General features: G+C 44.3%; 2 protein-coding genes and 1 long non-coding RNA gene across 4 annotated transcripts; 2 read left to right on the forward strand and 1 right to left on the reverse strand.

Annotated features, from left to right (window-relative positions):
* The first annotated feature begins 3,780 nt into the window (after window positions 1-3,780).
* On the forward strand, window positions 3,781-17,247 carry ODC1 (ornithine decarboxylase 1). 2 transcript variants are annotated; one of them, XM_079332914.1, is made up of 12 exons: window positions 3,781-4,064; window positions 6,827-6,975; window positions 7,142-7,315; window positions 7,484-7,656; window positions 8,521-8,655; window positions 8,818-8,899; window positions 9,228-9,311; window positions 10,618-10,780; window positions 10,869-10,981; window positions 11,261-11,475; window positions 14,248-14,386; window positions 17,140-17,247. In XM_079332914.1, the coding sequence occupies exons 2-11, from the start codon at window positions 6,874-6,876 to the stop codon at window positions 14,384-14,386; spliced, it is 1,380 nt and encodes a 459-aa protein (XP_079189040.1). In that variant the 5' UTR covers window positions 3,781-4,064; window positions 6,827-6,873; the 3' UTR covers window positions 17,140-17,247. The 2 variants fall into 2 exon arrangements, with proteins under 2 accessions (XP_079189040.1, XP_079189039.1); XM_079332913.1 differs by lacking the exon at window positions 17,140-17,247 and having other exon boundaries at window positions 3,783-4,064; window positions 6,830-6,975; window positions 14,248-14,722.
* A 5,407-nt stretch (window positions 17,248-22,654) lies between these two features.
* On the forward strand, window positions 22,655-44,316 carry LOC306798172. The gene is made up of 3 exons (XR_013773289.1): window positions 22,655-22,916; window positions 23,372-23,498; window positions 43,480-44,316. It is a non-coding gene; the product is annotated as an uncharacterized lncRNA (long non-coding RNA).
* Window positions 33,369-97,239, reverse strand: HPCAL1 (hippocalcin like 1). Its single transcript, XM_079298082.1, has 5 exons — window positions 96,908-97,239; window positions 81,459-81,505; window positions 38,812-39,214; window positions 37,612-37,717; window positions 33,369-34,589 (listed from the first exon to the last, which is right to left on the reverse strand). Exons 3-5 carry the CDS (start codon window positions 39,187-39,189, stop codon window positions 34,492-34,494), a joined length of 582 nt encoding a protein of 193 aa, XP_079154208.1. The 5' UTR covers window positions 39,190-39,214; window positions 81,459-81,505; window positions 96,908-97,239; the 3' UTR covers window positions 33,369-34,491.
* Between the last annotated feature and the right edge of the window lie 46,940 nt (window positions 97,240-144,179).

Here is a 144,179-nt window from a genome sequence, read left to right on the forward strand (position 1 = left end):
ATTTTTCATATATATCCATCTCAAATCTGTGACTGTGAAAGATTAGAAAAGGCTCAGACACAAAACTGGTGCTGTAATGTCAGAGTTATGTGCTTCACCTCATAGCATGTGAGGTTTTGAACTAATTATTAACCATACTGGGCTACTAAGCCCAAAAAAGGCAAATCAGAAAACAGATTCATAAGCATATCTGGAGTTGAGCTGCAAAGCAAGCTTTCCCGTCACTTCACAAGAATTTTGGTTACTGTATCTCCTGTAGTTTAGCCACTGGGAGGAGTTATTTTAGTTTGTTGCTCTGACTCCAAAGGCTGCAACATCACATTTGTAGCACTGAGTTGCAAGAAACTGTATTCAAATGCCTAGAAAATGTGTAACAGGACAAAACATGTATCCTGGAATCATTGGGTTTTTTTTGATGACAGGGACAATTTGTAGATTTTCTTTTCTCTGTGTCAATGAACTGACAGGGAAGGAAGAGCTGCTGCCCCAAGAGAGCTGGAGGGTAGCCCCATGAGATTTCCCCATGCACATATCCTGCATCCCACAGCCCATATAGCACCTCCACCTCACACAGGCCCACATCTCAGCACACCCCTATCTGGAATTTACTCTGCAATCCTTGGTAAGTCACTGAATCTTCCTCTGAGTCACTTTTTCACCCATAAAATGCAGCTACTATTTACCAGCCTCCATGAGCTGTCACAGGGCTTAATTCCTTAAGAAGTATAAAGACCCTGGGTAGACCCAGAGGGAAGGAAAGCAGTTGGGAAATGCCAGCCATTACCTTGAGGTTTCCTCCAGCTGCTGTGGTGGTGCTGGCCATTTCATCTCTGCCACTGGGTAGCTCTCTCCACCTGGCCAAAGCTCAAGGAACCTGAGGCTTGGCTCCAGCTCCTCCCACATTTAGGGGGTCCATAATACCTAGGAAACCCATCATTCAGCAGGGTGAGGGCTCACCAGGCTGCTGCTGCTGTTCTGCAAGATGTAGGAGACATTGACAGCTATGGGGAGATCAGACAGTCCTGCCCACCCCCTGTCCCTCTACAGCAGCAAGGGCCCTGCTTAGAGAGAAAGTGAGGAGGGGAAGATATGGCCACAGTCTCCTACCAACAAATGCTTTTCCAGTGCCCTCTTCTGGAAAACATTTTTGGCCCAAGCAACTGCTTCATATAAGGTAGTCTGAGACTGGTGGTGACTTGCCAAGAACTGTGGGAGCATCTCCCAGTTCACACCCAGGATCTGCTCTGCCCCTGTGACTGGTGGAGCTGTGCATCTGCTGATGCCCTTCAGAGCAGCTTGGCCAGACCCTCAGGGTACTAGCCAGGAAACAGGAAGCAAAGGACATGCCTCCTTTTTTGTACCTGGTATACTTGAAAGCTGCCCTTGACTGTCCTCTGGCACAGGGACACAGGGGTCCTGAACTGGAGCACCTCCTGCAGAGGTGGTCACCTCAAAGACAGCCCTTGTCACCACCTGCTCTCAAGATCCTCCAGAACTGGAGGATCCACAAGAACTGGGAGGAGAATGAAATATTTGGCAATCCCATCCCTTTGAGGAGCTGATAAAGCATTGCCATTAAGCATCTGCAAACGGCTAACGAATTGGTTCCTCGGCAATGGCAGCCTGTGGCTGCTTTTGCCACCTCTTTCCCTTGGAACAGTCCAGCCTTGCTCCCCAGCCTCGGGTACAGTTCTGTTTTGCCTGAGGAGTGCCAACCACCGGCCCCTGCCCCAGCCAAGGTCACTCAACCACGACTCCACTGGGGACAGCCACAGGCTCTTCTCCAGCCCCGGCCAGAGGGGAGCAGGTGAGGAGGGAACAGCTGGCACAGTGGTGTTGGAGTGCTGGGGCCAGGTGATGGCCATTGTCCTTATCAGGACCACAGCCCTGGTTTTTGAGCCAGCTCAGTGAGCAGCTGGCTCCTGTGGTGCTGGCACAGCCCCTCCTTTCCCTCTCTGTCTGCTTTTCCAATGCTTAATTCCTACTCAGACTATTCTGTGATTCTGCCATCTCTGTCTGTTCACAGTCAGCGGGAAAAGAAATTAAATTAATTTAATTATCTGTTGCCCATAGAGCCAAATCTAAAGGCATGAGAACCCCATTATTTGCCCTGTTAACCGGCAGGGGAAGTGGTGTGAAATTCCTCAGAGATTTTGATGAGTTATCTCAGTAAATACAATGCCTGTGCAGCAGCCCTAGCCCCACTGCACTGGAATTGCTGTTGAGGGCAGGCAGTGTCCTGAGGACCAGCTGATGTAGGTGCTACACACTGGGATGGTTTCCCCACTCCTTGCTGTTATTTAGAAAACCTTCTGTAATTCATGCCTGGATGTGTGATGACATATACACACACACCAAGTGTATATATATATATATATATATATAATATTTTAAGATATTTTGTTCCTTCTATCATTGAATTATTTGAACCAAAACCAGCACCTCTGTCCCCTTACATTTCTTTTAAATGCATCCCAATCCACTTTTTGTCTATTATCTACTTGATCACTGTGTTTCCCTTTATTTCAATGCTTTGGGGTATTCTTTTGCAGCCCCAGCCTGATGCCCTCCACCCCCAACCTTGCTCAAGAAGGCAGGGTCTGTTGGATGAACAGACCCATTGATCTGCTTCTGCCTGAAATACAGTGGGTTTTCCAGCTGAGCTTGGTGGGAGACGTGGGAGGATGGCACCTCTGAGGCCAGTGAGCACATCTTTTGTTTTGGATACATCCATGGGAGCATCCTACACCCCACAACAGCCGGCATTTCCCATCACTTTTCCCCATGTAGGACGGAGGGATTTCTCCACCTTGCAGTGTTCACTCGCCAGCTTTGCAGGAGGGTAGGGGCTGTCCAGATGTCTGCTTTCAGAAGGACATTAAAATAGCCTTCGGTGACTTGGACATGGGGAGCTGGAGCACCCTGAGCTCTGTCCTGCAGCATGGGCTGCAGAAAGGTTCCTTACCTCTCTTATAAATGCTCCAAAGGTGGCACGGGGTAAAAATCTCTCTTTTTTTAGCATGGCAAGCTCCGTCCTCTTACAAATATTGACAGGGCAGGGACTCAGTACATCTACCATGGGGTGAGGCTCGAACTTTTTTAAGAGAGGGGGAGAGGGACAGCAAATGTCTGTCCTGGCAAGGGCAGAAAGCACAGTCGTTCAGGGCTAAACCACAAACTGATTGAAAAACTGACTTTGTACCTTCCATCGACGCCCATTTTTAAAACAAGCAACACTACAAAATAACCTTACAGTGGAAACACATCCCAGTGTCAGAACAAGAGCGGATGGAAAAACCGTGGTCAGCGTTCCGGGAAGTGTTTTGGATAAGGCGCTCGGTGGTCAGGGATGCAGGCAGGGGCAGCAGCCAGCGCCGAGCGCAGGGGTGCGACAGCCGCGCAAACTGCACGGCTCTGCCGCCGCACCGGCACGCCGCCTGTGACACCCTCCGGGTGCCCCGGCCAGCAGCGCTTTCCTGCAGCATCTGCCAAAGGCACCGCTCGAAGCCGAGCCGGGGGTGCCGAGCCGGGGACGGACCCGGCGGCGGGCACGGCGCGGGCCATGCACCTGCTGGCAGCCGGCAGGGCTGGGGTCGCGCACATCACCCTGCAGGTGGATCCCGTCCCGGGCGGCCCCACGGGGGAAGGGGCCCGGGGGGACAGAGCCCGCGCAGAGGCTCGGCAGGGGCAGGGGCCGGACCGGGCCGGGCGGGACCGGGCGGGGCTGAGCCGGCGGGGGGGCGCCCGGCGCCGTGCGCATGTTCGGCCGTGCGTCACAATAGCGGCGGTGGGAGCGCGCCCGGTCCCAGCCGATCGCGGCTGGTTTGAGCTGGTGCGTTGCCACAGCGACGCCGCGGCGCTATAAATAGGAGCGCGGCGGCCGTGGCGAAGCTTTGTGAGCCGCGGCGCCCCGCCAGCCCCGCTCCTCCGCAGCCGGTCCGGCGCTCCCGCCCGGCTCCGCGCACCGCGCCCGGCTCGCAGGAGGAGGGGGAGGCGGCTCGGAGCGAGGGGATCGGCTGCCGCGGGGGCCTGACAGCAGCTCCGCCAGCGCTGCCCGAGGCGAGGTGAGGCGGGCGGCAGGATGTGCCGGGATGTAGCGGGCTGTGCCGGGATGTAGCGGGCTGTGCCGGGATGTAGCGGGCGGGCGGCGGGGCCGCGGCGGAAGCGGCCGGCGCGGAGCCACGTGTGTGCGGGGCCGCTGCCAAGCGGCGCGGCCCGGGCCGGGCGCCGGTGCTGCCGCCGGGCACGGGGAATCCCCGGCCCCGGCAGGGAGGCGGGAGGCTCCGGGCGGCTGTAAGCGGGCCAGACCGGCTCCCCGGCTCGCCTGGGGAGTATTGGCGGCGCTTCCCGGCAGCGGGGGAAGGGACGGCCCCGCCGTGGCCGGCGGGCTGTTTCCGGGGTGGGGAAAGGCAGGTGCGTGGCAGGAACAGAGCAGGAACGCTCTTGGCGCTTGGGGCGCTTGGGCCGAGCGGCGCCGGGGCGCGGGGCGCTGCCCCCTGCACACCCGGGGGCACCGGCCCGGCCCGGGAGAGAATCAGGGTCAGAGCAGTTTGGGTTGGAAGGAACCTTACAGACCATCTGGTTCCAACTGTGCCTACGGTAGCAGGGACACCTTCCACTAGACCCAGCTGCTCAGAGCCCCGTCCAGCCTGGCCCTGAGCACCCCGAGGGATGGATCCCCGTGTCCCGCGGGGCGCTGCGCTCTCGGGGTGGGGGCCCAGCCGCAGGGCGAATGAAGCTGTAGTGACGGTGCACCCCGGGGCTGGCAGGCACCTCCCCGGGAAGCCGCCGTGCCAGGCTGGGTGCAGTGCCCCGCTGGCCAGCCCGGCAGTGCCAGGCTCTGCCGGGACCGGGCGGCTCTGCCGGGACAGGGCGCTCGGTGAGCGCAGGGCACTGCCCGTCCGTGCCCGCTGCGCTCTGCGGGCTCCGCAGCCGCGGGAGCCTCGGGCAGCTTCTCTAGACGCAGCTTGGCTGCTTGAGTACAGAGCCTGCAGGCATGACTCAGCTCTGTCTAAATACAGCTGCTGAATAGGGGAATGTTCTGGAGAACAAATTCTAAATGAGAATAAATTGCCTTTCTTCAGGGGAGCTGCAGACACTTTGCACCCAGTCCAAATAGAAACATACTTTGGGAGGCTGCAGTTTGCACCTACATGATTGTGTTCTGTGTGTATGCTGTGAAATTGCACTGTAGTTAAAATTGTGCAATGAGGCAGAAATGGGAATCTTGCAAGAACTTTTTAACAACATCTGTTGTGGCCAGTAAAAGTAATTTCCCTTTTACATGTTCAAAGGAAAAGTGCTTTTTATGCAGTGCTCTGCAGAGGGGAGGTTAAACTAAATTCTTCCTTTATGGTGTTCACTTCTCTTAACCACAGCTGAAGTTTCTGAACGGCTTTCTGCAAAGCTGCAAGTCTATGATGGGATGCAACTTCTCCTCAGTAACAAGCACCTTCCTGAGAAGTGTTTAATTTGCTGTTTCTTATGGTCCTTTCAAAGAGGCTTTTAAGAGAAGACTTTAATCCAGCTTGTGGTAGAATTATCTCTGCACGTGAATGAGAGCAGAGGGAGAATGAGGTTCAATGGATTGTTGGCTTTATTAGAATCAAAGCTTCATCTAGTTTGAATTTCAAATTTGATTTGTCTTTGATAAGTGAGAAATGATCAAAAGATGTGAAGTAATTCTTGTTGCCATATGTTTCTGAAGGTTGAAATGAAGTATAATTGTAACATAACTTAAAATTAGTGAATAATTCAGAGTTTGCATAATTTTCAGTCCTAGTCTGCATGACTAGTTTGAGTGTAAAAATTGCTGAGAAAAGGAAGAGGGCTGAACCCTGGTACATGAAGCCATATCTTCTTCCCTATGACTGACTTGTAATGCTGAGGTCTTTGAAAGGCAGCACAAACTCTGCTTAACAGCTTGATGGAGGATGCTGTCATTCTGTATTTGGACTACCCAGTAAAAGGATGGCCCATGGACTTTATGGGTCATGGATGGCAGAGGAATGTGCTTTTGCTCTTTAGTTCTAGCTCTCAAGGGACTTCTACTTGGCAGGTAGATCTCTGTTAGCAATGGAGATTTGTAATGGACTGCTGTTAATTTAAGACTTTGTCTGCAGGTCAGAGTTATGAACCAGTCTTAGTGTGTATCTGCCACTCATGACAGCTGAGTTTTAATGTAGCTTGGAGTAGAGCAGGGAAGCTCTAACTAGGAACAAAGCAACTTCAAGGAAAGCCCTGTTCTCATGTCTGCTTTATGCAAAATCTGAACTGTATTGAGAATCCAGATATTTACCTGGCTTGGACCTAATGAAAGTTTTTATAACTCAGAAGTCAGTCTGTTTGCAATAACAAGTAACCAGTTTCTTCTGAAACTGGTGAGCTAAAATAGTGCTTTTGAGTTGTTAAAAAGTTGTAAGTAGACACTGGCCATAGTATTAATAGCTCTGATATGGAGGTGAAAGAAAAGACAGCAGAAACTTCCAGGGAGACTAATAATATCTGACAGTATTTATTTGATTATTTTTTTTCTTTGAGTAGATTCAGAATGTCACAGAGTTGTTGAACAGAGGAGAACTTGCCTTCCAGCTAGCAAGATGATTTTGGCCTGCCTCCTTGGTTCTGATTACATCTCTTCTGTCATTATGCCAATGTCTAATCTATGCAGCTATTAGTGATCACTGTAGGAGCTGTATAATGGTAAATGATACAAGCACAAAGCAGTGGTCATATAATGACTATATGAATCTAAGTGAAGTACTGAATGTAAACTATGAATTCAAATTAAGTAATTAGCACTTTTTTTTTTTTTTTTTTTTTTCAGCAGTTCATTCCCAAGTCCTTTCACATAAAACTGAAATCTTGGAAGTCATGAGCAACTTCAGCAAAGAAGAATTTGAGTTGACCTTCCTTGATGAAGGTTTTACTGCCAAGGATATTCTTGACCAAAAAATAAATGAAGTGTCATCTTCTGTAAGTATGATGGGAAAACCACTAAATTTCATGATGCTACAAACTTATAAACTAATAGAGCAGGTTGTCCTTGCACATAATCCACAAGGCAACCCCCTCAAATGCTGACCTCTAGGCTAATCCTGTTATCTGCTGTTTGTGGTGTTAAGATGTGTGTTTGCCCTAGGATGATAAAGATGCCTTCTATGTTGCTGACCTCGGGGACATTGTGAAGAAGCACGTGCGGTGGCGTAAGGCCCTTCCTCGGGTCACCCCCTTCTATGCCGTGAAGTGCAACGACAGCAAAGCTGTTGTGAAGACCCTTGCTGTTCTTGGGGCAGGGTTTGACTGTGCCAGTAAGGTGAGATCACTGCTACTTTCTGATCTGTGACGTTAGTATCTGTTCAGCCTTGAAAAATGTGTTTGTATAAAATGAAGCTTAACTGAGTGGTGCTGCTTTTGTTGTTCTGATTACATTAATCATCCATCTAGAAATATCTTCTACAAGTGTAATCTGTTCTTTCTTCAGACGGAAATACAGCTGGTACAGAGCATTGGTGTGCCTCCTGAGAGAATAATATATGCAAATCCCTGCAAACAAGTATCTCAAATCAAACATGCTGCCAGCAGTGGTGTGCAGATGATGACATTTGATAGTGAAGTAGAACTAATGAAAGTTGCAAGGGCCCATCCAAAAGCCAAGTAAGTAATGTTCATTGTTCTGTAATTCTTCCTTGGGTTACCAAGATACAGAAATATCTGTTTGATCTGAAATTTGTTCTTCAGTAGTTTAAGATAGTCTGCAGAACTGTGAAGTAATAAACTATTAGTTTTTATAATAGTTTTTTCTTTTTTAGTTAGAGTTGGGATTAAGGGTACAAAAGACAAAGTTTTGTGTTCGGATTCAGTTGTTTATTCTCACTTACAGTACAGTGAGTGCTACAGCACTTCTAGTTAAGAAGTTAAAAATGAAGAAATGCTGATGTATTTTGTTCATTACAAGGTTTAAGGCCTAATTGTCTAATTAAAAGCTAACATTTATATTATTTGTACTTTTAACTCAATGATTAAATACTTCTAACTTGCAGTGCAGCATTTTTTATTTAATTGCAAAATGCTACTTAAATCTAAGAAGAAAAAGGATAAGAAGAAAGAAAATACTTTAAATTTAAAGCTTCTATTCTGTTTTATCCTTATTACTATATTTTAAAGCCTTCGATTCCAATTTTTTCACTATGTGATATTACACACTTTTATTTAAACTACACAGTAGTGATTTTAGTTTTATTATTCAATTTTAGAAGCCTTCTCCAAGGCCTTAAGTCAAAAGCAGTGTTCCTCTGGGGATTAGTGCTTGACAGCACAGAAAGTTCAAAACTCCCTGTTTTCAGGGTTCCAACATCAAACATACTTTTAACCAGTGAAATCTAGTCTTGTAGAGTTTACTGGCCCCTTAGGAAGAGATACACAGAGCAGCTTTAAGCTCAGTCTCATTCTGAGGTCACACCTGCCTGATGACGGTGTCTGTTGTGCTGAAACTGAGCTCCTCATTTTTCCTGTTTCCAGGTTAGTGTTGCGCATTACCACCGATGACTCCAAAGCAGTCTGTCGCCTGAGTGTTAAATTTGGAGCTACCCTTAAGACTAGCAGGCTTCTTCTGGAGCGTGCAAAAGAACTTGACCTTGCCATTGTTGGAGTTAGGTGAGCTGACAGCATCAAAAAACAGTTATATATTAAATATTTAAGTTTTCTTTAATGGTCTAGGTGACAATAGAGGTGCCTCTGCATGTGATGACCTGAATTTATACAAAACTTCTTGACTAATTTGCCAAATAGCAAGTGATATTTTGTATCTTTTTGTAGTTTCCATGTTGGAAGTGGATGTACAGACCCAGAGACCTTTGTCCAAGCCATTTCTGATGCCCGCTGTGTGTTTGATATGGGAGTAAGTCTAGTTCTACTTTCTCTGGAATTATTGCTCAATTGTTGTGGCAAAACTGAATGAAGTGTACAACTTGTAAGGGGCAAAAAGCTAGCTAAGTCACTGACTTAGTGGAATTTTTTGGGTGCTGGTAGCTTGCTTTGACCAGCTTGGCAAAACTCATCTACTCATTTAGATGCACTAAAATTGGTAGATCAGTCTCAAAAAACTGTTACTTGAACATGTGTTAGCTCTGTTTCAAGTATTAATGAAATGAATTTACATTACTTTTAAAGCTAAAATGATAAATTACAAATTTTTTTTGACAGTGTTGCTGTTAATCTCATTTTAGGCTGAACTTGGCTTCAATATGTACCTGCTTGATATTGGTGGTGGCTTCCCTGGCTCTGAAGATGTCAAGCTTAAATTTGAAGAGGTATAGCTTTGCTAAGTTCTCAGGTTGTGGAGTCTGCTTGAGTGTTGATCTGGACTAAATAAAGTCTTGCTTTTTCTGTTTGTATGCAGACACATTTGCAAAAACATGTTTGCTTGGTCAGAAATCTAATGGAGAGGAAAAGAGGAAATAATCTGAAAAATAAAAGTTATATAAGCTTATTAGGTACATAGCTAAATGACTGCACAAACATACAGAAGTCTCAAACGAGTAAAGCCAGTTTTAACTACAGGCTTGATTCTTGCTGGCATAGACTTCTTCCAGTTGGTGCTATATTTCAGGCTGAATAGATTGGCACTGCTCCCAAACAGGGTGAAAGGATAGTCCTGAACCCATACTGTCATTAGGGGTGGCAGCATATGAGGGCAGTGCCTGATTCAATTTAGGACTAACTTTTAGATCATTTTTAAGTTGTTCGATGTTTTTCCAGTCTACTTCACCTGAGCAATAGCTCTGCTTTCAGAAGAGACAACGGGGCTGAATATTGATAGGACTTCCACTTAAAGCAGTGTTGTGAGAGCACCTTGCCTTCTAACCCAAGGAGGGTTTAAGCATTGTATTATATTAACAGAAGGATACAGTAGGTTACATAAAAAGTTTTCTTGCAATAGTGTGAGCTAACATTGTAGCATTCTGGGACCTCCTAATGAAGTCTGGCTTCTCATAGTGCAGTGTGGGCATAGCTGAGGCATCCAATATTATGTCATTGGGCTCCAGGGCATGATACACCCATGTTGTAGTTGGAGGCAGCTTTGTGATAACTTCACAACCTGGAAATAACTGTTCAGGAAGGCAACTGAATTTCAAGTATGATAGTAAGGTCCTTTGTATGCTTATGATCCTATGAGCTGACATCTTTAGGGTTTAGTAAGCTGTGGAGTAGTGCATAAGTAGCAGCACTACAAGTGACTGCAAATCAGATTTGAAGTGTGGGGACTTGCAGGGCATTAATGATGGTTTAGTGACCCTAGGAGGGGTGATTTCCTTCAGCCTCAAACATGACCCGTTTTGTTACTTAAACTTTAGGCTGCAAGTGATGTCTGCTTTTGTTACTTTATATAAATATCATTCCAAACAAGATTTTGAATGAGGAAAAAAAAGTAAAAACAGTCAATAGAAGTTACAATAGATGTTAATAGTTGTTATATGTTTCACTAGTAAATAATTTTGAATTTCAGGGTCTTTTGAATTTCAGACTACCTGAATTTCAGGTACTTTGTCTCAGACTTCTAAAGTAGCACCTGAGTAGCTGCTGAAATTTTAATACTGGCATCTGGTTTTTCCCTAGATCACAAGTGTAATCAACCCAGCACTGGATAAATACTTCCCATCTGACTCTGGAATAAATATTATTGCAGAACCAGGAAGATACTATGTTGCATCAGCATTCACACTGGCAGTCAACATCATTGCAAAGAAAATTGTGTTAAAGGAGCAAACAGGTTCTGATGGTATGTAAATTGAGACCTAGTCTTAGATCTAGCCAACTGTGTGTTTCTTTCCAAGACTTTTTCTCACTGGTGTCTCAACTTCTTCCAGATGAAGATGATGCAAATGACAAAACTCTAATGTACTATGTGAATGATGGGGTGTATGGATCATTCAACTGCATCTTGTATGATCATGCACATGTTAAGCCAGTCCTGCAAAAGGTATGCCTGTTCAAAAATATCACATACTAGTCACATATCATGGATGTAGGAGAATCCTTGTTGCAGCAGTCATTTCTCAGTTGACTGCTCCCTTCGTGTTGCCAGACTTTGGCATATAACTTTTGAAGCATGCAGTGGAATTAACTCAAAACTAGAGATAAAAAAGAACCTGCAAGCAGTTCTTCCTTTTCTTCAGAGATGGAATGTTACACTAACTATGGTATTACTTCTGGAAGCTGTGTTGTCATAGTCAAATGACTGAGCTCCACTCTCTCCTAGCGGCCTAAGCCAGATGACAGCTGCTACTCCTGCAGCATTTGGGGACCAACCTGTGATGGCTTAGATCGGATTGTGGAGCGCTTCAACATGCCAGAGCTGCACGTGGGAGACTGGATCCTCTTTGAAAACATGGGTGCCTATACTGTTGCAGCAGCCTCTACTTTCAATGGGTTCCAGAGGCCAACAATACACTATGTGATGTCAAGACCAGCATGGTAAGTAACTGAATGTCTTGATCCATCAGTACTTCTGAGATCACTGTAATAAATAGCTCGTATCAGTTGGCTGCCCCTTAACAAGCAGGGGTAGTTTTGGTGCCACAGCCCTTGTAAAAATCTCCTGGTGTGGAAGAAGGCAATGCCTCTGAAGGTTTTTGCTGTGTGCTTAGGAAAATGCTGATGCCACTAATTACTCTTCTGTTATGCACACTTAAAAGAGAGATCTTTTTAAAGGTGTAAAGTTAGGAGACTTCATTAATCTGGATTCTAGCTAGTGTTTTCACTATTGCACAACATACAGAATCATTATGAATTCTTTACATTCAGCTTCTGTGACTAGTAATGAAACCAGTCAATCATAGTTATGTTGTCTTCTAAATTAGTTCCTTACTGAATCCTGACTGCAGGATGCAGGGACATTCAACAGTGTTGCTTCACAGTATGGTCTCTATGTTTGTTTGAGAGCTATTCCTTGGTTTAGGTTGAGCTCTGGCTCAGTGCTCAGTGCAGAGTGCTAGATCTCCATGGGAAGTTATTAAACAGGTAAGCAAAGAAAGAAGGACTACCTTTTAAGTGCAAGGACATTGTGAAACTGCAACTTAAACAGCAGTTTAGAGTAACTTGGGGGTGCTCTGCAGTGCAACACAGGTTAATGGATTGCACCTTCTATAAAAGTGGGGTTTCCTGTGAGAGTTCCCCTTACCTCTCTCCTGGTATCTGCCTGCTGAACTGGCAGAGGGCTTTTGGGCAGAAGTGTTACCCTACAGCATGATTAGCTCTGCTATTGGGGTTTTCTTCAAATTTATTGAAAATCTTTAAGTTGAGGGGAATTTCTGACATAAAAGTAAGTGGAAGCTGCTTCTATTTTTCTACTAACCCTGCTGGTATAAGCAGGGCTTGTATTGTTTCTTTCCCTTAGTGAAACCCTTGGTTGATTGAAACATTTTTCAAAACACGTTAAACTTTTATACTTCCCTTAACACTCCAAAACTGTGTCTAATTGAACTAAAAATGGCTCTACAGGAGAATAATTAGTTTTAAACTGTATCACTAGGTTGCTGTTAAAATTTAATAATTGGTCTGAGGCGTGCTGAGCTTAATTATGCAAACATAACTGTCATCCAAGACCATAGCACAGCCATTTTTTAGCCCTATGTGTGTTTTCTGTTTTGGTAAGAGAATTCTGTGATAAAGGCTGGTCCTTAACTGAGAGACATGCATCAGTGAGATTATGGTGCAGATTTTTCTAGGATGGACAAAAGTCTTCTGGAATGTCATCTGCATGTTGTAAAGGTATACAGCTAAATTTGTGGCTAGAAACTGTGAGAGATAAAGGACAAGATGATTACATGTGTCTAAGTTAAAACTAGTAATACACGAGGAGCCATGCAGTAGCACAACTGTTTGCCTTGCATACCTAAGATAAGTAGAACTACCAAGCTGAATGCTGTTGTTAGCACACCTGAGGGATGGGATGCCACCCAACACCTGAGGACAGGTTTGAGAAGTGGGACTGTGGGAATGTCATGAGGTTTAACAAGACCAAGTGCAAGGTGCTGCACCTGGATGGGGACACCTCCTGGTATGAATCCAGGCTGTGGGATGAACAGATCCAGAGCAGCCTGGCTGAGAAGGACTTGGGTGTGCTGTGGGTGAGAGGCTGAACATGACCCAGCCATGTGCCCTCGCAGCCCAGAAAGGCAAATGTGCCCTGGGCTGCATCCAGAACAGTGTGGGCAGCAGGGGAGGGAGGAAATTCTGTCCCTCTGCTCTGCCATGGTAAGAACCCACCTGCAGTGCTGCATCCAGCCCTGGGGTCCCAGCACAGGAAGGACATGGAGCTGTTGGAGTGAGTTGGTCAGAGGGATGGAGCACTCCTGCTATGAGGAAAGACTGAGAGAACTGGATTTGTTCAGCCTGGAGAAGACCTTGGGGTGGGTGCCCTTATTGAAGCCTTCCCATACCTGAGGGGGACTTACAGGACAGATTGGGCAGGACTGTTTGCAAAAGCACATAGTGACAGGATAAGGGGTAATGGCTTCCAACTGAAAGATGTCCCATCCCTGAAGTGTTCAAGGCTGGGCTGGATGTGTCTCTGAGCAACTTGGTCTAGTTGAAGATGTCCCTACCCATGTCAAGGAGGGTTAGAACTAAAACTTCAATGTCTCCTTCTAACCTAAACATTCTATGAATCTGTAAACCAAGTCCAAAAACCTCAGTCAACTGAAGTTCTTCTGAGGTTGTGTTTTAGTACAACTCTTGTCTGAGTATGGAAAGAGTTTCATGGTTCTTACTGGTCTGGTCAGCTCCTTTATATTCCTAGTCTGTTATCATACTTTTTCTTGATTTGAGTCACCCAGTAATGTGAGAGTGTAGGATAAGTGACAGTCAAGGTTGTCAGGGATTTTCACATCTGAAATTATGATCTATTGAGCACAAAGTCAGTAAGTCTGCATAGCATGAGGTACACAGATGTTGGTACAGCTGTATATATATAGATGCATCTTTGCAGATCTAAATCCTACACAGAAATGGTAAAATCAGCTTGGTATTGGCACTTACCCTAAAGCCTAGCCAGCCATAGGTGACCTGCATGGATTCTGCTTTTATTTATTTTTTTGCCTCTCTGATAGTAATGTCTGGATTGCATGTGATGCATAGAGAGAGTTCATTTCATACTCACTGGTAATTAAAAAAATGTACCTCACATTTTTAGGTGGATTACAGTGAAACAGTTTTTGACTCCCTCTTTGTTTTTTTTCTTTCTAGGCAACTGATGCAGCAGATCAAGGAGCAAGGGTTCCTAGCTGAGGTGGAGGAGCAGGATGTTAGTCTGCCAGTTTCTTGTGCCTGGGAAAGTGGAATTGAATATCCAGCAACTTGTGCTTCAGCTAGTATTAATGTATAGGTAATATTTAGTAATTAAGTGCAAGGTTAGTCATTGAATTTAGGGCATTTGGGGGACTGTTAACTTAATTCTTGGTAGAATTTTTAAGTGGTTTTTTTAACATTTAGGTTTGGCATAAATGCAGGAAAAATGACTAGGAGATGGGTCACAATTATCTGTGTTCCTATGGAAACTATTTGAATATTGTTTTATATGGATTTTTATTCACTTTTCATGTATGCTACTAAAGACTGACCCTCAACTGTCAAACAAGTATTTGTAGCTTGTGTATGGCAGAACGGGCTAAGCTTAGTGCTTTGTGACCTACCTGTTTTAAAATAAAGTATATTGAAATAACTGGTCCTGTGTTTTGTTAATCAGTAGAAAATTGTGTCATTGATGGATCTTATAGCATATATAAGGGCAGACCAGATGCTGCAAGCCCAGAATTTACTAATAAATGGATCTCCCCTACCCTTGCCCTCCCAGCTGAAGTGAAGGAAACCCTCAATGGGTAGGGAAACTGAATTGTCTTTTTTGATATGTGATTAGAAGAAGGTTGAGTGTCACAAATTGAATACTGTGTGAATTCTTGTGAATTCACATTTGTTTTTCACTACTGAACACATGTGTAACAAGTTGCATATTGCAAGCTCAGTGCAGTGCTGGTTGTCTGGAAGTTAGTCTACAAGTGCTGTGCCAGCACTGATGGCTTTTAATAAACATATCATTGAGAGAATACAGCACAGGCTCCACAACTGACACACTGCTTGTTACATGTGCAAGAACTAAAATATGTTAGAGGAAATCCCAGGAAGCTGATACTGTGGCTGACAAGCTCTCTGACCTGTGCTGCCTAGGGCTTTAGTATAAAAGAGATGAGAAATGGGACTTGACATCTTTTGTATGTGCAATAGGATTAGAAGCTCTAATTTAATGTATGAAAAGATTTGCTACTCTTCTGACATTGGATTCTATGTGATAGATGACATTAAGTAGTAAATGCTAGAAGCTAATACAAGGGTGTTGGTGATAAAATAGTCTGCTTATTGAAGCAAAGCATTCTGACTTATGTTTAACTTATGCTAGTTTGCTGACACTTTTTGCACTAAAATTAGAAAATGCTTCTGATAAACTAGTTGGTCCTAGAGCTGAATTAGATCTGTTTTCCAGAAGATCCTGGGCTGCAGGCATGCCATAGCAAATGCCTGATGTATAAAGAGAAAGATCTTAGTGTATCAAGTAAATAGGATAAAGCTTAAGCTAACTTGGAGTGAGTGTTAAAATTTGAAGGGTTGTCCAAAGGTTGGCATTGCTGATAGAAACAGTGACTCTAGCAAGATGAGAAGTAAAGCACTTTTCATACAAGCAGCTCTAAAAGGCAATGTTTAACCTCCTGTGCTTCCAGCAGAAACTCTCCATTAGCTGAATTAGCAGGGTAAACAAGAGTGATGGTATCTCATTCCTGAGTCTCTTAAGCATCCCAAGTGACTTTTTTATTTGCTTTATTCCCAGCTTGTGACTGAAATAGCACTTGCCTTTAGTCTTATGCCTATGGCAAACTTAAGTGCATACACATAGTGGAGCCATAGCCTTAATCTCATATGAACTCACTCCATCCAAACCAGGATTTCCAAATTCAACTGCAAACTTAATGATTCTTATATGTAAACAGAGGCAGTAAATGATAACCAAAAGTTAATACTGTTACAATTCTACATCTAAATCTTGCTCTGTGAGAGCCAAGTGCATTTGAGCAGGTAAATGTCTATACTCTGAGAAGCTGCAGTTGTCTCAAGGAGTTGTAGCTACTTCTAAGTGCTGTTTGAAGGCTGGGGCTGTTGGGGTCAGAAGGGAGTTCAGCTGTAGTGAGATCTTGTGTGATACCTGCACAATCACCTAGTGTCCTGCTGGGTAAGTGGCACAGTCTGCCTTCAACTCACAGCCAGTGGAGACCATCTCCAGCAGGTAGTTTAAAAGCAATCACATATGGAAACTTACTTGTGAGCTTCACTGAGAGGAAATTGGCAGGTTGCCAGTTAATTTCTTCATCTGCATTTAACTTGATTGGTTATTTTAGCTACTTCACTGGGTTTTGTCTCAAAAATCCAAAATTTACATCTCTGCTGGAGGCCAGGACTGTGGAAACATGCTAATCAGCATTTTGATGAATATGATGCTCCCCAAAAGAGATATAGCTGACTGTAGTTCTTTACCTTTCTCTCCTTTGTCAGGTATGTCATAGACTTGGCTGATGCTCTCTAAGCCTTGTCTAACAAGTGTGTCAGATGTTTAAAAATGGCTAATCTGAAGTATCTTCTGTGGATTTTGCCAAGGGACTCCAAGTACTTTCGGGGAGTAATAAGTGTTTACAGTAATGCTGGTGTGTCTTTAAGCAAGACTCAGGTTATACTGAACAGATGTTCTGAGCTTTGGGATAATTCATCTCACTGATTCCTGGCTTCCACTGAATCTTTGCTGCCCATTTGTTAATTGATTTTAAAGTACTCCAAAGTGACAGCATTTGGTTTTAGGGTGACTGTGGGTATTCCCTACAATCCACAGTAGAGAAATTTGTTTATTACTGATAGCTGGAGTGAGAGCATGTAGGACAGCAAAGATGGTAATAAAGTAAGCAGTGTGCTCATATGGTTTAGTTTGACCTCCCCCTGATGGCCTTTTGGGACATTAAAGCCTTTGCTCTGTTTTGTTGTGTTTATTGATCAAATCCAGTTGTTCTAACTGCACATCTTAATTATTCCTCCCTGGGGCAGGCTTGTCTGATACAGGAGGAAGGGAGGAGCTGCATGCCAGAAAAATTGAGATCAGCTGCATCTGTCTGATGTGATTAGCTCAACAAATATTAAAGTTGGAGCCAAGAATAGCCTCTGCCTTTCAGCTTGCTCCTTGCTAGCCTTGCTGTGTATGGTGCTCTGTCTCACTGTGGGCTTTGCTGGCACATTAGCAGGGGCTGTGGCATCCCTGCTCCACATGCCCCTGGGCTCACTCCACTCAAGGCACCATTGATGCTGATGTCAATTCTCTTGGGATCACATGTGTAAAAAGAAAGTAATGTCTGAGGAAAATACCAAGACATCTGCCTGAGATGGATTCTCATCACCCCATTTCTCTTTTATGAATAGTGTGGACACTTGAGGTCAAACTTGAGGTCTAGCTGAGACCTTACATTTAGTCCCCATGTACCCATACATGCCCTGTACTGGAGCTGACATTCTTTGGTGCAAAGGTAGTTTCATATACCAAAAAAGCTGAGAAACAGAAAATTCCTTGTCCTCTGGAATTATATCAGATGGAAAAGGAAAGGTGGAAATGTTTTGGGAGAGATTGGAGAATACTGACACAGAGTAAGAGGAAGTAAGGGACAAGGGGAATTTGCTGCTGGCAGCAGACCATGGGGCAGATATCCCTTGTTTTACTGCATGGCCATTTAAGTCATGTTTTGCTTTTTAAGCTGCTGTCTTCTAGGCTACCACATAGGCCTTGCAGACAAAGTGTCAGTGCACTATTTGGCATGGCAGAGTCAATTCTGCCACCTCACTTTCACCAGCAGAGAAACCCAGAGCTGGGAGCAGCACTGAGCAGGGATCCTATGACTCCACCTGCAGGAGCAGGAACAAACCTGGAGCTGGAGGGAGCTCTTCTGCCACAGACCTCATCCCCAGAAACTACAATCCTTTAAATAGTTGCTTTAGAAACTAAACACAGCATCAATTTGTAGTAGGATTTCCAGATCAAAACCAAACCTCTTCCACAGAAAAAAAAAAAAGAAAAAAAATCATTATCCACAAGTATTGCAAGAGGAGCTTAATGAATATTATTTAATTGACAGAAAGAAAAATACCATCAATCATTGAAATAATTATTATTTTTCATTTTCTCTTGAAAGAAGCACTGATCAGTACCAAAACAAGTGAGAGTGACTTGCTTTGGAGAGTGTCTGGTTTTGATTGCATCACCTAGTTTTCTTTACAGTTTAAAGGCAATTTGTATCTCCATGGCCATGGTCTGGTTTCAGTACCCATGTCACAATTGCCTGCAATTCAAATCTGTCTTAAGCTCATTAAAGCACTATATTTGACTACCCTGACCTATCCTATTGACCTACCCTGTTGAGAGTAGGGAGCATATATTTGGGCTGGGACTTTGGTTTTGGCAAGCTTTGTTCTTGCTCTTGAGTTGGTTTTGTAGTTCTCAGTACAGGAGGTGCTTAGAGCAACTCAGCCACTGTGGTGCCACTTTTGGAAAGCTGATGATGAGCACCCAGAGGGGAACAGTCACCAAGATGATGTTGCCCTTTGCAGGATGAGTCAGGGTGAAGGTGAGCACTTTGGGCATGGGCAGCACTGGTGCCTCGAGTCCCCTCCACTTCAGCATGGAGAAGGCACAAGCATTACAGGGAAATCACTGGCAAATGAAAGGAGCTCCCTCAAGGGAGCACACTGAAGCCTTGTGTGTCCATGTAGCCTTGTAAGTATTGTTACAGTCCAGTAAATATTAGACCCTTATTTGCATGCGTTTCTTGATGCTTACAATGCAGAAACAATTTTCTTCTATGTCTTAGTCTTTGCCTGAAGACAAAAGCATTAGCATGCTGAATCCAGCCCTTCCCTTTCTCACCCATTTTAGGGAGCTGGTCCCAGTCTTACCCACAGTATTCCCACAAAAAAGAAGTGCCTTCCAGTTACAGTCTCTTCAGTTCATGCTCTCAAACTACTTTGCAAAGGACTAATTGGTTCACCCTGCTTTTGTGGTATGGAGCCAACTGCTGTGTTCCAGTCCAGAGCAGCCAGAAGACAGCAAGGCTGTGCAGCAATTCAGGAAGGGAGAGAAAGGCAGACACTTTCAGGGCAGTGATGCACAGACCAATGCTCCCAGCTGGATTACTCCCAACACCTTATTGCTAGGGATGAGGAGGCTCAGAGCACCTTGAGAACTCAGCAAGCACTGAGTTTCTTAGCAAGGAGCTGAGAAAGGGCAACTGTAGCAGCTCAGTACAAAGAATTCCCAAAATACTTTACAGACATTATTTAACCTATCTTGAGACAGCAGTTCCCTACCCTGTGAGATCAGGAATTGGGCATTCAGTTGGCTTAAGCATCACCTTTTATATTTGGCTACTAAGCTCACTAGCTGGAAAAGAGAAAATGCTGGCAATCTTGCAAAGCACAGTTACAATGCTTGAAAAGGATAACAAGGATATAGATTTCAGCAAGAACAGAAGTGCTGCTGCCCTTACTGTGAAGATAGGAAGAAAATAATCTATTGCATTGTAAAAAGTCCTGCTTAAGAACTCCATTTACTGTTTGTTAACTATAGCTCATCAGTAGCAACAGTATTTCACTATAACTGCTGTAAATATTTCTCAGCAATGGTTGTCCCACTTTTCTGCAGTCAAACCATGCATTAAACAATTAAGGCATCCGACTGAAGTGAAAAGCAAAAGAAAATCCAACTTGCCAGAGACTGCTATTCAGGGTAGGGAGATTTGTCCTGCACCCCACCAGAATGGCTCCCAAACTCCTCATGAGTCAGGAGCTATGGGACTCACCTTCTGCCATCTGGGTTTCACTCCCTGTGGGTTATTTGGGCAGCAAAGTCTAGGGGAAAGATCTCCCTTCCAGGGACAGGGTGTTTGAACTATCTGGTTTTAAGGGTCCATTCCAATCAAGCCATTTTCTAACACTGATTAATTCTATGATTGTACCTGACTGCAAGCAAAGCAGGGAGGTGTTTCTCTGACCAGAGCCAAAGGAGATCCTCTAGAGATAAGGATGTGGTGACTAATTAGTCACACAAAAGCCCACAAGATGGAGCTCAGCTCAAAAAAAAGCATCCAAGAAACTGTTGGTCAAAGCCAGGGAAGGAGGAGGAAAGGAGTGAAACAGAAAGCTTTCAAATGAATACCACAATCCCATGTTAGACCACAGCATGAGCAAGATGTTATTAGAGCAAACAAATGCAAATAAGAAAGTACATGGAAAAAGTATGTGCAAAGTAATAATTAAGCCATTGCACAGCTCAAAAAAAACCCCAACTAAAGCTCTCATCCCATCCATTCACAGAGATGGGAAACAGAGGATGTGAGGGTTTTATTTAATATACATAAAACTTCAAAAAGAGCTAGAATTTCTTTAATTATTTACTAAGGCTGTTACCTCAAATGTCCTTTCAGCTTCCAGTTTCCTACTTGGAGCTCAGTCTGAGGCTTGGCTCTTTCAGTAGCTATTTCTGTGATGTTTTGTATTCTTCTCTCTTGCTGGGGTTAATTTAGGTTTGTTGTTGTCAGAGGTTTTGGGGTTTTTTTGAGTAAGTGCATGGAACTGATTTATGCCACCTTCTGTAGAGCAGCTTTGCAGGATTGCAGGTGTCAAGTGCCAGTGGACACAAGCTGAAACCTGGAAGTCAGATTGGATGCAAGGAGAAACTTGCTTCATGGGGACAGCCAGCACTAGTGGGGTTGGCCTGGCTCCATCTTGGGAAGCTTTTGAGACCTGACAGATCAAGGTCTTGAGCAGCCCTGAGCTGCTGTTGGAATTGATCCTGCTTGGAGCAGGAGCCTGGGCTAGAGACCTCCTGCAGTCCTAGTGTGCTTGTCATCACCCTGCTCCCTAGTGGGTCTGGCAGTGCCATGGGCTGGGCCCTGCAGCACAGTTCCCTCAATTCAGCAATGGGGTTTGCCAAGACCACCAGCTCCTTGGCTGCCTGCCTCTCCATGGGGCTCTGCTTGGTGAGGATCTAAAATGGATCTAAAGTGGGCAGAGGCCTCTGAGGAGCTGCTAAAGGGAGAGGACCCACTCCTGCCTCAAAAAAACCCCAAAAAGTAGAGGAGAACTGATAATGGATTTTACCAAAGACACAGTGTCGCTATTGGAACAACGGGAAGAGTCTCATCCTCCTCCATGGCTCCTGTGAAGAAGATTCCTCACCCAGGAGCCCTGACCCTTATTAGGTGGCTTCCCACCTTCCTAAAGCAGTTTCCCTGTGTCCCCAGCTGAATGTGCTGATCACTGTTTGCTTCTTCACCTGGGAGAGCTACAGACACTGGAGGGAGCAAAAGGCTTCAAAAGCTGAGACCCAATCCCAGCCGTAGGTTTAGGACTGGTGGTGTCCTTAGGACAGGATAGTGGGATCCAACATCGTGCCAGCCCCAAGCACGGGGGTGTCCTGCCCAGGAAAGGTGAATCTCAGGGAGGAGGATGCGGTGCACAGAGCTGTGGGGAGCAGGGCAGGGCCGTGGGGAGCAGGGCAGGGCTATGGGGAGCAGCGCAGGGCCATGGGGAGCAGCGCAGGGCCGTGGGGAGCAGGGCAGGGCCATGGGGAGCAGGGCAGGGCCATGGGGAGCAGGGCAGGGCTATGGGGAGCAGCGCAGGGCCATGGGGAGCAGGGCAGGGCTATGGGGAGCAGGGCCGTGGGGAGCAGGGCAGGGCTATGGGGAGCAGCGCAGGGCCATGGGGAGCAGCGCAGGGCCGTGGGGAGCAGGGCAGGGCCGTGGGGAGCAGGGCAGGGCCATGGGGAGCAGGGCAGGGCTATGGGGAGCAGCGCAGGGCCATGGGGAGCAGGGCAGGGCTATGGGGAGCAGGGCCGTGGGGAGCAGGGCAGGGCTATGGGGAGCAGCGCAGGGCCATGGGGAGCAGCGCAGGGCCGTGGGGAGCAGGGCAGGGCCGTGGGGAGCAGGGCAGGGCTATGGGGAGCAGCGCAGGGCCATGGGGAGCAGCGCAGGGCCGTGGGGAGCAGCGCAGGGCCGTGGGGAGCAGGGCAGGGCCGTGGGGAGCAGGGCAGGGCCGTGGGGAGCAGCGCAGGGCCGTGGGGAGCAGCGCAGGGCCGTGGGGAGCAGCGCAGGGCTGTGGGGAGCAGGGCAGGGCTGTGGGGAGCAGGGCAGGGCCGTGGGGAGCAGGGCAGGGCCACCGACACGGCCGTGACCGCTGAGCTGCAGCACTGCCGGGTGCCCCTGGAAAGGATGGGCTAAACGAGGAGCTCTTGCAAGGCGCCTTCCCGCGGCGGCTGGGGAGGGCAGCGGCGCAGGAAGCAGCGCTGCGGGCGCAGCGGGTGAGCGCTGGGCTGCTCCGTGGGTAGATGGCAGCAGCCGCCCGCGCCCTGCCGCATCCATCCCAGTGCGGCTCGGATAACCAACCCGCTCCTCCTCACGAGGCCTTCAGCTCCCCAGCCTGTGCTTACTGCCCGCACACTACATTTCTGGGAGGAGAGAGGAAATTTATTGCCAGCAAACAAATCGACTGGCACTGAGGCAAGCTGAGAGGGAAACAGGGCTTGCAGGGAAGACATAACTCCTTAAATCTTTGGCTTTTGAGCTCGAGAAAAGATGGTTGGGAGGGAAGAGGTCAGAGCAGAGGGGGCCCGCCCAGTTTGCATCCCTCTGGGGGGATGCCAGCAGCTCCCAGCGTTCTTCCGCCCAATGCCACCAGGTCCAGGGGTTTGTGGGACACAACAGAGACTCCCTGAAGTGTCTGCAGCTGATGAGAGAAAAGGACAGGCTGCTAGAGTGAGGGTTCCTTAAAAACCTCTGCAGGAGGTGAGTCCAGCTGTGCCCAGCTCCCCGCACTCCTGACCAGACAGCATCCCGTGGTTCAAGGAAGGCTGGAGACAGATGTCTTACAGTGCCTATTGCATGTGGGAGGTGGAGGCTGGACAGCCTAACCTGCACCCCAAGACATGCCCTGGGAGAGACTCTGAGTTTCAGAAAACCACCTGGCTTGGGCAGAGGATACCAGTGGGACTGCAGCAAGGCAGAGCACATCTCTGCTGCCCTGGCTTATTGATACTGTCCCCAGTAATTCACAGGAACATGCTGCAACCATCCTCTGCCATCCTGCCAGCCCCTGTATTCTTCCTGAGAGCCTGTGCACAGGCAGAAAGGAGAGAAAAAGTGAAAAGGGAGAAAAAAAGCTACCCTCCTCATTATTTATTACTATTAGTGTAAAGTGCTGAATTTCTAGTACCTAATGAGTTTTTTTCTGTCCTGAGCAGTACAATTTATCTTTGGGAGAGATGGATGCAGCTGAGCTGGTACCAGACTTAGGACAAAAGAGTATTGACGTCACCCTCAGGAGTCCAGCAGCAGATGTTTAACATCGTCTCCAGCCTCAGGCCAAAGGTACAAGTCTGGTACACAAATTATCAAGGCAGCTTCACTGGCCTGCAGGGTCAAGAGGGGCTGATCAAAGTGTTCCCTGCCTGCATTAGGCAGCTGGGAAGCCTCTTGCCCCTGCTCTGCACGGGTATGTCTGACACTGTATGTGATTTAGCCAGGTACCAGCTGCCATGTAGAGAGTTTTAAGTTTAAATTGTCAAGCAAAGAGCTAAGGGCACAGAAACATGGACATGCAGACTGGACAGGGGGACATGCTGTGCCAGAGCAGAGATGGCAGGCCTGGAGCTGGTGTAACCCCATATGAGGAGTGTGATGCCCAGGGATACATTTTACCCAGGTCAGGAACATCCTAAACTGTAAGGCTCTCTAAAAGCTTCTTTGTCTTGTAAGGTGAGCACTGAGTTGATATTTTTAGACCTCTACCCAAAGTGATCCCAATGCCATTTAACTTTTGACCTCAAAGTGTATCAATGGTTAGAAGTACTGCTTTTTCAGAGGAGTCCTTTTTCTCTTTTGCTTATTATTAGATAACTAAGGTTTAGTTAATGGGTAGTAACTTCACTGCCTCAAAATTAATATGGAGAAAAACTTCTGCAATATTTTGCCTAATCTCTAATGGTATTAAACAACCTTGTATCACCAAAGTTCTTTATATCTATCTCTCTCTCTCTCTCTCTCTCTCTCTCTTTTCAGACCATTTAAGAATGTAAGAATGTGTTACCTCTTCATTCCTGCAGAGATCACAGATTTGCCAGGCACTATGTTTGTAAGACCTCATTTTATCTCTTCTCTTTATACATCACATTTATCTAGCATCTGCAATATCTGTACATTGCTACAGTTTCTACTGATTTTTTCTGGTCCAGACATGAGGATTACTGATTTAGAGTTCCTTAGACCATGCCCTGAAATGATTAAAGGAAACCCCAGCTAATTTGGTATTGTGTTTGCTGGAGGCTGATTTAAGAAAGAGGTTACACTCTCATCCTTCTGTTCTTTGGGTGCAGTCAAGTGGGTACCACCTGATCCAAGCAATTTCTTTCTGTCCATTTAGCAGACTGCTGGGAAGCCCTTCCTGAGGCATTTCAGGTGGCAGCTCCTCAGCCTGGGTCACTGCCACCCATAGCAGTGGTTGCAACTTTGATTAAGGAAAAAAAATTGAATAGCTTGGCTTCTCACTTTATACCACCATGCTGGTGGTATAAAGGATAAAATATCACTATTCTGGGATAAAAAATAATTTTAAAAGAAGATTTTTTACTTTAAGATATGTAGATAATGTTAAAAGCCTGCCTGGGTCAAATGCATTCACTTCAGTTCTTCTCACCTGTATGAAACCCAGCTTACCCAGGTACTCACTGTGCACCTCCATCCTCTCTTCCAGGACACAACAGAGCAGGTCTGTGGCTCCAACTCATTGTAAATCACTAATTAGTCATCCAAGACAGCCAACCAGCCTGCTAAGGCTGTGGTCAATTCTCTGAGGTACCAACAATCCTCTCAATCCCATGGGCAGAGCAAGTGAACTTCAAACTTTGTTTCCAGAGGCAAGCCCACCATGCCAACCCCTGCAGCTGGGTGTTAAGTCCTCCCAAAATCACTCTTTTTCATATTAAAAATAATTTCCCCCTATTTTTAGGAAAAGGCATGACCCTGGAGGCATTAGTGTTCAATGATGCAGGTGGCTACATACCAACAGTGGGACAGACTCCCTCACCTCTTAGGACTTGATTAAGCACTGAAATCTCTGAGTTTCAGAGGGTGCTGGCCAACCAGAAAAGTCTCCCCACTGTCAAAAAGCTTCTGATGCAGGTGAAGAGAGAATGCAGGCAGGGCTGACTAGAGTGCTCTGGTAGCACCCCCCTACAGAGCTCAGAAACCCTTTCCTTCTGTACCATTGTCATGCACAACATGGGAATGTGCCCTTTTTCCTGCTTGTGCCCTTTTCCTTCATGCACTCACAGCAGAGAAAACAACTGATCCAAGCTTAGCAGCCTGCTTCTCAAAAACCTACTCCAAACTGAACCCATTTCCTAGAAGCATGTTTCTCTTATTTAAGGTGCTAATTTGTCCTTATTGTCACAAGGTGAGGAAATGATTAATGATTGAAGGGTGATTTAAATCACATTACTGAGGAAGGAATCAACTTCAGTAGTCTAGCTTCTGGAAAAGCCTTTAAGACACAACTATGCTGCTGATGGAGGTGAAAATTTTGAAGTGACTCAGACTTCATGACAAAGGTGGGAATTGCTCATTCCAGGGAAGAACAAGGCCACCCCAGAGGCAGGACATTTAGCTTTATCCTTAGGAAAGTGCTTGTGAGAATAAAGCAGCACAGTAAGGAGCCACACTGTCAGTGCCATCAGCTTCGTGCCCTGCTGCTGGCATCAGCCAGGAAAAGGACATTCTCAAGAAAGTCCCCTTGCCACCAGTGCCTGCTGCCTGCCTGCAAGATCAGCTGCAAGGTGGCTTGCTGGGATTTGTGGGACACCCAAAGCAATCAAGCATGACTTGCTGGGGCAGTTACTGTCAATTGGTGCTGGCTCAAGCATGAAAAGGAAGTTTAAACACACATGCCACATAAAAGCACTGAAACTTCTAGCTGGGTGGAAGAAGCCTAACAAAGGCAGGTGGCACAGAAGAAATTAAATTAGAAAAATTACCATGTAAATGCAAGAAACTGCACAAACCTTGCTGGATGATGGTAGAATCACAGAATATTCTGAGTTGGAAGTGTCCCACAAGGATCCTCGAGTCCAACTCCCAGCCTTGCACAGGACCTTTCCCAAGATTCACCATGTACTCAATGACATTGTCCAAACACTGCTTGAGCTCTGCCAGGCTTGGTACTGTGAGACTGGTTTTGAGAGTCAACGACCAGAATATGGAAATTCATCATAATTGCCCTTCACAACCCTCTTTCTCTCTTTCCTTGTATACTAGGTGATGCAAAATTCCACCCAAAAATGCAGGGGAGTGCAAAGCACAAATGCCTTGAGAGTAACTTTGCCAAACAATTGCTAGAAGTGAGAAGAGAAAGAGAAGGCTTGGGCCCCTTCCATTGCCTTGGTCACCAGACCATCCCATGCATGGTTGCACTCATGCTGCTGGGCTGGGATGTTCTGTTCCTTTCAAGCATCCTGCCCAGTATGGAGGCTGTGAACTGTGCAGAGAAGGTGAACATGGAGGGCTGCAAAGTCACCCAGAATAGAAAGCGGGGTTTCAAGCAAGTTGCTTTGAAAGAAAAAAAAACCCAAAAAGACTCCTGGCTCCTTTTTTGTGTTGTCATAGCAACTGAGGGGGCCCTGGCCTCTGCTGTGGGTAGACCATCATTGGGATGCCATGTGGTGGGCACAGGAGGGGTCACATGGAGGTGCAGCCAGGGTGGCCAGCATCTCCTTCACAGGCTGGCCAGCATCTCCCTCACAGGCATCCCAGAAAAGCATCACACTCAAAGGAAAAAAGGGAAAATACCTTTTTTCGTGCTTTTCTTTTTGTTTTTCCCACAGAGTTTCTATCATCAGTGCTGGCAGCTATTAAAGGTCTGAGCAGATTTGGTGTTGGTGAGTTTCATCCAGACAGCAGCCCTGAAGATTTCACCAATGTGGCCCACGATGCCTTGGTCCCAAAAGACATTGGGATCCTCATGGGACAGCTGGAGTCCCACAGGGGGCTGCTTGAGGAGCCCTGCTCTAGATGCAGCTGTCAGCAGGTCCCACAGGGGACTAGTGGTGACATGCCTGAAGCACCAGCAGCTCAGTGAGAAGTGGATGTGGAATTCCCTGCCAAGTAATTCAGAAGGGTTCAACAGCTGCTTTTAAAGCTGACTTAAGCCACTCCTGCTTAAAAGTGAAGTTCTTCTTTCACACATGATTATCTTCAGGCCCAGGGTTACCCAGGTGGGGCAGAGCAAGGCTACAAAAGCCAGTTTCCCCAAAGATCACATTTCTGCAGTGGTCAGGGTGTCTGGCAGCCACTGCACACGATGCTGGTGAGATGGAGGATGGTGCAGTGTGGGTAAATCCTGGCACTTGAAACCCATTTCAAGCACCAGCACTGGCCCCAGCGTGCAGGCAGCCCTGCTCCTCCATGTCACCCCGCACAGGCAATGCACTGCCTGTGTCCTTCAGCAGGCATCAAACCTGCTTGTCATGAGTCTCACGTGTATTAATAATTTATGAGGAAAGCAGCAAAGGAATAGCCATGGCTGTGCAACATTAACATCCAAATTAGCTGAGTTTATTTTATTTTCTCCAGGAAAGTGTCTGTAATGTTTGTCCATTTTTTCCTGATCATTAATTAAGGCACAGTCAGTGCACTCACCTTTTCCCTGAGGAGCCAGCTGCCAGCAATGTGCCTGCTGCCCATGGCATCCACTCAGCAGTGGAATTTGCCCTGAAAAGGGTCCAGGGAAATGTTAAAGAAAGAATAAAGGGGAAAAACACGTGCTCAGTCATTGCTGCAGCCCAGGAGCAGGGTGTTTGCTCACACCAGCTGGGTCTGGTGGGAGGAGGGGGCTCCTCCCAGCCCCGCTTTGTGACTGAACCCTTGCAATGGAGCAGGGAGACGGAAGCTCCCACACAGCAACCCAGAGATGGGAAGCCTGCTGCTCTTACAAGCTGCAGCAAATGAGAGCTCGCTGTCCCCAAGAGGATGATGCTCCCAGCTCCATGCTGACTCTCAGCACATGGCACTTCCCCTGACTGCTCCCAACACACTTTATAAACCATTCACAAAGGCATCTTGCTTCCAAACAACCCAAATGGAAGACAAATCCCAGCTTCAGGCAGAGGATTATCTGTACCAGCTCTATTTTCCCTAACCCAGTTCTGTTTCTCCATAAGACAGGATGGGCCAGTATCCTAGTGAGTTAGCTGGCACTCCCCTCTGAGCCTGGGTGTCTCAGCATTTCTTCAAACAGGCCTGATTGTCCACTGCCCATTATTCTCTCATTGCCCATTATTCACATTTAAGACCTGGGTGAGGAACGCCCCAGCCCTGCTCCACAGATCTCCAGCACAGAATCTCATAGCTATGTGCAGAAAATGGGGGATGGGCTGTCCCTGCAGATTCTGCCATAGCAAAGATGCAGTAGGGAAGTTCAAAAATGCAGTAGAACAGTTCTTAGAAGCAGGAACAAGGGTCCTACAGAGATGAAAAGAACAGGCTGCCTGCCAGATACCTCCTTTAGAGCACACAACCACTGGTGCAGGCTCAGCACAGCACTGGTTACAACCCAAACCCCACATGGGAGGAACAAGGTGTTTCTTCTTGCATGTACCCACAGTGCAGACACCAGAGGGACATAGCAGATTGCATCTTCTTCTAGAGCAAACAAGTCAAGGAAGGATTAGAGGTGCTTTAACACATAGAAGAAATAACATGGCTGCTCTCCTGAGTGAGGAAAAACTGGAGCAGAACCATGCACAGCCAGAGCACAGTCACAGAATTATGCAATCATTTAGGTTGGAAAAGACCTGTAAGGTCATAGACTACACCACTAAACCATGGCCACATCTACACATCTTTTAAATACCTCCAGGGATCATGACTCATTCACTTCCCTGGGCAGCCTATTCCAATGCTTGATTACCTTTTCAGTGAAGAAATTTTTCCTAATATTCCTAAGCCTCCCCTGGTGCAACTTCAGGCCATTTCCTCTCATCCTGTGACTTGTTAGTCATCCCCACCTGGCTAAAACCTCCTTTCAGATAGTTGTAGAAAGCAATAAGGCCTCTTCTCAGGCTACTTTTCTCCAAATGTTGCTGAAGAAAATCTGGATTCAATCATGTCTCAATGTATATATACACACATTAGGCTTTAAGGATAGTACTTACTCAGAAACTAAAAAGCAAAATGCAAATAGTGACTGGAAAGGTGTCTGTGTCCTGACCTGGGAAAAACAATCAGAATTTATGTAGTGGGTGACTTTGACACAATGGGACCCTTAGGCAGGACTTGTCCCTGCTCCTGTTCTCTGCTGTACTGCAACCCCAGATGGGAAAGAGAAGGCACAGCCAAGTGCCAGGGAAAAACAGGCTCCCTTGCCTACACCTCACTTCCTGCACAATGGCCTGGGTGACACTGCAGGGGCAAATTTCAACCAGCATATAATTTGTCATATTTGTTGCAATATATCTGTGACCAACTTAGATTTTAGAGTGTGACCCACCTTCTGCACTAAGTTCCCATACTTTGCATGGAACAGTTTATGTAATGGGAAAAAAAGTTAAGCAAAGGAGGCTGCCAAAGTCCAGGGCAAAAGAATTGCATTGCTTCTGAAAGGTAAAAAAAATGCTGGGGTGGGTGTCCTGGGAGCACAGCTGTGAGCTGGCAGTGCCCAGAGGTTTAGTAATGCAGCTCCCAGGGCCAGGTACAGGGTAGAGAAGACACTAAAGATGTGTTCAAAGCTGCAGTCCACAGGCAGGGAGGGTTTGAGGGAGCTGAGCATGACTCACACAGGCCCCAGCAACACCAAACACCAAGGTGTGGGAATGTGTGGAGAGGAGCAAGGGGGGGATCCTGCTTCTCACCTTCATGAGAGAGAAAATTCCCTATAGTGTCAGTCCAATCAATACAGATTGTGTTTGTGATAATTGTTCCTCCTTCAGGAAGAGCCAGCTAGCTCTTAAAATAACTCACCCAACTGGTGGTTGTGACCTTGACTGTCTGTCCCCAAAGGCATCAGGCAGCTGCCACCACAGTTCCTTGCCTCCTTCTGGAAGTGGTGTTTGACTGGTGTGACACGGCTGAAAGCCTGGGATTAACCTGACCCTCTGGTGGTGCTCTAGTTGCCCTTTAGCCACAGTGAACATGAGAGTGTTCAGAAGTGTCTGCATCCAAAGCATCACACTGGATACACGTGAGCAACAGGTAAGGTCTGCTTGCAGGCACGCTACTCCCAGCAATGCAGGCACATCTCCAAAGCTCCTACACAGAGAGATGCTCTGCTCTCCTCTCCCACCCTTTTCCTTCTTTTCAATAAGGCATTATCTCCCAGAAGAGATAACAGCAATTATCAGGTTCATCAGCACTGCATCCTGCCATGGTGCAGCACAGGGAGCTCAAAATGCCAGTCTGCCCACTGGACCATTAAAGTCAATGGCTGTTCCTAACCTTTAAATAGAAGAGCCCTGCATAATGGATCCAGGACTATCCATGGAGACCATCTGCCCCGTGCTTGCAGAAATGTTCGCGTTGTTCTTCACAGGAGTTTATTACTCAGAGGCTAATGCTAAAAATACATTGCAAAGGACCTGATTTAAAAACAAAAGGCCAATTCAAACTTGGCAGTGGAGACACTAAGACTGAACCCAAGCACCTTTGTGAACCACACTGGAGTTAGGCTGCAACCAGACAGACTTTATCTGAAAGGCAATGACATAATTCTGAATTAGCTTAACAAGTACTGCAATTCATAAAGAAAAGCCTGAATATATGTAGTAATTAGCCAGAGCTCTCAGAGTGTTAGATACCTCCATGGTGAGAAAATAATCATATAGGTTATTAAAGCGAGGTAAAATTGGACACAGTGGTGAGATTTTTTCATGCTAAAGTACTTTTGCTAATTTTTGACTAAAAACGCAATTCACAAAAACACTTAAACTACTTAACAAGTTGGGTTTTCAGTTAACCACCTGGACTTCATTTCCCAAGTGATTAATCCCTCTACACAACAGTCCCTCTATGAGAGACATTCCTGGGAGCCAACAATCAGTAAAGCTCTCTTATCTTTGCCTTGATTTCTCCATCAGTTTTGAACTCTACCTGTATCAACATGCAAATGATATCCTGGAGAAGGAGCCTGGAAAATGTTCTCCCCTCTGGGTCCTCATTACCAGTCAGGAAAGCAGAGACATCCTCCAAGGAGCTGCTCAGCCAGCTAAGGTGATCAAAGTTACCCAGTGGCTGTGGATGCACAACCTCAGCCTCTGAAGCAGGTCTGATTTTAAGAGAGCTGCTTGGCAACAGCAGATAAAACCCTTTCCAGTACTTAGCTGGCCTTCTAATTAAAGGGTTCCCCATATCAGAAGCTTAGAAAAGCTCAGCTTGGTTGGGCTTCAGAGCATCTCTCATTTTCCCTGAGATGCCATGCACAACCACCTTTCCTGGGCATCTTCCTTCACTTCTTCCTGAAGGGCAAGCTGGGAGGATCTTACTCACATAATTTGTGTCAGTCCCAGTCTGAAATGAAATCATTTTGCCCTGAAAAGAAGAAACTTCTTAAAAGCTATGAAAACAGTGAGGGATAACTGAAAAACACCGAAATTTGGGATTGGAAAGTTTGAAGAGGCAAAGGGTAAGACAGAAGAAATTTGGTCTGATGAAGCAGGACACAATCCCAGTGTCTGCACAGGGCTGTGGAGGACTTGTCAGAGTGTGGTAGGCAGCAAACTCCATCATGGATACCTTGGCTCATTCAGAGAAATAATTCTAACATCAAAGAAATGGGAACTTTCTAACCTCTAAAATTTAGATTCTTTCACTTTCTTTCTGCAAAAACAAGTTAAGCTTATTTATCAAAATGAGCTTTTTTTTTTTTTTTCCCCCAAGTGAGAAGAGTCTGGGCTTTGTTAAACAGCTACTTAAACTTGCTATTCACTACAGACAGCAACGCAAACCAGAAGTGAGATGCCAGAAAAAGGCAGTAATATTTCCACTTAGAGGAGCAAATGAAAGTTAGGAATGCTGCAACAAAACAATTTTTACATCTTTAGTACCCAAGATACCATGCAATGCATGACTGAAGATATGCCTGACTCATTTTAAGAATTCACAAAGCAAGATTCAAATGTTGTGGTCCACGTCAGAGATACCATCCTAGGACAAGGTCAAAGACATGTTTTCACACTCTCAGAATAATAGAAAATTGATAAAGCCCACGGTGGCCAATTCAGATTTAAACAGCTGCTTTTGGACCCAGCCCATGCAAGAAGAGTCATTAGTGTAAGAACATCTGCAGCACATCTAACACCCCAGCATCTCCTGGCAGACAGACTGACAGCATGAACACAAGCAGGCTGGAGACAGGCTATCAGCAAATGTGGAATTGAAATTTTTTTCAATGGTTGGGCTTTTTTGCTGGGCTCATCCTGGGAAAGCAGGCAAGCTTCTGATTAACATCCCTTTCAAGGTTGCCTCATCAGCAGGGTGTTGTGGTTGAAAGGATTGTTAGTTTAATTGCTCAAACTTGAATTTCCAGGGGAAAAATGAACACATGCTTTTGCTTGACAGCACTGACACAAGTTGGTATTGTAGACCAAGCCTGACTAAATGTATTTCCGCTTGGATATGGCAAACACTTCTCTCTCTTTCTTTTAATATTAATATATTATCATGTAACCACTACTAAAACATTCTACACAGCAAAAATCCCTTCTTTACATGCTACAGCATTAACTTAAGGCCAAATAATTTTTGATAATTTTATTTTGCAGAAAAGGCAGTCTTATGCAGCTACTTGCAGACCTAACGAATGTGGAGAAAACTGCTTCCCAAGCTACCACTGTCAAATGTTAGTCCAACAGCAAGTACCTGGTACCTGACAGGAGTTTTATTTTGTAAAGCTGTGGCCACGGTAGCCCAGCCAGCAAGGCCAGCAGCTTTTCCTTCATTGCCTTAGGCTGCCCTGCATCCAGCAGAAATTGAGCTGTCACCTTCCTGCAATCTTTACCCTGGATTCAGATGGGATGGAGCTGGATCCCACAGGCATCAACACCACTGTGTTAACCCAGCCACAACAGGCAGCTCCCAAAATCCCTACGTACGTGTCTTGGACAAGACTGGGAGATGTTGTGCAGGAAGCCATCCTTGCCCTTCCCCAAATATCTGTTGCTAGGAACTTGGTGCATGGCTTAGACCAAGACAGGCAGAGACAAGAAAAGTAGTCTTTTATTTCAATTAATATTTCTTGGCATTAGGCAGATATTAAATAACACTGGAATGCACAAGACTATTAACATATTGACAGCAAAAGGGAGGAGGTGTAGCCAAGTCGAGAACAGCAGTGCCAGTCACGTCACCTCGGGGCACTCAAAAGCCATTTAACGCAGCAACCACCAGAAAGTAGGACTCCACTGAGAAATACAAAATGAGGATGAACTCCTTTCAGGTCTTTTGTTAATACAGTAATGCTGGAATGACTGACAGTAAAAATGAACAAATATTTGCATTCAGGAATTAAACAGAGTGAAATATCCACAAACTGCTAGTCATGCATTTCTTTTGGAACAGCAATTCGCTAATGCATAAATATCACAAAAAAACAATCTCCAAGATTTGAATAAATCACAGACAACTAGAAGAAACAAAGCTTGAATTCTATTTTATGCCTTAAATAGATGACCTAAATATTTAAAATTTTACTTCACCATATATATATAATTTATATATATATTAAAAGAAAGTAAAGACCATTAGATAAGTGCAAGCAATTTTCCTCAAAAAGAAAATTGGAACCATGCCCAGGAAAGCTGCTTTTTTTTTTTTTTCTTCCTTTTTTATTTTTCTTTTTTTTTTTTTTTTAGCTTTCTACTCCATTCAGTCCACTTTTTTTTTTTTTTAATTTTTTTTTTTTTTTCAACATAGTAATTTCTGAAGCAAAATAAATTATCTACCATCTGCTATTTTGGGTAAAAGTCCTACCTAGCATCTTCTCGGGAACTATGGAAACATCACCTTTCTCACGGACTAAGTGAAGTGGTATCTCACCAGCCATCGAACTCTCTCGTAGCTGCATGTAAACAAACCTTCCGATGAGCGTTTGAAATGTGCAGAGTGAACGGTGACGCCGGGGGAGCAGGGACGGAGCTGCCGCAGGAGAACTGCACTGGTGTTAGTGGGGAGCGAGGGCGCTTCGCTCGGGCACGCACGCACAGCGCCCTGCCAGGGGCTCTGATCCGCCAAGTGTGAGGGGTGGTTGAGAAGGCATCCGTTTGCGAGCAAAGCTGGAAGGACACGAGCCGGGACTCTGAGCTCAGCTGGGACTGTCCGATCATCAGAATTGACTCGCGCTGCTGGGGTCGCACTGTAACAACCGCACGATGGAGGGGTCGCTCTTGGCACCTTTGATGAACTCTTCCAGAGACAGTTTACCTGACGGGGAGGAAAACCAAAGTGGAAATCATGTTTTAAAAGGCAGTCGGTCCTGTCACCATTGCTGTAGCAAAGAATCCCTCCTCAGCGAGGCAACGTAACATCTATTTAATCTATTGCAAAGGCATCGAGGGGAATTTAGTGCGACGCACAGCAGCTAAATCCTACTCAAGCCTTTAAGCCCAAATGCATTTTTCTACAGCAAAACAATCCAGCATAATAATTGCTATATTTTATTTAAAAAGACAGCCCCAAATCTAAAAACAACTGTTCTAACAGCATATGGCAGCTTTTTTGCTCTGAACCAGACTATATGATTAACATGACACATGAACACAAATATGGTACCTGAACACATGTATGCTTTGAAATGATGCTTGTATTACTACAACATTTTAAACCTAAATATTCCAAATATCCCCATTTGGTCCTCTTGTTTCTTGTGACATGTAGGGCTGAGCAGTCATGGCTTCTCTGGCACCTACAAGGTTGGACCAGGCTTGGAGCAACCTGATCTAGTTCGAGATGTCCCTGCTCATTGCAGGGGTGTTGGGCTAGGTGGCCTTTAAAGGCCCCTTCCAACCCAAACTGTTCCATATTCCATGACTCTGCAAATCACTTGCTGTGCCCTGCTGCGTGTACAGGAACAGGATGGGGTTTGTTTTTCCTTTCTTTACAAACAAAGCTAGCCCTGGGACACACCTATTGCTATGTGTTGCTCCTGAGCGCTTCTGGTTTATACGTCTTTAGTTTAGGCCAGAAGAACTGACTTGGATGGACCTTGTAACAGTCTGAGGGCCTGAAAATTGATCTCTGAAGGAGCAACCACTCCAGCATCCCCTGACTCCAGCAGCTCCGTGGGATGGCATGGCACAGCACGGTACAGCAAGGAGGAAATATTTCATCTGGTCTCTCAGACCTCATCATGGGGTGACCCAGCCCCTAGCAGGTAGATAGCACTAACACTCCCCTACTCCAGCACTCAGAACCACGGCGGAAATAGAAGATGACAATATTAATGAAAAATGAAAGCGTTTTCCCTATGAAAAGGAGGAGACAAACATTTGCTGCATCCCAGATATCATGTTTAGTGATCTCCCATTTAGCTCGTGCATTCACCTACCCTACTCTCACACAACACCCCAGGGCTATCCTTACCTACCCCAAACTGCTATGCTTGAGACAGAACCCATACACAAATATCTTGCACTTGGGAGGTGCCTGCTGCCACTTTTGGCCACATGCACCCAAAGAGAGAAAGGCACCAGCTCATTGTGCCAGTTTGCACCAGCCCCAGGATGCTACCAGCCTGTTATGGGGTGGAAGAGCAATGACCCTGGTGACCAGCACCAGGGCTGAACAGAGAGGAACTCCTCTCACAAGTAACAAGCAATATAGCAAGAGGAAATGGCCTCAAGCTGCAACAAGGAAGGTTTAGATTGGATATTAGGAAAAATTTCTTCCCCAAATGGTTGCCAAGTATTGGAACAGACTGCCCAGGGCATTTAAAAGATGTGTAGTTGTGCACTTAGGGACATAGTTCTATGATTCCATGAATGAGCAAGCCTTCCTCTTGTCGAAATTACAGAAGCTCAAAAACCTACGGCACACTAATTTCTGGCTTTTAAGCTAATGTTCCCAAATCAAGTGTTTTTAACAAAAGCAGAGGTCTACTAATTATCAGAATATTTATTAGTTTGCCCCTTGCCCTTTGCCTTAAAAGTAAAGTCCAAATCAAAATCTATTTGCAATGCCCAACAGTCAGATGGGGAAGAAACATTTTCAGCCACCAGACACACACATGCAGATGTTATTCCTTGGCACTGCATGGCTTGCAGGGCTGATATTTTACTGGGAATAGGATGATTTTATTTCAGCAACAAAGTGCAACAGATGGAGGATGCATGTATATATAGCAGATTTTGGGACCACTATCCCATTACACATCTGCATGCACTGCTACATTCCACAGACCAAAAAAATTTTAATCATGTTATTTTAGGGCCTTCCACATGTCAAGCCAGGGGATGAAGTGCTAGTTTAGATGAAGTCAAAGGCAAAATACTTGAGGACTTCAGCACAGCCAGGAATTTGCCCTGGGGACTGCAGTAGCAGACACCAAAATGAAGCCATAAAATTCTTTTAAATAAAACCCTTTCTGTACATAAGATGGCATTCTTTCAGGTCTCTATATCTCAGTGCTAGAATCAAATCTTTGTTCCCACTGAGCACATCAGTAGAACACAGCTCCTGACTTTGATATGGACAGTTGCCACCTCAGCCTCTGACAGAACAATTCCCAGGGAAAAGCTTCACCTCAGCTGGGAACAGAGGAAACGTCGTCAGGCTGATGAGAAGAGCAAATCAATCCTTTTTTGCCTGTATTTTTCAAGCGCAAGGAAATGAGCCAGCACAGGTGGAGGGGCTGTGATGGGTACACTGTCAGACAATTTATCAAGGAGCTCCACAACCTGGTCTGGGAGCTGCTACATCTCCCTGATGCTCACAGTGCAACAGAGGTGTGTGACCATGTATGTATACATGCCATAAACATGCACAGAAAATAAATGTTACAGACACTGGGGAATTTTTGCTTTCAGGTGCCCAATCACATTCAGGGCTCATGTTACTGATGACAAGCCCAGCAGTGCAATCCTATCAGGGGCAGTGGGAGCAAAACCTTGTGCCAAGTTTTTGTTATACCCAGAAAAAATAGCCCAAAGACAATGGACTTAGGGATTTCAGAGGAGCATTTGCAGAAGAGGACTCACCTGTAAAATGTTAGGGAAGGGATGTTCCCCTACCAGCCCCCCAGCAGGAGAACTCACCCTCTGTTCACTGCTCACTTATTCATCCTGTGTATCAGACCAGAGATGCTCAACAAGACCAGGCAAAGACCAGAGGCACCAGTGGGGACATTCCTACCCTCTCTTCCCTCTCCTCAAATTGTGCCATCTACCAAGGCTGGACTAGAAAACCTCTATTTCTAGAGCTTAGGAAGGGGTACCAGTGGCAATCCTACCGTCATTGTTTGTGTCCATCTGTCTGAAGATCTTGTCTGTTCTCTTCTCAGGAGTGGATTCATCCTCTGGCATTTTCATTACTGATGAAACCATTTTGTAAATTGCCTGAGTATTAAAAAAAAAGTTTAAAAAAAGAGATGTAAGAAAAACAACCCAAATTACAAAGCACAGGACAGAGAAAAAGAATTTAAGCCTGTAGCAACAAAAAAAGACAGCTGACCCTGGCAGGCAGCTGCAGGACTCTTTATAAACCAAAACGAACGGGAATTTCTGACTGCAGCTTTTTTGTTTTTCTTTCCTACACTCATTTGTGCTTCAAAAGAAACGTGGTCAGTTTAACTGAAAGTCAGTCTAGATTAATGTATGAGCAGGACTCAGATAAAATATAGAAGACAAAGGTGTGAAACTCTCTCTTCAGCAGCCAGGCTAAGCAATCACCTCTTTGGCTCTCACCCTCCACCCAGTGTGTATGTGGGGTGCTACATGGATTATGGTGAATATGAATATTCAGCAACAGGGTTTGTTTTTCTTTGTGGATAGGTAAGGAAATGCATCTTCAGACTTACAAGAACATGAATCATGATAAGACCTCTTTAGGGTGTCTGCAGTCCTAGCCTTTCACCTAAATTATCCCACCTCAGCCATGAGGACCAAGTGTCAGGGCTGATGCATGACTCCCTTGCACTGCTCAGGAGTTGCACAGTGGGTGACAAGCAGCCCCTGCCAAGGCCAAATCTGCCAGCATGTGGGGTAGGGGCACAGGGGACTGTGCTTGTCCCCACTACAGCCTGTGTGTCCTCTGCCTTTGGGAGACAAAGGCATGCTACAGCCTTTCATCCAGAGTTCACATTGACTCAGATTTGAAGACTCAAAGCATTAATTCTGAGATTAATCAGGTCAATAGAATTTGCATTTAGGGTTTTTTGATCCCATGAACATCACACTAAGAAACCCCCAGGGACAGCTGCAGAATTTTGGCAGCAGGCCAGCTGCACAAGTGCCTTGTTCATATCTCAGGCCCTTTCCTCATCTGTATCTTGTAGGTCTCACATGGGTCCCTTTGGGGACCGTGGGCTCAGGAACCTCCCTGGGGCAGGAGTGACCCAGCTCAGCACATCCCTCATCTCCAGCTCCAGCTGTCTGGGGCTGAAGAGGTTACAGCAACACAAACCAGTCGTCCAACAGAGAGAGCACCTCACCTGCACTATTTCCAGCATTTCCCCACGGCTGATGTAGCCGTTGCCATCCAGGTCGTACATACTGAAGGCCCACTTCAGCTTCTGCTCCAGCTTGCCGCGGGAGGTGACGCTCAGGGCGATGATGAATTCCCTAAAGTCAATCGTCCCGTCGCCGTTGGTGTCAAAGGTGCGGAAGACGTGCTCCGCAAACTTCGACGCGTCGCCGTACGGAAAAAAATTTGCGTATATTTTTTTAAACTCTTCTACAGTCAAATGGCCCGTGGGGCAATCTTTTAGGAAGCCCTTGTACCACTCCTGCAGCTCATGGTCTGTGAACTCGGTGTTCTCACGCAGGTCCTGCAGCACCTCGGGGCGCAGCTTGCTGTTCTGCTTCCCCATCCTCTTCTGGGTCTGGGTTCAGCAGCTGCAAAGCAAGAGAAAATCTGCCTGAGTTCCAGCCACATTGGGCACAGAGGGGCTGGGAGAGGTAGAAGCCTGCAAGAAACAGAGAGTCCCCCTGGGGCAAGGGGGAAGGAGGAGAAAAAGGATGCTATAAATCACCGGGAAAACACCTCATTTAATCTGGCTTCCTTTTCTCTCCTCTAGGCTTTCCCAGTGACTAATATGCTGTGGAAGGATAGGTAGTTCAGGAGGAAGTATTTATTATTAATCCTTATTATATGGGAAATAATAAAGCTCAGTATTTTAGTTCTCTGCTGCAATCCCACTCCTCCATCACATATCTTGTGATGCCCAGCTCTGGATTCCTGCACAGGCTGATGTGCTGCAATGGCTGAGTGGGAGCGGGCAGGGACAGCAGCAGTGATGAAAAGAAAAATTCATCTATTCAAAAGTGAAAGTAAATGCAGCTGAACAAGAAGCAGGAAGGACAGGTGGCTCCTTGCCAGTCACGTTTGCATTGTCCAGATGCTCTTTGAAACCCTTTGGCTTGCACAGCTTCTCCTCCCTCCCTGTACCCCTTGCCCCACAGCAGTGGGGGCTTGCCCCTGTGTGGTGGGGCTTGGCAGGTGCTCCTCATAGACCTGAGGGTCACAGGAGGGTGCAGTAAGGGTAAGCTCAGCACAGCCCTTGCTCAACAGCAGCATCCCAAAAGACTCCTCTTTTTCTCAGCTGTGGAGGCAGCACAAGCAGATGGATCACTGTGATAACAACACCAGCACAAGGGATTTCATCCTTTCCAGCCCTTCCAGAGAACCAGAGAATAAGGCTTTTCAAAGCAAAATGTTTGGCAAAGCAACTCTTTTCAGGTTTACTGGGGTTTATACTTTCAGAGAAGCTTATTCAGTAGGTTCAATATTCACCCACAAGGCCAAAACTCATTTAAATTCAGAATTTCATCAGGATATCAGGAGAGGGCTGGGTCTCTCCTCTCTCTTGACAATACCCATGTTGTGCCACACAAGATGAGACTGCCCAGCAACAGAAGAGCTCCTTCTGCAAAATGAAAGACGGACAATCTGCACTTATGCAACAACAGGAAAAAACCAAAATCTTGGTAATTTCTGGCTTTTATCTCTTGCAGTCTCTCATGGCTACCTAGCAATATCAAACTGCTAGCAAGCTAGAGGTTGAGCTGCATGTCCTTCCCCAAATTCAAGAAGTTTATTCACAAGTGTGCACAAAGTCACATCCAAACCCCTGTGACTGGTTTGCATAAATGAAATTTCTTTGCACAGACTTCTGCCTGTTGGGCTTGCTCAGAGCCAGTGCAGAAGACAGGTTAGCAATAAGCCAACACTGGACTACCTGGAAACTGCAAGAGCTGAGCTGGAAAGCATGCAGAGACCAGGAATAACAGGGGCTAAGTACTTCCCAGAGAGTAAAAATTCCAAGCATGCATAAGAACCAAAAAAAATTTAAAATGCTAAAGGTCAGCAAAAAATAAGTTGCTCTACAGCAAAATGTAAGCTTGTTTTATTTGTATTCCACTTAGCCTGTGCACTGCCTCAGCAATGTAAAAAATCCACATCCTGCTCTGTGGCTTAGTGCTCAGAGACAAAACCCAGCCAGCTGCTCGGTGGTTCTGTGCATCAAGCTTAACTGACAACTGTGTTATCATTAGCACTTCTGTTTTCCAGAAAAGCTGCCAATATTTCAGCTCCAAAGCTTAATTTTTGTCCATTATATTGCAGACCTTTCTCGACATTCCTGACATACCTCTGCTTGCTCCCAGCGTGCAGGGATGCCACGGCTCCTGGTCCCTGCCAGCATCACCCCGAGGAGAGCATCAGGCTGCCCTCCAGCTAAACAACCAGCTCTCAGCTACTGCCACTGCCTTCCCATCTCTGAATCTCCTCTGCTCCAGACAGGCATCCTTGCAGTGCTGATGGCAGAAAACACAATATTCTACTCTGCTGAAGTCAAATTGCAGAAAAGAGCAGCTTGGAGCAAATAATGGATCAGACGTGGCGCTTTATTAAAGAGCAGGAATTGTAACAGCATGTTCCCGTCCTTGGGTGAGGAGGTGCCTGCAGTTTCCAGCCTTCAGGGGGCCCCTTCACTTCATGATTCCCAGGTGCTTTGGAAGAAGTAGGGTCTGGGTCTAAGAGCAGCCCCTGCCTCACCAACCACTGCCTCAGAATTCCCTGGGAGAGGGGCAGGAGGAACAGCAGAGCCCACTTAACACAGGAGCTGAGCTTTAAGCAGAAATTACCTCAGCTCCATTGACTTGCAGGGTTAAGGACTGCAAAACTTTCAACTGGTAGTTAAAAGAGGTATCAAAAGGTTTAATATAATTTCTCCCTCTTCCTATAATACCTTTATTATTCCAGTTCCCTTAAAAATAGAGACCCTTAGACAACAGAGAGGTAAGGTAATAACTCCATTTACTAGATTTCACTACTTCTCCTAGTGCTAGATACATTCTGTTATTTGAAGAGATGCTCATTAAATATCAGCTTCAAAAGCTTTATATTCAAGCAATCTTTGCATTCAAAAGATTACAGGCCTTTTCAACCCTTTCTCCTCTTTCACATTGCTTTATATCAGAAGACATGCAATGCTCTGAACAACCTTTTTTTTGCATATGAGCTTTCTGAAAGGCTTCATAACATGTTCAGCCCAAATACAATCCTGCAGTTGTAACCAATTTTATGGGAATAATTAAATAACCAACATTAACATTAATTTATTAAAGCCCATCTAAAAAAAACAGCTTTGATGTAAATTGTGTTGCAGGTAGCTCCTTCAAAATGAAATGCCTAAATATCTCATTAATCATGACAGCAACCCCTGCTGCTGGCATCCAACTGACATTTCATTCGATTGCTATAAAATGCTTTCATCAAATCACCTTCCAGAGGCTCAGCAGCTGATTTAGCCACAAGACCACTCAGAGGATGGCTGCTAATGGAAATCACAGGGAGCAGGGCTGGGATGTTCTGGTCAGTCCTGTGATTAGGGCTGTGTTTTGTTGCTTTTTTTTTTAATGAGCCTTTTCCAGCTAAATCGCTTGTCCAGTGGATGTAAAAGGCAAGGCAGGAGAGAGATCCTTGCACCCAACATTGCCCTGGGCAGCTAGCAGACACCTAACTCCAGCACAGCCTGCCTTTCCCTCATTTCCCACCACACCAGGTGAAATCCAAGGAAGCAGTGCCACATACACTGCAGTGAGATCTGTCCCTGCTCACCTTGATGAGCAAAAGCCCTCAGAGCATCTGGCACTATCACTGCAGTAAGAAAAACAATCGCAGGAATGCCCTTGAGGTGATCAGACAAAGAACAGCTTGATAGTCTAAATGCAGAGCTGAGGGCTTAGCAAGTCAATCACTGCTCATGAAAGAGAGCTGGGCCATGTAAGGCTTAAACAGGGGAAATGCAGATGCAGTTTTGTTCCAGTTTCACACCAAAATTTTTGTTAAAATTATGTGGTGCTGCTGCCTGTTCTAATTAATTCTAGCCAGGCTCAAAACTGAGCTGCCAGAGAACTCACACCTGAATGTAACCTCTGTCCTTCTAGGCTTACAAAAAATCAGCAATAATCTCATAGCAAAAGTCCAGCAATGAGCAAAAAGGTCTTTTACTGAGGCCAAGACACACACTGGTAACCTGGTTTCAGCTGGGATACAGTTAGTTTTTTTCCTAGTAGCTGGCACAGGGCCGTGTTTAAGATTTGAGAATGAGAATAATATGGATAACACACTGAAGTTTTAGTTGTTGCCAAGCTGTGCTCAACCCAAGTCATAGACCTTTCAGTTTCCCATGCTCTACCAGTGAGGAGGTGCACGAGAAATTTGGAGGGTGCACAGCCAGGACAGGTGACCTGAACTGAACAAAGGGATACTCCATACTATGATGGTCAGAATATAAACTGGGGGGGATTGTTGGGGCAGGGGCTGATCACTGCTCAGGGATGCACTGGTCAGCAGGTGATGAGCAATTGTGCTGTGCACCCTTTGTTTCTTTTGGACAGAACCTCTCTCTCTGTTTTTATTATCTCCCTTTCCATTACAATTGTTATTATCATTATTATAATAATATTTTCTTTTATTTCACTTATTAAACTGTTCTTATCTCAACCCGCTGATTTACCTTTTTTCCCCTCAATTCTCCTCCTCGTCCCACTGGGGCTGGTGCGAAACCACAAGATTGGGTTATGCAGCACTGGGGTGAGTAACTGTAGGAAAGTCTGAAACAGCTAAAGTAGCAGTTCTGTGTTTTTACCAACAGATGGACTGGCTGTCAGCATCCACGCACTGAAGTACTTGAAACACTTGTAACAAACTCAGTGCATCCCACTTCCACAAGAACTCTCCCTCAACACCAGTCACAGCCGGTAGAAGCAGGCTCTGACCATGTAACCCAGAGACCAAACCAGCTTTTTACTGCAAAGCTCGTGAAAAAATGCCTTGAAAGGAGCTCGTGATGGGATCCTCTCAGTGAATCAGTTACGGCTGCAAAAGGAGGAATAACTCCTTAGAGATGTATTTCCCTGTGCAAACCCCCTTGGATACTTATTTAGTGCTAATAAAAAGAGGAAAATTGATGAAATGCCTGTCTGTAGGACAGAGGTGCTCTCCAGCTGAGACAGACAGTGCACAGAGAAACAGAACAAATGCCCTTTATATTATCTGAGCTATCTGCTTTGCGGGGGAGAAGTGTAGCACCATTTCTCTTGCAGTGCCCACTTGTAAAGCAGAATAAGTGTGTCAAATCTGTTAGAGTCATGAAGCTGTAGCACAGTGCCACAGGACTGCAGGAGCCCAAAGAAAATGAACAGCATAAGCCAGGCAGCACACACTGCTCTGGGCTGGTCTGAAATGCAAGAACCATGTCAACAGGGGTGGAAGATTTTTTTTCATTAAAATAGCTAAAGCATCAGATCTGTCACTGAGGCTCTACTTTTAAAAGTTTGATCATTGTAGTAAAAAACAAAAAAGCAAACAAAACACCCACAAACAAATACCAAACCAACCAAACAAAACCCCACAAAAAACTCCCCAAATGCAAGCCTCAGCCACTGAAGATCTGTGTTGCCACAGTTCAGGAACACACCCTTGAGCACACACTTTGTGCAGGGGTGGCACCAGCCCACAGCAACTCAGCCAACATACAGATGTGTTTAGGAAGCCTCCAGCTCCCATGGGCCAAGTGAATGAGGGAGAGATGGGTTCCCAGACACCCCAGCTAGTGCCAAATGTTTAGGTAAAAAATGATCATGCAGCAACAGGCTGCAAACCAGATCGTACCACCATCCTCTGGACCAGGCTTTGCGGAGGGCTGGCCAGTGCTTCTGATCTGGGCTGGGACAGATAATGAACCCAGAGTGAAGAGCAGATTTTGTTACATGTTTTAATGTCAGTATCCTAAGCAACGAGCGTTGCAACAGAGAAGGCACAGGATATACAAACACGTTGCTATAGATATCTGCTCCTGCCGGGTAAACTGATGTGAACTCCTTTCCTGCCCTGCGGCAAAAGCGACACCCGCTCGCAGCCGCTGCAGCACCTGCCTCTTGTTCCCAGGCTGCAGACACCGGCCAAAAGAAACACCTTTTGATAAACTCTGAACTGCAACAAGGAGTGTCTTTACCTCTTCAAAAGCTAATAGAACCAGTGAAACAAAAGAAAAACTTTAATCGATAATGCTGCAAAAAAATCCAAACCCTGCAAGGTTTGAGATGTGAAAGGCTCGTGTCAAGAGGGGCTGAAGCTGCTTCTGCTGCTGCCTTCGGGGAAATAAAGAAAAAAAAAACCTGACAAGCAAGAAAAGACCTCTCTAAATAAATAAACAAATGTTCTTTTTAAATTTTTCACTTTCAGTGATTAATTCTGCTTTTATTTATATAATAGACATAGCTACTTTGCAACTTACTTTCAAGTTCGATCCTTTTCAGAAGTTTATTAAAAACAGCAGGTGAAAGGGAAGAGCCACTCCACGTACCACCTGCATTTCAGTTTCAGACAACTCAGTAACAATTCACATATGCTCACTGAATGTCCTTCAGAAGGTGGAGTGAATTGGTAAAAAGACCTGGAGCCACCTCACTGTGAAAGTTTATCCATGAACATGTACCCAGGAACTGTGTGGTCTTGAAAAACTGATTCTGTGTCTGGGATGAAATCCATGATACATAACCACCTACCCCCACCTTGCCAAAGAAGGATATAATCACAAATACTCCAACCCTGCAAATGGTTATGTGAGACAAATATTTCCAAGCTGGCAGGTTTATTTAATGGAGTCAGCTGCAAAGGCTGAAACAGAATAAATTCACTTACAGGTGTCTGGGTTGCTCCATCTACAGAAGTCACTTTATTCAGGATTATATATTCCTGATTTACAGGTAAAAATCAGTTAGTCAATGACCTCAAGCATCTGTACATTACCCTGAGAGCCATTTTACATTGGGATCACAAGTGTGTGGTGAAGTGTTTGCAGATCACAGTGGCAGATCTTCCCAGGTGCTGGAGCCACAGTGAGGAGCCAGAGGATGCTGACACCTGCTGCACCCATTGCTACCCACTGTGCCCACCAACACTGACCCCTGAAAAGCAGAGGAGAGCTTGCCATGGATGGTATGGCTACAAACTACTGAAAAGAAGCAAAAGAAACACAAACTACCCCCAGACATTAATGAACTGCTACTAAGGAGTAATAAATGAGACCCATGTTGGGACCAGAAACGTGGCAATTTTTTGGGGAGCTCTCCTTTATGTTCTCCAGCTCAGGGAGGAGAGCTTATTACTGTAAAGGGCAAATATTCCCAATGCAGTAAGAAAAGCACAGAAATATTTCAAGTAAATTAGGAAATTGGGTTAATTTGGGTGGGAGCAGTATGGGCAGCAATGCAGCTTGTGATTGCAGACAGGAAAAGAAAATCGTGAGTGGATTTTCCTCATCTCCTCCCTTTGTCCTTTTTTTTAAACAAAACCAAGGGAGAAGGAGCCAGTCCTATTTTTTCAGACACAGTGCAAAGTTGGCAAGGCTTAAAAAAGTTACAGCTTGTTTACACAATATTGCAGATCAAGGAAAATATGCCTGCACAATGTCTTAGAGCACAAGGTCTTTTTCTGAGAAGGCTGGGTTCCATGAGGAAAAACCCACGTCATGATTACTGAAATAGCATTGTAATACGTAATTTTTAATAAAACTCAATGAGTGCAGGACAGGGGAAGGTTCCTGATGGAAACTGGGAAATCAGAGAGGATATTTTTAGAAAAGAAGAAGAAAAGTGATAAAAATTAGCACAAGGCACTGTGTTGTTAATACAATTAAAACCACAGAAGTAGCACAGTTGGGCTGTTTTGTCATTAGATTTTAGAAGTTTCCTATGATGCATTTATTTAATTGATGAAGGTAAATCACAGAAAAATTCTCTACAGAATAATCACAGCCCTGGGAGAAAGAACCCAGACTAAATTTCAGAAGAATTAGTCAAACTCTGGCAGTAACAAGAGCCAGCCAATGGCACCTGAGCTAATTCTGCAGCATCAGAGCCACTCCTGTGGAGAAGATGGAGAGTTTGGGGACAGTGACACCAGCTAACCAGACAATGACAGATGATACACAGCCCTCAGGCATGGTCTCATTTAGGCCAATGATGCCTAAATGAAAAAAACAAGGAAAAGCTCTGACATCCTTCCCTTCCCCAGCTGCAGGTACTGTGCTGAGATGCAGGGCTTCAGGGTAGCTACTTTGAAATAGCAGGGCAGAGAGCTGGGTTTGCTTTCAAAGAGTGGAAAGAAACCTTTTTATTTAACTAAAAAAGCATTTTTTAGCAGGTGTATCCTTAGTGAAAATAATTCCTTGAGAAGCTACCTCAGGATAGAGGCTAGACAGAGTTAAAGGAATAAAGTAGGTATTTATTAAAAGGTTTTCAAAGAATACACCATGGGCAGTACAAGAGCCTGGCCAGGGCTGCACCCAAGATGGATGGCATGTCATGAGTTTTCACACTTTTGTAAGTTTTGGTTCTTTTACATATTGGGGTTAATTGTCCAATTACAGCTTCAGGTTATGAAGTGCCATCCTCTCCTCAATTCACTATTTACAATTTTGGGGCCTGAAGCTGCAATGGTGTCCTTGGTTTCTGGGCTGGAAAAGGATTGTTTTGTCTAACTAAACCGTGAGGAGAATTTGCCAACACTTTATATGAAGTTCAGTTATACACTAATGAAGTATAGAATCTGAAAAATATGAATGCTAAAACTTAAGGCATCAAAAAGATGCTCCAAAATGTGGCTTTGGAGATTTGCCAACCAGCTATCTCTGACAAAAATTAATAGTTAACTAGAAGTATTAAGATATATTGGAGGAAAAAACTTCAGCCAAAAGAGAAAGGTTCTTTGTTACCAACATGTTCAACCTCCAAACACACAGCTATGGCTAACAATTTCTACAGCTAATACATGGGTTGGTTTTGTTAAAAAATATTAAATCTAATATATATGCATCCATTTATTTTATTAATCTAGATTTCTAAAGTACCTGTTTTTAAAAATTGATTCTCACTTCAAAATAGCACAAAAGCCAAAAGTTAAATTCTTTGCAAAAATACACTCCACTAAACCAAAATTTTTCTCAAAACAGTGTTCTATTTCCCCTTCAGTGGTAACCACTAATAACAGTAATCAAACTGTTTCACACCTTTATTTTCCTGTTTGTTGAATGAAAAAAAGAAAACAAAAACCCCCAAACCACTGAAGTTTCAAATCTAATAGCAAACCTAGATTTTAACTTTCTTGGATTTTTTCCTTACAGAGATGTGAATTAAAAACTGAGAGTGAAATAACTACATGAGAACAGCATCCCACCCATAAGGAAGGAACCTGGTTCTGCTGGATGCAGCAATTCAAGGAGCAGAATACCAAATCTGCTGGCAGGAATCAGCCCAAGCTCTACAATAGCTAAGGATATTACTCGAGGTGTGTACCAATCTTTGGGTTTTTTAAAATTCATTTTTAGAATCAAGGAGCCAAAATTACAGCAGCTACTATCCTGTGCAGGAAAGTCACGGACCCAGGACACACCCTGGACAAAGCATCACACCAGGAGCACAATGCAAGGTTTGTGTTCAGGTTATTATCAGAGCAGCCTTTGTGCCTTGAGAACACAAAGGCAAGCACCTTTTGTTGGATTGCAGCACATTTGTGCTGGGAAGTGGACACCCAGCTGCCCTGCAAGGTCCTGCTGCCCTCCCTGGGTGGCAAGGACTGCCCATGCCAAGGCTGGTGGCTCCCACAGGCAACCAGCTGCATTTGCCCAAGGCAGTGCCTTGGTGGTGTGAACTCCAAAGGATCATGGGGATGATCCAGGTGCTCCTCTTAGATGGATCTGAACACAATGGGCCCTTTTGACCAGCAGTTATATGACAGACCATCTCTCTGGCCATGCATGATGCTCAGGGGTACAGTAACACCTCTCACCTCTCACTTCGGCTTCCATCATTGAAAATGGGAGGGTTATCTCCAGAAAACAGCAATCCTTATGATTTTGTGACCAGTTCCTCTAAAATCCCTGTAAAAATGGACACCACCCCTTCACTAAGCTGTCAGAGACAGCACTGACTGGACTCTGCCAGCAGCCAAGACCAAGTCAAGAGAAGGCTGGTGCAGCAGCACAGCAGGACACCTCCAGTCCCAGCCCACACATTTAGTAGCTGCAACTTCCATTAATTCTGAACACTCAAGAGTTTGATTTGCTCTTAAGTGTATTCACTATAAATTATGCAGAAGAACAATATGACTGTCTGTCTCCAAGAAAGGGAGTGCTTCATATCAGAGGAGAAAGAAGAGACAGTGGTAATTTTAGGGACACCAAGAATAGCCCTATGAAAATCCTTTCTCTCTTCTGGCATTTCTGTGTAGCATTTGACACTTCAATGCAAAGCATCTTGGAAGCAAATCGTGCAATCTGCACTCCAGACATCACTTTTCTCATTAACCTCCACCACAGGGCTCCATCCCCAGCAATACCCACACTAAATGTGTTTTTCTGAGCACTGTACGTGAGGGCTGGAGCTGAGCCTCAGTTAGCAGGCAGGGTAAGAAACAAATGGAAAATCAAATCGTGCTGAATTTTATATTTATATCTATTTGATGCCAGTATCAGCCAAATGGGCACATTTTCTTCCCTAACTGGGTATAGTCACAGGAAGATGTGATGGTTTTGAAGCAGGAAGCATCCCAAGAGGGGTGAGAAGAGCTGACCTCTACCTGAGACCACATGGGGCACATCCTGTCCCACAGCCTTGGTGCCACATGGGTGAAGGTCTCGACTGCAAAAACAGGAAATGTGCCTTCTCTCAACAGTGATGCAGGAGATGGACTTGGATGTGCACACGAGGAAAAGGGAGAAAACCTACTACTGATAGCCCCTTAAAATTGCTCTCCCAGGTGGAAAGATCTTAATGAACTTTATTTTAGCAAATGCAAAAAGAGCACCTAATCCGTAAGGTTTTAGCATATCAGGCCATGGACAGATAAGCTTTCCTGTGTATGGCCACAGCAGGTGGTCAAATACTGACCTCAGCCATTTTTTTAACACCTTAATTTACCACTCTGGTCTCTGAAACACCCTAAACTACACCAGGTAACAACTACTAGTCTGCTCCCCTTCTAACAGGACTTAAAAAAATCCTACTAAACCAAATTCTGCATCTTTTGCAAACCAATATCCACACCAGGCTGGCACTTCAGATTTTTTTTGTGTTTTTTTTTTTTTTTTCATTTCCCTTCCCCAAGGATAACATTATCTATTTCCCTGGAAGCTTTCAGCAGCTTTTCTGCAGGAGGAGAAGGTATCCTGTGTGAGAAACCATGTCAACAAGATCTTTCCGTAAATGCAGCATTTGCGTAAGATCAACACAATAATTTATAATTTATTTTTTCCTCTGGAAAGGAACAGGAAAAAAGTGTTTAAAGGCTGCAACAGTGGTTAAAAGGAGGGCTCTGATGGTGGAGGATGGTGCAGGAATTAAGGGTTTCTGAAGCGATGCCTTCTCCTGGGGTGTGCACACATCATCTTTCAGCACACAACAGCAAGGTGCTTCCCTTCGCCTTCAATCCCGCTAACAGCTCTTTGTTGGCACTGCACACCTTGAAGAGGGAAGGCCAGCAAATGTACCATCCTCAGGGTCAGTCAGTTCCACAGCTGATATAGATGTTTGGAGCCACACTGGCATTGGGGGAAAGGTTCCTGCCAGAGGAAGATGAAATCTTATTTGCTCAGCTGAAGCGAATAAAGCTCCCAAGCTGGGCTGTGGAAGAACCAGGTAAATCCTCTGACTGACACTCTCCCCTGACCGAGCCTGTCATTCAGACTCTTCTTATCCCCCCTGCAAACACAGACCTGATCCTGCTGCTGTACTTCTCTGAGATAAATGCATCATAACAGAAATAATCCCACATTTCCCCACCCCTGCTCTGAAGAGAGCAAGCACTAGTACCTTAAAAGCACTTTAGGCACTCTCACTTTTGTGGTTAACACTATTTTTTTAGATTCTTGACCCTCTATTGCAGAGATTATGACTTATCAGACCTATTTTGAGACCTCCTTTAAGTTTCCCAAGTAAAACTCAGTGGTAAGAATCAAACAGCTTCCCAAAGGAATGTCGACCCTTGTATTTCCTCTGCAACTGAATTTCCAGCTGTAGGAGGATGGTGGGGCAGGGTAGACAGATGGGTATTTATACATCCCATAGCCCAGGACAGAGCTGTTCAGCATTTTGGTGCCCAAACTCTGTATTTTAGAAAAGGAGAAAAGCTGCATCTAAGGATGACTCTGCTGAACAATAGCACAGCCCTGGTGTGCTGGGTTTTGGAGCGACTCCAAGCAGGGTGGGACTGTAAGAAAATGGACAAAAGCTTTGGATAGAGATCTACAGGGAGGAAGCGCTTCCTACTTCCTCCACAGAAAGGACTGGGGCTTTAAATAAACCTCCTCCTGGGCTCTGCTGAAGACTGAAAGGGCTGCTGCTGGAAGAAAGTCCTGTCTGACTGGGACCCAGCTGAAGGCTGATGGAGCTCTCCTAGGGAATTCTGCTGCTCTGCTGCAGTTTCCAACATGCTGGTGGGAAGTGGGGGAGGGCTGAGCTGCTCACAGTCCCACTGTGACTGGCACCAACTAGACAAAAAAGCCTGTAAAACCTCAAGACAGTGCTCTCAGCTCTGCCACCAAAGGTGCAGAGCCAGACTTGCCTGTCAAGCACATCTTTTGAAGAAAAAGGTAAATCAAAGTGTACACTTACACTTTGCAATGCCATTTCAACATCACACCATTCTCAGACCCATTTACCTTTTAGCCCTTCCTGTGTGGCCTATGAGGCTGCAGCAGCACATTTATTCTGATGGACAGAGACATTCAATCTGCTCCTTTCCCACAGCTCCTTTCTACCCTCCCCACCTCTGCAGCCCCATGGGATCTTCCCCCCTTGCCTCCCTCCTGCCTCTCACACAGTCCCACACACAGACCAAGAACATGGGAGCCAGGGTTGGGCAACAATACTGATGAGAAAATGGCACTGACCAAAACCATCCCCCTCCTAACAAATACCAATGGAATATTTACTTTGCTTGGTTGTAACAGAATCAGACCTTAAACACAGTAACACAGACTTTCAAACCATCCTGATCTTTCCTCTGTACAGTACCACATCCATTATCTTGTCCATCCATTTTAGAGTACGTGTTCAGCTGTGATAATGCCCATCTTCCCTGTTTTCCACCCTAAGCATCAGCCCACAGCAAGAAGCCTGTTTGTTGTTTTCCAGCCTGCCCTTAGTCTGCTAGAGCACCCATTGCTTAAACCCAAAAGAAGACTCATGCTGTGCCAAAATTGCTAAAAAACTTTTACATCTCAGATATTTTCAGTGGTCTGGAAGACTTAATAACAGAAAATAAGAGAGAGAAGGAAGGAAACCACAGGTTTGGAAAATATCAGGCTAGAGAGATTAAGAGGCAATGTGGAAAAAATAAACTTCAAATTATATTCTCACAACAAAAAACAAAGCTGTAGGCAGGTCAGAAAGAACTGAGTTGTGCATACATTTCTGTTGCAGTAAAAAATGGCTTTGCTCTGCAATGGGATGGAATAAGCAGATTTCACAGTCCTGGAGGAAAAAATTATTTCATGAATGGCTTTGCACAAAGCAATTACCCACCAGTTTGGAACAGACATCTGTGATATTGACCTGCTGAGACAACCATTGAAACTGCATTTGGTCTGAATTTGGGAAAGTTCTCAACTCCTGTCCTGCTTTAGAAAGGAGTGAAAGAGTCAAAACTACTTCTTGCAGCAATTATCTGCTGGGCTCTGGCTTCACTGGACAGCAAACTGCTATCAATAACTTTACTGTTCTTATAAAACTCCCAAATTTTCTCAACTAATTCACACCCCATGGCAATCTGGTTAGCACTCTGCTGGAGAGGTGACTCTGTTGGGCTGAAATAAGGCAAAGTGCAGTAAGAAGCAGCCCATGCCAACACCAAATTTGCAGCCAAGAGTGAGAAGTGCCAGCCCTGGAAAGGCATATCCATCAGTGGCATGCACAGAAGCAAAGATGCTGAATGCCTCTGTTCCTGCAAATTCAACATCACTATTACAGTTTATTTCTGTATTTCTTGTTGTTTCCAAGCTGTCCTAATGTCCTATTAGCTTCTGTTACTCATCTTTGCCCTAATGGCTTCAGTACAGAGCTATGTCAGAGTGGATGTATCTTAATATACTTGTACTTTAATGCAGTCAATACTCATTATTTTCAATATTCCTGAAGACGAGCTGCTCCTTTCAGTAAAACTGTGTTCAGGCCCTGATATGGCAGATGTAGCATCAGTCACTGGCTTTCTTCCTGAGCTTTATCCCAAAAGCCAGCCAGGCTTTGCTCCCACCACCCCAGTCAAGTCAATCCTCTACTGGCTCAAAATCATCTTCTAATTTGAGCTTCAGTGTATTCAGTGCTGGTAACCACATTTGCTCTGGTCCCAGCACCATCCTCTCTGTAACTTCCCTCTGCTACACACAGGGATAGAGAGCCATCACTGCCACATCAGCCTTGGCTTTCCTGGTTTGGCTGCCCAGGTTCTTCTTGCCTCCCCTCAGCCACCCAGTGTCCTTTCCCCATGTCAGGAATCCTCCCTGCACCTCGTGCAGTGACACTCCTGACCCTGGCACCGCACGCACCGCCTCAGCACCGACTCTCTTTATCTGCACTGGGCTCCCTCCCAAGGAGGGGATTTGCCTTTTGACCTTAGTGCCTTGGGTCAATCTGTGTTCAGCCCTGCCTGGGCTCTCCTCCACAGCCCCAGCCAGCAGCTTCTCTCCTGTCCAGGGACAGACCAACCTGTGTTTCATGGCTTTTCTGTTCCTGCCATCCAAAGGGGCACCCTGCTCTCTCAGAATGACATCCTGATCTCTTTCCAAGCTGATGGCAAATGGCAGTGTCATGGCTCAAATACGTGACCTGTGCACCCCTGAATGTGGAGATTCAAAACCCATCTGCTGAGAAGGTCTAATGGATGAGATGTAAAGCTCAGAGGAAAAATAATGCCAAGAAGAAAGTGATCCAGCACATTCCTGGAACATCTCCACATGTAAAACTTAGTTGTGAGAGTCATACAAGGATTTTTCCAGTTTCTTCTCTAGCTCTCAGTGTCAGGTGAATGAGGAGGACACTTTTATCACTCATCCAGTGAATGAACAGGGAATAATAGCCTATTTGTTTTAAAAATAAAACAGCAGGGTCATACAAAGCCAACCAACCAACCAAATGTAACCACACCCTCAAGCAAGGGAGACCACAATCACTCTCTATTTCCTATTCAGTAGGTCTGTGTACTACACACATATATTTATTTCTATTTTATTCAAAATAAAAGGTTTGTTTTTTTCCTCATAGAGGGTAAAATTCAGATCTGGAACATCAGAGGAACAGCTGAAACAAACATAAACAGACATCAGTTTGCTCTGAAAATACAGTAAAAATAATCCCCCCTTGCTAAGCAGTGAAAAAGGTGACTGAAAATATCCCTGAGTGCTACAAGCAGGCTGTAGCCCCCTTGGAGTGTGAGGATCCTCAGGATTCACTGTAGGGGCAGCAGAAGCAGCTCAGGAAATATTCATGCACATTTACAGATCCATGGTGCTTGTAATCAGTGAGAGATTTGCTTCTGAGAAAAGCACTTTTTTCCCTTTCTAAAGAAATTTTACATTAAAAGAAGTGTGTGTTTGCTGCTCTAACCCATGGGTGGACCCACAGGGATCTTGCACAACACTTCCCTTTGCTCCAAGCAGCATTCACACCAGAGCAACACAACATGGACTGGATCACTGTGCAAGCCAGTGGATGGGGAGAAGCTGTGCAAAAATACCCCAAGTTTGCCAGAATTCTGTGCTATGCCATAATGGCATTTGGATGTACACTGGGGCATGCAGACATCTTGGCCAGGCACAGCTCTGCCTAGCTGGACACTCACTCTGATGGCCCATCACTGCTGACATGTCAGTCATTAAAAATGTCTTAGCAACCCACTGAATAAGATTTGTCTGTGCATGAAACCCCCCATATTGACTTTTCCTATGGAAAGGGACTGCTATTCCACTGGCACTGCTCTTTCCAGCAGGGAGGAAGCTGCAGGAGCACATTCCTCCAGGCTGCACCATGAGCTCACAGGGCTGCTAGGAGCACCTCAGGCAAAGCCCACAGAGCTCCTCAAACACAGCACCATTCTGCCCACAAATAACCCCACTAAAACACATCCAGTTTTTTGATGCTGCTGCTGCTGCCAGGATTTCCAAGGCTGTAGCTTTCCAGGAGAAATCCATGGCATGTACGCACTCCAGACCTACATTTGATAGGAGTAACCTGGTTTCAAACATCCATACAACCAGTGGGAGCTCCCATTTTTTCACTGTGAGCACATCTTAGGCTAGTACAAGTTAAAGTTAACCAGTGGAAAGCCTACTGCTCCAGCTCTGCAAGGGGGAACACCTGCCAGTGGCTGCCCCAACACTAAAGCAAGATGCTGAAGGGCTCCTGCTGCGATGCAGAGAAGTGGCAGCTGAGATCTTGCTTCTGCTGTGCCAGGCACCATACACTGGGCCAAAAAGAGCCTGCTGCTGTGCCAAAAGTGAGTAATTCAAGCTGAAAGGCAGCTGATGGGACTTCCCTTCTTTGCCAGGCTGCTGGCTGCAGAAACACATTTTGCAGCGGCAAACATTACCCTCCACTGATGAGGTGGAGAGTCCTTTCAAGTCAGTCCTTAGCAGGTCTAAAGATGGGCTAGAGATAGAGGAGCTGTCTGATAAATGGCAATGCTTGACAAGCAAAAAAAAAAAGATAAAAAATAAAAAGGCTTCGTCTCTTTAAAAGGTTATGGTCTTTTTCCTACTGCTGCCTCCCAGTCTCTTAAATATCATTAAATTTGCCCTGACTGAAAATATTAGAGGCCTCCTGTCTTAAACTTGAAGAACATTTTTTCCGCTCAGACAGAGGAATTTTGCTTACCTTCATCAAGCAGTAGTGCCAACAGTTGTTATAGTACAGTATAAATATTAGCCCTTGCCAGTAAACAAATGCAAATTTTGGCACCAGATCAGACTGAAATAATCACATAATCACAGGATGGTTTGAGTCAGGAGAGACCTTTAAAGATCATCCAGCTCAACCCCCTGCCATGGTCAGGGACACATCACACCAGACTAGGTTGCTCAAAGCTCCAGCCAACCTGGCCTAGAATATTCAAAACATGGGGCATCCATAACTCTGGGCAACCTGCTCCAGGTTCTCACCACCCTCACAGTAAATCTGTTCCTTTTGTCCAATCTAAACTTGCCCTCTTTCAGTCTAAACCTGCTCCTTGTCACTACAGTCCCTGAAAATACCCCACCTTTCTCCATAATTTTTATGAGCCTTTTCATATTAAAATATTGCAATGAGGTCTCCTTGGAGCCTCCTCCAGGCTGAACAACTCCAGCTCTCTCAGCCTTTGCTCCAGGGGAGGAGCTCCATCCCCCTGATGATCTTCATGACCCTCCTCTGGACTGACTGTACCAAGTCCATGTCCCTGCCTGTGCTGGAGGTTCCTGAGCTGGACACAGTGCTCCAGGTGGGATCCACCAGAGCAGAGGCTCAGGAACACCTCCCTCATCCCTGTCAGCATGGAAAAGCCCAGCTGGGGAATTTGCTCAACACGGATTGAACAAACCTGCTTGAAACACTGAAGAATATATGCACAGCTGAACTGGACAATAGTTAGAAACTCCATTTCCATGCTTTATTTATTTGTATTTAACAAACTAAAACCCTAAGTGCCAAACTGAAAGTTCAGTGACAACTCATACTAAACAAATTAGCCACTCAGATCATTAAAACACTTTACTTCCTTCTGTGTATGCTCTAGTAATCTCTACACTTCTCTCAGACTGATAAAGCAATTAAAAACAATCCATTTCACTTTCAGTTTCTGACCAGAGAAAGCACCATGGGTTCACAAGCTACCAGGATTTTTTTTTTTTTTTTAAATGAGAAATGTTATTCTCCATATACTTTCATTAAATAATCCCAGTGAATTTAGGTATGAAACAGATCTGCAAAACAAAATAGGCAAGAATGTAAACTTGGTGTCTCTGCCTCAAAACACTTCCAGCCTCACCTAAGGAGTGACTTGGCTGGGAAGCTATTTGTTGGAACAAAGAGGCTGAGTGATGCAGGAGTGCTGGAGGCAGGGCAGGGAGGGCAGGGAGTGCAGTACCTGAGCCAGTTATGTAAGCAGGGAAGCACGGGGTGAAAGGACAGGAGACTCGGTGGGACGTGTGGCAGGCAGCCTCGGAAAGCTCATAAGGAGCTTTGGCAGGAGCCGGCTGCCCGGGCTGGGGCAGGGGACAGGAGCAGCCTGCAGCCCAGCCACACACAGGGCTCTGCTGTGTGCTCATGGGCCACTGCAGCCTGTGGGGTGCTGGGGGAAACAACAGAGGGCTTTGGTGCCTTCGCTGCCATCTATTTCAGGTTTTAATGCTGGTTGTGGTTTTCCCCCCTGGATTCACTGCTGAAGTGCCCAGGGACAATGAGACTATTGAGCATTTACTACAGTGTGAGATTAGTTTGGGTTTCAGTTTCTGCTGAGCCAGCTCATTTCCTTTCACATTCTTACAGGAACAGATGCTAAAATATAAAAGGGCAGTCAGCATCATAAAGGCAGAAAAAGGAAAACCCTTCATACAACAGCATGAAGTTAAAAATACTTTTTCACAGCTTTAGCCAGAGCCATTCAATAGTTTGCTCTGCCATCTAATTACATTACATTAAACAGGCAAGAGGCTATTATTTTTTCCTAAGAACAAAAAAAGCCACAAACACATACACACCTCAAAATAACAAAAATCCAGCCAAACATCCAACAACTAAACTGGCCAAACTGGCTGGATTAAAAACAGAAAAATTAGTTTTGTTCTTACCCATCATGCATGACTGCAGTGCTGCCTTCAGACACCAAATTCAATTGCTGCAGCAATTAGTCACAAAAGTCAAGCCAAGCTGAAACTGTCAGATACACAAGAACATCCCTGTGCTAGAATCAATTCTTCCCCACAGAAGCAAACCAAGTAGATGCACGAACTGCAGCTCATAAGAGCCACAACCATCCCTGGGCTGCAACAGCAGCAAGGACAAGGTGATGACAACCATTGCCAAACAAACTCCCAGCCCTTGTGCCACCACTCCAGTCAATGCAGGAGCATCTCTTCCCCTGGAGCATCTCTACCCTGGTGCTTTGGGGCTCAGTGGCCACAGCCCAGAGCATCCCCACAGGGCCATGCAACAGAGGTGGAGCCACCAGGGCTGGGACTTGCTTTAGGGGAAAAAATAGGTGGAAAGAAACACAGACTGTCCAATTGCACCACACCAGCCATGTTTTTCTTTCCACAAAGTTACCTCCTTCAATTTTAATCTTTCAGAACAGTCCCAAGTATGGCAAGATGCTTCTCCATGCAGCTCTGACATTCAGATGCTTTGCCAGCTAGATGAGTGACCTGCAATCCCTCCAGACACTGTTTGAATTACCTTTTACATAAAGATGTAATATCCATTATCCTCTAACACTTTTAAAATGCTTCTCATTAGGTACCCCAGATGTGCAACTCACTGCTCAGCAAGTCCACACCTTCCTGGTGCCACTCCACCAGTCCACAGCTGAACCTGCCAGCACCATCTCCTCCAAGCTGTGGGAAAAACACTTCATATAGGCCAGAAAACTGAGATCACAAAGGACCAAAGCCACTGATGACTCCATGAGGTTGCTTCACTGCTTGACACAAAATTTTCCAGGAGGTTTCTAAGCCTCTGTGAACTACAAAACAGTGAAGTATAAATATGCAATGTAAATACAGAGACATTGGTAGGACTAATGACATGAAATCACTGACAAAATTTAGGAGGATTTTCAGAAAAATCTTTCCAAATAATTTGCTTCTGGATTTAGGACAAATGAGGCAGGCTCATAGAGGTTCAAACAAGGAGGAGTAAAACAAATTTAGCTTACATGGATAATATAAATGTCTTTGCTGGCAGCTTGTGCAAGAACCAGGCTCCACAACACCTTACTGATGACAACCTTGGGGAATTTCAATCCTGCTTGTAAAGAGCAAAGAACACAATGCAACTTCCAACAGCTTTTGTCAACTTATTCATAAACATCTTGGTATTATGAACATTTTAATCACCTGTGCACTGTCTACGGAGTGTCATTAGGTTTTCTTTCAAAACAAACAAACAAAAAAAGTGTAGTATCCTTCATGCAAAAATAAACTCCCAAGGCACCTCTTGACAAACACAGCTGCACCATCCCTTCAGCCAGGAGATGCCTTTCTCCCTTCCCTGCAGCTCCCCCAGAACTGGCTCAGCAAACCACCCCTGCACTCACTGCTCCTCCCTGGAGAGCAAAGCCCTCTGAAGCTGCCATGGCTGGTGTCACACAGTGCCCAGTGGGTGTCAGGCCCAGTTTTGGCACCAGTTACATCACCCTGTCACCACATTGTTGTGCTGGCACATGGGGCTGCCATTACAGTACACATTTTTGATGGCTTCACCATTTCTCTGCTTGCTCACCCATTTCACCTAGACCTCTAAGCCATTCCAGACCTCCAAACTACTCCAGTAGCCAACCCCTTCCCTCACTGCCAAAACATACACTTGGGACTGATGGAGGACCTAAACATTGCCCCACAACAAATATTTATGGGTGTAGAAGAACTTTGTGCAGCCATGGCAAGTGGGACAGACACCAACTGACTGCAGGGTCACCCCTGGGACCCAGAGAAGGAACAGCCCCACATCACCAGCCCCACTCCTCACTGGCTGCCCTGTACTCACCCCCTCACCTCACCCCTCCAGATGCCCTGGGCTCAGGCACAAGGGTCTCCAGGCTGGACTGGCCATCCCTTTGGCTGCTCCTTCACAGCCCTGTGTGAACCAGGAAGTGGAGGCAAGCCAGCAGTTTATTTTTAACCTTTTTTTTCCTCCCTTAAATAAAAAGCAAAACCACACGCACAAACCACATGTTCACGCTCACTCCACCCAGTGACGGGTTTCACTTTTTGCATCCTTCCAACACTCAAAAATTCCTAGGCAGTGATGTAGAGCAGATATCACCCCACAGATTTCCATTATGACCCTCAGTATCCCTGCTCCTACACTGGCAAAATAAGAGTCTCTCAAGCAGGCAAAGCCTGAAGAGTGAGGGTGACTCTGCTCTCAGCTTGTCTCTCCTTTCCCTCCATCCCAAAAACCATGCAGGACACTCAGGAGCACTGGCAGAAGTTGCAGCTCACACTTCCAAAACTTCACTGCAGACTCTTCAGAGAAAGAAGAGCTAGTGTGGGATTATGAGTCCCTTCCCACAAGTTCAACCACCGCTTTAAATCCCTACTAACCAGAAGCTGGCTCTTGATTCTCTTCTGTAGCTCCTCAGATGTCATTACTTGTAACTTCTTCGAGTGTTTCAGATAAACAAGTTACAGGATCTTAAGTGACTCCTCAAATTTTAGTTTCAGAGGTGCAGACAGGTGGAAAGAATTAAAGAGTTCCCCAGCAGCAGATAGTTTTGCAGTCAACATATTGAATTTTTGGAGCTAGGAGGAGACCCCATTCACCATGGGAACATTCAGCACAGAACTTAAATTCCCTCAAAGTTCAAATATAAAGTTGAAAGATTCCCTGTTTTTTCCAAATTGTCTATTGAAACTTCACCTTCTTTAAAAGGAAGGGGGGCACTAGGTCAGTACACATATATCTACACCTTGAGCAGCAAGACTTCTGAATCAAAGTGAGAAACTTTCAAGGAGCAAATACATTAACACAAGACCCAGTTTGTGCCCACAGTCTGATGTGGCTACATTCAGGCTCTAATGGCAAAATTACCTGTTTTCAACTTCTGTTCAAAGAGAAACTCCACACCAGCAGAGTGCCATTGAGACATGAACATTATTAATACAGAAATGCCTGCTTCAGAGCTCTGCAAACACTAATTAATCACAGCACTGACTTTATGAGTGATCATTTGCAAACGCCACGCCAGTTCTGCACCACCCTGAGATTGCTGGCAGTGCCTCATCCCAAGCAGAAAAATGTCCTCACTACTTGCTGAATACCATACTGTTGGACAGTAAGTGTAAACCATGTTTTGATGAATGCAAACTTGGGACATAAAACAAGGCACCTGAAAACATAAGAAGGCATCTGCCTCAATTTTAATGTCTCCCTACTGACTTTTAACTCCAAGACAAGAAGAATTTGGTGAGTTTGCACAGCAGCTAAAGGATGGACAGCTTCAAGCATTACAAGACTTGAAGACACAAGCTTTGCTCCACAACCTCAACAATAATAACATGTTTGTGAATATAAAAAGGTGGAAGCTAAGACAGTTTGGTCACTCCAACCACTGTGTTCCTCTACACTAGGATAAAAAGTAGATTCAATGCAACCCTGCAGATACCTTAATTAATTCAAAAATCTGTTGGAAAAGCTGTCAACCATTTTTGTGCATTTCAGGAAGCAGAGCTGAAGTGGAACATCTCCCAGTCCAACCTAACAAACACATGGTAAATTGTTGGCTTTAGGACAGTAGATTATGCTAGCTAATAACCCTCCCTTGCTTCACTCTTGCTCAGCCCTCTTGGCCCATCTCAACCAGCCAGACTGGGTTTTCAAAACAGCTCATTGCAGGTTCTTGCAGGTGTCATTAGCTACCTTGTCCATGCTTTATCCAATTATTGACAGTGCCCAACCAGCACCCTCTGAAAATGCACCAAGGTGCCTGGTGACAAGTTTAATTATCCCCTTGCTTAAGGGGACAGGTTATTTTACACAGAGCAATGGAGAGGTACATTTGCTGGGTGAAGGGAAAACCTTATACTGTGCCCCATTTTCTGAAGGAGACTGGAATTAAACCTGCTTTACTAACTAGCCCCACTGTGCAAGGAGCAGTGTGCTTATAGTTAGGAAGCATGGCAGAAACACCACAGCCAGCTACAATTTCCTTGCTGTGCAGAAGCAGCATGTTCCCTTTCCCACTGCCTGAGGCTCTGCCTCACCTCTTTGCCAGCAGGGTAGATTTGACACTGCAGTAACACCAGCCTGCTGCTCCCCTCCCACACAAGAACACCCAGAGCAAGGCAGCTCCCTCTTGTCTCACCACAGGGGTGGACACAGATACCCCACAGAGCAGCACCAGAGGGCTGAAACATGCTGCCAGCCCCCTCAAGGAATGCTGGCACAGAACCCTCAGGTCAAACATCATCAAGTTTCCAAAGGAAAAGCATGAAAGTGTCAAGAACTCTCGTTCCCAGCTTCCAAAGAATCCTACAGATCCCTCCAGCAGCCTAGCTGTGTTTATTGCTGCATCCTTCACTTTATAGGTCAACATATACCAGAGAACCAGCAATTCTCAGCTAATCAGATTTCTGTGCAGACTGACAAATGGCTGCCAACAAGAACATAAAAACCCAGTAAAACCAAGACTCTCTCTAACAACTCACTCGATGCAGTAAGCCTGCAGCAGCTCCCACGCTGTGTTAGCACATGGGGTTGCACTTTGTGGCAGGATCTCAGGGGCTGGCAGCAGTGGGGGGACCCCAGCTCAGGCCAGCTGCTGGAAGAAACGTGTTCCTCTTTGTGCTGCACTCCATGCTATGTTATTTTGAAACTAATTAATGGTAACTCCTTGACATACTATTAGTGTGCTTGCCAAATGCCAAAGCTTAAAACTCGAGTGTGAGCACACACTCACCAATGAGGTTCTTGCTGCACCACTGGATTATCCCAGCCTGGAAACTTCTACTAGGTGAGTCCTTCCTACCTCCCCAGGCAGACCTGAAAAAAACATGAACTGACATTGCCAGTGGGGTGTGAAAATCACCTTTTCCCACGAAAGCCAAGCACCTCACCTTGTTACCAACCCTGCAGCTCTGCCACATCCTGTCCCTCCAACCTCCTGATCCTACACACTGCACCCCACAAAGCTCACTCATTGCAGAGAAAAGTTTCAGAGATGTAATGGCATCACTGAATAGATGTGGCACCCTCCTGTTCCCACAGGCTGACAGCAGGGCACTGCATGCCCCAGGGGCCAAAGGGCTGATCCCAGCGAGGCAGGAGAGGAGCAGATGATGTGCAGAGAGGCAGGTGGAAAATCGTGGCCTCCTCCTCCACAACAGCCCTCAGCTGCTCTTAGAAGATGATGAGGATTTCCAGCTAAAGCACCGCTGCTCTCAGAGGTCTGGCAGTGCAGGTAAAAGGGATGGTCTGTCAAGGTCCCTGATTAGGTGTGAAAGAAAAGCCCTGTGCACACAATACTCTTACAGAAGCTATAAATAGCCCCTCTGCACCAAAGTTGTGCATACTGTATTGACACTTCTGACTTAATAGGATTTCCTAGGTAGCCTGAACCAGCTCGGGCTGCTGCAGGGCAGCCTTGCTGAGCCATTTCCACAACACATGCACACTGCTGTGACTGGGGGCAGCAGAGGGGATAATCCCGTGTTTTCAGTGTCCTGATCACACTGAGGCAGGAAAAGACTCTGAGAAACTACTAGAGAGTCGTACTGAGTTTGCATGCACAGCTTAATAGGGAGAAAATTTCCAGGATGGCCTTCTCAATGCAACAAGCTTATCTATCAGCTACATATCAGATCTTACTAATAATGCAATATTTTTCTTCTTTATATTCAGCCTTTTTTTACAGTGGAAGAGAAAGATAAGAAACAATGCTCTAATAACAGATATAATATATTTTATATCAAATAATATAAAATATTATTTTCCTATTCAAATATATAATGTAATTTCAGATCCTGTAAGTAAATTAAACCAGTTCTCCCACTAATGGCTCATTATTATCTTCAAATATGTAATATAAGAATTTAACCATCTGTTATACTACTTTATTCCCTCTAAAGAAATCCCACCCTGTTTGAATTACTGTCTGTTAACCTGACAGGCTAACCTGAGAACTGGCAACCAAATAATCTTTTCCTGTGACATTTCCACTGCATCATCTTTGCCTCTGTGGTGCTTGGCCTGCCAGTGGTGCTGGGAATCATGCCCAAGTTTTGCCCTGATGCTTTGAGCATGTACAAGATGTATCCCCTGTCCTCGTGCTGAGGATGAGCCACATCCTGAGCCTGTGCCCCCTTCCCAGGTACAGCCACACTATTGCTTCACCTGCCCTGCCTCACCTCCTCCCCCCCCGATAAAGCACTCCAAAACCTGTCTGCTCATATGCAATGTTGACCCTTTCATGCCCAAAAGGTACAAGTACCAAGGCCCTGACTGTGAGTACCTGACTGCACAGCCAGCCACCCCACTTTGTACCACAGTTGCAAAGGTTGGGCACTCCCTAGCTGAAAGCATCACCCCAGCATCTTGGGGCCTGAGTCCCAGACCAGGAGGCAGCAAGACTTTGTGTAGCACAGATGAAGAACAAAAATATATTCTTTGGTATCTCATGTCATTGCCATCATCACTGCCTCACAGACAACTCACCTCAGCAAGGAATGATGTAGGACAGCTGGCTATTGCACATTCCCTGCCAGCTCCAGCTTCCTTCAGCTGCTCCATCACCACAAGCAACACAGAAACCACACAGGGTAATTGTGCACATCCATCTACATGCTAAGCACTGCACAGTGCCAGCCCAACCTGCTCCAGCTGAGCTCTCAGTCGTGCCTGTCACCCCAGGCATGCTGTGTCACCAGGCCTTAGGGATGCAAACTCTCTGTGCAGCACTTGTGTGTTTTTCTGGAATGACATTTGGCTATTTGGAGCACTGGGAATTTGTAATACAAGAAGAAGAAATAATAAAGTTGACCTCAAGCTGGTTCAATACAGTCATTCTGAAACTAAAGTAGCTAGAACATGGTGCATCATTTTTTCCTACCACAGTCTTAGCTGTTATGGAAAATACAGCAATGAAGAAAAGAGCTGGGTTGTGAGCTAACATTACCTGCCTGCATCTCATCTGCTGCTTCAGTATGCTCTGTACACCACAGCAATGCTACACACAGTGCTTGCCTGGCCAAGGACCCCAGGCAGGAGTGATTGCAAGAGAGACATGTAGTTCAAAATTTCATTAAAGGAATGGCTATAATACAATCACAAGCCACTCAATGCACTGGAGGCTGAATGTTGCTAAGGAAAATTATGAACCTCCTCCTACAAATATCCTTATTTACCCACAACAGAGAAAGAGCCAATAGTGTAGCAACATCTATATTCAGCACATGGACTAGACCAGAATAAGGTGACCATTATATAGTTTAAAACAAAGAAGACAGCAAAATGTGATGAGCCTCAACAAAGTGAAGCAGGGCTGAGAGCTCTACCAGCTATGTCTTGCACTTAGGCACCTCTCAGGAAACCTTTTGTGGGAGGTGGAAGGACAATCAGCTCCCCAAGAGCTCCCACACTGGATGGATGATGGACAGGTGGCTTCTTTTGCAAAACCCATTTTCTTCACTCTGCACAGTGGATAAGGGGGGAAAAGAAAAGCAGAGGGGGAGGAAGGGAAAATGCTTGAATGCTAAAATAGGCAAATTACTGAGCTAGAAAATCTAGATTAAATCAAGCATTCCTGCAAATGTGTAATAGAGAAACAAATGGCTCCCATCTGGAAGCTCAGCAAATTAACTTGGATCCTGGTTAAGACAACAGCACCAGAATCTGCTTCCAGAAATGTAAATATCCAGTGTGCATTTGCAATCCAATCACAGGCTAAAAATATAAGACAACTCAGAGTGGAAATCTGATTTTGTGTCTACCCTCTTAATGGGAAATAAAACAATAATTCTTTAGACACATCAGTCTGGGCTCACTTTTCCTGCTTGGAGAGATGATGCAAGATGTCTTTGCACCAGGAAAGTCCTTCAGCTACTTCTGATTGCAAGGCCACAGCTCACATGTTGGAAGCCTGATTCTTCTCCATCATATTCCACTTCCCCATCTCCTTTTCCATTCTGTGTCCCCTGGCTGTCCTCAGCTCTCTGTTTATTTACACCACTTCACTTCATTCTTCTTACTAAGAGTATTCTAGTTTCTTCCCCCCCCCCCCAGAGTTTATCTCTGGCCTTCCAGTAAGAGAAGGGCTCTTGGTCTCAGTGTGCAGATGGAGAACTCAACCACAGGCATGGACCAGGCTCAGGACTAAATTTAGCCCAGAAGAGGATAATCTTTCTGCTGGTAGGCCAGGAAGGCAATTTGGAGCAGAAGCCTATTTTAGATGCTCTCTGGTAGTGCCTGCCTCCCTCTAGGCTATAGAGAGAGTCTGGGGAGACCAGTCTTAGACTCTGAGCATCATCCCTGAGGACCTTTTGATGCTACAAAAGGAAGGAAAAGCTGCTACAAGTTAATATCATCCATATGTTCAAGAGCTGACACTGGAAGGGAAGTTTTAGGGTGTTCCACTAGCAGAAGGCATTCATGAAAAAAGAGGACATTGCTCTGTGTATGAGATATGTCCTTCTGTGATCACAGCAGGCACAGCCAGGAGTTTTAAACTACAGAAAAAAACACCTCTAGAGACAGGATAATCAGGAAAATCAGTTAATTCCCACATTTAATAAACAGATGGGGGATTGGTAAATATGGACAAAAAAGCACATAATATCCAAACTTATGAGAGCAAAGAGCATATGAACATTAATAGCAGCAGTCAGATAGGATGTTAGATAATTAGCCAGAAATCACAGATGATGAGTAAGAAACAAGAGCACGGATTAACATACTGATACCAAGAGAAAAGCACTGCAAGAGAAAACTGAGGTAGCAGAATGAGAAACCCCAAAGGACTGCAATGATATGGGGTCAACACTGCTTGGAAGAAGGAGGGGCCACACCACAGATTATCCTACACCCTACAGAGCCTGCGTGGCAGTGCAGTGAAGGTTGCAAGGTTCACAGCAAGACAGAAGTGCCAACAGGGCTTATCTTACTGTGGGACTGCAACTTCCCAAAATACTCAACTGAAGAACCCACTTTTAACGTAAAGAGCTGACCACAGATATTCCTGGAAGCAGAAGACAACAATTGTAATCCTACAGCTGCTGAACTAGAAAAGGGCAGTTCTAATTTAGACACTGTAAGTAGCTGAAAGTCCTCGATGAAAGCAATTGTAATCATGGAGAGGTGATTTAGGGAAACACAAAAATTCATCTTTTCAATTTCCTATAAGCTATGAGGAATCTAAGGAACTTGGCATGGAAATCAACTGGATGGAAGTGCTCAAAAACACATTTCTAAGCGGCTCAGAATACCTGTATGGCAAAGATGAAAAAAAAAAAGCTGGTACTGAGCAGCCCCAAACAAAGTAGGGGGGATATCTAGGGAATGAGTCCCAATCTAATTGAAAAAAAAAAAAAAAAAAAAAAAAAAAACCACCAAAAAAAGGATTTTTAGGGCTAAGCAGAGTGTATATGGGGAATGGAAAATAAGCTCACCAAAGACACCTGTGTCAGAGGTCAAGAAACAAAGAGGGAAAGAGATATTGCAAAGTCAATCTGAATTTGGTAATGCAAATAAAAAAAAAGAACAAAGATCAAAATGTTCCTCAATGATAAAGTTTTTTTTGAAAAAAGTACAAAAAGTGGAAACTAGCAGCACTTGGCTGACATATCTTAAAACAAAAGCACAAAAAGGGAGAGGAGCTTTTGTTGTTACTGCATCAGGATGGGGAACAGCAGATGGAAAAATATAAACCCACAGCACTGACAAAAAGCCCCTTCAAGCTATTAAACAGCCCATGATCACGTTGAAACTGAAAGTGTTTCTAGTCAGGCTGGAGGTGAACACCCATCCCCAGGGCAAAGCATCCAAGAGGGGAGCAATTTGTTTTGGCTGGAGTCTGCTCCCTGCAACAACATGAGACTGGGCTTTGCAATCTACAGAGCCTCATGAAATCTGCTGTTTTGAAACATGCTGACCACAACCAGCTCACAGAGAAACCTGAACAAGGGGATGACGAGAGTGCGATGATGTGTGATGGTGAAAGTGTAGAAAAATATCTTTAAAATAAGGTTAAATGGGGTTAATTGCCACTTGTAGCTTCATCCCACAGCACCCAGAGGCAAGGGTGCTCTTGATACTCCCCTTGCATCCCTTTTCTCACTTCAGCACAGGTCCCCCACACTTGGAGGTTGAGAGGAAGGGAGGATGATTATTTATAAACACTGGTCATTTGAGTGATTTCTGAAGAGGCACCAAAGCTGCCCCACCAAAACAATAATAACCTGTTGCTGGGTTGGAGCAGTCTGTCTCACCTTTACCTGCTAAAATTCGGTAGCAAAGGCTACTCAAAACCAAGCTTTGCTCTGAATAACCTTAACATAGCACAGATAACTCCCTGGAGCTCACTCCCAAACTTCAGCATACTGAGCAAGGCAAACAACATAATTTATAAGGACTTCAGGACTGCTTCTTCCATTGTATGGGATTAAGAAAGGTGATTAATGTACCTGAGAAAGCTGGGGCTGTAAAAGTGGGCAGTAGGAGCCAGTGTCAAAGTTTTCTTATTCTCCAATGAAAGTGTCACTGTCAGAGCATAGAGGTGCCATTAAGGGACAGAAAATATTTCCAAGTGCAGACAAAATGTGCTACAGCTTCATCAAGTCATGGTTGACCATGCACACAGCAACTGGCTTTGTGCCTGATATTTATTGAGAGCTAAAGGCAAAACCTCTGCAACAACAGAACTGGCATCACACAAGCCAGACAAGCAAACCTATTATTGTCCAGAATTATTATTACATTGTATTATCAGCCAAAAGAACTTAAGCAGCTGTGAGTAACTCCATGATTTATGCTCAGCTCCACTGCTGCTCATCAGCTCCAAGCTCCTCAATGGGGCATAGAACCAAATGTATCATTGCTATCCGGGGCAATGAGGAACTGCTCACCCTCTAACCTCAGGTCACATCTGGGGACATCTCTTTAAACAGCAAGACAATTAAAACCAGGACTAGGACACAGGCAGGTCCACAGCATCAACAGGTGTTGGAGGGTTCCTCTGAGCCAGTTGTCTTTATGCAGCATGGTACACAGTGTTAAGACCTGCAGCTGTAAAATGTTAAAAATGGACAAGTTTGTAGAATGCATGAACAACCAAACTGGAATATTTTTGTGGTCTTGCCTTTTTTCTCACAAACTATTGGATTTTACAGTGTTTAGTCACCTCCCAACATTCAGCTGCAGATTCAGCTCCTTAACTAAGCATGAAAAGTTCTCCCTCTACACTATGTAGCCAAAAGCAGAGACCTGAGAGGAAAACCAGAATATAACCAGGTATTCCCATTACAAGGGCTACTCCAGACAATGAGATGACCAATGAATATTTTCACATGCTGTGCACCTACACCACCAACACAAACCAAAACACTTGTGACCTCCTATCACCAAAATCTTCCAAGTGTCATTATTCACCTGGATTAAGCATGCACTTGCATTTGAATGCACAAATAAATCCTGCCAACCCCAAGATATTTTAAGCATATGCCTCAAACTAAATACAAGACTGGATGTTCTGGCTCAGGGCAGACTTCAGATCCTTTCACTACACACTTTTTAATACAAGACAGAAGCACAATGCTGAAGCAAAGAGGAGACTGAAAAAGAAGCAGGCCACACATCATGATTTACTTTATGGTCAGTGTCTTATCTTTAAATCAGACTTGCAGGGAAAGAACAGCAGGGAAGAGGCTCAAAAATTGCTTCAAATACACTACTGCACTGGCTGTCTGGCAGTAGATTAATCATTTAGTTGTCAACCTTGAAATAACAGTAATTGTTTTGGAAGACATTCATATTGCAAAACTGTAAGTGCATATAGTAACAGTGAATCAAGTCAAATCTAACCCTTCTTCATTTCAGATTTGCTGTAGCCGTGTCCTCTCCAGTACAGAAAGAACCAACATAAAGGGAAAAAAACTCCATCATGTAGATTAGAGTTTATTGATTACCCAGACACTAATTCCAGCCCAGCTTTTTGAGATATCTCCAAGGGGAAAGGAAGAGATGGTATTTACAGAAACTGCTTCTAATGAGAAAACCTTAAGGCAAGGAAGGTGAACCTAAGAGCAATGAGTACCAATTTTATAGAATATAAACAACTGTTTGTTCTTGTAATTACATTTGCCTTTCTAACTACAGTCCCTATTCTCTACCTTCCTCCAGAAACACCCACTGCCAGGCAAGGATGGCCAAAGCCAGATTACATCACTGTAACTAGGGGAAAACATGTTATGATTTGCTTAAGATCACTTTTTCTGGGAAAGCTTAAGTTTGTCAGTTTAAAAAAAATGCTGGAAAATCAGTGTCACAGAGGGATTATCCCTTCTTTCCCACTGATTTGAACAGCACAGTATTGAAGAGAGCTCTATGATGGACTATTTTATTTCTAAAACAAAACCCAGCTAAGTTCACTTCAGAGAGGGCACTAAGACCAGGGAAATTACTTTTCAAAAAAAAAAAAAAAAAAAAAAAGGGAGAAAAGAAGAAAGAAGAAAAAAAGAAAAAACCTACTTCTTCCCAGTCTTGTCCTGACAAGACAATTTTGTTGAAGTTAATGATGAAGTCTCCTCTCACTCCTGCAAAGCTAACCCTGTTAACCCCTGTGTTAGAGCTATGGGGGCCAAGGGTGCTGAAGGCCAACACTGGGGTGAGCAAGGAGCCCTGAGCACACCTGTCACACCTTCTCTATCAGCCCTTGGCTCTGCAGGTTCTGGGTTTGCCCCCATCAGATGTGAAGTACCTGCTGTTCCTCCATGGCCAAAGAAGGGAGCTAAAAAAAGCCAAATGAGCATAAAGCAATTACACTTTAAAGAATACTCTGAACTGAGCTACAGCTGAGCTTGCATGCAAAGAGATTTGGGTTTCATGGATAAGCAGCAATGACAGGAGAGGAATTAAGTAAACAGATATTTGCCAAATACAACTTTTAAAAACAATTTGTCAGAAAATGGCAACTTTGGTGGAATGTAGGAATAGGAGGGTATGAACATTTTCACAGCATCACATTTTTATTTAGAGTGGACAATCAAGGAAAAAAAAAAAACATTTTGCAGATGGTCTGTCTCTGAGTGGCTCTGATAAAAGCTGCTGTGCCCTGACTCTGGGCCAGCCACATTCCACCTCCAACTGCACAGCCTTCAGAAGCAGTAGCAGTAATTAAGAAGAGCCAACCATAGTGATAAGCCAGATGTCTATAAAAGAAATACATGTTGCACTGATACAGGTTTATTTTTTTCTTTCAGTTTTTGGTGAACTAACATGGTACACTCCTTATAAAGACATTTTTCAAGTCCTTCACAGTTATTCCTCCAATGTTGACTCACTGAATCCCAGATGGGACCCTTGGCTTCACTCATCCCAGCAGGTCTCCAGGACAGCACCATAGACTTCATGTGTGGCCACCAGGCATATACTGCTCTTTCAAATTGCCACACAAGTGCCTGAAGCATAGCTCTTGGGAATTCACTGAGATCTCACAAAAATCATTGAGAACCACTGATCTAGTCCAATACCTTTTCATTCAAATAATTTGTCCAAGAATTTTGGCACCCAGCCACCACCCATTTGACCTATACACCTGTTTTCAAAAGATATGCAGCTCTAAAAGCTTCCAGAGGATGAGAATCCCCCATAGCCAGAAGCAATTTTCTTCAAACAGTGATGCTTTTCTACTATTAAGCAAGCAAAGGATGTGCAATTTTTGCTGTGGTAGAGGCAGGATAGGGTAATTTGATCATTTTGTGTCATCTCCCTCTTTGTACCATATATAACTCAGTGCTCACTTGTGCAGCTCACTGAAAGATTAGTTGGCTCGTTCAGACAAGGGTGGACTCCTAAGGCGTTTAAGTGATTTGGGGCAGGATGATCATCTGTGTCCTCCCTGCCCACAATTAACTGTTCCACAGCCCCTGTCTGTGCTAGGGCTGAGCATGCTGGGCAAGTGAAAAAAAACATGACTGGGAGCATCTCTTCTCCCTCAGCCTTCAGTGGCTTAAAGGAAATTGTCACAAAGGGAACCAATCCCATTGAGGATCCAGGATCTTGCTTATTCAACCTAAAGCTCAGTGTTTCAGACAGCAGGGAAATTAAACAACAGAGCTTTGCAGTAAGCTAATAAATCATTGTGTGTCTATGCTCAGATGGTTGTAAGGAGCATGACAAACTTGAAACAGCCTGCAAATTTCTAAAATTAAACAGTTCTTGGTGTTACAGAGGTCAGCCATCTGTTCAAATGTTCATGTTTTAGTTAATATAACTCTTCTTCCACTCTTCTCTCCTGACTCAAGCATGCTCCCTAGGAAGAAGAGAGTATGACTCCCTAGGAAGAGGAGAATATGGCTGAAGTCACCACAGCTAGACAGCCCTCCTCTTCCATGGAGATCTGCCCACAGAAAGCACATTTGTGCTTAGGACAGACTACAGAGGCAAGCAAGAAAAGGAAAGAATATTTTCTCTGCAGAATGCCAGGGTTTCCTGGTGACGTTTGCAAGAGAATTTGTCAGGTTCTGAAAGCTGCACTCATCATCCCTGGCTTGTCAGGAGACCTCTGGACCTGTGGCCCACCCTCCATCCCATCCTTCCTAACCTCTGCTCAGTCTTGCAGAGTTCCAAGAAACATCAGAGAGCAATTCAACATTCAGCTTTAAACTGCCATCTCATGACAGGGAGAATGTGAAATATGACTGCTCTCAACAGATTTCACATACATTTGTAGTGGAACTGCTTGCTTTACAAAAAATAGGAATTAACTGGAGTTGTTCAGCAAGCAAAGTCACCCCCAAGTTGAAGCTGGGTTTATAGAGCAAGAAGTGAGCTCCAGGTTGTGTATGGCATGAAGAAATATGATGCAGAAAAACCAAATTCTGCTGTTTGACATCCTTTCACAGTCTGGGTTAGTCTGTCCTCTCCTCTTTTCCTGGCAATAAAAGGAGAACAAAAAGCCCATGAGTTTTGATAAAGGTGAAGAATGAGGGGAACAGGAAGACAGAGGCCAAACAAGCACTTTCAGGAAGAAACCAAATTTGGGCAGGGGAAAAGCAAAAGTTAAAAACATGTGGAAGTAGTTGACTGAGAATAGGCTGGATGCAACAAGCTGCTTAAAATGTGTCTTCACATGGCCAGTGCATTTCAGATATGGGTAGCCATTGTCTGCATCCTTAAACCTTTGGCTTTAGGCTGGGAATGATGTCCTCAAAGGAGACAAAGGAACATGCTGCTTTATTGTGTGTAATTTTAAACCAGCAGGAGTTGGAAGAGGTTTTGATAAAGACATTTGAATACAATTCTGTATAACAGAGATATTGTGCAGAATACCTACTGGGTTAAACACTAAGCTGAATTTAGATGGAGAAAAATGTTGGCATACTCACTTCTAAACCCATCTTGGAAACAGGTGTGAATCCCTGGTATGGCATGTGGCTTAATTCAGGGGAATCACAGTGAGTGAATTATTGGAAATATTGACATACATTATTTCCTAACACCTCCAGTTTAAAGCCTAGTGAATGCTTCACAGCTTGACCTTTGGCATGAATGTAAAAGCAGTACTACAGCATGAAAAGAAAATATTTTCCTGCTTTTTTTAAAGTCAACAAGACACATATTATTTGAAGAATGGTAGCCTCAGGGAATCTGTTGCACTGCAAAGCCATTTAGGTAGCTGTCATTAGTTTAAAAGCCCATTTTTGTTTAATGACTGCTGTTTCACATACTCCCAATGCCATGCATCATAACTGTCATCCCTAAACATTAGATTTATGAAAGCATAGAGCAGCAGCATTATACTCAAGGGTCTGCTGATCTTCCCATTATTAAACCACTTCTTACAAGTTTTGACTTGTGTTTAGGCGTAACAAATCCTGTGTTCTGCCTGGTGCTGTCACAGAGGTGGATGCTGCTCAATCCCCCCAGGATGCCTGGCTGTCCAGGCACAGGCATCATCACCCCAGCTGGGGCACCTTGCAGGGCTTGGGAGAAGGATGCTTGAGATGCAAGGAGAAATAAAACAAAACCTGTACATTTGTTTAGATATTCTTTATCATCATGGGAAGGATTCAGAAGGGGTGGAAAGCATGATAAGGCCCACTCTCCTACCAAGTCACATTTTATGCAGGGTGCAGAGAAAATGTGGCTGGAGGGGAACACTTCCACAAAGCTGTTAAACATCTGTAAACAACTGAAGAACCAGATAACCTGCAAAACCAAACCCTTTTTCCTAGAGTCCCAGGCTATGATCTTTAAACACACCAATTCAGGAGGACATTCTAAAGTCATTCCCCAGGTACCACACAAAATACATAATTTAGTACCTGCCTGCTGTGAAATTCCTTTTGCACCTGCTCTCTTCTATCAGTCCCCCTCTCAGCTGCCACTTTGCAGGTAAATTCACTTCCCACTGTTTTTATAGTGGAGAACAGAGACCACTCACTCTTCTTACCTCAGTCTGCAACTGAGTACCTGAGTCTATGAACTCTGCTTGGTCAAACTTAAAACAAATAACCAACCAAAACAAAAGAAAAACATATTTTCCTCAGATTCAAACCAGTTAGAAAATACATGAAAACTCAAGGAAGGTATTGTACTATATATTCTGAAACCAATGAGCACAGATTTTACATTCCCAAGTTTATATTTTCAGGCACTTTTATTAATATACCTATATATTGTGCTCCTTGTTGCAGTGTTAAAATATTTCATTATCATTCAGAGAGAAGATATTTTTACCTAGAAAAAAAAGGACTTAAAAACAACCTGCCTTAGTGATTCCAATATAAATGATCAGACTGAGATAATTAACTATTCTGACAAATATACAGTGATTTTAAATAACAAGCAGTGTGACATTATATACACCCATAAGGATACAAATCTTAATACTGATGTGCCACAAATTAATTTGTTGATGGTAAATACCTAAAATGAAATTTCCTCCCCAGATTACAAAAGCAACATTTTTTCCTAAATTATTTTGCCTGTGGCATTTCATTGAATAAAATTACAAGTCATATTCCCTTTGAAATTCAATGAAGGCCAAATACGATTTCTTTGGTGTAATGAAAAAAATTCTGTAGTTTAATTCACTTGATTTTTACTGTAACAGATTTACTACACTCAATTTACTAATGAATTCAATATTGAGACAATGAATTCTTGGGCTTTAGGGTGTAAGGTAGCCAGCCAACAAGCACCTAACATAGAATATCTCTCCCAGTACTCCTGCAGGAACAGAGCTACAGCTGGGATCTGCAGCCCAGTCTTCTTCCAGCTCTCCAATCCTGTCTGCATGTGAATAGGACAAAGCAGTTTAGCTGGAAAAAGACCCAGGGTGATCATCTAGTCCAACAGACCCCAATGCTTCCTTCCAGACAGCAACAAAATCTAGACAAGGGACAAGGGCCATGTCTGCTTTTCCTGGGAATTCACATCAGTTCTCTGGAAAGGAACAACTGGGACTTTGCTAGGAGACCAGATTTTATGATAGCCATAATCATAATTATTTTATGATTTTATGATAAAGGGTGATACTAATAAATACCAAATGCATAGGGAGAAGAAAACAAAACTGCCTGGTTTAGCCAAGACTCTCTTTGCTTGCACCCCACCAACCCCTCTGATGCTCTGCTGGAACCTCACCAGAGCAGCCTGCAGGAGGAGGGCAATGTCTGGACATGACAGCAGATGTGCATGCAACACTCAGTGGCACTGGGGGAACTCCCCCCTCCCAAAAAAATCCCAAATGAAGCCTGCCAAACAAAACCATTAACAAAGCAATGTGCATGCTATGTCAAAATTATCCATATATTTTGTTATGGCACAATTGGCACTTTATGTTCCTCTACCCTAAATTATGTAACAGAGACCAGACTGCAGCAGCTGATTTCCATTCCTGCTGCAACAGCTCCTGGTCAGCAGGAACAGGACTGAGCAGGAACCTGGCTGTGGACCTGCCCCAGCAATCCCACAGCATCTTCTCCCCCATTCACTGGACAAGCTGTGCTGCCCACACCAAACCATGCAGCTCCAGCCACTACCTCTGGGGTTTTTTCTATTTAAGGTGGTAGTCAAGCAGTTATTGAATGTTATTCTGCATTTCTGGTAATTAAGGAGAAGGCTGTAAAAACCCCCATATTAAATGCCTCCTTAATTTCAAATGAAGGCTTGATGGGGATGGAAATGCTCCTTCTGTCTCTGTATGTCCATCCTCACACAACTGCAGACCACACTCAAGACAGCCATGGGAGCTCCCTGCTGCCTTTGGGTGCCATGAGCCAGTTCCAGCAATTCAGCTGCTCACCAGCCAGGCTCTCCCAGGACACAGAGCCCAGGAGGATGCCCACGTTCAGCCTCTCTCTCTATCACTTCTTCTTCCATAGGCTGATGGCCAGAAACACTCCTAGAAGCTCCCCCTCAGTTCACAGTGCTGCATTCCCTGCCTGGAATAATCCCCTATCCCAGTGAATCCTGGAGGTGGGAAATCCAGGAGTGGCAATGTCAATTCTACTGAGTTCCCCAGAATGGGAGCTGCATCCAAGCAGTTTACAGGGAATATTCCCTGGGCTACTGTAACTCTGCTATGCAATTCCTAGATCACCAAAGAAATGCAGTGAAGCAGTTTTTGCACCCACCATCTTTGCAAACCATGCTAACTTTTAGTGGTAACTCCAGTCAGACCAAATGCAAAGAACCTATTTGGATCACCTTCATATTTGTCTATAGTTGGGGAAAATCACACCTCATCTCATTGCATTCCCTTTTTAAGAAAGGCCATGATTTTTTTTTCCTTCCCCTGTGGAAACACAGTGGTTGGCAGTCCATCCAACCTGCAGGCATGCAGCTGAGCAGACATGCTGTCTGCAGATATTTCTGACTGCATCCCTCAGCCAACCTCCACCCTAGAATATGTGCTTATCTTTGCATTACCAGGGTACTAAGGTGCTGCAAGGCAATGAGAAGGACCTGAGCAAGGCAAGGATCCACTCCAAAATTACCATTTTTTAAAATTAAAACTGGTAGGAAGTGATATAAAAGCCAGCAAGGTGGATGGACAGAACTGCTGGTCTCATTTGCTTGAATTAGAGGGTCCTGAAGGCTTCAGGAGGGTGAAACCCACTGCACTCCCATGGTGACTGCCCAGGTAACTCCACTGAGCATCCCCAAACCTTGCCACCACTTACACCAAAGCTTCTCCCAGCAAGTACCAAGTCCCTGACACCATAACCCAAGGCATTATTTTATTCCAAACCTGGCCAACATGATGGAGGTCACAGGAAAACTAAAAATGTAACAACTCAGTGTAGAGGAAAGGAGAGGAGGAGGAAAAAAAACCTGTTGAGTTCATGACTAATCTTTGCAGCTCTTGCCATGGGCAGGATTTGTACAGACATGTTGATTTTTTTATAAAAATAGTAAATCGTATTACAGCCATGCTGCAAGACCAAAGATTCACAACGATACCTTAATACAGCTTAAATAAAAATAGTACTACCTGAGTCAATCTGAGCATGATAATGCTTTGTAATCCCACATTCTTATGGGATGAACAGTTGTATAGCAGTGAATCAACACGAGATACTTGCATTAGCAGCCACTCCTTTTTCATGCTATATAGCAACATCTCCACAAAATGGAGAAGGCACAGTGCTCAGTGGGGGAAAAAGGACAATTATAGAGCCCCACTATCTTCCAGCTTGGCTAGAAGTCTTGGCAAAGAGTTTATTTTATTTAAAGGAAAGCCTGCTTTTGTTTTTCCCCATTACAGTAAAGAATTAAGGAAAAAGTTTGAATTTCAGAAGTTTTTGAAAAGTGAGCAATCCCAAAGCCTGTGAGCACTCACACAGAGGATTCATTCATAAAAACAAACAGCTGAACAGCAGTGTTGCAGAATCATTCTGGGTTTTTTTCCTTAACATCCTTGAATGAGCAAACAGTGAATATGGAAAGCAAACATACAGCACAACATAGAAAAGTCTCAACAGAGGAGACATCAGTGAAACTTACCTATAATAAGAATGTAAAGGCTACAGACTCAAACAGCAGTTTTTAAAGGTGGTGAAGTAAAAAATTGGAAGCTTTGATTTAAGACACATTAAAACATAATGAATTGCTTTCCATTACTTTGTTACATAAGCTACTCACAAAAGGTACTTCATTTGCTATTGTGCTCCCCATTTGTTCTTTTTTAAGACACATTTTCTAGTTAATTGCACTTCTATTTCCCATCTCTGTACCATCAAACAGTTTTATGTATGGCAGATATTTGGCCCTCACAGCTCCCTCCAGACAGCAGGGAAAGGCAACAGGACAAGTTAGCAGAACTGAAAGGTCTCCCTTTCCCCAAGAGGACTTGAGTTTGAGCTCTGAAACAAGGCAGATTTTCAAGGCTGCAGTGCACATGATGCCCAGGGGAAGGAGAAAACAGCCTCAAATTCCCACTTATCTTGCCTGCACCCTCCCCTTCCCTGCCCTGGTGCTCAGCCTGGCACTGCTGCTGGGAATTTTTCTTCCTGCAGAGCCTGAATGTTCACAGGAAATGTGATCCCATGGGACCCTGGATATGGGACACAGATGGGCTACAGAGAAGGCAGGGAAATGCTGAAAAGGGCAGTAGAGGCACAGCCAAGCTGAAAGGCACCAGGACACAAGGATGAGGAGATCCTGGTGAGGGGGAATGTTCTAGTGATGGGCAGAGCCAGGTCATGGGGAGATGCCCATGGCCTTGCTCTGTGCACAGAATATACAGCACAGTTCCAACAAATTTCCCAACTCCAATGGCAAGAACATTCCCTGATTTCCATGTCTTGCCAAAGGTGATCCTGAGATATGTTCAGAAGCTCAGCCCTCCAGTATGTCTTGCAACCTCCCATTCAAATGGGGAACCCCATTTCCCACAAATACCAAGGCTGCAGGGATTTCAACTCAGCCCTCAGGTTAAAAGCAGAATGTTTCCTATGGCCAGTTTGGTAGGACAGATCTGTCAGTCTGACTGCAAAGTTTCACATTGCATCAAACACACCAGCTCAGGACCAGAGAAGTGAGGAGACCTGTGCCAGACTTAGTGCTCCACGTCCATGCAAGCCACAGGCAGCCTCTGAAATGATATTCAACCATCTCCTGTCCCTTGCTCTGCCTTCCCTGGCCATGGCCACAGCCCCTTATGTGCTCCTCCAGAACAGCAAGGAGGTTGCAGCAGTGCCACCACCACAGCTGCCCTGCACTGCAGCCAGGACAGAGCCATCCTGAGCACATCCCAGCTCCAGCCTCCCAGCACAGTCACCCCAGCAGCACCTGGAGCATGCCAAGGCATGGGCCCCTGGCCCAGCTGTCCACTCAGGTGTCCTGCACAGGGTGGCCTTGCTGGGTGCATCTCCCATCATGTGTCTGCTCCCAGCCCTCCCTGCCCAGAGCTGCTTATGTGCTTACAGGCAGGAACACAGGTAAGCAGCTTGCTGCATCACACCCTGGGGTATCCCAGCAGGAGAGCATCCAGATGACAATTCTCTTTTTCCATGGCCAGCATACTCACTTCCAGATGTGCTTAGCTGGGGTAAAATTCAAGCTACCCTCAGGCATGTTCATACACATTTTAGTTTCATGCTTCATTCTGAAGCCATCCATGTGCCACTGGCCACACATTGCACTTTGGAAAATGCCCATCAGGCTCAGCACTGGTCTGCCTTCAGGTCTGTCTCTAACTACATGTTAAACATGAACTGATGCAGCCAGAGCACTGTAAGGCTCTATAGAGGAGCAGTTATGCTCTGGAGATGTACCTTCTTCTGGCATGGATCATATAAATTCCCAAACTGAAATCAGTACACACCTGAACTTGAAGAGGTGAGAAATATAGACCATTAAAGCATCAAAAATGTGATGTATGAACACCCAACAACTCTAATCTGTTAGCAACAGTGCATCAGGAGCCCAAGCTCTGCCAAAATACCATAGGAGCTTTTCAAAGCACTACCAAAGAGACTACCCAGAAGAAAGACATATTAACAGTCTGGAGTATCAACAAATGATTTTTTACTCATACCCTGTTCAGGTGCTACCTGAAACAAGACAAGAAAATCCAATTTTAAGTACAATTTAAAGAGACAGTTTAAAATTTAATTTAAATATTTAAATGCCTGAATTTTACACACATAGTGTTAGTGTCATCCATCTCAGACTCCTCTCTGTCCTCAGAAGAAGAGTTTTGTTTCATTTTTCAACCTCTCAGAAAAGATCCACTGAATATTCACATCCCAACACAATACTAGCAATACAAGACATGCAGGTTTACAACACAGATCCCATCCTAGCTGCAGGGCTGGGGAAGGAGAGGGGTTCATAGGCTACTGCTCACAAGAGCATTTTGGTGAAAGGCACATGAGATTTGTGATTTGGGCTTGTAAAACTCAAGTTTTAGGAACATAAGCCTCAATGGAGAAAATAAGGATACAACAGTTTGATAACCTATACATTTTAGGGGTGTTTAGTAAGCCCCTTATAAATACAAAGTAAGCATTTTCTAGCAAAATGAACACATATTTAGGTTGACAGACACCAAACTCCATCATCCTCCCCTACCCTGAGAAGCTACCAGTGCAGATGGCTACACTTCCCCTGCATGGACACTTCAAATCAGCCTGGGACAATATGTATCAAAAGGCATCTGATCTATGGGAAATACACGGATTTGGAAGGCAGAGAAATCCATTAGAGGCTTGGGGCATTCCACCATAGTTCATTATTCAGTCTGAACACACAAGAGCTCTAATAGCTTGTATCCTGTGCACTAGGGAAATGCAACGAAAGAATGAACTTCCTGAGGAATTAATGGGTAATTATATAATTTGGTTAATCTCATGGGAGAGAAATCCAGAATTGAAAAAGGAAACAGAGTATGCATTTCTCTAGAAACAACAAAAACAAACAGCAAAGGGTGTTGCAGAGCAGAGTCTCAGCTGGCACCATTGGAGAGACCAGCTCCAGCAGGGGAAAAGAAATTGCAGTGATTTGGATCAGCATAGGAGGTGGATTTGCTCCTGCAATGGCACCACATTGGCAGCTCTCAGCCACCTCATCCTCCTGCAGCTCTGGACTGATTTGATGTTTCACTCACTCACAAATAAGAACCTAACAAAGTGCATGCAAATGAAATACATGGAAGCCTTGGGTGCAGGCTGAACAAAATCAGTCACATGTGGCAGAGATTAGCATGGGTTATGCAGCTCATTTAACTCTGGAAGTTGCATTCCTTTAGATTAAAACCTGCACAGAACAGAAGGGGGAAAAAAATCCTAAGGTTGCTTTCTGACACAGAAAACACCACCCCAGTGGGATGTGTAGGCTTTTAGTAAAAAAATACAACATAATTTGTACAGATTTCCCCTAAAGTCAAGTATTTTTTAAAATGTAACAGTTCACTTATCTAATCTCGGGAAATTATTTTTAGTGCAAAGGTTATTATTAAGTACAAAGCTTAACATTTTGACAACAAACCCCTGCTCAAAGATTAGCCCTGCCAGCTTTGAAATTAAAGCATGCCATTAACTCAGCAATGCAAACTTCTGCACTCAATGTAGAACAAAATAAAAAGCTTGCATTTTCTATTTCTCATTTAGTTTTACTACTATTAAATTAAAGAGTGCCTTGAAAGGAGCAGGCTCTGCAAATTACTCACCACCTATTTTGGAATCTCTTCAGAGAAAGTCCACGGGGCTTGATTACCTGGAAGAGAAGACACAAACCAAACTTGCTTTACATTACAGCTTTTCTCTAAGTGACAATCTTGACACTCTTGGCCTCTCCTGTAAAAGCCACTGTTCTGAGTTCAAGAAAAACCAGAAATAGTCTTAACACGCAAAAACCTCCTCCAGTTCTTACCCTACAGTGGGAAACAGCTTTGTTGTGCATTTGCATTTTATTATTTGCCTTGAAATAAGAAATGTTTCCATGTTAAAAAATGCACAGATTTGTCTTTAATTCAAACAGCAAACTCTTCTGATGTTCAATAATCTGTTGAAACCACCCTTCTTTACTTTAAATATTCTTTTGTAAAATGCCATCTTTCAAAATAAGCAAGTATCAAGTTCAGATTCAGAAGGTTTACTTGGCTTGTACCACAGAATATTACTACACCAAGATGTAAAAACTGGAACAAAATAAATGAAAAATATGAGAGAGCCAGTTCCAAGTTTGCTGCAGCCACTAAGCATTGCTCTGAAAGGTAGGAATCTTTTACTGAGCATGTTTCTCAGGAAAACGAATATAATAATTTGCATCCCATCAGCATCTGTCAGCTCTGAATGCTGAGGGTTCATCAGCCTGTAAGGAGTCACAGATAAGCACACCAGGAGCAAGGTTCACCTTCTCCCATGATTCCTAATCTCTCAAAATCTGTGGATTAGAAAATCGAAAGCAAGTGACTTGCTCTGATTCTCTGTCTCACAGAGCTGACCATGATTTTCCTCCACCACCAAGGTCAAGCTCAGCTGGGAAGAATTCATCTTCTCCAGTCCAATACATTAATTTCTTTTCTGTCAGACCCAGTTACCCTTTTATTTCTGCAAACAAAATCCCACTGTTTGGCTCCCAGGTGCCTCCAGCCCACACCTGACACACACATGTGGACTGCCCAGTGCCAAATCCCAGACACAGACATGACAGACAAAGCCCCCCAGCAGTCTCCTTTGCCACTTCACCATCCCTACAAGAAGGAGTTCCTGCTTTTCATGATACCACTCACATTCATTTCCACTGGCCCTAACCCCTACAGATACAGGGTTTCATATTTCTGCCCTTACAGCAAGCTGCTGCTGTTTCCTCTCCTCGTGCCAATCCTGCTCCTTCTCTCCAGACCAAACACCCTTATTCCTTCCCATCTTGAGTCCTGTTATACAGATCCTCACTGGCCTTTTTCATTTTTTTTTAATACCTTCCATCAGGTGCAGTTCCCCATGCAGGCTTTAGTACTCCAGCAATGCCAAAGCACCAGGAGATCCCAACACTGGGCATGAAGTCCATCCTTCTGTTTATGGAAGCATGAGTCTGCTGCTTTTGGGGCAGGATGATGCTGGAAAAGTGATATATGACCCACCATGACCCCTACAACAGTTTTCAGTGGAGGCCTTCCAACCATCCTTGAGTACTCTGTAAAGCCAACCCATTTGTTGTATCATCCACAGTTCACCAGAGATAAATGCACAACCACACTAAAGGCTTTTGGTGAGAATGATGGACCCCCCAAGATCATCCTCTGGATCTGTCCAAAGCTACTTGAAAATCAACTTTCTCCATCCAAGTACTTGTAACATCCCCTAGTTTGGTGCTACTTGAGTCTGCATTTTATCAAATGCATCAATAACAACAACCCATGACACAGAGTCCATTTTTGGAAATCCTCATCCAACATTATTTCTGAGCTTGATAAGTTTCAACAAAATTTCTTTTCCTTATTTTTTTTTTGCTATGAATATCAAAACATCACCAAAAACTTGACTTGGAGGAGGATTGGAGTAAATAATATCATCTGCTCTTTTTCTATCTACAGGACTCGTTAGCCTGCTCCAGAGAGTAATTAGGATGGTCTGACATTATTTGTTCCAAACTAACCCATGCTGACTGTTACTCATAAGCACCCAGAAGATGACTAGATGGGAAATAATTTATTAACTTCCAGAAAAACACTGTAATAAAAGTCAGAGTGACTGCACTGCAATTCCATCTCCTCCTTTACAAAAATTAGCACTATATATTCTGCTTTTTGATTGTTATGGTAACCTCAGAAATTCTCCACAGGTTTTCAGAAGTAAACACCAAGAAGAAATTGAAAATAAGTCAATCAAGCAGCTGAAATGCAGCTCCTACAAATCACAAGAACAAAACAAGTGTCCCAGAAGTGAGGCCAGGGTATCCTGCCCTGGCATGGGGTCACCAGTCACCCCTGGAGGTGCCCTGTCCCCTGACCACTGGTGAGTGATGCTGGTTGAATGGCTTGTACTGAACACCAGCCTTCCCACATGCACCTTCCCACCATCTGGGGAGCAGCTTCAAACAAATTTCCCTAAGGCCCAAAGAGCCTGGAAGGGAAAATAAAGACAAAGAGAAAACCTCTTAAGGGCGTGCCCCCTAAATGATTGTGTTCTTATTTTATCCTGGTAGCATCCTTCATCAGTGCAGGTTTTAATTACACCAGTCTTCTGCTCCCAGGAAGTAAATTCCAATAATTTTTCTGTTACCATGAAATTTTCTGTTACTCTTGAAATCCCTGGGCAGGCACTGTTGTTGCAGCCTGAGAGCAGCAAAAACATTTAAGCTAATAATTTTAGATCCAACATCTTTTTATGACAAAAACTTAGTATCCTTATCTAACAGAGTGATGGATGTCATTTCTCCAGCTGCAAAACAAATGAACCCCAGTGGAAAAACAAGATAAGGACTGAATTGGTCAATGGCAAAATAGGAAACACAACCCACAAACTGTTTTAATTTCTCTTCTGTGTTGCTGCTACAAAATTGTTGTACTTTCCTCATCCAGCAAGCCAAATAGTGCAATATTATTTGGCTGTATTTATATGCTCAGAGTAAATGGAATTTCACAGTCCAGATGCTGGATTTGGGCAACCCAAAATACTTTCAGGGATGTCTGAAATCATATAAAACCTTTCTTCCAACCTGCAGGAGTAGAGGGTAACTGGATAGCACACATTAATTTTATGTTTACAGTTCATGCAGTATTCATATTCACTGACAATTAAAAGTATGCTATAAATGAATTAGCAGAAGAATCTCATGGCAGAAATTCAATTACAAAGCAGAATTAAAGGAAGAGATGTCAGAAACTTTTGGAGGCTGGGCAGGAAGAGGTGAATGCATCAGTCTACTATTTTCAGAGCTGTTAGCAAAAAGCTTAAAAAGACTGCTCCAAATAATCATGTGTAAAGATCCTCCTCCTTAAAAGATCTTATTTGAGAATACCAAGGTGACAAATTATTTTTTCAGAACACATTTTGACCTGACAGGGGTAAAACTCCTTGTGAGGGGTCAGATACCCCCACCCCTGCCTGCCCTGCAGGCATTGCAGCTCTGCCACTCCTGCAGAATCCTCAGACGAGCCTTGCCTTGCACCAAAGACCCTGCAGACACCTTGACTTTTCTTTTATCTTGATTTTCAAAGTGATTTTAACCCCATTCCTTTGCTTTGAGTCACAGGCATTACATTTTAAGCAGGTTTCTTTCTACTCAATGGAGAAGCCTCAAGTGCTGTGGCCACTTTTCTTCCTGTGTTGGTCACTATTTACCCTGCCCTGTTCTAGCCTCCCTTTGCTCCCCTTTGGCTGATACTATCCCCCATCAATCTCGGTGCCAATTACCAAGAAGGCCCTCCCACACCTCTGGGGTTCAGCTTTCATAACTGCATTAAGACAAATCAATACTGTTATTAACACTGCCACGTTTGTGGATGGCGTGACCTGCCTGCAGCAGCAGAGATGCTCCCAGGACTACACGAATTCTCTGCACTCCTTTATTTGCAATTTCTTTTTCAAGCAGACTCTGCTATTTTATAAATAAAGGTTTTTTATCTTTTTCTTACAAAGCAAACTGATGAAGGCTGGTAGGGCACACAATTTTGCCATCTCCTTCATCTGGGGATAGCAGTACTCCATGGACAGACAATAACTAATTGTCTTGTTGCCTTGCAGTTTGGCTCAATGATCACTGTAGGATCTTTACAACTGAACTGTCCTATTCTACTCCAACTTTCCTCCAGTTCCCCCCCAGCCAGCTCACTAATCACCCACTACTGCACCTCAGTCTTGGCTGCTCACTTGTGCACATGCCTGTGGATGCATGCAGGCAGCACATGCAGCCATGGCAGCACCTGTGCTGGCTGACCAGCTGCTCTGGACTGTGCCCACTCACCCCTTCCTCTAATGCACAGTCTCCTCCCACTCACATCTCACCCCCTCCTCCTCCCCATCTTTCACACCAGCCTCATAAACCATCATGCCTGGAGCCCACCTCAACATAAGATTCAACCCAAAATGCCAGGAAACACTCCCTGGCAGAAACAGAGGCCTCTAGGTCCCTACATTCCAGCAGAGCTGTTGTTCACTCTACATCAAGGGACATTCATTATTCAAGAGCACTGCCAACCTCATTCAAGAGAGCCCAGCTGCCATTGCAGCCCAGCACAGGCTCCTGGACAGGTTTTCCAGCCCTTCCTGACCTGCAGGGTGCTACAATTAGGGAATTAGACACTGATTAATGTAAAAGCTAATTCAAGTGTTCTTCTCAATTCCCTGCTGTGGCTGCAGTGCAGAAATACCTTGAACTGTGCATCACCTGAGAGGCTGGTACTGCTGAGAGAGATTGATGCTGTGTCCATAAACTGCTGCCCCCCCTTTTTCTGCCTCAGATTCCTCTAGTGGCACCTCTCCCATTACCATCTCACCAATATTCAACAATGCAATAATGTCAGAGCATTGAGGAACCACCAAGCACTGACAGGATCAGGAAACAGCAACAGGGAGGAGTTAAAAACATTCCTTGGAGGCAATGTTTTGCTTGTTTGGAACACCTTCTACACCTATTGATTGAGCAGCTTCAGCAGGCTCCCAGGCTGCTTTGATTTCACATGCTGTAAAGCAGCCTGCATTTTTAGCAGGTGTCCAACTCCTGCCAGCTCTTGTGCCTCCAGGGTTTCCCTTCTGCAGTTTACTTAGACAATCTTCCAGCATAAATTTTTGCAACCTGAAGCCTGTTGCTGGTTCTTACATCTGTTTACAATGCCACCCTGACACTGCTTGGTGAATTTAACCTCTAAGAGTGAAGTGAAACACAAAGCCAGGTCCACCCCTCAGCAGAGAAGAAAGAACAAAGAATTGTGGATGTAGAGTAAGAATAGTTTGGGTTGGAAGGCGCTTTTAAGGTGACACAGTCCAACACCTCTGCAATGAGCAGGGACATCTTCAACTAGATCAGGTTGCTCAGAATGCCTTTCAACCTCACCTTGACTGTTCCCACTGATGAAGTATCTATCACCTCTCTGAGCAAACTGTGTCCATGATTCACCACTCCCATAGCAAAAAAACTTGCTTCTTGCATCTAGTCTACAGCAACCTTCCTTCAGTTTAAATCCATCACCCATATAGAACCATTAAAAAAACAACCAAACAACAAAACAATCTAATTCCAAAAAAAAACCAAACAAAACACGAAACAAACCAAAAACAAACACCAGCTTCAAACAAAAGAGAGTGGGTCTGCTGGGGCTGCAGGGATGGTGGTATAATCTCTGCCCTATTTTCATTCAGTTTCCCTGGGCAATCAGTCTATTGGATAAGTCAACAAGTCCTTGAGAGCACAACAAGATATTCAGCTGGGAGTTCAAATTAAACTCTCCAAATGAGTAAGAGACCAACATCTTTGTCTGGAAAGCTGTGACTTATGCTTCTGCTCAAGCAGGAACATCACGCCTTAGTTGTGAGACATCAGAATTTGGCTCACAGAAGCCACAGGAATCCTATCAAATGAACACATCTATTGCCTTAGATCTATCCTGTGGGATTTTAGAAAATTCTCCATGCTGCCCTATACATGCTCACTGCATCTCTGCTGTGCTGGAACTCTCCTTACAGCACAGAAACTCTTGGAGCAGACTCCATAAAGGTAGGACCTACATTAGTAGCTTAGGTCTGCAGTGACTAACTGTTCCACACCTCCAGCAACCCCTTTCTGAGAATTCCCAAAGGTTTATTTATTGAACACAGCTGCAACGTGGTAGTTAAACCATTGACAGCCTGAAGCCTTCTGTACAAGAAACTTATCTCTGACTGATGTTATCATAACAAGCAGAGATCCCTGCCAGATTCAGTGGAAGAGCAGGGAAATCAACAGAAGCCAGAAGCTTGTGCAAAGGAGGAACCTGCATGCTAACCAGGCCTTTCATGAAACACATCATGGGCTACTCTGCCACAGATTCATCTTGGGGGAGGCAGAAAGAATTCCCCTGACCTAAATTTCCAGATTGCACTTCTGCATTCTGTGTCAGTTTTGGGTCCTGTCCCTCCTGACTTTCCTTACTGAATCACAGAGTTATTTAGCTGTTGGGGCTTTTTTGCCCAAGAAGACTATTGGCAAATGCCACATGCTGCCTGATTTGACTTGCACACCAGCAATCAGCCTACAGCTAAACAGGGTACAAGCAGTTGGGGACAAAACAGTGCCAGTTATTTACCCTATTTCCTCTTAAACTTTTTTTCCAATACAATTAACTAAATTGTGCAATTACACATTCATTGGTCAGGAAGTTTCTCTCTTCCCCTTTTTAGCCTCCTTTTCAGTGGCACTTCCCTGCTTCACAGGATACTCTAAACTAAACATTACGTTCAAGTTACACAATAAACATTTGGGAGTGATAGAATGAATGAGGAAGGTCACGGGAAGGGAGGGATCTACTAAAATAAGATTTGCTAAGTAGCTACACAGGACCTAGTGTCAACTGCCTTTTATTACAAGAGACTGTAATTTATATTAGCTAAGATACCAGATGGAAGGACATAAGAGATCAATAGTTGAAAAAATTCAAAAATTTTCCAAGGACTGAATGAAGCCTGAATTATTTCAAAACCCAAATTATAGTGATATAAGCTGTTATGGCAGAGCCAAGGTGCCTCACATAACCTTAATCCTCTCTGCATATTGAGGCTCTTTTATGCTACATAAAACCACACTCCAGCTACAGAATATGCAGCTGGATTTAAATTAAGTTTATCACAAACTAGTGCTCCTAGGCAGATCATTTATTCATTAAAAAAAAAAATCTACTCATTCTCATCTTTATGAGGGGAAAACCACCTTGGAAGCGAAGCAAAAACCAGATGCACCAGTGTCTCATTAACCTCCAGAGAGCTGGAAAAGCAATGTTAAGTGCAAAACTTCCAGCACACATCAATCACAGTTTCAGAGGCTGTAAAATATCAACTTCAGGTGACCAAGATTTTTCTAAGCCGAGGGGTCTCCTCAGCTCTGCCAGGACAGGCAGCCCTGCTGCAGCACACAGCTTGCCTTGGCACAGTCTGTCCTGGCACAGATGGGCTCAGGAACACAGCTGGGCAAACTCCTCCTCAGGAGCCACAGGGACACCTGGGTGACAATGCTGGAAATCCCTCTGTCTTTTCACTCAGTGGGAGCCATGACCTGTGAGAAGCCAAGCTCCTGGAGAAGTCTGAGTGTGACCACCTTGATTGATTTGTGACCTGTCCCCACTGCTACTCCAGTCAGGGATTTTTCCTTCTCCTTTCACCCACTTCTGACTACCAGTTAAGAAGTGGTTTAAATAGAGGCTGATATCATGACAGGAGCCTGGCATCTCCTTGGCTTGATGTGGGCAGCAGGGTGAGATGGGGAGGAGAGGAGACAAGCAGTGACAGACTGGCTCCCTGCAAGCCCCACAGCACAGCAGCCACAGACAGACCCTGGCACAGGGATGTCAGGGTCACAGAGAGAGATGGCAGTGCTGGCTGGCCTTGAGCAGCTCAGCCTGCAGCACCAGTCTGCCCCAGCACCTGCACATCTTCCTCAGGCCCTGCTGCATTTGAGCACAGGCACTGCACAGGGACAGTGCTTGCATGGAATGCACAGGCACAGCATCACACCCCCATGGTGCTCACATGCCACTCACAGCTCATCTTTCTGTCTAAGCCTACTCCACCTCAAGGCACACTTCTCACAAGCTCCTGAGTAGCCATTAATATTCAACAGTCAGCCTGGACTTTTGCATGCACACAGCTTAAGAATATCTAAACTTCCACCAAAATGTTTTTGCAAAGCTTTTCTGGAACTGAGCAAGCAGTGCAGAGCGTTTTTGTTAGAAACATGTCTCCCTACCAAGCATAAAAAGCCATCAGACCCATCAGTGACACATAGAAGACCCCAGCACCAGCAGTGGGCATCAAGCATCTGAAAACAAAGCTTGGTACAGCTAATTCAAAATGCCCCAACACCAATGGGACCAACCAACACCTGGCTGTGAAGCACTGGGTGCCCAAAAGGTGATGGCTCAGCCAAATGCTGAGGAACATCATCCTTGAATGTGTCCTGCAACAAATCAGAGCTCTGGAAATGGCCAGCAAGTGCACCTTCATTTCCAAACTGCCTTCTGAATTACACTCATAAAAGCCAGCACTCAGTAAATCCAGATGTTTCTGGTGCTATCAGTTCAGAACAGCTCACCTCACTCAAGGGACCTGTGAAGCTACAGCACACACCATGTGAACAGCCTGCCAACAGCCCCAGCAGGGGCCATGAAGGACAGAGTTAAACACCAGGAGATCTGAGAGAAATCACAGTTGGTGTGACTGAGCAGATCAGATCTGGCAAACCCCATGTATAGCAAGACATTCTGTCAGAAGAGAGACAGGGACATCCCCCCCGTGACAGGCTCAGCCACTGCATCCATCCTCCCCTCTGGACAGCCCAGGGGTACCTCAGCAAGTGTCAGCAATGGAATATCCCCCTGCTAAGATTCCTCTCTTCTTCTGGTAAAGAGGCATTGCTGGAGTCACAGATTATTCAGGCTGAAACTGCAAGCTGCTTTGGAGGGCTGTTCATCTGAACAGGATGAGACGGACTCTGCTCCCTTGTAAATCCCACTGGGGTCAGAAGGTTTCTCATGGGGACAAATCTGGCTGGGAAATTCAGCCTGCAGGTTCAGGGAATCCTTAAGGAGATGGGAGATGAGGGCTAGAGAATGAATTAAAATTAAAGCATGATCTTTTCCTATCTCCTGAGACAAATGCAGCTCTTTGTAACAGAACTTTGGGGCCAGATTTAGGAATGAATACCATTTTAAGAAACATAGCACAAGGAGAACAGAAAGTTGTGGCCTCAGTCTACAGAGCTGAATCTCATTTACTTTCAGACCATTACCACCACTTCAATTACCCTCAGCTGGAATGAAATCTAATTTCCATTTTAAAAAAAATTATCTTTTGATGCATCACCTGATAACCCTAGAAGAAGCCCTGTCTGGTCCTGTCAGAGCTGCTGCCTGGGATGAGCCTGGCATGGAGGGGCACAGCACTCAGGCTCACACCTTGTTCCCTGGGGGGACAGGCAGGTGCAGGGACCAAACTCTCCACATCCAGAGAAGGGGCTTCAGCCATCAGTGAGGGTGCAGCACCAGTGAACCACCTCCAGTCAATGAGCAGGGAAACCACTTGAAATGAAAAGGTCTCCCACAGCTGATTTCAGTCAGTTTGCTTCACATCAAGCTTAAGCCAAAGGAAATAATTTGCCATGGGATTTGGGGAAATCAGGCTTCTTACATCAGGGGTGGTCTTGGTCTGCTAATCTCCACCTGGATGCAGCCACTAAAGAGGCTGGACACAAGCACAGGCTCATTCCCATTTAAATGGTTCTTCTGGCCTTCAGAAACACGTGATTCCATGACTGTCAGATACCTGTGTTTCCAACCCACAAATGTTTCACTTGGCATGAGTGCCTCCTTTAATAAATTCCTACAACAGGAGCACCCATTTTCTGGAAAGCCTCCCAGAACCCCTCTGAAGCAAAACTGACATACATGAACTCAAGAGCAATAAAGCTCAGCCTAGCAAAAATCGTGGTGACTAACCATGGAGGGCCTTACATGCTGACCTCACTTTTTTTGCCCTCTGCCCTGTACAGTAACTCCAGCTCCCTCAGTACAAGGGCTTTAGGAGGGTTGACACCAGGGAGGGGAGATCAGAGAGGTGACACAAGACACAGGGCTACTGACTGTTGAAAAAGAATCTTTAATTGGAAGCTAGAAGGAAAAGCAGAAAGCCCAGTTGTTCCAGGACAGTGCTTTGATCACTCTGCAGAGCACCATGAAAGGCAGCTCCTGTGGTACCCACAGCCTGGCCCCTGCTCCAAGCCTAGGTTTCAGCTGCTGCCTTTCCTTCAGCTCTGGCAAGGGAGATACAGGGTTTTGAAGCATCTTCTAACACATTGAACAGATGTTGCTTCTAGGCCCTTTCCTAAGCACCACAAAGTATGGTTGTTTTTATTTTTTGGACACACATTTCATAATCAAAGTTGGTGGTAATGGTTATGCACCCACAACATCTTCCCATGTAACTCCCACTCTCCTCTCACACACAAGCAGCCTTCACCCAGCAGCCCCAAACTGCTCTACAAAGAAAAGTCTGCTTCTCCCCAGACAAATTTCAAGAAAGTGATTGTGTTTGGAGAGACAAAATTTGCCTGCTAAATAAATTTTTAAAAAGAGCTTTATTTAAGAGAAGAGGGAAAGGATGCCCTGCAAATGCTAACTGGCTTTGACAGTGGCTATCTGCACTGTGACCAAACCAGCGGGCTCTCTCCCCTCGCACAGTGGGCGAGCTGCCAAGAACAGAGCATCCTGCACATAATGCCCTTTGGAAAGAAAGAAAGAAAGAGAGAAAGAAACCTGAAAAAAATTCCTGCTGCCTCTAGCAAGAAGAGCTCCTTTCTGCACAGCCAGGCTGGGCTGCAGAGCAGAGGTGAGTGAGGAGTGTGGAAGGCTGGCCAGGACGGCTTGCAGCTCCCCCGCTGGCTCCCAGCCCCTGAAGGCATTTCTTTTCCGCCCTCCTCCCACCGCCGCCCCCGACTATTCTAAAATGACTTTGCATGAGCCACACGCCAACTTCTAAGCACAAGGCACCGTGCATTTCCTTATTGCATGCCCGAGCTATAGCATCCACCACGTTTTTACTTTCAAGAGATTACAAGAATGTGGGGTTTACACGCCAGGGACACCCGAGTGTGCGTGCTCCCACTCCCAGACCATTTGTGTGAAATGCTTCTTGCACTCCCATTGCTGGGAGGTACATGCCCAATGCTGGTATGCTGCATGGTTGGGGAATCAAAAACAAACCCCTTTGCCACTCTGACTAGTCCAGAGGCTAATTCATTACGATAAACCCATTGTCCAAAACAAAAACATTATTTAATTGCTAAACCAGCTGCCCAAGTTTAGCTGTTGCTCTTGGCAAACATATCAGGATCTCAGTATGCCTGTTTTTCAGCAAGTATCTCTCTAGGTGCAAGCCATGCCTTCCACCCTTGAAGTCTCTAAGTGCCCCTGTCACCAATCCAGTGTTTTCCAACCCAAGTGGATATTTAGAGGGATACCATCAGCTTAAAAACCTCTCTGAGTACATTAAGATTACAGCAACTGAAATACTAGCAAGAATCCCTTTTTTTCCCCCTAGCTGATAAATGTGCAATTATGCAGCTGTACTCTTCCCCATCAAGCAGCCTGATTTCCTTCAAAAAAGAGGGCAGAAAAAGAAAAATGTTTCAAACATATTTGAAAGAGGCACCAAAAAAACTGGCAGAAGGTCTCAAAGGCTGATGCCTGAAGTGCATGGAAGTTTTCTTGCTGCTTTTTCAAGTAGATTGCACCACTTTAGACAGGCAGCTCAATCACTGGGAAATACATTGCACGAAAGGGAAGAAAAAGGCTGGCCAGGTTGTAGCTGGCATCTTTTGAATGGAATGCTGCTTGGCATGGGTTTGCAAGTATCTCAACAAACACTGATCACTAGGGAGAATCCCTTAAACTACTTGCTGCTTTCTTTGATTTTAAAAAGATACCCACCTACAGGACAAGAAACACTGAAACAACACAAGTACCACTGCCATTTCTTTTTCTGGTTACTCACAGGTATCTACAAAAGTACTGTGCAAATGATAAGCAGCATTTTTAAAAAAATAATGATAAAGGCATCTTTCATGCAGTGCAATCCAGAAGTACTGCAATATTTCTTAGATTACATGGCTGATCAGCTCTCTCTCTTCCCCCCCCCCCCCCCCAGCCCTTGCCTTCTAATTCCAGCACAATCAAAGCAGGAGAATGCATAATTCATCCTGTGGTCAGCCCTGTCATCGTGGGTCTCCCACCATTAAGCAGCACCAGACTTCCAGAAAGGTCACATTTCCAGGATATTCAGCTGAAAATTCTCTCCTATCCACTGCAAGACTCTGAGAGGTAAAGTAAGGAGCTTCTCATGGAGTATTTGCCCCCACTGTTCAAGGATTCACAATTACTTTGCTAGCAGAGCATGACAACAGGCAGAAAATATTTATCTGGGTAAGTCGAGAAATGCAGAAATCAATGGGTTAATTAGCAGGTTAGCAAAACAAAACCGACTTGTGGAACCTTTTATGCAGCAAAAGACTGATGAAATGAAGATAACTGTTTGCATTTGTTATACTCTCTGGCTGGTAGAGGATTATTGGAACAATGGAAATTTTAGGCACTGACTGAAAACAAGTTATGTTCATTAAAGGTAAACTTCAACAATTTTGCAAAAGCAAATTCTTTCATTATCCATGGGTAGGATCCCACAAAATGCAGTAACACAGTTAACACAATATAAGATAAACCTCTTGCCAAAAGAAATTTAACTTCTGTCCAAATTAAGCTCAATTAAGATGCAGATGTTGGACACAAACAATTTTCTAATACAGATAATGAACAAAGAGACTGATCTCACATATAGACATTATGGAAAGCATCCTAGGAACACGATGGAAAACACATTCAGAAAACAAATTCAAAAAAAGTCTGCATTTCTTCCATTAACTGGAAAACACATTGCATTTGTTCCTGAATCTGACCTAAAAGTCATGCTTGAAGGAAATTCCAGCAGTTCTTTGGAAATGTGTGAGATCCTCTTCCCTTGAGTATCGGTGCATCTTGCACATGCAAACAGTGCAACATCACTGCTTGGTTTCACATCACTAAAAGGAAGTTAAAAGCTCAGTAATACAGAATTTTAATTCACACTGCCCCCTTGGTCTACCAGCATTCTTGTGTCCCTCATGTCAAAGTAATCAACATTCAAAAGAATGTTGCCTTGCTTGTAAAAAAATATAAAATGACAGTGCATGCGTATTTTTAACTGCAACGTTTCTAAACCCAGATAATACGCTTTTTTTTTCTCCCCTTTTTTTTTTCCCTTTTGGTGGAGTCATAATCCAAGTTTAATGTTGCTTAGGCTACAAATTAATCTCTATCCCCAGCTCCCAACAACTGGCCCAGGTTACTGCCATGCCCACGAGCCCGGGTGGTGGAACGGGGCCACCACAGCGCCAGCTGCGACACGCAGCGAGCAAAGCATCGCCTGCATCGGCAGTGGCAGCCTCATCTGACAGCCAGAGAGGGTTGTCTACACAAGTTCCTGCCGGTGCAAGCAGCCAGCTGCAAGAGCAAACCCTGCTCCAGCACCGTAGCAATTCCCTGAACAGACTAAGCTATGCCAACAAAAGCACTTTTTCTGCCAGCAGAGCTGACTCCTCAGCAGAGCTCCTGACAGTGTTGCAACAGCCACTCTATAGTGGCACCAATTTTTTCCCTTTACAGTTTCCTACACTTCCATCTCTACACAGAGAAAGGCAAGAAACAAAGAAATGCAGAAAACAGGTGTGAGGACAAAGTGATGCGTGTCCTGCTGGCTGGCCAGCACCTCCTCAGTGAACCTAAGGAAAATGTGAGATGATCTGTCTTTTTCCCCAAGCCTCACCGCACTACATGAAGACAAACACACTCAGATCCTTTCACCTGAATCAAAGGGTTCCAAATCCAAGCACCTGAGAAGAGTTGAGGGGTCAGGAGCAAGGTAGATACTCAGCCCTAGAACAAGCAGCAAGGCTCCTCCTGGCTCTGCTCCCTGGCCAAAAGTACCCAGCAATGCTGGAGGACCCCACGGAAGACAGCATTTAATCAGTGGATATCAGTGGCTGCTGAAATAGTCCCCCAGCCTTTACTCAAATTTCATCTCAGGGAAGAAGAGCTTTCAAACCTGAAATTACGACAAATGGCTTCCATTAGAAAAAATGGGAAATATTTTGGGGAGTGATTGTTTCCTCCTTTCTTCCTCCCACAGAGAAAATTTGATCTTCCTACCAGATTTTCACTTGCGAATGGGATTACAGGACAATGCTCAGCTGCAGTGCTTGCCTACAAACATTCCTGTGAAAAAGCTCAGGATTTTGTCACATAGGTATAAATCACCCAGCTATGAGCAGGAGACACAGACCTACTGAGCACTCAGCTGTTTTTCTCAGCAAACTTTCATTCCTGATGATGCATTAGATGACCTTTTCCCAAACCGAGCAGGAACTTATTTATATAGAAACATACTTGTAAATACACTTGCCTTGTTTTATTTCTTGTAATTCTCCCTTCTTCAGCGGCTAGTGTGTGCTGGAGCCATGTGTTCCAGCAGGTCCCCCAGCAGCCTGATACAAACCCCAGCTGGCAGATGCCTTTGCTGCCACAGCCTCGCAGGAGTAGGGTGTCCCCCTTTGCTTTTCAGGGAACGGGGGTGACCTTGGCCGCAGCCATCCGGCCCCCAGCACAGCCCCAGACACCTCCCAGGCGAGCAGACAGACAAAAAAGCCAACTCACCAAAGGCAAACCAGTATTTTTTAAAGGCCGTTTGGGAAGGTTGGCAATAGGAAGTCCGGGTCTGTAGGAGTTGACTCAAAGGGCCCTGCAACATTCATGCGTCGGGAACTTCTCCGGGTAAACCATTAACCACCATAAAGCAGAGCTGCGAAATGCCCCTCACCATCGGGGAGGCTCCCACACAGCCGAGCGCACACGCGGGCTGCACGGGGATCTGCGCAGACAGATGTACAGATATCCGTGCACCTACAGACGCACAAGGACACGGATACACACGGCTCGGGGTTTTCTGAGGGCAGGGGAAACGCTGGCAAATCCCTCTGCTCGGGGCGAGGCGAGCGCTGCACCGCAGCCCCGCGGCGGCACAGGGGGATCCGCTCGCATCCCCCCCGGAGCGAAGGGGGCGCCCGGATCCGCTCCGCATCTCTGGCGGAACGGAGCAGCGCCCCGCTCCTCGCCCGCGGGGATGGAAGAGATGCGCGGAGAGCCCCGCGCCCGCAATCCAAGCGGGACGGTTTGAGCCCTCTCTCCCCGAAAATACCCCCGCCGAAAGCCAGGAATCTCCCCCTTCCCTTCAGCCTCGCTCTCCGACAGTCCCCGCGGCAGGGAGAGCTCGCAGCCCTCCCGCAGCCCTACCGAAGTTTCCGCGGCGCTCCGCGGGCGGCGGCGGAGCGGCCCCGGCTCCTTACCCGGCTGGCGGAGCGGGGTCCCGGGCGGCCCTGGAGCGGCGGCGGAGGCGCGGCGGCTTCCTGGGAGCTACAACTCCGCGGCGGCGCCCGGGCGAGCCGCGCGCCTGCGGAGCGGCGGCGAGCGGGGAGGAAAAGAGGAAATGAGCGGGAGGCGCATTGGAGGGAGGGAGGGGGAGGAAGGAGCCGTCGCCGAGGGACCAGGGAGAGCGAGGGACGGAGCGCAACTTCCCCGGCGGGGCAGCGGGCGCGCCGGGGGGCGGAGCGCTCCGTTCCGCCGCTCCGCGGCCGCCCCGCGGCGTGCGCAGCGCCGAGCCCCGCGCAGGGGCCGCCCGCCGCCGCCGCTCCCGCCGCTCCGGACACTTGGTATCGCCCTGCCCGGCCCCGCCGGGGCCGCCGCGGGCAGGAAGTGCGGGGCCGGGGGGAGCGCGCAGAGCGGGCGGCGGGGGCTGCGCGCCCGCGGGAGCTGCGCCCGCCCCGCTGGGCTCGCTGCCGGCACCGCGGGCATGGGCAGCGGGCAGGGAAAAGTTCTGATTTTTGATGTTGGAGAGTTCCCCTCCCCCGCTTTTATTTTTTCCTGGGGTTTTTTGGGGTTGTTGGTTTTTTGGGTTTTTTTTTTTTTTTGGGGGGGGGGGGTTGTTTAGGGGTGTAGTGGTGGGGGTGTTACTGTGGTTTTTAACCCCAAAACAAGTAAGGGAACGCCGGACAAGGACCTCTCCCGCGGCCCCAGCTCGCCCCAGACCCTGCACCATCCTGTAGCGCGGCTGAAGCGCATGGGGACGGAGGGAGGACGGCGGCAGCAGTGGCCGCTGGAAGCGAGCGCAGCCGCCTCCCAGCGCAGGGAGCCACGCTTCCCGCTGAGCAGGGCGATGGCACAAGCCCTGCCACCCATCCCGTGCCGGCAGTGCCCCAGCACGGCGGGGAGCGGCACAGGTGAACTTGCCGCCGTCGGCTGAGTCCGCACGGCTGCCGTGCCCCTCGCTGCAGACCGGCGCCCACCCTTTCCTCGCTGCTCCCTGCAAGACATGAACTTGCGGAGCCTCTCCGCGTACCCCATCGCAAAATGGAGGGGATTTGGGGATTGATGTTAATCTGCTTCCTGAGGGAGGTGATTGGAAGCATTGCTCAGAAATACGGCATGTAGCACAAAGAAGTGAATCTTCCTGTTAGGATATTCCTCCCCACCCGCCCCCTCCCAGCTCCTGCCCAGCACATTTTCAAGTCAAAAATATATGGAGAATTTAATGTAGTTGTCACTGTGCCTTATCAGTAGCTTTCACTCTGCCTCCCCTTATATGAGCACATTCAGTGCTGTCTTGAGATAAGAACTGAATAGAGCTGAAATCAAGGCCACACCAGGAAAAAGATACTAAAAGATCTAAGCGACAAAACGGGGATGAGGGGGGGAAACAAACAGAGAAATGTCACCACCATCAAAGCAGTTTTCAGAGCTTATCTTTGTATTAAGTCCAACAGATTTTCATAGGGACAGAGGGAAAAAAATCCCACCCAAACAAACAAACGAGAAATACACAAAGAGACCGAACCTTTCACACGTACTCCAGAGCTGGAATACCTTGAAACTGGATACATTGATGCAAAGAGAAGAAACTGCTACAGAGATTAAAATGTTACTTAGCAATAACCACTTTCTCCGAAGCCCTTCGAAAAATAGTTGAACCATTCTGCCAGTTTCAAAAGAAAATAATAAAAATGTCAGCCCAAGGAAAAGAACAAACTTGGAAACTAAAGAACCCGAACAGTTTAAACTAGAAGCACTCAACCAGGAACATATAATGGAAAACTCTGTCTAACCACTGGCGTTCATGTGCTTGAAGCTGGGTTCTCCTGGCAGGAGATCTGTGAGTGCCCCCTTGGTTTCCCTGTGCCAGCGCTGGCAGAGCTCCAGCTGTGGCTCCCGCCTGCCTCTCCGGCTGCTCTGCCAGCCTGGGCGGTGGCACAGGTGACACCACCCGCCCAGGAATAAGTGGCACAGTGCAAGCACCTGCTTGAGGCCTCCTGCAGGATTTACAGCCCTCAGTTAATGGTGCTCAAGCCCACTTTCATCATTAACGTGGCTCCAGCAGCAGCAGGTTTCCTGCTGTGTGGCACTGCCCCGTGTTCTCTGGTGGGCAGGTTTTGGGATGAGACCTGCAGCCATTTCTGAGGCTGCAGTGGCTCTTCTCCAGGCTGACCAGGTTCAGTGGGCACTGGAGCTGTGAGAGCTGTATTCTGCTTGGGGTGATCCTCAGGTGGGTCAGAGCTGCCCTTCACCAGGCTCAGCACAGCTCTGAACTCGGTGTCTGCCAGAACTGCCTGTGTTGGGAACCTCGGGACACTCTGTGGTCACTGGGTACTCACTTGAGAAGTGCCTGCAGCTACTGCTCTCTCTGAGCCCTCTAAAGTTCTGTGTGTTATCCCACAGAAAAAATTCATAAACACTGAAAATATTTCTGTATTCAATAACAACTGGGGAACACACAAAATTCAGATAAGGTGCCCATTTATGCCCAGCTTCCTTCTCCAAGAATTGCAGCTTTCCAGTGTGCAAGATGGTTCAATCCAGATCAACAGCCAGCCAGAGAAATGCCACCAAGATATCAGTTGATTTAGAGTCCTAATGCTTGCTAATGATCAATTCCTGAATACAGAAATCCCTGGGGAAATGAAGAAAAGTGGTCACAAAAAGCTGACAACTGCTTACAATCAATCTGAGATAAAAAGATGCACATCCACTCCTGCAATGGGTTTCTGAGTGTTGCTTCTCCTTTCCCAGAAAAGCAATGGAGGTGGTGAAGTATCTAGAAAATTTATCTTGTTTTCGAGAAATAAAAAAATACTTCTTATTTCTGTGGGACCTGAGTTGTTTAGCCAGGAGAAAAGGAGGGCTCTTATCACTTCCTGCAACTACCTGAAAGGAGATTGTAGCTAGGTGGAGGTCGATCTCTTCTCCAGGATTATAAGTGGTAGAATAAGAGGAAATGGCCTCAAGCTGTGCTAGGGAAGATTTAGATTGGATGTCAGGAAAAATTTCTTCATAGAAAGCATTCTCAAGCACTGGAATGGGCTGCCCTGGGTGGAGTGGTATAGTCACCATTCCTGGAGGGATTTAAAAGATGCATGGATGTAGCACTCAGGGATATGGTTTAGTGGTGGACTTGGCACTGTCAGGTTAATTACTGGACTTGATGATCTTAGAGGTCTTTTCCAACCTAAATGATTCTCTGATTCTGTGAAGGCATTTGCAAAATTGGTCCCACTGGGTACATTTGGCTTATTTGAAGTTCTTCTTTTGATGATGTATATTTGTTAAGTCTATCTGTAATAATCCCATGATGATCCAGAATGGACCCTCACAAACTTAAATCCACAATTGTTCTGGCATCTCACCTTTTGTCTGATTTTTCTTTCTGCTTTTCATTCTGTTTCCACAGTCAGGAGTGAGAAACAAAGAGGAATTAAATTAGATTCATTTGCATCATTCCAACTATGCTGAATTTGAAGATAATGTGTGGAGGTTTTTTTGCTGTCTGGGGTTTAATTATCAAGGGATTAAATGGAAACTAAGGTATTTGAGGTGTGTGGCTTTTAAAATTTCTTTGGTAATAATGTGAGCTTCGTAAGGCTATGGCTAATCTTGAACTACTATCTGCCTTCCTGTGGTTTGCCATGATTAACTGGAGGAAGAGATTAAAATGGTATTTGCCTTTTTTGAGCAGTTTATCGACTTGACCTGGCCAGCCCAGCACCAAAAAAGCAAAGGAAGAAAATTCTGGCAAGGATTAAAGATTGAGGTCCTCTTTTCCCATTGGTCTTCTGATATGTGGCATGATTGTTGGGATGGAAAGTGCTGCAAGTGTCCTTGAAGGTGACAGCTTTCTCCAGATGCTGAAGATTGTTGTGGATCAGGCTGGCTCTGATCTGCCTCTCCCAGAATAGCCAGGGCTTGCCTCCTCTGCAAGCAGTGACAGCAAAAGCATGTCTTCTGGCTTAGAGCTGGGGACATGATGATCCTGGCCATCCCCACACCGGGGTCCTGGAGGCACATGGCACTTTCCAAAGGAAGCTTCTGGCCAGCAATTTTGCCTGGAAAGGAGCTCCTGCTTGGCTGGGCCATCTGCAGAATAACCTCGCAGGAGGGGTTGGAGGAGCAGCCCTGAGACCCTCTCCATCACTGAGCTTCCCCACAATGCATGTTTAATGAAGAAGAAAGTAATGTTCCAAAAGACAATGTAATTTTTTTTTAATCCTCTTTTAATCTTGTTTTTGGAAATCCCTCAATGAGGGATCAGTTTGGAGAAATTCAAATGGGAACAGTAATGGGGACATGAGCCAGTGTTATTTGTGATAAAACCAAGCAGGTTGGCAAGTGCTTGGGGAAATAAGAGGGAAAATTGTTTATCAGAAATATTTTCTTTGATAAATTTTGAATTCCAGTGATAAACCTCTGGATACTCATCTATAAAGCCTCCTGGTTTTGCTACTGGATGTTGGGGCTTGAACTTTTGTTTACGGGATTTAACCCCTCTTTGTGCTCCTTTGCATTTCCGAGTCAGACTAGCCAGACAAACATAACTCGGGGAATGCCAGCTGCATCCATGGTTCTTACCTTCTGTATAGGCAGGCAGCATCACCTGAACAGGCAGACCCAGCATTTAATCTACTACCAAAACAAATATGCCAAGGGGTTTTGCCAGTCATCTGGATCACAAAAACTGGAAGTGAAAAAAAGCAGGTAGACTTTTACAATGCATTCTCCTGCCAAAGCAAGACTGTTCCCTGCAGTATTTTCTAGTGTGTTTCCCTGACCTATTTTAGATGACCTTGTGGGATGGGGAGAGGCAGGAGAAGAGAATCTGCTGGTTACCTCTGAAAGCTCTTTGTCTAGTTTGAATAATATGACATAGAGCAAAAGGGAAAATGGATGTTCAGAGAATGTAGCTACAACACAATATTTAATGTAATTTTTGCATTCTTTTTTATTTGCAACCTACTTGCTATGCCTACGACTATGCCAGTAACATCAGATAGATGAAAAAAGAAAGTAACAAAAATAGTGTTAATAGTCCACCTTTGCATGCTAGCTCTTCTTTCTCTTAGCAGGATTGTCTTGGCTTCTTTCTTTCCCTGTGAGGAAAAATAAATGGTAAGAGCTGCAATGATTGGCAGCAAGCCTGAGAGCAGCAGATGTGAACCTGCACAGCTGGACAAATACAAAAATACACTTTCTACCTACATTTGTATTAAGGTTGCCCCAGGGATACCCCAGTGCCTACGGGGGCTTTAGTATTTGAACAGCCAAAGCCATCAGGCACATTTACATATATGAGAACACTTGGTATCCTTTTCAAAGTCAAAAAGAGCAACAATTAAACCAACATAAAGGAAAATTGGCTGCGTGGTTTTTCTCTCCCATAATAGAAAGACTGAGGGTGGAGATATTAAAAAAAATTAGGCTTGACAGAGGTGAAGAATTTATGAATTAAACTGACACGTTTTCATTTAATTTACTGTTGTCTACCCATTTATTACGTGGAAACCTAAAAAGGACCTGATTTTGCCTCCCAGGCTGCAGTTGCTATGTCAGACACTAAAGTTAGGTGCTTTAGACAAGATTTGAATATTAAAGTTTCTTATGCACAAAGAGAAAGACTGCTAAATAAGGAAAAAATTAAAAGCCTCATATCTTGCTATGGTGCTTTGCTAGAGTTTTTCACTCTGATGTTTGCCACAATATTTGCTGGTATTCATCATGTAATAAACTTGGGGCCAGGGGCATTTTAATTGTATCTATTAGCAAAAAAAAAAAAAAAAAAAAAAAAAAAAAAAGGAAATTTCCTATACTCCATAGCCTGCTCATGATTATTTTCAGTTGCATCTCCCACCAGCCCTGTTGTCCCACAGGGTCTCTGCACAAGGAGATCCCCATCAGGCAGAGCAGCAGGACCTTGGGTGTCTGCCCCTGATCCCCTGGCATTCCCACCTGGCTTGGCATTCCCACCCAGGCTCTTTCCTCATGCTGGCAGCAGCAGCAATTTCCAAACACAAAATGACATGTCTAATTTGTCTGAGCAGAAAATAGCAGAGAGCCCTTGAAATGGATGAGTTCCCACAGAGAGAAGTAGCCATTGAAAAACTCGTTTCTGTGAGATGTAACAGAGCAAACTCTGGTTTTGTTGTTCAACATGGCAAATTTATGCTGAGAAAGGGGGAATAGAATAAGAAGACCCAAGTGTTCCAGTGCAGCAGAAAGTATCAATACTATTACTTGTTTCTATTCTAAAACATGACAGGAGAATGCAAAAGTCAGAAAATAAGTATGATAAAAGTACTGGTGTGTCTAAATGAAAATTAGTTTTTGCCTTGCAATGCTTTTGTAATACCAACTAATTTTGTTCAATCAGGGCAATGAAAAATAATATTCTAAGCCTGGTATTTCCCCACAGCAACTTTCAGTTTTGCTGAGACCACGTTTTTCATATGGCTGAACAAAAGAGAAAGATAAAGAAATCTGACAGTGCTTCCTGGGAAGCTGGGGCCAACAAGATGACACTGTAGAGCTCTTCCAGCCTGTGTGCTCTGGGATGCCTTCCAGAGCCCTGCAAAAGCCAGGGCATTCCACTGGAATCAGGATGCTGCTTCCCCAGCACCCTGGGGTTAAGGGACTTTGCACTTTTCCTGTTTGCACTTCTCATCCAGGGCTCAACCCCTGCTGCTGGGACACCCATGTCCTCACGCTGCTCCCATCTGCATGAAACCACCCTGAAATACTCACTATTGAAATTAATTTCCATAATTAAGGTGGGCTTATAGAAAGCTGGGGACAGACTTTCTAGCAGGGTCTATTGCAGCAGGACTTGGGGCAATGGTTTTAAACTAAAAGAAGGCATGTTCAGGCTAGATAGAGGGAAACATGTTTGACAATAAGGATGGTGAGACACTGGCGCATCCACCAGAGAGGGGGTGGATGCCCCATCCCTGTAAACTTTCAAGGGCAGGTTGAATGGGGCTCTGAGCAACCTGATCTAGTTGAAGATGTCTCTGCTTACTTCAAGGGGTTTGACTAGATGACTTTTAAAGGTCCCTTCCAACCCAAATCAATCTGTGATTCTCTGAAAACAATGCCTAATAAAGCAGCACTTCCCATGGGATTGAGGTCTCCTGCTTAGTACCTGAAGGCAAAGCCATGTGGATCATTCAGTGCAATTTGGAAAAAGTCAGTTTAATTTTGGCACTGGCAGTGGAGCACTCTTGTATTGCTCCTGTTGGTAATTAAGAGAAAGCAAATCACAGGGGAGGACACTAAAAGTATTAATTAACAACACTTTCAATGAAAAAAAAGTTAGCAATTTTGGAAAGGTTGCTTTTTGCCTGAAGAAAATACTTAAATAGGGTAATCACACTGTTGGACATTTGACAAATGCACACTAGTAAGTAAATGGAGGTATTGATTACACATTTAGATAATCACCAGATCCTCCATGCTCTTACAGGCATATCCCAATTCTCCTGCCTCAAGCTTTGACTTCAAGTAGTGAAAAAGACACTTAATTCCAAGCATGCAGACAGCCACGTTCACTCCTTGGCCTGAAGAGTCCATGTGTGTTTCCCAGCAGTTTGTGGCAGGCACAGAGGGAGCAGAGCCCTGCTGGGGCTGCTCACCCCGTGCAGCAGGACAGCCAAGCCTGGAGGATTCCAGCTGGAATGGCAGCTCTTCTCCCCAGGGCAGGCTGCTTTCCAGCCTTGACAAGCACCCTGCACTGCCTTTGCCACAGCACTGCCAAAACAGCACTTTGCTCACAAAACCTACAGAGAGAGGCAGAAACTTTGCAACTAAAAAGTCTCACAGTTTCCATGGATGTTTGACCACCTTTTATCACAACACAAACCATGAGGCAATCTGCTTCATGCAGAGGATATTTTCCCTTCTCCAAACAGACAGTAATCCAGTAGAAGAGCCCACTAGCAGGATCCTGGACAATGTGTGACACTGTTTTTATCAGCATCCCATCGGTGCTCTGGTGAGGTACAGCCACGCTCAGCTGATCCTCCTGGCAGCATTCAAAGGCACAGCTGCCACAGCAGCTCCTCTGAGCTCCAATTGCCATGCAAACACCACCCAATTTTTTATATTATCATGATACCAGGTGTCCTGTTTCATATCAAATTATATCCAGACAAATAGGAGAAATTCAGTTATTTACTCCATGCTGGTGGTATCTGAGCTAAATCTATTCTGACAGAGGTTTTAGAGGCATGCCTTTATGCTGAGAGAGATGGAGAAATAGTAAAGAACACCAAACAAGTTCCTAAACCAGATCTCTTCCTAAAGTGTTGGACTGGGTCACCTTTCCTATAAGAGTTTCAGCACTGATCAATTAATGCAGTTTGGCTTCAACTAGGCAAAGAGTATGCATCTGTCCTTCCACACACAAATTACACAACTGCTGATTTTCTTTGAGATCCTGTCAGAAACATTCAGCCTTTAATGGCACAGAAAATTTAATTTTTGGTAAAAAAAGATAGGTAAATGAATTATACTGGCAGAAGCAGAAAGCAAAAGTAGGGACTCTGGAGCTTTTGGGATCTTCCAGTGTCCTCCTTTTCTGGCATCTGCTAATAAGTTTTTCTTTCACACTGACAATGCATTTTTCCATTGGAAGAAAGGCTGCTTCTTTTGAGTCATCACTGCAGGAAATCTCCTGTTGTGGTGGGGTTCTCTGTGCCTGGCATCCACGGCCACTGGCAGCCACCCCTTCCTCAGGGCAGGACCCATCTCCCAGTGGTGGCATTGAAATAAAAACACAGACATCCTATTAATAGCTAAACTGTAGACAGCTCCAGATGTGGAATTTGGTTTCTGAAATTACAGATCCAACCAAGCCAGCCCTGAGCCAGTAAAATTCAGTTGTGTTTCCTCTGACTCATAACTGTTTTTTCAGAGAGGTTTTTTAGCAAAATTTCTTCAGCAATTCCTCTGTTGTTGCCTGACTCATACTGAAACACCAAAATCATTATTAAAGTGAAATCATAGCAAAGGGGGTGTGAATACTTGGTGTTTATCAGTTCCAAATGCTTTAAAAAAACCCATATTTTGCTATGAAATGTGCTTTGTCCAATAATTAAATACCATATTACTTACAAAAGTAAACAAAAATCATATAAATGTCATATAGGATACAGATGAAGTTTATTAATTTTTTAATGTAAGGTCAATTTATTCTTCAATAAACCTGTATTTATCCTTCTGGCACCTGTGTAATGTTTGTGCTCAGCATCCCACCCACTTTCAGCCTGAAGGCATGTCCATGGCTGCAGGGAAGAGGATGCTCAGTGTGGAGTATGAGCTGTTCAGGTGTCTCAGGATGAGCAGAGGTGCAAAGTGCAGAACTGTGAGCAGTGATTCCTGACCATGGCAGCAGAAATACAGGCAGAGGTGGGGGCAGAGGTGCCTCACAGCCCCCCTGGCAGGGCAAAGGGATGGAGAGGAGTCAGGCTAGCTAGCAGGTCACTGAAACCTCTACTCCTGAGGAAAAAAATCTCCAAATGTGCAGTGGTTGGCCTCTGTCCAAGGGTGATCTGCTGCAGGAGGGTTGGGGGTTGGTGCAGGTCAGTTCACCACCCTCACTGTGGATTTGCAGCATGGAAGCAACAGCATTTTTCCTATGGGATGCTGTGTCTGGCCCCAGCTGCAGTGGGGACCCCACTCACCTGTCCTGGGCTTTGCAGTGCCATAAACCTCAGAGGCCTGTGAAGGTGGACCTCAAAGATACATTTTGGTGAAAAAAAATGTTGCAACAATGACTTGCTTGCTTTTTCAATCAAAATTCAAATTGTTTTGGCAAAAGAAGTGACTAAAAAAAATTCCCCCAAGTCTGGGAGCCCATATTTACCTTCTTACCAGCTCTGCAGATACTTAATTTGAATGTTGCTTGATCTCCTGTCTCCCTCAAGTACCATCACTAATTAAAGTACACACTCTGCATTTACCCAAAGGAGGGTGTGGGAGGCAGAAGAGGCTCAGTCTCTGTGCTGGTGCTGCTGTATTGCCTCTGCAGAGCCAAATGCAGAGAAACCAGAGTGCTGCTCAGAGCCTGCAGCTGCAACACAGCCTTTCCCTCCACTGCTCTGTGTGATGGAAATCCCCAGTGTGTGAGTGGCCCTTCCAGGAAAGGGTCCAGTGAAAGAAGGGGCTGTGAGTCTCTGGGAAGATGGGGTGAACAACACCTCAGTGTGGGCACATCTCCTCACACATCTACTTTGAGGGCTGCTCAGACCAGAGCAAGCCAGAACTGTGCCAGTAGCAGCCCCATAGGTCTGTGATTTGATGCCCTCACAACCTTCAAATATTCCTGCTAGCTTCTTGCTCAAATGAAATTCAAACAAAGCTTTATGCTTTATTTGGGCTTATCTTCCCCAGCCTGCATGGTGGAGACAGTCCTCTCACATGTCCCCAAGAGCCAACACACATCCACTCACTCTCAGCAGCAAAATGAGCTTGCTGACTTCTCCCCAGCTTCTGGTTCCAGGTTAGAAGTCTGTGTCCTCCATCTCCACTGCACCCCAGCTGCACCTCACCCCCATCCCAGCCAAAATGTGGAGGTATTTTTGGCAGTGCTCAGCTCTGCAGCCACGCTGCTCCTCATGCTCACAGCAGCCCCACCTGCTCTACAGAGCTACAGGCAGCACCAACCTGAAACAGGAAAAGGGGGACTTTAAACCCTAAAAAACCCAGGGAGGAAATACAAACACTTTTAGCCTCAGAGATTGTCTATGCCTCAAAAGATTCAAGAAGATGGTGTTGGAGGATGACATGCTGAGCTCAGAGTGTTTAACATTTGGACAAAATCTTTCCCTTGTCCCCACCTGAAGTTCTAGTGCATGCTCTGCTCTACATGAGTGAAATGCATCCATGTCCATAAAAGCTATGGAAAAGCACTGCTGAGAACTTCTACAGCTCTGAATAATTAATTCACAGAACTATAAAAAGCTACAAGGGAATGAAATTTAGAAAAATCTAGTTTTAAGATAATTATAGTTCAAACCAGGAGAGCACTTGGACCCAAGACAGATGCATTAGTAGGACAGCTGAGCATAGTGGATCCAATTCAGACTTGGCAGAACTGCCTAGTCTTATAGACAGCTCCTCCTGGGGTGGATTCAGCCCAGGCAGAGGAATCAGCCCCTACAGTGGGTAGAAATCTAAAATAACACCTCTTAGTGGGGAAGGCATGAAAGAAAGGAGTACAATTGTTTCAGGTTAGCATTCATGCCCCAGGGGTAAATAGGGAGAGATATTTTCTGAAATATTTTGTTATATATATATATATATATATATATATATATATATATATTGCTACTGTTACCTGTTTCTCTTCTACACTGCTTCCACTGCCATGTCTACTCTATTACCACTGGTTCATAAATCCCAGTTTGTTTGTGGAGCATATCACATGTAGACTTTTTTATTTCAAAGCCCCTGATGCTGGGATTCATGTGTTGTTTGCAGACACAGACCTTCAATTTCCTAACCAGTTGTACTTCTAGTCCATATTTTTCATGGCAAATTTGAAAACATAAAACCTGAGCCCTGAGTCACCAGCAAGAAAACACAGAAGTTTTCTTTCATTTTCCTAAGTTTAAAGCCAGTAATTACTGTGCCTGGTTAGATGCTGAATCTTTGGGACTGTCCATTTAATTCATCACTCTCAGGTAGGGAGATGTGGGATTTTTATGGTTTATGTGCTAGCACATGTTCTCAGGCTGTGTCCTGGGCATGTTTTAGTTGAGTGCTGGAGGAGCCAGTGTTGGGTGATTAGTTTATGGCAGACATCATGCAATCCCAGAGCCCTCAGCATCTCAGAGGGCTCCACAAAACTCTGCACAGGATCCCTCAGACCAACTCTGCCTTTATTTGTTTTCTGATAAAAGACTATACCCACAGAGAGGCAGGAGTTTGTTGTTTTTTCTTAGTAACAGCAGCTGACCACCTCAGAATTCAGTTTTGTGCAAGCCAGAAGTGTCAGGCTACTCACAGACCAACAAGGAGATTATCAGAGGAGCTGTTTTAATCTCCAGTGTTCTGTTTGGCACCAGGCACTTCAATCATACCTCCTGACTGAAGATACAAGTGAATTGGCAGAGGGGTCTGTCCTGTGTCAGCTCCTGTTCCCACAGGCTCTCTGCTATGGCATTATTCATTACCAATGCAAAGTTACTGGGCATTGCCATAGCACACTATCAAACAAGGACTCTTCGTTGTGGTGAGCTATGATTTTCTAGAGACTTCATTTACTAAGAGCATTGGTGTCTTCCAAAGCAAAAGGCTCTCCTATGTGCCATTGCCATTCCATGTGCACAAGAGGGGTGTGTATTATAAGCAGATTTCCTCTCCTCCATTTGCAAGTGAAGGAATTATTTGGCATGACATGAAGCAACTGGAGAGAGGCAGCAAGAATTACTGTATCAGTCAAAAATGCATCCAGCTCTGCTGTGGGGTTCCTGCTCCAAAGGGAACAAAATCCATTTCTCTGAAAGTCAGCTTTTTAGAGCTCTGAAGTGGGTGGCAGGTAAAGCATCACATATTTTTCCCTTGTGTCCAAAAACATTAGGGCCAATTAAAGGGAAGAGCATCTGCTGAGTGTTCAGATGATGGAGGGATGGAGACTATGCCTGTCAGTTTATGGATAAAGCAAAGTAGGTGGGAGCTGTGGGCAGGAAAAGGGCAGAATGACAATTCAAAACAATGATGATAAGATGGGGAAAAGGCCTGGGAAAAGGATGCAGTTCAGTAGAGACGCGTGTGAGGTAGGCAGGAACAATCAGCTGTGCAAACACAGCCTGGGCTCAGCTGCCAAAAAAAGAGATGAGAAGGTGGCTGTGGATTGCAGAGTGAACAAGGTTTAACAATTCCATGTTGTTGTGCAGAACATAGATGCTCTAATGTGGATATAGCAGGAGAAGAGCCCATATAATTCCACACCAGACTGAGTGATGAGCTGTGCCTCGAGGAGTGGGGCTTGTAGAGAGCCCAGCTGCCAGGCAGGGGTGGAAAACACCCCAGGAGCAGAGGCTGACTGAATAGGGGTTTAGCCTAAATATGTGAGGCCTGAAGGGAAACATAATCCTCCATCTACGTAAAATATTGTCATAAATGGATGTCTACCATAAGCAGGGGCAATGAGCTTGTATTAAAGCAAGCAAAAATTCAGAGCATGCATGGGAGAAAAAATCCTGCAGGTAAGGAGAGCAGTTAGGGAGATTGAAATTTCCACCATCCTACATACAGGTCAGACAGGGGGTGGCTAGAAATTATAAAGTGGTATAAAATTACAACCTGCCTTGAGGCTGGAGAAAAAAAATTAAATGAGCCCTTGTGACTCTTTCTAGCCCTGTTTTGCTGTGATTTATCAGAGGATTCACAGCTGCAGTTTTCCACATTGTCATGGTTTAAAAATGTAGTTCCACTGTCCTACACCACAGTGGAGATGCTGGGAGAAAGTGAAAGCCCTCTTGTCTAAGGCCAGTGACACCTCCCAACTTTTGGAAAAAAGCCCCCAGAAGCCACCAGCAGGCTTTGCTCTGGTTTCCTCTGGAGCTGAGAAAGTAATGCTCCTAGCTTTTCTCTGTTTGTGTGGAGCTGAAATATAAGCACCAAATTACAGATGGGTCAAAATAAGAGCAGTGTTTCTGTTCAGCTTCCACGTTGTTTAACTCTCTTCCATCATTCCTTGTCAATCTCTAAGTCTATTCAAAGTCAAGATTAAAGAAAACCCCCTCAAATTCCTCTTCTGGAGGTGCCAATGCCAAGCTGTTCACTTTTGTGAATTTGTTCTGCTTTTGCAGCAGAAATGATTCACAAATTGAGATTCATGTGGCCTTTTAGTCTTCCAGAAGCTATTATGAATATATTGGCTCAGGTCTAATTTCTTAATTTGCTTTTTTGGAGGGAAGCAGCCTCTTGCTGCTTAATAGCATGGTGGGTTACAGGGAAGGCCAAAGCATCTCAGAAGGTGCTTCACCTCTTCACAGGTACACCTCAAAAGGACAAAGGAGAGTGGTCAGAGATGCAGGAGGGAAATCAACATATTTTCATCATGAGGGTGAATGTCCAGCACGGGACATGTTACCCAGAGAAGCAACGTTTTCTCCATCCCAGAGTTTCAAAATTCAGTGGAATGAGGGTGTGGACAATCTCACCTAAGTTTTAAATTGGTCATGTTGTGATCAGAGGTGGGACAAAGACCCCAGAGGGCTGTCTATGATGCCAACAGAGTTAAACCAGAAATTTCCTGAGTGCCAGCAGAATATCCCATATTTTTCATACCTAGAGCACACTTTTCCCCTGTCTTTACATTGCCAGTGGTTAGGGTGTGTCTCCAGGCTGCCCCAGCTGTACCCAGTGCCACAGAGCAGCTGACCCAGGGCTTGCTGCTGAGTCTGTCCCACACCACATCCCTCATCTCTCCTTGGCTCGCTTGTCCTGCTGGATTCTGTCTGGAGGCTTGTTAATAAGGACAAACATCTCATTTCCTTGCTTTGTTTTGTAATAACAGAATAGATACATGCATCAATATGGTCTTTAAAATAAAATATAAAGAAAATAAAAATGAACACCCTTTTTTTCATTGCTGTGCCACTGCAGCATGGGAGAGAACAATTTATGCCAACTCCTGTGACTTTCTTATAGCACTTGTTGGGGTTTTAGGGCCAAATGTCAGCTAGAGAAGACACACCACAGCAGTAATGGCTGTAGTCAGAACAATCTCAAAATGCACTTTGCAAATACTGAAAAGCATTCTCCCTATCTGAAAGAAGAAGAAGAAGAAAAAAGCCAAAATCACTGGTGTGTTACTCAGATCAAAATGAGCACATATTTTTATGTAGGCTTGGCTTACAACTGCACCAAACAGCTTTTGCTTTCCCTGGATCTGCTGGATGTCTACCCGTCATTACAGGTCACCAGGAAGGGCAGAAGCCATTTTGACTTTCAGAGCCTGAGTGATTTGGCAAAATAGGGCTATTAGGAGATGACTGCCTTGTAACCAAGCCAAATTTAGTGCAGCTCTGGGAGCTCTACACTGATGCAACCACGACAGTACACGTAAGGAAACCACCCTGTCTTCTTGCAACACTTTCTGCCTGTTAGCTAGACAATAAATTTTTGGGAGTGTTCTATTTCTTTGCATAGAGGTCAGATATCTAAAGCCAAGATGATGCTTAAAACCAGCACAGAGACTTCTCGGATAAAGCACCAAAAAATGTGAGCAAAATGAACATACCTTTACATCCACCATTGCAGAGGAGCATGCAGAGCTGCCAGGGCTCCCATCACCTCCATGGTGTGGCACTCCTGACAGAGGGGAGCTTAGTCAGAGGTGGCTCTCAAAGAGCTTTTCCAGGTGCTTGCATAGGCAAAGGATGCACGAGACAATCGATCTGCTTGAATTTAAAAAGACAGATTTATGAAGAATAATTGCCTTCTAACTTGGCAGACAAGTGTACTGCCTTGAAGGGACTCACAGCTGTGTCCTGTTCTCATGGAGTTAACTGAGCTAAGAAAAAAAAAACATTTGATCTATTCTTCCTGCCTTAATTCAAACATACTGAGAACCTCCCAGGATATTTCTATTTGAATTGCAGCAGGCTTTCCATTTTGATGTGCTGGCAGTGAATATCTGTCACACTGATAGCATTTTCTACATGGAAGTATCACCAACAGTTACAGTAGACAGGAGCACATACATCACCCAAAGGGTGACTGTGTTGTAGGAAATGCAAGATATGCTACCTTAGACTATTAATGCAGGTTGCCTTGAGCAACATGAGTTTTACAGCCAGAATCCCAGATTTTGTACCATTTCTGAGCTAGATTGACAGCTCTGGCATTTAGCTTCATTTAAAACTAAGCCACAAATTAAGTACATAACAAATAGATCAGGCAGCAGCACCACTCATGTTCATAACAACCTTCCAAACTTCATCCATCATTTCCTGCAACTCCGTGCAAAGATATCTGGCTCTCACCTTTTAAAAAGATGGATTTTTCATTTTTAAATTTCATATTTGCTCAGTACTTGAACATAGCTAGAAAATTCCTGCATAACCTTCTTCCCAGGCAAGGGGAGGAGGCAAAATCCCCTGCAGGAGATCTTGAAAAGTGATCACAGAATTAAATGAGCAATACAAAAACAATGAGCCTCAAAGAAGAAAGAAAAGTAAATTTCATCTCCAAACTTAAGCTTTTTTTCCTTCTCTCTTTTTTTTCCTTCACAATGTTGCTTCATTAGGCCTATGTTGATGATATCAGCACTGAAACCAGCATTTATAGAAACATGATGCAGCCACCAGGAGAACCAGTTTGCAAACCCTCTCAAGTGTTACCTTTCTACCCTAACTCAGACTCCAAAGCTCACAATTTATGTTCTTCTTGAAGAATATGAGTAAAATTTTAGAATCATGTTTCCAAAGAAGAGTCTGTCCCAAGGAAACTGTCTTCAGGGAAGGGTTACTTAGGGATGATCCTATTCTCTGGATATGTTAAGCACATTATTTCTACACTGCAAATGTGTCTTGAGGCTGGTTTCTCTAATGCAGACCTTTGCAAGGCAAGAAAAGCCCACAGTGTACAATATCTGTAAGGCTCTCTTGGGTGTGGAGGGACTAAGACATTGTCCAAGTCCATGTTCTGGGTCATGCCAGCTGCTCCCTTCACTCTGCAGGAAGGAAACCCTGAGCTTGGTCCCAGCCTGGGGACTGGGACTGGAGGGGACAGGGCCAAGGAACTGATCCAGTTTAGTCTCAGTCCAGGTGAGGGGAGGCAGCACTCAACATGAAATTTACATTGTTAGCATAAAATTGTTAAATTATATGTTTCTGCTAAATCCAGTATTTGAGGGTTTTGAAACCTCCCCAGTTTTAAAAGACCCCAACACACTCCTTTGTATTGATATGGTGATCAAAAAGGGGAGTTCAGGCCATCTCTGCCAGAAAAGCATTGCCCTGGAGGGAAACTGCTCTTGCTTGAAATATCCTTTTGTTTCCCTGAGAGGCCATCCAAAGGTCTGTTTCATGACCTGCATATTCAATTTCTTCTGGCACTTACAAGACATGCATATGCTAAAAGCATGCAGATCTCAGTTGAGGCTTCAGGAAAAATTTCCAAATGACTAAATTCAATTAACTGAGTTGGCTCTTCCAATTTTTTTTTTTTTTTTTTTTTTTTGACAGTCTACAAACAACCATTCAGTGATCATGGGAGGGTTTGTATTGCATCCCATCAAGGTGGTCAAATTCAGGATGCAATTGGCAGCACAGGGAAGATTGAATGAATGTATGAATGAATGAATGTCATAACTGCACTCAGGAGAGGTCTGAGAGACAGCAGCCCCTCAGCTGCTGCTCTGGGGGCCTGCTGACACTGCTCAGTGGTCCCCTGGACCTCATTCCCCAGCAAGGATGCACCTGATCTCCCTGCAAGGAGAATCATCTTCCACAAAAGCCTCCCCAGCTGGATTTGAGAGCACTGAGCTCTTATTGGAAATGTATGGCTCTTGCAAATGTTACCTCAAAAAAGTAGTTTGCAGAGACTCAAGGCTACTTCTTCAAACAAACCCTGCACCAGTCATTCACAGCTGAAGTGCTGCTGCTCACATCCCCCTGGCACTGAATAGAAGCACAAAGCACCCCACACACCCCTCCATCCTCCTTCCTTCATGACTCAGCTGCACTCCTCACCTCTTTGCCAGCTTTTCACATCTTCTCCCAGCCAAGGTATCACACTCAGTCTGTGCTCCAGCTGCAGCACTGTCACTTTCCTGTGATCAGTGCCCTGTAGCTACACACTAATTTTAATACCTGCCTTGTGCTTGTCTCTGCATCAACCCTGCTCAAATGCTGTCAACCCTTCTCAGTCCTTTCCTCGAGGAGAAAAGCAGACCCTAAACCCAGATGGTAATAAATGCTAGGGTTCACTATACAAGGTGAATGGATCACTTCAGGTTTAGCATAGAAACACAGAGAGCTCTATTTTCTGCTGTCAGGGTTAATACAAAAGGTATTAAGTTCAGTATATCCTGTCTCCTGTTCTTCTCTCCAAAGTGTCACGGATCCTGCAGTATGATGTGTTCTGCCAATCTGTCCCAGTTCTCTTGATGAAGCTTGGAAAAGTAATTCATTCCTTAGCTGACATTATACAAGATATTAGAGTGTTCTGAAACATGTCTGCCAGCATTTTGATGGTATTGTTCAAAAGCTATCACTAGAGACTAGTCTGCTTAATGTGGCAGCAGTGTTCCTCTGTGGTGGCTTGTCCCACACAGGAGACCTTGTACTGAAATGTCTCAATGCTTTTCTGCTTCCCTCTGATGCACTAGCCCATCATCTCCTGTGTGTGTGTGAGGCACCCCAATCCCCTCTGTGCTCCACCCCAAAGCAGTCTTTAACCCACTGAGCTGCTTTGATTTGTGAATCCCTTCAAACTCAGCTCATGGAGCTGACAGCAAACCCTTGCCTTCTGTGTAGGAGGACATTCACATTTTACTTGATGCTATTTCTAGTCCTTTTGTTGGGGAAGATGATGAAAAACTCACCTATCCTGAATTTGATCTTAGAAGGTCATATGTTCCATTGATTACAAACCCACCTCCTCCACCATCTTCTCTTGTTTCACATCCCAGCTCCTTACTGTGCTTTTTTGCCCTGCTCCTATTCCTACCATCCAGATTACTCTGTCTATCTCTACATCTGTTCTTCCCTCCTTAGTCTGTCTCCACCTGATTTTCACAGCTTTGCCTTATGCATCCATATGCTTGAGCTGCAAGTGTGGCATTCCTTCATCCTTGGCTCCAATGCCCAGTCACAGAGGAGGAGCCTGAGACTGTGTTGGGCTGGAGCCTTAAGTCCAGAGAGGAAATCATCTGAGAACTTATCTCAGCACCATATATCTAAAGTGTAAATGAAATAGTGATTTATTCTTTTTTTTTTTTTTTTTTTTTTTTCAGAGGTTTATGTCTTGGCTAGATTTGAGGAGAGAGAAAAATGAAAACTGATCCAGTTGCAAATCAAACCCTCCTACTGAGCTTCATTTCCTGCTCCAAAATGAGGCACTGCAGTTCAGGCTAAAGAGGTACAAGAATTCTGACTTAAGGAAATTAAACTGGTCTGTGTCAGACTTTTTCCAAATTTGATGGATCAAATTTGCTGAAGCTTGCAAAGCCACCAACCTCTGGGAAAGGTAGTATAATATGTAATTAATTTGGATTCAATCTTATTTGACAAGGCAGAATCAACTGAAAACAGGAGTTGAAAATGGAAATTGTTTAGTAATCCTAAATTCACACTGCTGTGAAAATTAAAATGTTCTTCTCTTCCAAGAGTCTGGAAGCACAGAGAAAAGGTAATGAAATACAAGTTACTAGCAATAATCTTCATATTTAGTAAAATAAAAGATTAGACACTAAACAAGGTTTATTCCAAGTGTCATAAAAAAGCAGTCAGATCCTGGTCAGCAGTCATCTTTAGCCGCTCCTAAATTCCCAGTTACAGTTTCTGAAAGACAAAAAGTTTAAAATTTATTTAGAAGCTGATGGACGACCTTCCATGGTCATGTGTACATCTCCAGGATCCCATGCTCAGTTACCCACAAAACATGTTTTTCTGTATTATCCTCACCATACTGCAGAATATGATATTTTCAAGTTATTTGGGCCTTTCAGGTCTTTAGTTTACCCTCAGTTAGAAAGGGATTCTCTCCTCAAATAAGCTGACATTTGCTCTCATTTGTTGATGGCAATTGCATGTTTACCCAGCCTTCAACAGAGCAGACACCCAAAAGTTGCCCTCTGGATGTTACAACAATATGAATCAACAATATCACTGCTTTATCAGCAGCACAGCTTTTCCCCAGCTCACTCTTTCCATCTCCATGGTTGATACAAAGCAGGTGCCATTAGTGTCTCTCCAGCAGCAGCAATGCTGCACTCTCTGGCTCCATCCCCACCCCAATCCCAATGCCACAGGATGCTTTGCCCATGCCACTCCTCTTTCACATGTGCAGAGACAATGGTCAGTGAGAACCTGCAGCTCTTTTCCAGAGGAGGTTGGGGCACTGGCTTTTCTGGATTTGGGGATCTGCTCTACCCACCCTTCTTTGGTAAATGAAAAAAACCCAGTACCTCTGGCTTAGGGATCTGCTAGACCTTGTTTCAGCTCTCTATGCAAATCTCTCTCCTTGCAGATCACAAGTTGCTGGACCATCCCCAAATGCATGTGCCCAAGATTACAGCCCCTGAGCAGGCAGCTTCATCCCACCACATTCATCCTCAGCCACACACGCTTTCTCCAGCTGCTGCCACAGCCTTGGAGAGGACTGCAGCACTGCAGGGACTCCTTTGCCACTCCACCTTCATGATTTCATCCTTACTGACATCTCTGTGGTGAGTTGGTGTAGTGTCTGACAATAAACCCTTGAGAACACTCCCCTTCACACAGCTGCAGATGGGCTCTTGCAGACCCCACGGAGCTGCAAAACTCACACAGCATGACTGCAGCACCTCTACAGCACAACAGACAAAATTTTAGCACAGAGAGCCAGAGAGCATCTTCAGACATTTACCACAAAAAATGACAGAAACTTCAAAGAGAAAATACAGCTGCAAGTTTCAGTAACTCAGAAGGAAATATGCCTGTTCAAGACTCCATACATATATCTTCTCACATTATGTAAAATTAATTTCCGTATCAGACAAAGCCAAAGAATTATTAGGATGGAAGGTCACTTAAAATGATCTGTGTTACTGATTTTATCAGCCACTACTTACAGCTTTAAAAAAGTCAATGCCATCTAATAGTGTCTATATTTCATCAGCTGAGAAATCTAATACTCTCAGAAAGGAAGCAATATCAAACTGCATGGTCAGTCTTATGTGGAAGAAAATACAATTCCAAGAAACAATAAGAGACAGAAAATCACGGAACCAAGCTAATATGCTGCATTTATACACAGAAAGAGAGAAGAGGAAGGAGAGAAGGAACAAAATTATTGTGATGAATAGTGGGAACATCTTACAAATAATGCAGATGCTGACATAAGATAGCCTTTCTTTCTGGAGTTGGTAATGAAAGAGATGAAAATTACTGAGATGTGACTCCAATACTATGAGAGCACTGTCAGTGCTGTCAATAATCCCAGTTACAGATGGTGTGCATATGCAGATGGTATCAGTTTCTGAAATTCAGGAGTGCAATAGTGGATGTCCCATATTAATATCTCTTTTTCCCAAATTTTATGTTGTGCACCTCCACCCATATGCTGCTGTTGACCCTGTGGCAGCATCCAGATGCCCTGACTTGGAGCCCTGTGGTGTGAGAAGCTGCAGTTTCAGCTGGCAAAGGCTGTGGCTGCTCCCAGCAGGTACCAACGTGTGGGTGAGGGGCAGCAGACACACACAGTGCCAAGCAGCAAGAGAATCCTGAAAAAGAAGCATGTCTTTTCTTCATCCAAACATACTCATATATGCAAGCACAAGGAAACCTAGCTAGATTAATCTAACAGCAATGAAAATCTCTCTCATGGCATAATCTTACCTCTCAATTGGCAGCATTTGTGGCAGAGCTTGCTTACTCACCTAGTCCAAGGCAAGATCATGCTCACTTCCATGAGCTGTATCACGTGGCAATAAAAGCAGAGTAAAGGAGATGCCTCTGCCTCCTGCCAACTGCACACATCAGGGTGTCACACATGGAGGGACAGAGCACATTTCTGCACTGACAGGTGAGCTCAGTGCTGGGCACCAAGTTGTCTCAGTTACTGGCTGCCAGCTGCTGTGGCAGATCATGTCCTTTGGTGTGGACACAGACACCTTGCCTTTGTCCACCCTGACAAAGCACTTCTTGTGATCCCCAAGGGCCAAGCCTTGTGCATTGTGGCCAGCCTGGTCCCTTTGCTAGCAGCTGTGCCCTCCCTGCCACCAGCTGGGAGAGCTGGGCATGGGAAGCGTTTCCAGCAGTGCTCCCACCACAGCTGTGATTCCACCTGTCCCCACATCCATTTACACATCCTCATGCACTTGGAGTTATCCCTTCCTGCTGCCTGGTGGGGCTGTCCCCAGGGAAGGGCACGGTCCTTTCTCAATGGCAGAACCCGTGCAGAACTCTAGTCTTTACCTCTCATTTTATCCCATGCCATTACTTGTTCCTGTTTTGCATTGGGAGATATTTTTTTTCTCCTCCTCATTTCATATTTTTAAAAGTCAGCCTTGTCAGTGCTCTGCTGCCTGAGCTGTTGCAGGAGCACTGCATTAATTCAGGGGGCAATGCTACCAGCACAAGGCTTGTTTTGGAGCTGGTAACACCATTACAGGTATTTTTGCTTTTGCAAGTTTAGTGCATGAAATTTCAGTATTTAATACCCTTCCTTCACATTGTGATTTTAGTCATATTTTCTTTGATTAAAAGGTGGGTTGGTTTTTTAAATTTTTGTTTTGTTTTTTGTTTTTACATGTTTAATCTGCTTTTTAAGAAAAGCTCCATCTCCTTGATCTGGTCCATCTACAAAAACACCACAGTCAAAAGAAATCTGCCCAATTGTACTACATCACTGATTTGGGGTGAGAACATCTGCTCCCAATTTCTGTCTCAAATCAGCAGCTGAGATACTATCTCCCTAATCAGGCAGTCTCTTATATTTTGCTTTGAAAAGCTATATGTGACAAAAACAAGTCAGCTGACTCCCTGAGACTTTTAAATTATTATCTACATAGGAATCTTATGATCAAATGTAACATGTCTTATCTGAATGCTTACCACAGTGCCTTGTTATCCCAACTTAAATCTAGTTAGGAATGTTATTCATGATTGTTATTTTAACAGGAACCCACTCCTAGAATTACCTGTCTGATCAAGACTTCTGTTCAGTGGATAAATTCAATGGTCTTGCAGAATTAGGCCTTACATTATCACAATTATGTGCAGAAATTACATGATCTTGTTTTGTATTTCCTTGACATGAAATTTTGTGTTTCCTATTAGTTCCAGATTTTTATCTGATAGCACCATGATAATTTCTTCCTGAACACCAAATATAGTGTACTTGGCAATTACAAACTCAGAAAAGAAGCAATTATTTTGCTTACAATGCTTTATGAATTAAGTTCACAAAGGTTGAGACAGAGGTGTCATCTATTCTCCATACAATCTGATATTTGCATGTTAATTGAATCCTCCTCCAGGAAGGCCACCCTGTTAAGCTCATCAGAGAAGAAGCAAGAAAGCTAATTCATACCTCAGAGGGGGTAGGTGAAAAGGGCAGCCATTACCAAAAGGAGCAATTACCAAAATGAACAATTACCATGTTTCTTTTATGTTAGAGGCAAAACACACACGTGCACAAACAAGGCTCAGCCCATGCTGTTATCAATGAGCCTCCTTTGCATCAGTGGGGTTCTGTGATTTGTTCTGTGATTTGTTCTGTGATTTGTTCTGGCTGAGAATCAGATCAGTGCTGAAAGAGCCCAGGAGCAGCCCATGGAAATTAAGGGAGCTCCTAGTGCCACACCTCACTCAGCAGGAGCTGCAGCATTTGATGGCCATTTGCATGTCACTACCAAGGTCCCTAAAAATCAAGCCTTGCCCAAGTTCAGGGTGTCAGAGGCACTACCAAGAAGGGAAACCTGGTTTGCTCCAAATCAGGAGACCTCTGTTATCAATTGCAAAATTTAGCTGGAATAGCTGCTAAATTGCATAAGGATTTAGCCAGAATGTGCTCAAGTATACCCAGCCATTTGCCTTTATTTAACCTATTGCCATAAACCAATATTGTGTGTGACTCTGGCTCTAGTGGCACCATGCTCAAGGACTTGGAATCAAGATTATGAGATTAGGAGACCTACAGTGACAGCTCTCTCCTAAAGGGTGGGCTCTGATGTTTGCAATTTTCATCAGTTTCAATAGGTTCTGTCAACTGCACATTGAAACAAATTAATTTTATTTATATCTTGTATAAGTTACTTAAACTTAAAAAAATAACTGTTATTTTCTAGCATTCACCAGGATGCAACATTTTAAAACTTAATAAAAGAATGAAATACACGAGGTACTATCTGAGGACTAGTAGATAAATTTTACCTGTGCATCTGGCTTGCAAATTTTTATTGTAACTCATAATGTCCTATTTTAAAATGTAAGTTGAAGGTTTGTTCTTTGCATGTGACTTGTTTTTCCTAGGTAATTTGGATCAAGTTTATTAGTCTACATAGCGCAATAGCAACTTAAAAATAAAAACCAAACAAATTATTTTGGTTGTATAGTCCTTAAATCCTTAATGAAACATGATTTCTATTGAAAAAATTCTTATTTATAAACATAGGCATTTTCTATGGTAAGTTAATTGAACGGGCCATCAGTAATCACTGGGTCTGTCAAGACATTGAAACCATTAAAACTGCTCTCCTCACATCTCACTTCTATGAGAATGTAGAAAAATCACACCTGTTTTTTCCTATTTTGAAACAGTTTTTCAGCTTTCAATTAATTTGTCTTTGAGCTCAACTAGATGAACATGCTGAAAAAACTTACTGAATTCCTGCTGAGATGAAATAATTGTAAAACTGTCTTTTTTGACAAAAAAACCCCCTTGTTTTAAATGCTTGTGTGATGATTTTTATGAGCTGTATGATATTTCTCTTTTTAGCTTTGAAAATAAGCAATGGCCTTCTTAAATAGTCTATTTAATTTATATCAACTTAAATCCTCAGCTATTATAGCAAGTTCTGTCCTAATACACTTGTCAATTTCATATCTCAAAACAGATTTCCTACTTTATTATTTGGTTCTTCAAACAATCTGGTTTAAATATATATCTTCTGTTTTTTAAAGCAACGTAATTTTCTATAACGACAAATTAAATTCAATGTGGATAAATAGACAAGAGAAGAACAGCTCTTGCTTTACTTCCAGGGTAGAGGTTTTTGAACAATCCATTACTACTCTGAAAAAGGATGCTGGAGTTATAATAGGTGTAATGAGCTGTAAAGAGCTTGAATAAAGATATTAAAAAATGTTGCTGCTGACACAGAGTTATTTAGAACAAAAAAAATCGAAGCATTTCAGAAGGACCTCACTGAGCAGTACTTGGGCAGCAATCTGGTAGGTGATTAATGGAAAAATACATTGTGGCACACATGGAAAAAATTCTAATCCTGCTTAAGATGAATTTTAAAATATTTTTCCCTATGGTTAATAGATGGGATAGATTTTGGACAATTCAGCACAGTCACAGTTAGAATTAGTGATCATAAAAATAAGGAGAGAAGCAAAGAACAGTAAATAAATTGTCCTGGTGGGGCTGGGGCAGTGCAGAGAGCATCTCCAGGTCATGGTGTGGGGTCAGGTGCACTGGTGAGCTGAAGGGACACAGGGCAGGGCTAGGGAGGTTGGAGACACTGGTCATGTTCAGGTCAGTGAGACAACAGAGCAGAGGCACCACAGAGAGCCCCAAAGCTCAGGTGGGACAGAGAAGACAAGAAGGATGATTATTTCTCCTATTGGTTTTATTTCATGCTCTCCAGCTGGACAAAATTTTGAGAGAGCAGAAAATACCTGATTATGCAACATGTCTAGAGCTCCCTGCCACAGGTTATGGAAAGCTTGTGGGTGCAAAAAAAATGGAGTTACACAAATCTGGAGGAGGACAAGAGCCCACTGAAGAGTATCAACCTGGAGAAATACCACCTGTGCTCTCAACAGATGGGAGGTGCAGATGGAGAGAAGGTGTGAGCATGTTACCACATGCTCACTCTGTTGCTTCACTCTTCTATAACTTTGAAAATAACCAGTTTCTGGGAAGGGCTGGATCATCAGCTAGGCAGCTTTATGGACTTGAGCAATTCCTTGTGCCTGAAACTGTAACCTATATTGTGCTATTATTTATTGTGTTTTACCAGGCAAATCCATTCTCTAAGTACGATACCAGCATCATGCAGAAATTAAATAGAGAATACTTCTAATGGAGAAGCAAGCAATGTTTACTTTTCATTTCTATTTAATATTTTTAATTCTGGTATTGCAGATAACAAAATCAGTGAAGGTGTTTAAGCATTTGCAATTGCTGAATGGTTTCAGAAAGTAATCAGAAATCTGAATGCATTAGTCTGATTGCTGTTATAGGAAGAAAAGATTCAGTTATCAAATAAGTCATAAAATATTCAAGTATCCTTGACCACTGCCTGCCTCCCTCACACATTTTAGTATCTGCATAGATCAGAAAATAACCCTGATACTCAGCATCCAAAATGGGACTTCTACAGCTTGACTGGAATTCTACCCACATATGGTATTTAAATTTCCAAACTGACAGCAAATTAGAAGGAACTTAGAACAACAGAAACCCAGCACTGCCTTTCATCTACCCAAACATTAATATTAACCAAATGGACAAGAGTGCATTAAAACAGCTTTTAGCCATAGAAACACAACCCAGCAGTATTGCCATGGGTTTGAATCTTTAAATTAGTGAGCTACTTCTACACCTTGCCACAGCAAGCACTGGGACACTTTGCTGCTTAAGGATTTGTAGAGGTGCAAGTGCAGCTTGAGACACAAGAAGATCTTTCATATCTAGGTCTCATTATTTTTAAAGAATGTTATAACCTAGTCTTGATTGACTGCAGTGTATTTATCCAGCCAGTGTGGCCAGCAGCAGCCTTGCTGCAGTCCAGCTGCAGTGGCTGGACTGGGGAGGAGGGCTGGGAAGGCTGCCAGAGCCTGCAGCTGTTTGCTGGATGTGACAGGAGGGCATGATGAGCAGAGGGCAGCTAAAGATGGCAAAGACAGAGGGCAAGGGACAGAAAGGAGGTTTTTTTTTGGTTCTGTGTCATTCACATCACTAACAATATCACCAGGCTCATATTTAGCTCTTTCTTTCATCAATTCTCAAGCACTTTTTTCAGAGAAGAAGAGCCACCTCTTCTCCAGCCCAATTTCTGCCAGTGCATTGCACCACCCTGCACCACCCAGGCATTGGTGACAGCCCAACTTCACATCTTAAAGACCTGTGCTAAGAACATCTGCCAGGAATAATACCACTGTTTATGCAGCAGGTTTCAATAGCCGAAAGGTTCCCAATTTAAATCTTCCCAAGTGTTTCCCTCCTCACAAAATTAGTGTTTTGCTGTCAGGGAAACAGACAACTGAACAGTGATCTCTGCACTTAGGTCTGAAAAACAAGAAGCACTTGTCTGAAACCAATTCAGATGAGTTGGACTGTCCACCATTGGACACAGTTCAGATGTTAATAATGTGGAGATTGACAGATAGGAAGAAAAACATTTCCTCCCCCTCCTTTGCCATGACATTGGTTTCCTGGCAGTTTGGGAAAGAGGGCCCTGGGACAGTTGGGATGTGAGTGAGCTGGTGTATGTGACCCCCCCAAGGAGAGCAGGAAAGAGATGTTCATGGCATAGCCAGTCCCAGAACAGAAGTCAAACAGCTGAATGAAAGCTGCAGAGCAGCCAGGTTGAGGACAGATTTCCCAGGTAGCCCAGCAAAGAGTCATTAAGAGAAGCCTTTGCATGAAACCAGAGGCCCTAAAGAGTCCCTGTCTGTGGCACCCAAACATGCAGACCCAACCCCAGCCCAGGGAAACCTGGCTCCAGACCAAGACAATGCCCCCTATAAATTCTTAGTTAAATGTAGATGACAGAATCCATCAAACCAAGCCCTTAACCAGACAAAGCCACTTATCTCCCAAGAGTACTCTGCACGTAGTATAGTGAAAACAGATGCTGTTTACATTATTATCAAAAACCTGATCATTACCAAAAAACCTGATGAGCAAAAAAGACCCCAAGCAACTAAAATATTGAAGGTAGAGAAAATGCTTTTCTGGGGATATTTCTGAAAATGCTGGTGCTGTAGCAACAAGACCCTTGTCCAGGAGCCTTTGACATCTTTCCTGCTGCCAGTGAAACATTCCCACCTTTGAAAGAATTTCAAGCAGCCACGATCAACCCTGCCACCAGCCGTGGCTGAGAATGGATGTTTGGGAACCCATCTTCAAACCTGGATGAAAACCAGCGTGGGGTGCAGAGGATTTGACTGTTCTTCATCTCGCAGAATTGGACTCCCACTGACAGCAGATTTGATAGATTGCCAACAAAAGTGGAGCCCTCCCAGCGAATGATGCTGTCTGAACATCATTTGAATTCCAAAAGGCCTGCTTCTTCCCAGTAATGACAGTCAGCAATAGCAGGGTAGCTCTGAAATACTGAATGATTACAAATAATATTTTGATTCACAAAATATATTTCATCCAAAAGGGTCATTATAATTAAAATTATCATGAAATGGCAGTCAAGCCTAGAGCATCATAGTCTTGGTTTGCTCCCCACCTTAAAGCCCCAATGAAGTTCTTGAAGGAAGTAATGATTCATAATCCTCATTTACTATTCTGTGCCAGAATTTCACTAATAATTAATAGTATTACTGTAGCAGTGTCCTATTATACAAATTATTTCACATGTACAGAAGAACACACCTGCCAGCTTTGGCAAATAGAAAGATAAGGATCCACATCTCATAAATAGAGAAAATTTAGATTCAAATGCTCAAGTCACACTGAAGTTAACCAGAAATTATCATTGCAAGTGGAATTAGGCTTATGAAGTTATCTTTAGTGACATAGACCTACCTAACTTAGGAAAAAGTCTGTGTCAAAGATAGGAACTGATGTCTGGGATTTAAGTCCAAGGTTTTAAAGACTTGGCAGCATCAGTCCTGAGCACAAGAGGCTCTTGGTGCTTATTTGATTAGAAAAGTTCACCATTTCCTTCCTGGGGTAGAAGCTCTGGTTTTGGTCCCTGATGTTCCCATCTGCTGCTAGAGCAGCCAAGGCCAGGGGCTTCAACAATGTCATAGAAGGGACACCCAAGAGTTGGCCCAGGCTGATCATTTATGACAAGGGCAGTCCTAGGGATCAAACCAACACAGCTTGACTTTCTAAATAACACAAGGAATCTGTTGCTTATATGGAGATAAGAATTTGGAAAAAAAATTATTTGCTTTCACTGAGATTATTTTTGTATCCCAAATTCCAAAGAGAAGTCCTGTTACTTCGTAAAGATGGAGAATAAATAAAAGCAGAGAGATAGATGAAAGAATTCAACATGTACTGGGGTAGGGTGTGAAGACACTTCCAGGGAGGCACAAGAGCTGGAGAACTTTGGGAAGGTCAGTGAGATTTTTAATGTGGAACATCACAGGACCACCACTGCAGGATTCACACTGGAATGGGAAAAGCCATTGAAATTGATACTATGACTGGCAGTGCTGTAGTGGGAGCAATGTGCATATAAATAACACTGTACATATGAAAAAAAAGATATGGCCAGGATTGAGCTCTATTAGGAAAAAGTGAGGTAGAACCTGATTAATTTTCATTAATTCAAGGATCTTTTATCTCTCATTATACCAATGCACATACTAGTACACAATTCACTGTGAATAAAGCTTTTAAAATCCAAATTAAAATTAAAAAATTAAATCCTGTAAAATTCCATAGTTTGCTATATAAGAACCTGCCTATTTTATGATCCTACTTATTTTGGCAAGTGCTGAATTCAAAAGTTATGTTGATGTAGAAACCTTAACCAGTTTAATCTTCCTGTGAGTTGGAGGATCTTTGATACAGCATGTCTACATTAAGAAGACTGTTATTATATTTTGCCTCTCAACTTAATTAAAGTCTTTTATGAAATGCTGCTTTTCTAACTACTTTCCCCTTCCTGAAATGAGCCATCTTGTCTGGTACAGTAATTACAACAACATCACAGAATCTGTATTCATAGGCTATTTTTAAAACAGCTCCCATTTCTGAGTACAGACTAAAGATGTTGGTGGGTAGAAATGCTGATAAGATGGATCTCTGTGGCTACATTCAGCCATGGATCACACAGCACACCCCTTAACAGGAAAACAATTAAAACACCAAAAGATGACCCCCCCCAAATTTGCATTAGAACAACACTGCCCTCAGCCCTGCCAAGCTGCTACTATTGCCAGAAGCACAACAGGATACAACCATCCACTTTTTTCCAGCTGGAAGTTATAGTTAAAATCCATCAATTCAAGCTGGGAACTGAGGGAGCTGCATTGGTGAGACCCTCCAGAGCCAAGCATCCAAGTCAGTTCTGCAGCTGACCAATGGCACAACACAAGTGGCTCACTTCATCTCCTTGTGCAAGACCTTTCTCTCCAGTATTTGATTCACATTTCATTACATGAGGAAACTGTAGACATTTTCTCGTGGAAGAGAGTGCAAGCTACACCCACAAACAACTGTTGACATTAAGAAAGCATTGTGCCTTTGAAATGCCATTCTGGAAGTCTTAAAATTCCCATTTCAATGTTTTAGAGAATTTAATAAAGGAAAAATTACTTTTAAAAGGAGCAGCACATTTTAGGTGAAAACTTTTGACCCAGTTTTTCTCTAAGCAAATTTAAATTGGTTGTCTTCTTCAGTTTCTCAAGTTTAGGCAGGTTACAAAAAACCTCAGGATTCAAAGAGACCAACAGAACACATTACAAGAGCTTTAATGTAGAGAAGCAAGAACTTGTCTGACATAAATCTGCAGCTATCAGATTCAACTGACATGGATGGAAAAAATGATCAATGCTTAAAGAAGTTGTTTCAAAAATAATTTCAAATTTCCTGACAACTTCAAAATAGTTGAGAAGGAAAATTTATTCCTTTACTAGTGAAACTGTTGTCAGCCTGCAGTAGCTGAATCAAAACCTAGACATTCTGAATTATCTTTAATTGGCCCAGCATTATCAGGCCTTTAGCAGAATGCAAACTGCTCACTCATCAGCCACAGCTACATGTACATATACATGTGTGGAAGACTTTATCTTTCATGCAGTATTGCAAGTAAGGAGGATAAAAATGCCCAGAATTTCAACCCTGCCAGCTTGGATCAGCACCAGACTGTAACATCCTTCCAGTGAGGAAAGAGAAAGGAACATTTATAAGAGAATCACACTGTCAAAATTGAAATAGGAGTCACCTCAAGCCATGAACTGGGCTTGTTATGATTTTAAATTATCATTTTAATTATTCTTCCACATCTCTTTTTCATATTTCCAAGACTGCAGCTGCTCTGTTCTTTAAGAGCAATGTTTTCAAAAGGAGCCCAGATGACCACAGTAACCACTCATATACAGAAATGTCAGCTCAGATTTGTACAAGAATGCCAACTTATATTAAGTGCAGTACATTTAAGAGCTGAAGTACTGCTGTAAATGGCAAAATGAGGAGCTTTACTGAGCAGGATGTGGTCCCAGAATACATGAAAACAGATATTCAGCAAAAGCAATGGAGGAAACCCAAAATGTGGTGCTCCTCTGGGAGATTTTGTCTGGGCTTTATTTCCGTTTCTTTCCTCATTATTAAATGGATCAGTGAAGACCCTACACAATTTTTTCAGAAAATACCCTACATGCAGACCTAAGTAGAATCTTGTCCACTGAGCTGACAACCTGCATCTTCAATAGATAATCTTTTTGCTCTGCTCAGTGACCCAGCACATGAGGTGGCCAGCAGTGCAAAGGAAACACCCTCAGTGTGCAGAACAAGATGAGACACTTTAGAGCATATTGTGCTTGGCATGGAGAAATGATGTGGAAGGACCTAGAGGGAAAAGGTTTCTCCATAATGCCACTGTATGCTGCCTGGTACAATGTGAAGTCTTGGACACTGGAATATAATTTTCTAAAAGACCCAATGATGAAATATGTGAGTTTGGCCTAAATTTTTAGAAACTCTGTTCATTCTGGCCAACTTCCACTTGGTGTACCTCAACAAACAGTGAGAAAAGTCCCCAGATTGCCAGTGACAGAACATAAAGGTCACAGGGCACTCATGCATGTGTACACTAGGAACAGAGTCCTTCACACCAAGGCACTGTGAAACCATTCCCTCTGCCAGCTCAGAGCAGCCGTGCTCTGCTGCTGTGCATCTTTGTGCTACAGCTAAGTGACATGTGGGATGAAACCCAGCACTGGCAAACACTGGCTCACCACAACACAGTACAAACTGAAAGGTGGATCTCAAAACCAACAAGAGAGTGTCAACTCTGAGACTTTGTTTCACATGCAAAATAAGATTGCATGCAGGAAAATCAACTTTCAGGTAAGATGTCAGCCAGTATTTGCCTTGCAATCCACGACCTTGCAGGTCAGATGATTAGAGGAATGGAATGCCTCTCCTACAAAGAAAGGCTGAAAAAATTGTGATTGTTCAGCCTGAAGAGAAGGTTCTGGTGTCAGCTTATTGCAGCCCTCCAGAGCCCAAAGGGCTCCTACAAAGAATTGGAGATCTTTTTACAAGGGCATGAAGTGATAGGAAAGAGGGAATGGCTTCAGACTGAAAGAGAGTAGGTTTAGGTTGGATGTTGGGAAGAAATTCTTTACTGTGAGGGTGATGAGGCACTTGTAGAGGTTGCCCAAGAAAGTTGTGGATGCCCCATTCCTGGATGAGTTCAAGACCAGGTTGGATGGGGCTTAGAGCAATCTGGTCTAGTGAAAGGTGTTCTTTCACTTATAGGGGGGTTGTAAGTGGGTGATCTTCCAGTCCAGGCCATTCTGCGATTCTCTCCCAGCCTCTGGGCTAACTTTGGTCTCCTCAGCAAGGCTCTTAGTTTGCAGTTCTGTGCAGTCCCTCTGAGCCCTAAGGAGAAGTCTGTCTCTCTTCTCTGAATCCAGTTGGAAGCATGCTTATCTCAGTAGTTGCCTGGTCTCTTTGGCCACTCCTTGCTCTCTGTGAGGCTGTGCTGCAAACACACCTTCCTTACCTGGGTGCAGGCATGCAGTCCTTTTTCAAATATGGTCCCCACCTCACCCAGGACCAGCAGCCAGAAGAAGGCAATCAGAGGGAGTATCCTGGTGCTCGTTTTGCCCTGCTGACAGCACACAGAATTGAGCAGATGAAGATGTGAGGTTACAACCTCCAGTGCTCTAGGCACCAGCACTGTTGGGTTACCTTCTAAAATGAGCAAAGTAGCTCATAGTTGCTAAAAAGTTATTTATTGCAGAAGCACATCAGTCTCACAAGGCACAATCACAGACATCAAAGTCCATGCTAAGTTTTGGTATAAAGTCCCAAATAGAAGCAGAAGCTGCTCTTGTCAGTGTTCTGGGAAACAGATGTTTCTGCAGCAGTTCCTATCTTCTTCTTGGGTATTGACTGATGACAATGAGCAAAAGCAAAAAGAAAAGCAATGGCAGGAAAAGCAGAAAAAGCACTAACTCTCCCCAATACCAATTCTAATACAGAATCTTCCCAACAAGCTAAGACACTAACTCGGACCACAACACTTTAACCTATTAGAATTCTAGTTTCTTAGCATGCCAGGTTATGTATAGACTACACATACAACCTATCTTTTTCTGTCTGAAAAATGTAAACAATATTCTTACTATAGCTCTATTATGTCTAAGCACTGTCTAAAACTACAGTTCTGGAGCCTCCACTGAAAACACTAGTATGTTTTTCAGCCTTCACTAGAACTTGCACTTCTGCTTTGGTATCTAAACCTTTTACTTACTAAAAGCATTAGAGCTCATACTAAAACTTACTTACTGACTCACTTATTTATCCTAAAACTTAAACTTACACCTCTACCTTATGTGTGAGTGGCTTAATATACTTCAATCTATCCAAAAGCATTAATTCAATCCCTGCACTCTGATTTCTCTCTTAAGAATTCAGAGTCCCCTGACTCACTGACTCCAACATGAAGATACAAATCTGAGAGCACCTACATATTCCCCTGCCTGTGGCTGGGCTCTCAGGAGCAGTGAGCCAGCTCTCCCTGCCTGCCATCTGACAACAAAAATGCTTTTTAGACAGGTTTCTATGGGAACAAGGCTTAATGCTTCCACACTTTCTTCTTGTCTCCTTCTAATAACTTCAGAATCCTTTGGCTCATCCCGGAAGTTGACAGAAGAGAAAAAAGAGATTCCAGTTCCTAGGGTATCATAAGCACAAGGGCTGAGCAATTGGTGAAGAAAGAAAACATGCTGTAAGTGCCTTGACAAATGGAAAAGCTGTTGTCCACACCCACAACTCAATGCCAGCTGCATGAGGTCCCTCTGTTCCCTAAGGATACAGCATCCCCTGGGCCAGCAGGCAACTGGCACACAAGTACACTGGAAACCAGGCTTCCACAAAATTGCTTGCTCCTTCTCATCATCCAGTAGGTAGAAATATAAATAGTACTTGATTTTGGACATCCTGCGGAATGAAAATCGGTTTGATTGTCACATACTGCTGGACAGAGTTCTTCCTCTGGTTTTAACCCCTGCTTTTCCTCAAGATTTTTATGCAAATTTTTGAATTCTGTTTTCTGTATCAATATCAATTTTCCAAGCAAACTTGCATGCACACATCCATTGTTTTGCTATAGTTATATGACCAACTGGTTAAAACTGGTGACATCTGGATTAAAATCTGTATGTTGTTCCTGTTCCTATATTGTAAACCTAGCTCCAGATGATTTGGGAATTTTATCATAGTCTGTAATGGGCTTAGAACTACAGTTCTGATACATACTGTTCAGCAGTATTCACAGTTACTGCTTTGGAAAATGCAGAATTTAATCCCAAATGAAATAAATGCCATTACAAAATGCTGTAGAAATAAATTTGACTTCACAAAAATGTTTTTAATTTTACCAACAGATAAAATCGTATTTTCAGGTGAGTGAGCAATGTCATAAAGAAGATAGAAGGTCATACTGAGGGGTTTTTTTTAAACTGTGTTGTTCACCTGGGGATGCTGCAAAGGAATAAGGACAGGGCATAAGTGGTGTTTTCCCCTATGGCAGGTTCTCAGCTGATGGAACAACTAGAGCGTAACTGAACAAAGGCATAAAAGCTGCTCTAGGACCACTGGATATTCTGCCTGTGTTCTGTCAGCAATTTATTGCATTTGAAATGAAGAATCCTTTCTGCATTAAGAGAAAAGATTACTATCTTGCTGAGCTAAAAGATTTGAGGCTTGCCTGTGCTGTGAACTCCTCCTGTGCTGGCTGAATGAGAGCACCCAGAGCACCAGACCCCCAGAAACTGCAGCAGGGACTGCCTAAATCCCCTTCCAGCAGCAGCCCCAGGCACAAAGACTTGCCTTTGGCTAGCAAGAGGCTGAACTGATGGCTTGCATTTTGCAGTGCTTCACTTTTTGGCTGCTATTTGCACTGTGTGAGTTTCTGTACCAGGACACTGCTGCCAAAGCTGCAGGTACAGTGCTCAGAGCAGCCCTAGCAAGAGCTTTTGCCAGCCCCAATCATGTTCCTCATCTCACTTGTGCCATGATTCTCTCCTTCTCCTGCACCCTCCCAATAAATAGCGTTAAGCCTTGTTGTGTATCTTGCTAAACTGTGACATAGGGTCAGGGCAGGCTTTTATTCTTGCACCTTAATAGCAACAATAACAGTTTAGCAGGGATACAGACTGTGCACAGCAAAAACAAAGATCCCCAAAAGGTTCTCCTACATTCAATCATAAGAAACAAAACCCAGTCTTTCCTTGTAAATTTTGCTACAGTGTTTTTACACTGGCTCACAGATGTTAGTCTCCTCCTGGCATCCTCTCTTCCCACAGTTCACATAAAAGCAATTCACTGAGGTCTTGAGAAATCAGCACAACAGTATAAAATGAAACAGGGTATATGAAATGTGATGGGTTTTTCCCTTAGATTTACTCATTTCTACAATATTATCGGAGGAATATCTCAAAATAGTCCCAGATCTGTTTTTTCTTCCTGGCTCATTTAAATTGTCTCTGGGGTACCCTAACCTACTTTCTGAGACTATACAACTGCCCTTCCTTGTAGTACTCTTGCTTTGCAAGTTTTCCCTTTAAAATAAGGTTGAGTATTTTACACTCAACTACTTTGGCTTTTGTTATCTCCTTAAATAGTACTACAGTCATTGAAATACACAATATGTATCCTGCCTTATGTCATAGCCTAAATAAAAAAAAGAAGTAGGCTGGCATAAAAACATAGATGTATTATAAAACTGTCATTAGAGGGAGAGGAACTCAATTCTCCTGCAGTAACATAGCAATGTTTTCTACTTCATAACTTTCCATAATGTCTCCATTGAAGGAAAAATAAAGCAGTACATTTTGACCTGAGAGTATGAAAGAGGTTTACATTATTCTTACTTTGAAGATGGATGAAAGTGCCTAAACAGCTGTAATTCAGAAACAACCACTTTGCAGCAGTGTTTTGCTGGGCTGATCATCTTCTCCAGGCTTTCATAACCTACTGCACAAGTATTTGTTCTGTCTACTCTCTAAGAATACCTTTTCATTAGGCTTCAGTTTATTACACTCGTCTTTCCCCTCAAATGTCTTTTACCCAGATCTTTTCATCCTTTGCAACTTCCTACTTAGTTTCCTCTGGAAAACAAAATCATCTCTTAGGTAGCTATTAACAAAGATCAGGTATAAAAAATTTCCCTCCTGTAAGTCTAACATGAGCCAGACAATCATCACATTTTTAATTCTGTGGCATATGAAGTAATTAGAAGAATCTTTAGTTGAAATTTAGTTGTTAGTTGCTTTGCTCAACCAAATTGCCCCACTACAGAAATGAGATTTTAGTGTTAAGTAGTCAACATGATGCAAAACAACACAGCATTTTTGGCCACCATACTGTGGTAACTTGTGCATTAAGTACACAGCCACCAGTAGAGTTTGTAGAGATTTTCCCACTCTGCACACACAGCAAGCATTCCTTAACAGTGAACAAACCAAGGCCAAGATTTGCCTTGTCCAAATTAAACTACGTAACTAAAACAAGGTTATTGGCAGGTTAGGATCTACGCATTGTTAGAAAGGTTTTGCCAATATTGGGAAAGCAAACTCATCATCTCAGTGAGATGGCAAAAACGTCACCCCTGCAACTTCATAAGAGAAAAATATAATATCTGGGGTAAGGATCAGGCAGAAAAGGGCAAGGAGGACACAAGGGACCTCTTACCCAGGGCCTATTGAGAGGTGAGCACAGTGATGGGCTGTGAGGCAGTCACCATTCATATAGTGGGAATGAGCCCTCCTATGTCACAGGGCACATGTGTATTTGGATCCTGTGAGGCAGCAGGAGTGTTAAGCATTTCAGGAACTGTAGGGTATTCCCTATTTTCCAAATTCAACTAGCTGGTCATAATGGTATAGCTCCTAGTTTTGTGGAGTTGTCTTCTACAATCAGGGCTCACCAGCACTGGCACAAAATAAATATCACCACTTTGGAGGTGTAATAACGCTCAGTCATGAAGGATTTCAGGATTCACAAAGCAAAAATGTCAGTTAACTCAGAAAATTTTATTGTCCAGAATTTAGTGGAAGTGACCAGGGGACCCCAGGACTTGGAACTGAGGTTATTAAGTAAACATGGATGCAGAAGGCCATGGAGATGTCCCCCTAGCCCTCAGTCTCACTGCAGAGAGGAGCTGAGAACACGGCTGTAGTGGGGAAAACTTTGTTTTTAAACTCTGCTAACCCTTTCAGACCTTGCTTGAAGCCACTCCCTGGCTCAAGGACCATATATGGCTCTCACTACCCGTTGTACAGTGAAGCTGTGTATTTTACAAAAATATGCCATACCTGCACTTGCTGACAGTTCCCTGCCACACTGTATACCCACAGAGCTCTTCCAAGGCAATGCCTGAGAAGGCTTCAGTATCAGGATTAGTGTAATATCCAACCTCTGTTTCTGTGGATTCATGATCCAAACCCCACAGGATATCCACTGAGGAACTGGCAATTAACTTACCTCAGCTGGATGGTTAGAATTAGACCTTCTGCAAAAAAGAACACCTTCCCATCACTATTTTATCTCCAGGTAAATAACAATATGATTTCTTTGCTCAGAAACTGGGCCAGCTTGTGTTTTTCAGCACCTGTATGGAGCCCATTCTCACTCTGTAGTCTCTCAAATTCCTTTAGATCTTATCTGACCTTTTCATTTAGCAGCTTCCTAAGCAACAGGCTTATTTTCCCTTTACTATCATCTATAAGGAAATCTGACTTCAAGTCTGCCAGGCAGGGGATCCAGCAAGCAGGACATAGAAACAAGCACCAAGAGAAGGGAAGCAAATACCATCAACAACAGTTTAAAAAGATGGACAATTGTGTGTGCACTTATAATGGTTTTGAAAGCAAAACCAGTGAGAGACTCCAAGGCAGAAATACAATTTAATAGGGAAAAAAGAGAAAAATAAAATACATGCAATAGCACAAAAGAAAACCACTGACAGAGTCAGAAAACAGCCGGACACCCTGCTAGATAGGGTGGTGGTAGCAGTCCAGATGAAGTGGTCTTGTTGACACAGTTATGCTGTAAAAGGTCTGGTAGCTCTGGTCCTCTGGAAACCAGAGATTTTGCTGTTCCAAATCTCAGTTTTTATCTAGGTAGGAAAGGCTTGGCTCCTCCCCCTGGGTGGAGCATCTCACAATGAGATGATGTAATTTTATCAGCCATGCAGTGGGACTCAATGGCCCATTAACAGAAGATATCTGCCTGGAGGAAGGGTGGGTTGTGGGAAAGATAAAGAACATTGCCCCATGTGTTTTTTAACAGATGGCCCATTAGCAGGGGATATCTCCACAGAGATGAGGATCACTGCCCCACCTGGTTTCAGCAGGTGGTGATAGAATACATACTTTTGGGCATATCTTTACATTGTAACCTAGGACAGCACTAAAGGAAAGGCAACCCAAGGAAGAGACATCAGGATCCTGAAATCTCTAGAGGCTGTGTCAAGAAAGAGGTCTGACTGGTCACCAGGGCAGTGAAATGGTTTGATAGAACATGTGGACAGTCCTGGGGCAAATCTGCTGAGCCATGGGTCATTCTCCAGACTCATGACAGACACAGACATGTGTGAGGACTGAGCTAACAGGTGGATTTGATACAGTGGATGTCCCATACCTGGAAGTGCTCAAGGCCAGGTTGGATGGGCATCTGAACCACCTGGTCTAGCGGAATGTGTCCCTGCCCATGACAGGGGGGTCAGGACTGGGTGATCCTTAAGGTACCTCACAACCCAAACCATTCTATGTTTCTGTGATATGGTGCACCTCCAAGGTTTGCAGCCCCAATCTCTGGTCTGTCTCTATCTGTAACTTGTACATTGCTTTGGGCTTTTTTTGCAAGCTGCCTCAGCCAGCAGGCAGAGCTGGATAGCCCTTCTCTCATTGGCAGAAGGGTCTCTCCTTGTTGGTGGCTAACTAAATTCTTTCCCTTCAACTTCTAGTAAAGTACCAGTTTAATCTCAAACACTGACTAAAACCCTACTTCAATACTTAAATTTAAAAATCACATCAAGCTCTTTGAAAAAAAACCCCAGGCCTTCATTATCATGAAGTGGGGAGTTAATCAAAGGATGCTTTACATTTTCCAGGAAACGAACCTCTGAAGCATTTCCACTTAACTTGCTGGAATTTAAGGAGCTAGCTAATTAATTTGTGGCTTGTGGAAGAACTCAAGGGCTTACTGTAAATTCTTAAAGATCTTTTAAAGTGATTTAAATAAATGTTACAAAAAGTACTGAGACACCACCCTTGGAGACTGAAAATACTTTATTTTCTGCAGAGGGGCTTGAGCTGCCCTCTCAATCCTCAGTAAAGCAGCATGACTTGGACCAGCTAACCTGGGGTTGGAAGGCAGATGTTCACCCTGCACTGGTTCATGGTTGATAAGACATTTAAATGGGCCTTTTCTCACACACACATATATTTGTCTTGAAGCTCATCAGACGTCATTGGAAGACAAACTTCACACTAAACTACAATGCTCAATTAGCTCCTTGCACATGGCTTCGCTGCAGAGAAATGTCAGCTGTGATTCTCTGCCATGCAAGTTGGAATAATACCAGAATTAAGTCAGAATGCCATCTGCAAGAGGTGATAGAAAGGTAATATAAGCTTTGGCCTTCATCTTCAGAAGAGACGTAACTACTTAATATTTTGAGGAGCAGATGAGCTCACTTGCTCTGTTCAGCCTGGAGGAGACTGAGGGGAGACCCCACTGCAGCTACAGCTCCATTGGGAGGGGAAGAGGAGGGACAGGCACTGATCTCTGCTCTGTGGGGACAGGGACAGCACCTGAGGGAATGGCCTGAAGCTGTGCCAGGGCAGGTTTAGGTTTGATAATCAGAAAAATGTTCTTCATCCAGAGGGCTAGGAACCAGAACAGGCTCCCCAGGGAAGTGGTCACAGCACCAAGCCCAAGGGAATTCAACAAGCTCTTGTACAATGCTCTCGGGCAGTGGATGTGGTTTTCTGGACTGTCCTGTTTTTGGTGTGTTTTTTGGCTGTGTAGGGCCAGGAGCTGGACTTGATGATGCTTGTGAGACCCTTCCAACTCAGAATATTCTGAGTTCTGTGATTCCCAGAAGTACCATTGAGCAGTAGTTAAAGCACTATGAAGGTTTCATGTTCGAGAGTTGTGTTTGAGAGTAGGGAGCTGCCATCTCCCTACCCAGTCATTGAGCTCCACATATTCTGGTCCATGATTTTGGAGGGACCCATCACAGTAGATGGATCTGAAAATGTCTGGTTCTTCTGACTGGGTTGCACTTTAGCAAGAGTAAGCAAAGGCAAATGATTATAATACAGCAAAAACACAGCACTTCCTACTGTGTCCATGCTTTAACTTTGAATTACTACTTCATCTCTCACATCCTGCAGAATTTCTAAACCAGTTTCCTTGGAATCCATATGGAAGAACCCTAGTCTTTTCCCTAGTACTAGCTCTAGTTAGGGACTGGTAAATGGTTCATTCCTTGTCAGCCACTTCCACACCTTTCCTGACATTGTCTTCCCTGGCCACACTATAGGAAACTTATTTCCCTCCCTTCAATTTCCTTCAAACCTGGACTCCAGGGAGGTGGTGTCTGCTCACCACAGGTGTCCCCATCTATAGTGAGAGCAGACCTAATTTTACCGAATTCCTACTTTCCACTGCTTCCAAAATTTGGAAAAGGAAGGAAGGCAGCTTTAGCATATCTCTTTAAGGGTCCTTCCCCTTCTCTGGAATGGGCACATGGGAATCCAACACTCAGTTCCCACAGATCACCTCCAAGGCTCAAGAACCTAAATACTCCTAAAAGTGCTCAGTAAGCACTTTAGTGCACACAATGCTCTGCTTTCAGCCTTACAGGCAGTGTTTTCTTGCCAATCTGTGCACATTATATGCAACATTGAATACAGGGAGGAAAAACCTGGTGATTTGGAGAGAGGAAGGCTGGCAGCAGGACTTCTGACTGCTACTACATTTCAGAGCTCTGAGCTTATTCACTTGCATGAGCAAATCTGAACCACACTGAATAATTTATTATTTCCCCTTTACTTCACTCCTGTATTGACTCAAAGGGACATCTCACACGCCACAGACTTGGTATTGTTACAACTTAATCACATGTGAAGGAGTCAGAAGAATATTATTTGGCCTAATAGTATTCTTTCCATAAGAAAATTAGAGTGAGGCATCAAAAGGGAAAGGGATTACTCTGAATTGCACTTCATTAAATCTTTTTATTTATTTAAGGAACAATGTCATAGTGGATAGATAGAAAAACAGGCATTAGGTGGAGGAGAGGGCTAGAAATTGGAGAATATATTTTAATTATAAAGAAGTGAAAGCTAGAAAATATTTATCACAAAAAGGAGGTATATTTTTGTGAGGATTTCTGTATAATCTAAACCCATTTCTTTTGCTTCATGGCGACATGACATTCTATGCCAACACTTTGGTTCAAACCAGAACATCAGTGCCAGACCAGTTTGCCAGACCAGCCAGTGGGCTGATATCCCAGCAGCTCTGCACATATCAGGAAAGCCAGTGGCTAAACTCCCCTGGCAGAAACATATTGCAACCCTTCTCCTCACTCATTAAGATGCTGACAAGCCAAATCAGGGGAGTATTTAACATTAGTTTTCGCTTGTAAAAGACACACTCAAGAACTTTAAAGAGCACAAAGCGCTCAGTATCAAAGAGGAACCATAATACAAATGCACATTGAAGAGACAATGACAGTAAGAGGACAAAGCTCCAGAATAAATGTCCCACACAGAGCATTCATGCTTATGCCTTGTCCTGTGCTTTATTACAGAGCTACCAAGAGGACAACTCAGACTCCTCCTGCCCTTGACTATGCCTGTGTTTTTGTCCTGCAACATCACCCACTGAGAAGGATCAGTTCTCTTGCAAGAGCACCAGAGGAGCATTAGGATCTGTCATGCCTGGGTGGGACACCAGAGCCATCTGAGACCTGCCAGCTGATGCAGTGCCCATCACATTAGTGCTGCCCTGTCTGTGCCACCAGGGAAATGTGGATCCCTGGGCAGCTCTAGCCATCTGCTAGTGCAGACAAGTGCAGTGTGCTTTCAGGTGTGGCACACACAGCCACACTGGAGAGCCAAGCCTCACCTCACCCTGAGGGTGCCAGCTATGCTCTCCAGCTCAGCTCTGCACCCCAGGGGCATCCCAGGGATTCTGCAGTGCTGGAGCAGCGAGCTCCAGTGGTCACATCCAGGGGGATTGGGTATGCACCAGCTCAGCTACTCAAGGTGTTTTTATGCAGCTATTCATCAAAATGCAGATTTTTGCATCAAAAATTGAAATTATGGCATATATGGGACTGTTCCTTATTGTTTTATAGAAAGGGCCCTGTCTTGCAAAGGAGTCCAGCTGGGCAAGCCTCTACAGCAGTGGGGACCTTCATGAACAGGGGCCAGGGCAGAGGCAGGGAGAGCTACACCTCTGCTGAGAGTTGAGTGTGGACTTGGGCTTTGTAACCCTCTCCAGACAAAAATGTTGCACAGATCATTCATCTGTAGTATCTTTAGATCTCTAGGGTGGGAATGAGGAGCACCTCTTAAAATCAAAGCTGAACCACTCCCCTTAAGTGAGGGTGCATTTTTATGGCTGTGCATGCTTTTCTACCACCATAAAATATGCAGCTATATTAATATATGCAATTGCAAAAAGCTACAATATATTATTTTAAATGTCACTTAGTATATTTAATCAGTGTCCAAGCTCTTTAAAGGGATAATTCAAATTAATTTGACACCCTCCATTTGCAAAATCAATATTTTGCAGGTTGACAAAATCTCCCGAACTCTGTTCACACACAAGCAAAAAAGGTCTCTCCATTGTCAAATTTCAAGAAGAAATGAGAGGAGCAACTTCCATTAGTTCTGAGAAGTGGAGACAGCCAGGAGCTGAAGATAAAAATACCAAATCATTTCTAACCCAAAGATTCCTGAAACATATGAACACTGTTGAAAAGAAAATGTGAAGTCAGAATTGGAGAGCTAATATATGCCTCATTAAATGAATATTTTTCTAACATTTCTTTACTCAACTTAATTTTCATGTCAAATTTTAGCACATACATTCAGGTTTTTTTCTAAATTGAACATGATAGCAGGAAAGTACTTGGGTTATTGTGGAAAAGCTAAGAGTACTCAGGAATGAAGTATCTGTCCATCATCCCTATTGTTTTGTATGTGCTTAGAGAAGGAAGAAAATCTTCAAATAACTAATATTGTGGTGAGTAAGCTTCACCTAAAAACCTGTCTGATAAAAGACATTTAACATTTAACATTTTGCCTGCATGAACACCTGGACACGCCTCAACATTTCCACAAGTCCAAGTACTGAAAATATCAATTCCCTTATAATTTTGAGGGGATTGCCCTGCCAAATGTTTGACTCAAGCTATTGTGTATATAGGAAGACAAATTTTAAATTTACTGCCACAATCCAGTGATACATATATAAAAAAGAGGAAAAATCTGAGGCAGCCTTCCACCGTTTCTGCAAGTCATTATTTTTTGTACATTCACATTGCTCAACAAAAAAGATGCAAGAGTATATGTCTTATATTACAATAGAATTATCATCTGTCCCTTTGGCATACTCTTACACTTGAAAGTCTACAATGAGCAAATCAGTGGGTAAAATTTGCATAAATTATATTATTCCTTTTTTTGCAGGTGTATATGAGATTTCTCAACTCACAAAAAGTGTAAATGTCCTCTGCTTTCAGGAGGTGTATCCAGTATCATGGTCATCATTTAGGTGGAGCTGTAATTTCAATGACTAGGAATATATAAATAGCACTGCAATTCAAACTTAGATTGTGACTGTTCTCTCAGTTCATCATTCCAGGGCTGGAGATCCTGGAGATGGTCCCCAGTGCAGCCAACATCCAGGATACATGCAGGGGTATGAATCAGTAACACCTTCAGCTATCAAATGGTCATGTTGTCTGGGTCATCCTTACAGGCAGATGACTCACCCTGTAAAAATATTTTAGGTATACCTCTTTGCCTTTTGATGGCTATTAAAATAATTTCTACATGAAGCTGATTTTAACTGTACTGCATAGGTTCAAACTGTTGTTTAAGGAAACAAAACAGCCATCGGCAACAATATTATGGTTTGAGTCATGCAGAATTAGTATTTCCTCTCTCAGGGTATATCAGTCATCTCAGATCTTTACTTCAATCTGATCACAGCCCTCATCCTTCCAACAGCAACCTTGGTGGACATTTGCCAGAACCTCTTCCCTAGTGTATCTTGGTTTTCCAGAGACCTTTACCTGACTTTCTTTCTAGTCCTCAACCCAGATTTGTGGGAGCTCCATCTGAAGGCTGTGCCACCATCCTGCTCCAATCCCCTTGGTGTGATGGAGGCACCAGCAGCTCAATCATCTCCATGTTCATAGGTTGCCCTGGGAGCAAAAATCTGGGATGAAAATTTATTACAGCTCCATTAGTACCCTCCCCAGAAGGAGAGATTGCCTGCCATTACTCAAGGACCTGTCCAATACAGAACCACTAAATCTTTGCAATGGAAACACGAGCATCTAATAACAGCAGGATTTTGCTGTTTGCACAACCACAAATTGATCTCTTTAGTCATGTCCTTCCTCTGGATGCAGGTAGACAAACCACATGCACATACCAGAAAATATTTCCTCCCTGGTCACATCTCCCATCTAAAACTACACCTTGAATTTTTTGTGGATGTGCAGTGCAGAAGAATCTGAAGTAAGTTCAAAATGGGAATGTGGTTTTTGGATTTTTTTCAAGCTCTGCTCTTCTTTATTAAAAGTTTGTTCAGGATGACATTAGAGTGGGAATCAAATTGCACCACATTGCATTGTGTTGTCATACTTTGCAGAAGGTATTTTGATTGATCCTGCACTCCTGAGAATGACATAAAATATGGACCAGGTACCACCTTACTGGGAAATATTAACAGGAAAGAATACCCTCCCAAAAAGGAACAATTATTTTAAAATAATTTTAAATAGTGGAAAAGTGAATTTCTACAACTGGAGACCTAAGTTATTTGTGAAAGCAGTGCTGAAGCACACCAATGGGCAAACTTGGCAAAAGCATTGCTTTGCATGCTGGACTCTTCTATCTCCTTGAGGATAACCAGTTGCTTCCTGGCTGCTGGAGGTACCATGCAGCCACTTGTTGATGATACCAGGCCAGGGGGTCCCTATGGAAATGGGATTTCATGTCTGCTCAGAGCCTCACAAGGAGCCTGTGGAGCCCAGCCAGACACAGATCACATGGCAAGGACAATGTTCAGTTTCTTCACAGCAGAAGAGTTACTAATGGGAGCATGGAGAACTATTGTACAGCATACTGGCAGTACACACAACTTGGTAGATGCCACTGAGTCTGTCTGAGACTCCTCTTTAAAGTTTACAGTTATCTTAAATTCTCTGTGGAGTTAGACAACCCACCCCAATAGCTCTATGCTCTGCTATTTTCCAATATTATTGCCATAGTACATACATCAGGTTCACAACCTTTGGTTGTGATCCAAACAACTTTGTCACAACCTCTTTCATCCATTCACCCTATTTATTCTGAAGATCTAGCCTAAAATGGTCTTCCATTCTTATTTATAGGCAATGCCAAAACCCAGTGCATTGGCACACTGCACTTTGTGTGAAGACCATTATTGCAAACATTGCAGGGAGTTTTCCCACAGGGAACTCCTCTAGCAAATTCCTGCTGCCAAAGCCTTCATCCTGACAGCATCCTCCCTCCCTGTAGGCCAGGTCCCTGCAGACAGTGCAGTTGCTAAAGCAGCAGCAGCTCTGCTTGTCTGCCATTCCTCCCTGCAATATCACTTCATGTATGCACAGTACAGTGGCAACTACCAGCTATAGGTAGCATAATCCACCCTTACTTTGTGCCTTATTCTATCCATCCTCCTTTGTTTCAAAAGTTGTCTTCAAGTCTTTCAGGCTGTTGAAGTCAGACTAATGAAACCTATTCTACTTGCACTCCCAGCCTCAACAAATTATGTAATTAATGCTCAGGAAACCACCAGACATTTACAGCAAGGATGAGAAACCTGTACTAGAAAATTAGCTTTAATCTGCACCTTTGTTTTGCCCACTGCACACAGGAGAGAGGGGCTAAAAGCAGGGTAGCTGTAAAGGGTGGTTAACTGGTATGAGCAAGAGATTACAATTTGTCATGAAGAGTGAAAAAGGATGGTTTGTTTTGCTCACCCTGGACTGAGAAGAAATATGATTGCACTTTCTAAATAAATACATCACAAGACAATGCATAAAGAGGAGGAAAGTATTTTATAGTGTAAAAAGTGGCACAAAAGTAAGTGATTACCAGTCTTGGAGACAGGGTAGCCAAGCTAAGGAGTATCCGTCTCCATATAAAGCAATCAATGTATTTAATAATGAGACATTATTGTCTGCTATAGGAAGAAACCCAACTCAGTGCTACTGAAGTTGGAAACAAGTTTTCAGAAAGTGTAATTCCAAGCTTCTAAAATGGGAGCTTTCCCACCTCCCAAGGAGCATTCTGACTACCCATCTCTGAACCCTCCATTGGATCATGGACCCTGGGGAGTGAGAAAACAGCAGCACTAAATTCTGCATCCAGTGCTGCCCACCCAGCTTTGCTATAAGTGCCAGCAGCCCTGGTGTAAAGCAAGTTCAGCCCCCCAACCAGTGCAATGTGTACACACACAGAGGAATCATCCTATTCCTGCATAGGAATCATCCTACTCCTGGGCTGTCCACCTCCCTCCATTCAGTCCCCTTAGCTGTCCTTCCTAATGCTATCTCCTCTCTTCCCTCCCTCTGATAGCACTGCCCATTTCCCTCTTTTCTTCTTTCCATGGCTTCTGCAGCATACCTCTGTCTACACCCTG

Source organism: Erithacus rubecula, assembly GCF_903797595.1.
Source record: "Erithacus rubecula genome assembly, chromosome: 2".
In the NCBI taxonomy this organism is placed as follows: domain Eukaryota; kingdom Metazoa; phylum Chordata; class Aves; order Passeriformes; family Muscicapidae; genus Erithacus; species Erithacus rubecula.

What these genes read in the sequence shown, in the direction of transcription:
- ODC1 (XM_079332914.1), top strand. Translation starts at nt 6,874, where the DNA reads ATGAGCAACTTCAGCAAAGAAGAATTTGAGTTGACCTTCCTTGATGAA. An exon ending in GGTTTGACTGTGCCAGTAAG is followed by an intron (nt 7,316 to 7,483) that starts GTGAGATCACTG and finishes TTCTTTCTTCAG; the next exon opens with ACGGAAATACAGCTGGTACA. An exon ending in GTGATGTCAAGACCAGCATG is followed by an intron (nt 11,476 to 14,247) that starts GTAAGTAACTGA and finishes TTTTCTTTCTAG; the next exon opens with GCAACTGATGCAGCAGATCA.
- HPCAL1 (XM_079298082.1), bottom strand. Translation starts at nt 39,189, where the DNA reads ATGGGGAAGCAGAACAGCAAGCTGCGCCCCGAGGTGCTGCAGGACCTG. An exon ending in AAATGCTGGAAATAGTGCAG is followed by an intron (nt 37,718 to 38,811) that starts GTGAGGTGCTCT and finishes TTTAATACTCAG; the next exon opens with GCAATTTACAAAATGGTTTC. An exon ending in GATGGACACAAACAATGACG is followed by an intron (nt 34,590 to 37,611) that starts GTAGGATTGCCA and finishes CCTCCCCGTCAG; the next exon opens with GTAAACTGTCTCTGGAAGAG.